Source organism: Scyliorhinus torazame, chromosome 19 (genome assembly GCF_047496885.1).
Source record: "Scyliorhinus torazame isolate Kashiwa2021f chromosome 19, sScyTor2.1, whole genome shotgun sequence".
Taxonomy (NCBI): domain Eukaryota; kingdom Metazoa; phylum Chordata; class Chondrichthyes; order Carcharhiniformes; family Scyliorhinidae; genus Scyliorhinus; species Scyliorhinus torazame.
Window position 1 is genome coordinate 45,231,627 of NC_092725.1, and position 139,111 is coordinate 45,370,737.

Sequence of the window (139,111 nt, forward strand, 5' to 3'; positions counted from 1 at the left end):
AGGGTCATTGCCCTCTGATGGAAAAAATTCCTCCTCATCTCTGTCTTAAATGGGTGACCCCCTTACTCTGAGATTGTGCCCACGGGCCCCAGACTCACCCACAAGGAGAAACAACGGGCGGGATTCTCCAACCATCCGCCGGGTCGGAGAATCGCCGGGGGGCAGCGTGAATCCCGTCCCCGCCGGCTGCCGAATTCTCTGGCGCCGGGGATTTGGCGGGGGTGGGAATTGCGCCGCACTGGTCGGGGGCTGTTGGCAGTGGCCCCCCCCCGGCGATTCTCCGGCCCGCGATGGGCCGAGTGGCCGACCGTTTTTGGCGGATCTATGACAGGTACTTACCGGCGGTATATGGCTTCGTGGGCGGCCTCGGGGGTGGGGGGGTGGGGGGGGGGATCTGGCCCCGGGGGGGTGCCCCCGTGGTGGCCTGGTCCGCGATCAGAACCCACCGATCTGCGCGCAGGCCTGTGCCGCGGGGCCACTATATTCCTCCGCACCGGCCGGTGTTCTGGTCCGTGATGCCCGGCGTGGAGATGAACCCCTCTGTGCATGCGCTGGGATGACGCGAGCACACACTGGCGCTCCCGCACATGCGCGAACACGCACCGGCCGGCGGAGGCCCTTCAGCGCTGTTTGGCGTGGCACCAAGCCCCTTCCGCGCCGGCCGGCGTGGCGCAAACCATGCTGGCGCCGGCCTAGCCCCTGAAGGTGCGGCCCGACGCCGGAGTGGTTCACGCCATTCCTTCGCGCTGGAGCTGCCCGCCCCGCCGGTTATCGAAGAATCCCGCCCAACCTCTCAGCAGCTACCCTGTCAGGCTCCCTGAGAATCCTATATGTCTCAATAAGGTCACCTCTCATTCTGCTAAACTCCAATGAGTACAGGTCCAACCTACTCAACCTCTCTCATAAGAAAATGCAATTTCTAGAGATAGTCTCTTTTTTTAATGTGACCCATCTTTTCCATAAGTGGATGATATTGCACCTGAGGTTCCTTTCAATTGAAATTCTCTATCTCAGTGATGGATTCAAATTATACGAGAGATGGTGTTCTAAACTTGCGAACAGGATAGTGAGAGAGATTATGAAGAACGGTATGAGGAACGGTTGAGGACTCCGGGTCTGTACCCGTTGGAGTTTAGAAGGCTGAGGGGGGATCTTATTGAAACTTACAGGATACTGCGAGACCTGGATAGAGTGGACGTGGAGAGGATGTTTCCACTTGTAGGAAAAATTAGGACAGAGGACACCATCTCAGACTAAAGCACGGTAACGTAGGGCAGCAAGGTAGCATAAGTGGATAGCACTGTGGCTTCACAGCGCAAGGGTCCCAGGTTCGATTCCCCACTGGGTCACTGTCTGTGTGGAGTCTGCACGCTCTCCCCATGCAGCTTAGGTGGATTGGCCATGATAAATTGCCCCTCGTAACCAAAAAGGTTAGGAAGGGTTATTGGGTTACGTGGACAGGGTGGAAGTGACGGCTTAAGTGGGTCAGTGCAGATTCGATGGGCCGAATGGCCTCCTTCTGCACTGTATGTTCTATAAAGGGACGATCCTTTAAAACAGATGAGGAGGAATTTCTTCAGCCAGAGAGTGGTGAATCTGTGGGACACTTTGCCGCAGAAGGCTGTGGAGGCCAAATCAGAGTGTCTTTAAGACAGAGATAGATAGAACATAGAACAATACAGCGCAGTACAGGCCCTTCGGCCCACGATGTTGCACCGAAACAAAAGCCATCTAACCTACACTATGCCATTATCATCCATATGTTTATCCAATAAACTTTTAAATGCCCTCAATGTTGGCGAGTTCACTACTGTAGCAGGTAGGGCATTCCACGGCCTCACTACTCTTTGCGTAAAGAACCTACCTCTGACCTCTGTCCTATATCTATTACCCCTCAGTTTAAAGTTATGTCCCCTCGTGCCAGCCATTTCCATCCGCGGGAGAAGGCTCTCACTGTCCACCCTATCCAACCCCCTGATCATTTTGTATGCCTCTATTAAGTCTCCTCTTAAGCTTCTTCTTTCCAACGAAAACAACCTCAAGTCCATCAGCCTTTCCTCATAAGGTTTTCCCTCCATACCAGGCAACATCCTGGTAAATCTCCTCTGCACCCGCTCCAAAGCCTCCACGTCCTCCCTATAATGCGGTGACCAGAACTGTACGCAATACTCCAAATGCGGCCGTACCAGAGTTCTGTACAACTGCAACATGACCTCCCGACTCCGGAACTCAATCCCTCTACCAATAAAGGCCAACACTCCATCGGCCTTCTTCACAACCCTATCAACCTGGGTGGCAACTTTCAGGGATCTATGTACAGGGACACCTAGATCCCTCTGCTCATCCACACTTTCAAGAACTTTACCATTAGCCAAATATTCCGCATTCCTGTTATTCCTTCCAAAGTGAATCACCTCACACTTCTCTACATTAAACTCCATTTGCCACCTCTCAGCCCAGCTCTGCAGCTTATCTATATCCCTCTGTAACCTGCTGCATCCTTCCACACTATCAACAACACCACCGACTTTAGTATCGTCTGCAAATTTACTCACCCACCCTTCTGCGCCTTCCTCTAGGTCATTGATAAAAATGACAAACAGAACAGATCCTTGTGGTACTCCACTTGTGACTGTACTCCATTCTGAACATTTCCCATCAACCACCACCCTCTGTCTTCTTTCAGCTAGCCAATTTCTGATCCACATCTCTAAATCACCCTCAATCCCCAGCCTCCGTATTTTCTGCAATAGCCTACCGTGGGGAACCTTATCAAATGCTTTGCTGAAATCCATATACACCACATCAACTGCTCTACCCTCATCTACCTGTTCAGTCACCTTCTCAAAGAACTCAATAAGGTTTGTGAGGCATGACCAACCCTTCACAAAGCCATGCTGACTATCCCTGATCATATTATTCCTATCTAGATGATTATAAATCTTGTCTCTTATAATCCCCTCCAAGACTTTACCCACTACAGACGGGAGGCTCACCGGTCTATAGTTGCCGGGGTTGTCTCTGCTCCCCTTTTTGAACAAAGGGACCACATTTGCTGTCCTCCAGTCCTCTGGCACTATTCCTGTAGCCAATGATGACATAAAAATCAAAGCCAAAGGTCCAGCAATCTCTTCCCTGGCCTCCCAGAGAATCCTAGGATAAATCCCATCAGGTCCCGGGGACTTATCTATTTTCAGCCTGTCCAGAATTGCCAACACCTCTTCCCTACGTACCTCAATGCCATCTATTCTATTAGCCTGGGGCTCAGCATTCTCCTCCACAACATTATCTTTTTCCTGAGTGAATACTGACAAAAAATATTCATTTAGTATCTCTCCCATCTCTTTTGACTCCACACTCAATTTCCCATCCCTGTCCTTGACTGGTCCTACTCTTTCCCTAGTCATTCTCTTATTCCTGACATACCTGTAGAAAGCTTTTGGGTTTTCCTTGATCCTTCCTGCCAAATACTTCTCATGTCCCCTCCTTGCTCGTCTTAGCTCTCTCTTTAGATCCTTCCTCGCTACCTTGTAACTATCCATCGCCCCAACTGAAACTTCACACCTCATCTTCACATTGGCCTCCTTCTTCCTCTTAACAAGAGATTCCACTTCTTTGGTAAACCACGGTTCCCTCGCTCTACGCCTTCCTCCCTGCCTGACCCGTATACTTATCAAGAACATGCAGTAGCTGATCCTTGAACAAGCTCCACTTATCCAGTGTGCCCAACACTTGCAGCCTACTTCTCCACCTTATCCCCCCCAAGTCACGTCTAATGGCATCATAATCGCCCTTCCCCCAGCTATAACTCTTGCCCTGCGGTGTATACTTATCCCTTTCCATCATTAACGTAAACGTCACCGAATTGTGGTCACTGTCCCCAAAGTGCTCTCCTACCTCCAAATCCAACACCTGGCCTGGTTCATTACCCAAAACCAAATCCAACGTGGCCTCGCCTATTGTTGGCCTGTCAACATATTGTGTCAGGAAACCCTCCTGCACACACTGTACAAAAAACGACCCATCTAATGTACTCGAACTATATCTTTTCCAGTCAATATTTGGAAAGTTAAAGTCTCCCATAATAACTACCCTGTTACTTTCGCTCTTATCCAGGATCATCCTCGCCATCCTTTCCTCTACATCCCTAGAACTATTAGGAGGCCTATAAAAAACTCCCAACAGGGTGACCTCTCCTTTCCTGTTTCTAACCTCAGCCCATACTACCTCGGAAGATGAGTCCCCATCTAGCATCCTCTCCGCCACCGTAATACTGCTCTTGACTAGCAGCGCCACACCTCCCCCTCTTTTGCCTCCTTCTCTGAGCTTACTAAAACACCTAAACCCCGGAACCTGCAACATCCATTCCTGTCCCTGCTCTATCCATGTCTCCGAAATGGCCACAACATCGAAGTCCCAGGTACCAACCCATGCTGCCAGTTCCCCTACCTTATTTCGTATACTCCTGGCATTGAAATAGACACACTTCAAACCACCTACCTGAACACTGGCCCCCTCCTGCGATGTCAAATCTGTGCTCCTGACCTCTATACTCTCATTCTCCCTTACCCTAAAACTACAATCCAGGTTCCCATGCCCCTGCTGCATTAGTTTAAACCCCCCCAAAGAGCACTAACAAATCTCACCCCCCAGGATACCTGTGCCCCACAGGTTCAGATGTACACTATCCTGTCCGTAGAGGTCCCACCTTCCCCAGAAAGAGCCCCAGTTATCCAGAAATCTGAATCCCTCCCGCCTGCACCATCCCTGTAGCCACGTGTTTAATTGCTCTCTCTCCCTATTCCTCATCTCACTATCACGTGGCATGGGCAACAACCCAGAGATAACAACTCTGTTTGTTCTAGTTCTGAGCTTCCATCCTAGCTCCCTGAAAGCCTGCCTGACATCCTTGTCCCCTTTCCTACCTATGTCGTTAGTGCCAATGTGGACCACGACTTGGGGCTGCTCCCCCTCCCCCTTAAGGACCCGGAAAACACGATCCGATACACTTGGAACTGTGATGTTGTTGCCATTACAGAGACCTGGTTGAGGGAAGGGCAGGATTGGCAGCTAAACATTCCAGGATTTAGATGTTTCAGGAGGGATAGAGGGGAGTGTAAAAGGGGTGGCGGAGTTGCGCTACTGGTTAGGGAGAAAATCACAGCTGTACTGCGGCAGGACACATCAGAGGGCAGTGAGGCTATATGGGTAGAGATCAGGAATAAGAAGGGTGCAGTCACAATGTTGGGGGTTTACTACAGGCCTCCCAACAGCCAGCGGGAGATAGAGGAGCAGATAGGTAGACAGATTTTGGAAAAGAGTAAAAACAACAGGGTTGTGGTGATGGGAGACTTCAACTTCCCCAATATTGACTGGGACTCACTTAGTGCCAGGGGCTTAGACGGGGCGGAGTTTGTAAGGAGCATCCAGGAGGGCTTCTTAAAACAATATGTAGACAGTCCAACGAGGGAAGGGGCGGTACTGGGCCTGGTATTGGGGAATGAGCCCGGCCAGGTGGTAGAAGTTTCAGTAGGGGAGCATTTTGGGAACAGTGACCACAATTCAGTAACTTTTAAAGTGTTGGTGGACAAGGATAAGAGTGGTCCTAGGATGAATGTGCGAAATTGGGGGAAGGCTAATTATAACAATATTAGGCGGGAACTGAAGAACCTAGATTGGGGACGGATGTTTGAGTGTAAATCAACATCTGACATCTGGGAGGCTTTCAAGTGTCAGTTGAAAGGAATTCAGGACCGGCATGTTCCTGTGAGGAAGAAGGATAAATACGGCAATTTTCGGGAACCTTGGATAATGAGAGATATTGTAGGCCTCGTCAAAAAGAAAAAGGAGGCATTTGTCAGGGCTAAAAGGCTGGGAACAGACGAAGCAGGTGTGGAATATAAGGAAAGTAGGAAGGAACTTAAGCAAGGAGTCAGGAGGGCTAGAAAGGATCACAAAAAGTCATTGGCAAATAGTGTTCAGGAAAATCCCAAGGCTTTTTACACGTATATAAAAAGAAAGAGGGTAGCCAGGGGAAGTGTTAGCCCACTGAAGGATAGGCAAGGGAATCTATGTGTGGAGCCAGAGGAAATGGGCGAGGTACTAAATGAATACTTTGCATCAGTATTTACCAAAGAGAAGAAATTGGTAGAAGTGGCCGCGCCGTCGTGAACGCCGTCGAGGTTCACGACGGCGCGGAACGGCCCCGGTCCCGACCGATTCAGGCCCTGACAATTGGCCAGTATCGGGGCCGCGTCATCTACACGCACCAGGCCTTGTCGCCCGCATAAAAGCGGCGCCGCATAGATGACGCGGCCGGCGCCGCATAACGGACATAATCCGCGCATGCGCGGGTTGGCCGGCGCCAACCCGCGCATGCATGGTTGCCGTCCTCTCTAAGATGGGGGACGGATCTTGCGGGGCCGCAAAAGGAAGGAGGTCCTCCTTCAGAGAGGACGGCCCGACGATCGGTGGGCACCGATCGCGGGCCACCCCACCTTCCAGGTGATGCCCGGTGCAGGATCCCCACTCGCCCCCCAACAGGCCGCCCCTCCAGCGTTCACGCACCGCCCACGACTGCAGTGACCAGGTGTTGACGGCGCCGGGGGGAACCCGCCGTTTTGGCCTGGCCGCTCGGCCCATCCAGGCCTTAGATTAGCTGGGGGTGCCGGAGAATCGCCATTTTGGGTGTCTCCGGCGATTCTCCGGCCTGCGGCCCGCGAAACTCGACCGGGCCGTTCCCGCCGCTTGGGTGAATCACGGGAGGGCGTCAGACCGGCGTCCCCGGAAATTTTGGCGGCCCAGGCGATTCTCCCAACCGGCGTGGGAGTGGAGAATCTTGCCCGTTGAGTCTGGGGAAGGGGGTGTAGATACCCTGGGTCACATTGAGATCCAAAAAGACGAGGTGTTGGGTATCTTAAAAACTATTAAGGTAGATATGTCCCCAGGGCCTGATGGGATCTACCCCAGAATACTGAAGGAGGCTGGAGAGGAAATTGCTGAGGCCTTGACAGAAATCTTTGGATCCTCACTGTCTTCAGGTGATGTGCCGGAGGACTGGAGAATAGCCAATGTTGTTCCTCTGTTTAAGAAGGGTAGCAAGGATAATCCAGGGAACTACAGGCCGGTGAGCCTTACTTCAGTGGTAGGGAAATTACTGGAGAGATTTTCTTCGAGATAGGATCTACTCCCATTTGGAAGCAAATGGACATATTAGTGAGAGGCAGCATGGTTTTGTGAAGGGGAGGTCGTGTCACACTAACTTGATAGAGTTTTTCGAGGAGGTCACTAAGATGATTGATGCAGGTAGGGCAGTGGATGTTGTCTATATGGACTTCAGTAAGGCCTTTGACACGGTCCCTCATGGTAGACTAGTACAAAAGGTGAAGTCACATTGGATCAGGGGTGAGCTGGCAAGGTGGATACAGAACTGGCTATGTCATAGAAGGCAGAGAGTAGCAATGGAAGGATGCTTTTCTAATTGGAGGACTGTGACCAGTGGTGTTCCACAGCGATCAGTGCTGGGACCTTTGCTGTTTGCAGTATATATAAATGATTTGGAGGAAAATGTAACTGGTCTGATTAGTAAGTTTGCAGACGACACAAAGGTTGGTGGAATTGCGGATAGCGATGAGGACTGTCAGCAGGATTTAGATTGTTTGGAGACTTGGGCGGAGAGATGGCAGATGGAGTTTAATCCGGACAAATGTGAGGTAATGCATTTTGGAAGGCCTAATGCAGGTAGGGAATATACAGTGAATGGTAGAACCCTCCAGAGTATTGAAAGTCAAAGAGATCTAGGAGTACAGGTCCACAGGTCATTGAAAGGGGCAACACAGGTGGAGAAGGTAGTCAAGAAGGCATACAGCATGCTTGCCTTCATTGGCCGGGGCATTGAGTATAAGAATTGGCAAGTCATGTTGCAGCTGTATAGAACCTTAGTTAGGCCACACTTGGAATATAGTGTTCAATTCTGGTCGCCACACTTCCAGAAGGATGTGAAGGCTTTAGAGAGGGTGCAGAAGAGATTTACCAGAATGTTGCCTGGTATGGAGGGCATTAGCTATGAGGAGCGGTTGAATAAACTCGGCTTGTTCTCACTGGAACGAAGGAGGTTGAGGGGCGACCTGATAGAGGTATACAAAATTATGAGGGGCATAGACAGAGTGGATAGTCAGAGGCTTTTCCCCGGGATAGAGGGGTCAATTACTAGGGGGCATAGGTTTAAGGTGAGAGGGGCAAGGTTTAGAGTAGATGTACGAGACAAGTTTTTTATACAAAGGGTAGTGGGTGCCCGGAACTCGCTACCGGAGGAGGTGGTGGAAGCAGGGACGATAGTGACATTTAAGGGGCATCTTTACAAATACAAGAAGAGGATGGGAATAGAGGGATACGGACCCAGGAAGTGTAGAAGATTGTAGTTTAGTCGGGCAGCATGGTCGGCACGGGCTTCGAGGGCCGAAGGGCCTGTTCCTGTGCTGTACATTTCTTTGTTCTTTGTTTTGAAAAGCCATTGGCAAATAGGGTTAAGGAAAATCCCAACGCTTTTTACACATACATAAAAAGCAAGAGGGTAGCCAGGGAAAGGGTTGGCCCACTGAAGGATAGGCAAGGGAATCTATGTGTGGAGCCAGAGGAAATGGGCGAGGTACTAAATGAATACTTTGCATCAGTATTCACAAAAGAGAAGAAATTGGTGGATGTTAAGTCTGGAGAAGGGTGTGTAGATACCCTGGGTTACATTGAGATCCAAAAAGACGAGGTGTTGGGCGTCTTGAAAAATATTAAGGTCGATAAGTCCCCAGGGCCTGATGGGATCTACCCCAGAATACTAAAGGAGGCTAGAGAGGAAATTGCTGAGGCCTTGACAGAAATCTTTGGATCCTGACTGTCTTCAGGTGATGTCCCGGAGGACTGGAGAATAGCCAATGTTGTTCCTCTGTTTAAGAAGGGTAGCAAGGATAATCCAGGGAACTCCAGGCCTTACATCAGTGGTAGGGCAATTACTGGAGAGAATTCTTCGAGACAGGATCTTCTCCAACTTGGAAACAAATGGACGTATTAGTGAGAGGCAGCATGGTTTTGTGAAGGGGAGGTCGTGTCTCACTAACTTGATGGAGTTTTTCGAAGAGGTCACAAAGATGATTGATGCAGGTACGGCAGTGGATGTTGTCTATATGGACTTCAGTAAGGCCTTTGACAAGTTCCCTCATGGTAAACTGGTACAAAAGGTGAAGTAACACAGGATCAGGGGTGAGCTGGCAAGGTAGATACAGAACTGGCTAGGTCATAGAAGGCAGAGAGTAGCAATGGAAGGGTGCTTTTCTAATTGGAAGGCTGTGACTAGTGGTGTTCCACAGGGATCAGTGCTGGGACCTTTGCTGTTCGTAGTCTACATAAATGATTTGGAGGAAATCATTTTGGATTTTGGAGTATAGTGTTCAATTCTGGTTGCCACACTACCAGAAGGATGTGGAGGCTTTAGAGAGGGCACAGAAGAGATTTACCAGGATGTTGCCTGGTATGGAGGGCATTAGCTATGAGGAGCGGTTGAATAATCTCGGTTTGTTCTCACTGGAATGACGGAGGTTGAGTGGCGACCTGATAGAGGTCTACAAAATTACGAGGGGTATAGACAGGGTGGATAGTCAGAGGCTTTTCCCCGGGGTAGAGGGGTCAATTTCTAGGGGGCATTGGTTTAAGTGCGAGGGGCAAGGTTTAGAGGAGATGTCGAAGCAAGTTTTTTAAACAGAGGGTAATGGGTGCCTGGAACTCGCTGCCGGAGGAGGTGGTGGAAGCAGGGACGATAGTGACATTTAAGGGGCATCTGGACAAATACATGAATAGGATTGGAATAGAGGGATATGGACCCAGAAAGTATAGAAGATTTTAGTTTAGACAGGCAGCATGGTTGGCACGGGCTTGGAGGGCCGAAGGGCTTGTTCCTGTGCTGTACTTTTCTTTGTTCCCTGTACTTTGTTCTTTGAGAGCCGTTGAATGAATACGTTTCTTCAGTGTTCACCAAGGAGAGGGGCCATGTTTTTGAGGACGAGAGTGTGATACAGGCGGGTAGGCTGGAGGAGGTAGCTGTTCTGAGGAAGGATGCATTAGCAATTTTGAAAAACCTTAAGGTCGACAAGTCCCCTAGGCCAGATGGGTTGGTACCTGGGACTTCGATGTTGTGGCCATTTCGGCGACATGGATAGAGCAGGGACAGGAATGGATGTTGCAGGTGCCGGGGTTTAGTTATTTCACTAAGCTCTGGGAAGGTGGTAAAAGTGGGGGAGGAGTGGCATTGTTAGTCAAGGACAGCATTACGTTGTCAGAAAGGACGTTTGATGAGGACTCGTCGACTGAGATAGTATGGGCTGAGGTTAGAACTGGAAAGGAGAGGTCACCCTGTTAGGGGTTTTCTATAGGCCTCCAAAAAGTTCCAGAGATGTAGAGGAAAGGATTGCAAAGATGATTCTGGATAGGAGCGAAAGCAACAGGGTAGTTGTTATGGGGGACTTTAACTTTCCAAATATTGACTGGAAACGCTATAGTTCGAGTACTTTAGATGGGTCCATTTTTGTCCAATGTGTGCAGGAGGGTTTCCTGACACATTGGATTTGGTACTGGGTTACGAACCAGAACAGGTGTTAGATTTGAAGGTAGGTGAGCACTTTGGTGATAGTGACCACAATTCAATTACGTTTACTTTAGTGATGGAAAGTGATAGGTATATACCTCAGGGCAAGAGTTATATCTGGGGGGAAGGCAATTATGATACGATGAGGCAAGACTTAGGATGCATCGGATGGAGAGGAAAACTGCAGGGGATGGGCACAATGGAAATGTGGAGCCGGTTCAAGGAACAGCTACTGCGTGTCCTTGATAAGTATGTACCTGTCAGGCAGGGAGGAAGTGGTCAAGCGAGGGAACTGTGGTTTACTAAAGCAGTCGAAACACTTGTCAAGAGGAAGAAGGAGGCTTATGTAAAGATGAGGCATGAAGGTTCAGTTAGGGCGCTCAAGAGTTACAAGTTAGCCAGGAAGGACCTAAAGAGAGAGCTATGAAGAGCCAGGACGGGACATGAGAAGTCTGGCAGGTGGGATCAAGGATAACCCGAAAGCTTCCTGTAGATATGTCAGGAATAAAAGAATGACTAGGGTAAGAGTAGGGCCAGTCAAGGACAGTAGTGGGAAGTTGTGCGTGGAGTCCGAGGAGATAGGATAGGTGCTAAATGAATACTTTTCATCAGTATTCGCACAGGAAAAAGACAATGTTGTCGAGGAGAATACTGAGATTCAGGCTCCTCGACTAGAAAGGCTTGGGGTTCATAAGGAGGAGGTGGTAGCAATTCTGGAAAGTGTGAAAATAGATAAGTCCCCTGGGCCAGATGGGATTTATCCTAGAATTCTCTGGGAAGCTAGTGAGGAGATTGCTGAGCCTTTGGCTTGGATCTTTAAGTCATCTTTGTCTACAGGAATAGTGCCAGAAGACTGGAGGATAGCAAATGTTGTCCCCTTGTTCAAGAAGGGGAGTAGTGTCAACCCCGGTAACTATAGACCAGTGAGCCTTACTTCTGTTGTGGGCAAAGTCTTGGAAAGGTTTATAAGATATAGGATGTATAATCATCTGGAAAGGAATAATTTGATTAGACATAGTCAACACGGTTTTGTGAAGGGCAGGTCGTGCCTCACAAACCTTATTGAGTTCTTTGAGAAGGTGACCAAACAGATGGATGAGGGTAACACAGTTGATGTGGCGTATATGGATTTCAGTAAAGCGTTTGATAAGGTTCCGCCTGGTAGGCTACTGCAGAAAATACGGAGGCATGGGATTCAGGGTGATTTAGCAGTTTGGATCAGAAATTGGCTAGCTGGAAGAAGACAAAGGGTGGTGGTTGATGGGAAATGTTCAGACTGGAGTCCAGTTACTAATGGTGTACCACAAGGATCTGATTTGGGGCCACTGCTGTTTGTCATTTTTATAAATGACCTGGAGGAGGGCGTAAAAGGATGGGTGAGTAAATTTGCAGATGACACTAAAGTCGGTGGAGTTGTGGACAGTGTGGAAGGATGTTACAAGTTACAGAGAGACATAGATAAGCTGCAGCGCTGGGCTGACAGGTGGCAAATAGAGTTTAATTCAGAAAAGTGTGTGGTGATTCATTTTGGAAGGAATAACAGGAGGACAGAGTACTGGGCTAATGGTAAGATTCTTGCTAGTGTGGATGAGCAGAGAGATCTCGGTGTCCATGTACATAGATCCCTGAAAGTTGCCACCTAGGTTGAGAGGGTTGTTAAGAAGGCGTACGGGTGTGTTAGCTTTTATTGGTAGAGGGATCGAGTTTGGAAGCTGTTGCAGCTGTACAAAACTCTGGTGCGGCCGCATTTGGAGTATTGCGTGCAATTCTGGTCGCCGCATTATTGGAAAGATGTGGAAGTATTGGAAAGGGTGCAGAGGAGATTTACCAGAATGCTGCCTGGTATGGAGGGAAGATCTTATGAGGGAAGGCTGAGGGACTTGAGGCCGTTTTCGTTAGAGAGAAGAAGGTTATGATATGACTTAATTGAGGCATACAAGATGATCAGAGGATTAGATAGGGTGGACAGTGAGAGCCTTTTTCCTCGGATGGTGATGTCTAGCACGAGGAGACATAGCTTTAAATTGAGGGGAGATAGATATAGGACAGATGTCAGAGGTAGGTTCTTTTCTCAGAGAGTGGTAAGGGCGTGGAATGCCCTGCCTGCAACAGTAGTGGACTCGCCAACACTAAGGGCATTCAAATGGTCATTGGATAGACATATGGACGATAAGGGAATAGTGTAGATGGGCTTTAGAGTGGTTTCACAGGTTGACGCAACATCGAGGGCCGAAGGGCCTGTACTGCGCTGTAATGTTCTATGTTCTATATCCTAGGATTCTTTGCGAGTCAAGGGATGAGATTGCAGAGCCTTTCGCTTTGATCTTTGGGTCCTCACTGTCAATGGGGATGGTGCCAGAGGACTGGAGAGTGGCGAATGTTGTTTCTCTGTTCAAGAAAGGGAATAGGAATGACCCTGGTAATTATAGGCCACTTGGTCTTACTTCGGTGGTCGGTAAGTCAATGGAAAAGGTCCTGAAGGATAGGATTTATGACCATTTGGAAAGATGCCACTTAATCCAGGATAGTCAACATGGATTCGTGAAGGGTGGCCTAATCAAATCTTGCCTCACAAATTTGATTGAATTCTTTCAGGAGGTAAGTAAGTGCGTAGATGAAGGTAGAGCAGTTGACGTCGAATACATGGATTTTAGTAAGGAGTTTGATAAGGTTCCCCATGGTCGGCTCATGAAGAAAGTAAGGCTGTGTGGGATGGAGGGAAATTTGGCCAATTGGATAAGTAACTGGCTATCACATAGAAGACAGAGGGTGGTGGTGGATGGAAAAATTTCAGACTGGAGACCAGTTACCAGCGGTGTACCACAGGGATCAGTGCTGGGTCCTCTGCTATTTAGTGATTTTTATCAATGACTTGGAGGAGGGGGCTGAAGGGTGAGTCAGTAAATTTGCTGATGACACCAAGATTGGTGGAGTAGTGGATGAGGTGGAGGGCTGTTGTAGGCTGCAAAGAGACATTGATAGAATGCAGATCTGGGCCGAAAAATGGCAGATGGAGTTTAACCCTGATAAGTGCGAGGTGATACATTTTGGTAGGAAAAATTTGAATGCGGATTACAGGGTCAATGTCAGGGTTCTGAGGAATGTGGAGGAACAGAGAGATCTTGGGGTTCATGTCCACAGATCTCTGAAGGTTGCCACTCAAGTGGATAGAGCCGTGAAGAAGGCCTACAGTGTCTTAGCGTTTATTAACAGGGGGATTGAGTTTAAGAGCCATGGGGTTATGCTGCAACTGTGCATGACCCTGGTAAGACCACATTTGGAGTATTGTGTGCAGTTCTGGTTACCTCACTATAGGAAGTATGTGGAAGCATTGGAAAGGGTGCAGATGAAATTTACCAGGATGCTGCCTGGTTTGCAGGATAGGTCTTATGAGGAAAGGTTGAGGGAGCTAGGGCTTTTCTCTTTGGAGCGGAGGAGGATCAGAGGAAACTTAATAGAGGTTTGTGAGATGATATGGGGGGATAGATAGAGTGGACGTTCAGAGACTATTTCCTCTGGTGGATGTAGCTGTTACAAGGGAGCATAACTATAAGATTCAGGGTGGGAGATATAGGAGGGGTGTCCGAGGTAGGTTCTTTACTCAGAGAGTGGTTAGGGTGTGGAATGGACTGCCTGCTGTGATAGTGGAGTTAGACACTTTAGGAACTTTCAAGCGGTTATTGGATCGGCACATGGAGAACACCAGAATGACAGGGAGTGGGATAGCTTGATCTTGGTTTCGGACAAGGCTCGGCACAACATCGAGGGCCGAAGGGCCTGTTCTGTGCTGTACTGTTCTATGTTCTATGTTCTAATATATATTTGACCAGCCAATGAAATTAAGATTAATGTTACACATAGACACACCAGATCATCATGACAATCTATATCAGTCTTGATTAAAATACAGGTCAGGAGTCGGATGTGGCCCACAAAGCACCCTATGCAGCCCCTAGCATCAATTTTTAAAATCCCAGCCTAAGTGTCGTGTTCCAATGGAAGATTAATCTTGGAGCTGCTCCTCTAATCATGGACCATTTCTCTCCCACTTTTGTTTCTGATAGTGAGCCTATCAACTGCAAATGAGGGAGTGATAGTAAATCTTATTGGCGGAGCAGCTAACGCTGCATAGGTGAGTAGGCTGAGATCTGCCAGGTCCAGGGTAGTAAAGCAGCGGCGAGGCTTGAGGTCAGTCATCAGGGATATCTGACCCAAAGCCCAGGGGGAGCGAGTTCGATTTGGGGCCCTGGAGGCCGATGTTGAGTCAGGGTCTGGAAGGTGTCGGTTGGAGCCGATGCCTCGTCGGGCCGAAGGTGGGCAAAACTTTTATAGGCACAGTCTCAGATTTTTCACTCACTCTTTCCACCACACACCAACACACGGCAAAACAATCTATTGAGATTCACTATCTGTCGCCTGCTATCACCCAAAGACAAAAAGTCCTGTTTAACAACCCCTTTTCACAAGGCTTCTGAGAACTTGTCTGGGACTCATTTTGCATCTTACAAATAAAAGAAGCATCGAGGCTGTTCAACCTCACTTTAAAAGGTGCATTCCTGATTTAAATAGGCCTCTGACTAAACTGCTGGATTGGTAGTGTAGCCATGTAAAATGCCTGACTCCCGATTAGAATGGTCAAACCCCGATCTAAAATGGCGAACGGAAGAGGCTGATGGGAAAATCAGCCACCAGGACTCAAACGGACAGCTGCAGGTAAAACAGTGTATTCGCCTCTGGGGAAGTCAGTCCAGACCGATAGCTGCAGCCATCAACATCACAACAACCCAGCCATCTGCATATTAAGCAGCAATCCCCGGGAACAATGGCTACAAATTAGCAACTCAAAGCCGACCCAGACCTTTCGGCGCCAGCAGGGGCTGACACAAAGAAAGGTAAACGACCACCCCCCGATCAAGGAATCGCTCCAGTATTGGAGCATATTGAACCAAGTGATTGGGACCAAGTCCAATCACTTGGAACCAGGTACAAGGTCCACCCCGAGAGGCGGGAAGCCCCTGGGTACTATAAGAATAGGGGCCAAGTTCAAATCGACCCTTCTTTTCCTGCTCGCAACCTTCGAGACCCTTCTACAAGAGAACGTAAGGTTTACTCCAGCGATCGCTACCAGATAGGCACTCCTGACTATCGACTTGTACCAGCTTTTGAATCCCGCAGGCTCAGAACCAATTCGAAAGACCATTTGTTTCCCTGACCTGGTGGGCCATTTCCAAAGTTAAGTATTGGCCTGTTAGTTGTAGGTAGTAGTCTAGAAGTAGAATTATTGTATAAGTATTAATTGCTGTATATAATAAATGAGTGTTGATTTAACTCTTACTAAGCGGTGTGTTGCATTATTAATCATTACTTGGACTTGAACCACGTGGCAGTATCAGAAAGATACCTGGCGACTCATGAGCAAAGGTGACAGAATAAGAATAAGTAAACTAAGGCTAAAACGAGCAACAGTAGCTGGGTGAGATTTTAATGAGCCCAGGTTTATAAGTATCCCAGGTCTTTATTTGGCAGAAACGAGCAAGGTTTTAAACTGAAGCTGTATCGTGACGTGGAGCTTAAAATTTGGGCCAAGGCTGAGTTAGTGCCCCAACCACCTGACGACATGTTCTCCTTGTGTCCATGACAATCCACAGCTTGGGAGCTTTGAAATTGAATTGAGAGCATAATGATGTATTTGTTACAAGCTCAAAGACTACAGTATAGTGGAATGTCTTTATTGAACGGAATATAACATCGTTCCCCTCCCAACCCTGTGCCTCATGTCAGAGGTCGTAAGACAAGCTAGACAGAACATATAGTAATGATTGTATTTCAAAACTCAGACGGTATTAAAGTCCTTCACCCAACCCTGGCAGTTCTTTCAGAACTGCTTTGTTTCCCTCTCCATATACAATGGGTATCCTGGGCTTCTCGGGTCTTCTGCTCCAATGAGAATGCAACAAGTGAGGAGCTCCTCGTGTCATGATGACATTGAGAGATACCAGTGTCGACATGCAGCCTGGACAGGTTGTGCTGACTGGTTGTAGCTACATAGAGTAGGAGGATGAGCATGTTAAAGGAATGAGTCAAGGTTAAACCATTTAAAGGTAAGCTTGACCCAACATTTTAAGGGAAGTTCCAGACAACGGAAAAACAAATTATCTGGACATTTATTCTACCGCTGTTTGTACCGCAATGTTGTACACAAATTGGCTTCTGCGTTTCTTACATTACACTGCATTGAAGAAATGTTTAATTGGCTGCGGATTGTTTTGGGGCATTTTGAGGTTGTGAAAGGTACCGCATAAATACAAGTCTTTCTTCCTGTCATAGGTCTGTGTGGTAAGCTTTGATCATATTTTAAATCATGGAGGCACTTATTGTTGGAGCTTTGCATGTGGGCATCGCAGGAAGGCTAGCATTTGTTGCCCATCCCTAATTGCCCTTGAACTGAGAGTCTTGCTGGGCCATTTCAGAGGGCAGATAAGAACCAACCCCATCGCTGTGGGTTTGGAGTCCCATGTAGTCCAGACCGGAAGATTTCCTTCCCTGAAGGATACCAGATGAATTTTTACAATAATATATGGTAATTTCATTGCCTATACTCGCTGGAGTTTAGAAGAATAAGAGGAGATCTAATTGAGGTTTATAACATACTAAAGGGGATTGACAGGGTAGATGTAGAGCTGATGTTTCCCCTTGTCGGACATTCTTTAATGGGAGGCTAAGGGGAGGCAGATTTAAAACAGGAATGAGGAGAAATTACTTCACTCAAAGAATGGTAAATCGATAGAATTCTCTACCACTGAGTGGATGGTGGAACGCTAAACAAATTTAAGGAGGCGATAGGTTTTTTATTAGTAGTGGAATGAAGGGCTACAGAGAGTGGGCAGGAATGTGGCAATGTGAACAAAAAACAAAGAACAATGCAGCATAGAAACAGGCCCTTCGGCCCTCCAAGCCTGTACCGGTCATGATCCCACCCTTGGTCAAAATCCTCAGCATTCCGAGTGTCGTATCCCTCTATACCCGTCCTATCCATGTATTTGACGGGATGTCTTTTGAACGCCGTTAATGAGGCCAAGATTAGATCAGCCATGATCGTATTTAATGGTGGAGCGGACACAAGGGGCTGAATTGCCTACTACTGCTCCTAGTTCTTATGTTATGTTATCTTATCTTACATTATCATTAACTGAGACTAGCTTTATATTTCAGATTTATTCATTGAATTTAAATGTCACCAACTGCCATTGAGGGATTTGAACCTGTGGTTACCAGGGCATTAGCTGAGGCCTCTGGATTATTAGTTCAGTGGATGATTACTTGAATGGATGTCCAGGGGTGTAGGGACAAGGCAGGAGAATGATTCTAAGTTATGATGCCCGTCTGGAGAGGCGATGCAGATATGATGGGCCGAATGGTCTCCTCGGGCACTGTAACAATTTTGTGATTACCACTTGCAGCATCTTCTCCCTCAGTATGCCGTACGAAATGGGAGGGAATGGTTGGCACTCATATGTGACATTAATCATAGTTTCCACCTCCTTATTTCTGGGACCCTGTAGTACCTCAGCCCTGAAGACATGACTTCCTTCAACTGCCTTCTTCAAATCAGACCTTCTACTGATTTTTCCCTCCTTGTTGATACATGTTTCCGACTCGTCATGCATTGCCCCTTTAGGCTGCTACAGGCCCTTAAATCCGACAGCAGCAGCAGACTTCCTGCCCATGGCATTTTCATTGCAGGAAGCTTACGTACAGCAGTGTCAGCGAGGCTGGACATACACAGCATCAATGAGGACCGACCAATACAGAAACATAGGCTAACCCTAACCCTAACCCAACACAGCTCACTGTGTAACACCTCAATTCCAATCCTGTGCAAACCATATCGTCTCCTGAGCTTGAGCCTCAACTAATTATAGTCCATTTGTGAGTCCCAATATTCTAAACAAATCGATATCAAAAATGATACATGTTAGAGGTTTTCAAGTTATAGACTTCTGTCGCATATCAAACACTGGCTGCCTTGAGGATGAGTTGTTGGTGTTTAGCAGATCCAGACCTGTTTATTTTAGGTAATCAGGAATGCAGGAACTTATAAAGGCAGCCTCCAACAAGCCACAATCATACTCAGCAAGTGAGAGTTGGAAGGTAAAGGAATCAAATAAATGGATAAACTAGTGCCTTAACTCGTTTTATTACCATTTAGTGAGCGTTAGAGTGCAGTCAATAGACAGGTGCCACGGGAAGTTGCTGATTGACATCTGCTGTTTGTACACTGAACCGTGATTAACTTTGCCCAACTTCCAGACCAGGCTTGTTTCTTTAGGGTGTGAGCAGCTCCCTCCGGTCAGTCTGCACTGAATGCAGTAGGAATAAACAGTGTGTTTCCACGGCTGCAGATATTGGCCATCAGCTCCATCGGACGATGAAGACAAATCCGCTAATTAAATGTCTGCTGTTCTCACTCTGCTTCGTCTTCTGGGTAAGTGAGTTAACATGCTCTCTTTTCCTTCCATTTCTTAAAGGTCACCAATTTCCCCTTTGCAGCTGGTGTCCACTCCACGACTATCGTCACCCTCTTGTCTAACCTTTATTGCTCGAGGGGACCACAGTTAGATTTTTTACTCAGTCAAGGGGCCGATAAGAAATTTTCAGAAAGCTAACATTTGGCACAACAATAAACTGAATGTAGGGCAGCACGGTGGCCTAGTGGTTAGCACTGCTACCTCACGGCACCGAGGTCCCAGGGTAGGTCCCGGCTCTGGGTCACTGTCCGTGTGGAATTTGCACATTCTCCCCGTGTTTGCATGGGTTTCGCCCCCACAACCCAAAGATGTACAGGGAAGGTGGATTGGCCATGCTAAATTGTCCCTTAATTGGAAAAAATGAATTGGGTATTCTAAATTTTAAAATAAACAATAAACTGAATATAAAAAAAGTTCAGGTACAGAGAATGGAAATAATTTGATTTGATTTGATTTATTGTCACGCGTACCGAAGTACAGTGAAAAGTATTTTTCTGCGGCCAAGGGAACGTACACAGTACGTACATAGTAGTCAAAAAAGAATAATCGACAGAGAACATTGACAAATGGTACATCGACAAACAGTGATTGGTTACAGTGTGGAACAAGGACCAAACAAAGCAAATACTGCAAGAGCAGCATAGGGTGTCGTGAATAGTGTTCTTACAGGGAATAGATCAGTCCGAGGAGGAGTCGTTGAGAGTCAGGTAGCTGTGGGGAAGAAGCTGTTCCTATGTCTGGATATGCGGGTCAACAAACAAAGAAATGTAGAGCACAAGAACAGGCCCTTCGGCCCTCCAAGCCCGTGCCGACCATGCTGCCTGACTAAACTACAATCTTCTACACTTCCTGGGTCCGTATCCTTCTATTCCCATCCTATTCATATATTTGTCAAGATGCCCCTTAAATGTCCCTATCGTCCCTGCTTCCACCACCTCCTCCGGTAGCGAGTTCCAGGCACCCACTACCCTCTGCGTAAAAAACTTGCCTCGTACATCTACTCTAAACCTTGCCCCTCTCACCTTAAACCTATGCCCCCTAGTAATTGACCCCTCTACCCTGGGGAAAAGCCTCTGACTATCCACTCTGTCTATGCCCCTCATAATTTTGTAGACCTCTATCAGGTCTCCCCTCAACCTCCTTCGTTCCAGTGAGAACAAACCGAGTTTATTCAACCGCTCCTCATAGCTAATGCCCTCCATAGCAGGCAACATTCTGGGAAATCTCTTCTGCACCCTCTCTAAAGCCTCCACATCCTTCTGGTAGTGTGGCGACCAGAATTGAACACTATACTCCAAGTGTGGCCTAACTAAGGTTCTATACAGCTGCAACATACTTGCCAATTCTTATACTCAATGCCCCGGCCAATGAAGGCAAGCATGCCGTATGCCTTCTTGACTACCTTCTCCACCAGTGTTGCCCCTTTCAGTGACCAGTGTAGGTTAGATGGCTTTTGTTTTGGTGCAACATCGTGGGCCGAAGGGCCTGTACTGCGCCGTATTGTTCTATGTTCTATCTCCCCCACATATCTTTGTAGCCTCCTGCATCTCTATCAATGTCCATAATCACTCCATTCATCCAACTCTACCCTCTTTTACTGGTCACCATTCCTAATGTTTGTTTCCTTGGCTCTGTGTTTTTTTTTGGCCTATTTATGCTCGCGCAAAGTGTCTTATGATGGTTTCCTACGTTCAAGGCACTGTATGAAGGCAAGTTGTTGTCATTTTAAAAACTAAACCACCTGACTGGAAGAATGAGGTTTTCCACAAGGAGTAAGAACACTCTCATTGAAATGATCCGGCCTTTCGATTTGAGGAAACAATATTGAAACTTGCTGCAGGCAGTAGGTGGATAGAGGGGCATGTGGCAGATTGCGAAATTGTGAAAATAAAGGCAGGTCAATTGTACAGGCGCAAAAGCAGTTTGATGTGGGTGATGCTCGATCAATAACTCCATAAGCGAGATTGGAGACAATTGAAGGCTTTATTACACTAGATATTTCCCCCAGCGGCGCAGGTACAGAAGGCAGCTGCTGGGGAGACACGGGCTCTTATACTCCGCCTTACTGGGCGGAACCAGCAGGCAGGCTTAAACAATGAAAACAGTACCTCCTACACCAATGGTCTGCCAGCATTACAGGGTACCGTAATACCTCTAATACCGACTACCACATTCACCCCCTGTTAAAAAAAGAGTCCGGCGGGGGTGGTGGCCTCACATTACATAGTGGTAGAGGTTACGGTTACGGAGGTACCCAGTATACATCAGTACAGTGGTTTTTCCTCGTTACATCACAACTATTTACAAAATGTATTTACAGTTCAGAATGAAGCAATTAGTCAATCGGGGGCCCTGGTCATCCTCTGCGATCGTCGTAGCTTCGTTGGTGATGCACGCTCCGACTTGGGCATCTGTGGCTCCGGGAGCGTGGCTTTGGCTTCTTCGGCAGCTTCATCACCCCTAGACGGGACCGGTGGGAGCACCGATCCACCTGGGAAGGGGGCGGCTGTGGGGTGCGCCGGTGGGAGGGAGGGTGGGATTGGTGGTGGGGGTGTGTGTAGGGATCCAGTGGGCGCCAGGTCCCGTATGGAGACCGTATCTTGGCGGCCGTCGGGGTACGCCACGTAGGCGTACTGGGGGTTAGCGTGGAGGAGATGGACCCACTCGACCAATGGATCCGACTTGAGCGCCCGCAAGTGTTTGCGGAGCAGGATGGGTCCAGGAGCTGCCAACCAGGTCGAGAGCGAGGTCCCGGAGGAGGACTTCCTGGGGAAGACAAGGAGACGTTCATGAGGTGTTTGGTTGGTCGTGATACACATCAGTGACTGGATGGGTGGAGGGAATCCGGGAGGACCTCCTGCCAGCGGGAGACTGGGAGATTCCTGGACCGTAGGGCCAGTAGGACGGTCTTCCAGACCATTCCGTTCTCCCTCTCTACCTGACGGTTCCCCGGGGGTTGTAACTGGTCGTCCTGCTCGAGACAATTCCTTTGCTGAGCAGGAATTGACGCAGTTCGTCGCTCATAAAGGAGAACCCCCTATCGCTGTGTATGTAGGCGGGGAAACCGAACAGCGTAAAGATACTGCGGAGGGCTTTTATGACGGTGGCTGCGGTCATGTCGGGGCAGAATGGCGAATGGGAACCGGGACTACTCGTCAATCACGTTCGGGAAGTACGTGTTGCGGTCGGTGGAGGGGAGGGACCCTTTGAAGTCCATACTGAGGCGCTCAAAGGGATGGGAAGCCTTTATCAGGTGCGCTTTCTCTGGCCTGTAGAAGTGCGGTTTGCACACCGTGTAGATTTGGCAGTTCCTGGTGGCTGTCCTGACCTCCTCGATGGAGTAGGGCAGGTTGCGGGTTTTAATGAAATGGAAGAATCGAGTGACCCCTGGGTGGCAGCGGTCCTCGTGGAGGGCTCGGAGGAGGTCCACTTGTGCGTTGGCACATGTGCCGCGGGATAGGGCATCAGGAGGCTCGTTGAGCTTCCCGGGACGATATAAGATCTCATAGTTGTAGGTGGAGAGTTCGATCCTCCACCATAAGATCTTGTCGTTCTTTATCTTTCCCCGCTGTGCGTTATCGAACATGAAGGCCACTGACCGTTGGTCAGTGAGGAGAGTGAACCTCCTGCCCGCCAGGTAATGCCTCCAGTGTCGCACAGCTTCTACTTTGGCCTGGGCCTCCTTTTCAACTGAGGAATGGCGGATTTCTGAAGCGTGGAGTGTACGTGAGAAGAAGGCCACGGGTCTGCCCGCTTGGTTGAGGGTGTCCGCCAGAGCTACGTAGGACGCATCGCTCTCGACTTGGAAGGGGAGGACTCGTCGATGGCGTGCGTCGTGGCCTTTGCGATGTTCGCTTTGATGCGGCTGAAGGCCGGGGATTGAATTAGCGGGCGGCCTTGTCCGCATAGTTGGGGACCCACTGGGCATAATAAGAGAAAAATCCCAGGCAACGTTTCAGGGCCTTGGAGCAGTGAGGGAGGGGGAACTCCATGAGGGGACGCAAGCATTCAGGGATTGGGCCTATAACTCCATCATGCCGAGGATGGCTAGACGGTCGGTGCTGAACACGCATTTATCCTTGTTATAAGTGAGATTAAGGATTTTGGCGTTATGGAGGACTTTTCGGAGGTTGGTGTCTTGGTCCTGCTGGTCATGGCCGCAGATGGTGACATTATCGAGGTACGGAAACGTGGCCCGCAAACTGTACCGGTCAACCATTCGGTCCATCTCTCGTTGGAAGACCAAGACTCCATTAGTGACACCGAAGGAAACCCTTAGTAAGTGGTAGAGCCGCCCATCTGCTTTGAAAGCAGTGTATTTGCGGTCGCTAGGGCAGATGGGGAGCTGGTGGTAGGCGGACTTTAGATCCACCGTGGAAAATACCTTATATTGTGCGATCCTGTTGACCAGATCGGACATGCGGGGTAGAGGGGAAGGAGGAAGATACGTCAAGCTGCGTATACCTGTTGATGGTCTGGCTATAATCGATGACCATCATATGCTTCTCCCCGGTCTTTACAACCACTACTTGAGCTCTCCAGGGACTGTTGCTAGCCTCAATGAGACCTTCCCTCAGTAATCGCTGGACCTCCGAACTAATAAAGGTCCGGTCCTGGGCACTGTACCGTCTGCTCCTGTTGGCGACAGGTTTGCAATCTGGGGTGAGGTTCGCAAACAGGGAAGGCGGATCGACCTTGAGGGTTGCGAGGCAGCAGACAGTGACAGCTTTGGAGGTTGCATTGAAAATCTAACCCTAGGCGTGTGGCAGCGCAGAGGTGGGGAAGGAGGTAGAGCCGGTAATTTTTAAACTCCCTTCCCTGGACCGTAAGGTTCGCTATGCAGAATCCCTTGATCTCCACTGAATGAGATCCGGAGGCCAGGGAGATATTTTGGTTAACTGGGTGAACGGGAAGAGAACAGCGCCTTACCGTGTTGCGGTGTATGAAGCTCTCCATGCTCCCAGAGTCGATCAGACAGGATGTTTCATGCCCATTGATGTGCATGGTCGTCGTTGCAATCGAGAGTTTTCGGGGCTGAGACTGGTCCAGGTTCACCGAGGCTAGTCGTGGCAGACGTTGGATGTTCTCCTCGGGCGGTGTGTGGTCATCCGAGTCGGGGTCCTGAGAGTCCAGCCAAGATGAGGTGCCCACTGGTCGCACATGGCTAGGGGTGCACAAGATGGCGGCGCCTATCCATCACACGTGGTGTCCGAGAGACAGGATGGCAGCGCCCGGAGGCCACACGTGACCCTGAAGGAGGAAGATGGCGGCACCTGCTGGCCGCACGTGGCCCGTGGAGAGGGTTGTGGTGGGGGTCACGATTCGCCTCCGGAGACCGCAGCGACCGCCCGGGCCTGGCATACCGCCACGAAGTTGCCCTTTTTGCCGCATCCTTTGCAGAGGGCTGAGCGGGCCGGACAGCACTGTCAGGGGTGCATGGCTTGCCCGCAGAAATAGCAGCGGTGTCCCCCGGGGTTTCCTGGTAGTCTCGCAGCACAAGCTTGTGGGGGGATGGGGGGTGCATCGGGGTCTGTCGCGGGGGGTTCCACGCTGCCCAAGGGGCTGCCGCGCGGTCGGGGACGTAAGCGCGGGCGTTTCGGGAGGCCACATCGGGAGTAGCAAGGGCCCGTGCCTCCTTGAGGCCTGGTTTCTTTTTCTCCAATTTTCGCTGGCGGATTTGGGAGGATAGCATACCTGCAACAAATGCGTCCCGGATCAAAAGTTCCGTGTGGTCGCTGGCCGAAACTTGCGGGCAGTTACAGTTCCTCCCCAACACCAGGAGCGCAAGGTAGAAATCCTCGAGCGATTCCCCAGGGATTTGTTGCCTCGTCGCTGGGAGATGTCGGGCGTAGACCTGGTTTACAGGGCGAATATAGTGTCCTTTCAGCAGATTCATTGCAGCCTCGAAATCATCCGCGTCCTCGATGAGAGTGTAAATCTCTGGGCTCAACCTCGAGTGCAGAACTTGCATTTTCTGGTCCTCCGTGGGCGTAATTGTGGCCGTCCTGAGATATCCATTGAAACACGCCAGCCAGTGCTTCAATGTTGCCGCTGAGTTTGCCATGTGGGGGCTGAGTTGCAGACACTCCAGCTTGATTCGGAGCTCCATTCTTTAAAATCTAGTGTAATAAATTGATGCTCGATCAATAACACCAGAAGCGAGATTGGAGACAATTGAAGGCTTTATTACACGAGATGTTTCCCCCAGCAGCGCGGGTACAGAAGCCATCTGCTGGGGAGATACGGGCTCTTATACTCCGCCTTACTAGGTGGAACCAGCAGGCAGGCTTTACCAATGAAAACAGTACCTCCTACACCAATGGTCTGACAGCATTACAGGGTACCGTAATACCTCTAATACCGACTACCACAGTGGGGACATGTAATGTAACGCATTTTGGACAGATGAACAGAGTAAGGAAGGCCACCTTAAATGGCAGGTCTGGAGAGTAGGCACATTTAAAGGGGCTACACAAATAATGTCGTGAACAGCAAATGGAATTTTGGGTTTTGTGTATGCAAACATTAAATACAAAGGAACAAAGAATAAAGAAAATTACAGCACAGGAACAGGCCTTTCGGCCCTCCCAGCCTGCGCCGATCCAGATCCTTTATCTAAACCTGTCTTCTTATTTCCAAGGATCTACTTCCCTCTGTTCCCCGCCCATTCATATATCTGTCCAGAAGCATCTTAAATGATGCTATCGTGTCCGCCTCTACCACCTCCGCTGGCAAAGCGTTCCAGGCACCCACCACCCTCTGCGTAAAAAACTTTCCACGCACATCTCCCTTAAACTTTCCCATTCTCACCTTGAAATCGTGACCCCTTGTAATTGACACCCCCACTCTTGGAAAAAGCTTGTTGCTATCCACCCTGTCCATACCTCTCATAATGTTGTAGACCTCAATCAGGTCCCCCCTCAACCTCCGTCTTTCCAACGAAAACAATCCTAATCTACTCATCCTTTCTTCATAGCTAGCACCCTCCATACCAGGCAACATCCTGGTGAACCTCCTCTGCACCCTCTCTAAAGTATCCACATCCTTCTGGAAATGTGGTGACCAGAACTGCACGCAGTATTCCAAATGTGGCCTCACCAAAGTCCTATACAACTGTAACATGACCTGCCGACTCTTGTACTCAATACCCCGTCCGATGAAGGCAAGCATGCTGCATGCCTTCTTGACCACTCTATCGACCTGCGTTGCCACCTTCAGGGTACAATGGACCTGAACTCCCAGATCTCTCTGTATATCAATTTTCCCCAGGACCCTTCCATTGACCGTATAGTCTGCTCTTGAATTAGATCTTCCAAAATGCATCACCTCGCATTTGCCTGGATTGAACTCCATCTGCCATTTCACTGCCCAACTCTCCAATCTATCTATATTTTGCTGTATTCTCTGACCGTCCTCCTCGCTAACTGCAACTCCACCAATCTTAGTATCAGCTGCAAACTTGCTAATCAGACCACCTATACCTTCGTCCAGATCATTTATGTATATCACAAACAACAGTGGTCCGAGCACGGATCCTTGTGGAACACCACCTTTCTCCATTTTGAGACACTCCCTTCCACCACTACTCTGTCTCCTGTTGCCCAGCCAGTTCTTTATCCATCTAGCTAGTACACCCTGAACCCCATGCAACGTCACTTTTTCCATCAACCTGCCATGGGAAACTTTATCAAACGCCTTACTGAAGTCCATGTATATGACATCTACAGCCCTTCCCTCATCAATTAACTTTGTCACTTCCTCAAAGAATTCTATTAGGTTTGTAAGACATGACCTTCCCTGCACAAAACCATGCTGCCTATCACTGATAAGTCTATTTTCTTCCAAATGTGAATAGATCCTATCCCTCAGTATCTTCTCCAACAGTTTGCCTACCACTAACGTCAAGCTCACAGGTCTATAATTCCCTGGATTATCCCTGCTACCCTTCTTAAACAAAGGGACAACATTAGCAATTCTCCAGTCCTCCAAGACCTCACCCATGCTCAAGGATGCTGCAAAGATATCTGTAAAGGCCCCAGCTGCAGTTAGACCTGGATCTTTAGCCGTTTTCCTGAGGCTCTGTCTCCTGCTACATCCTCTCTGGGAACCGAATTTCCAGTGGCCAAACTTGGCCAAACAAAGGAGACTGACTTCATTTCCAGCACGTGAGTGTCTGATGTAAGTATTTGAATGAAAGGCTTGTGGGTCTACCTACTTACATATGGACATACGAAGCAGGAACAGCAGTAGGCCATTCGACCCCTCAGGCCTACTCCGCCATTCTGTAAGACCATTGTCTTGGCTCCTGCCTAACCCCAATAATCTTTCATTCCCTTGTTAGTCAAGAATCTATCTACCTATTCCTTAAAAAATATTAATTGGCCCGGTCTCCACTGCACTCTGTGGAAGAGAGTTCCACGAAGATATGAGGCTGTGAGAAAAACGTCCACTCATCTCCATTGAATGAGCCGGATGTTTTATTGATTTTGGTTGAGAGATGAGCATTGAGCAAGACCACGGGGAGAACTCCTCTGCTCATCTTTAAATAATGGCACAGGATCTTTATATATCCACCTGAGGGGCAAATGGAATCTTGGTTTAACATCCCATATGAAAGATGGCATCTCTTTCATTGTTGTCCTGAGGTGTTAATGTAGATTGTGTGCTCAAATCCACGCAACGGCATTTGAAACCAACAATCTCCTGACTCAGTGCTAAACCCTGAACTGAGCTCCTGGCCCCATATCCATTTTCATCACAAAAACCTCCCACATCTACCTCTGTAATATCACCTGTCGCTGCTGCTGGCTCAACCTGTCGACTGGTGAAGCTCTCATCCATTAGAGTACAACCTCCAGTACTGGAGGTGGATGTGAAATGGTTATTGTTGTAAACCGAATGAAAGATAGTGGATGCAGGTTTAAGATTTTTCATATATAAAAAGTAGATTAATGGATGTATTGGTTATTGTATACATGTTGGAGAAGTTCTTGTTGGAGTGACTCCCATTTTTCTGCTCTCCCATTAACAGGTAGCAAGCGGGCTGATGATAGCTGTGGGAATCTATTCAAAAGCTGCAATAGAGGGAGGTAAACCATTGAGACAGAATGATTAAAGCTGGGATGTTCACATCTGTGACTCAATTTATTGCTGTTTAATATCAATCTGCACAGCTTTAGTTATTGTTGTCTTCAATTGTACTCCTAACAACCTCTCTCTCTCTGATTAACATTATTATGGCCACTGCCTCTCAAAACTTGCTTGCTCCCTCATTCATTTGAACAACTTCAAAAAGGTGTTTTCTTCCACTTTCTGTGTTGCAATCAAAGCGTAGATATTTCGGCCCATTTTGAAAAGAATATGCATAAGTAAATTGGCATCTTCAGTGAATGCCAAGAATGGGCACAGATGTGATGCAAGATGAGAGATGTCATGTCAGGAACATCAGTTGGCACATGAGCCAGAACATCTGCCATTTTGCTGCCGACCATGTTGTGTTATGCCGTTTCGGATAACACAGGCTGCTACTTGATGCAGTCTTAACTAAAGGATGCTCCAGACTCTGAAACGAGTTCAACGTGTTTATTGAACTATTGACACAGTTCTCAAATGAGTTTGACTCTCTGCTAATCTAACTGTAGTAACTCAGTCTAACTGGACCAGCTTGCTCTAAGCCACGTGCTGGGGTGTGATGCTGCTGATCAACCCTGTCTAACTCTCTAGATGTCTGCCTGTGGAAATAGGCAGGGTGTGAGTGCCTCATCCCTTTTGTAGTGTTTATGTCATGCCACCTCTGAGTGGCCTGACTGCCCATTGGTTGTGTCCTATTCTGAGTATTCATTGGTTGCATGTTTGCATATCATGACATCTCCCCCTTTTTGTTTTAGATGTCTATACATATGAATGTCTGTCTAATGTGACTGACTGAGGCATACAGAACAGAACAAACAAAACAAATGCTCATAAGTCCAGTCTCTGAGGCTTGCGTCTGATCCTCGTCGACCGCCGGAGAGGTGGTGGAGGGGATGACGGTGTCTTGATAGGCGTGTGGGAGGTACGACTGGTGGCCTCGTGGTTCGAGGTGTCTGGAGGTGGCAATTCGACATGTGGAAATGAAGGGGAAAGTGGTTGTGGGCAAGCAGCTTTTCGCAGTGCCCTTCGCTTCCTTCACACAATGGAGCCATCAGCCATACGTATGACATAGGATCTGGGCGCGGCCTGTCGAACAACGACAGCCGGAGCAGACCACCCACCATCCGCTATCTTGATCCTGACCATGTCTGCCGGGAATAGCACGTCCAGATTGGTGGCATGTGCGTCATAGCCATGCTTCTTTGCTGTCGCGAAGCTGCTGCACCTTCTGCAGCACCGGGAGGTGATCAAGATTGGGCAGGTGTATGGCTGGAAGCGTCGTCCGCAGGTCCCTGTTCATCAGCAGTTGAGCTGGCGACATGCCAGTGGACAATGCAGTCGCCCGGTACGCAAGGAGTGCAAGGTGTGTGTCGGAAGTGGAGTCCGAGGCCTTGCGGATGAGCAGCTTAACGATGTGCACCCCTTTTTCGACTTTGCCATTGGACTGCGGATAGTGAGGACTGGAGGTGACGGGCCTGAAATTGTAGCTCTTGGCAAACGTGGACCATTCTGACTGTGGAAGCACAGGCCATTGTCGCTCATGACGGTGTTCGGGATGCCATGCCGCGAGAATGTATTTTTACACGCTTTGATGACGGTCCGTGAGGTGAGGTCTGGCAGCTTCAGCACCTCAGGATAGTTCGAAAAGTAATCGATGATTAAGATATAGTCGCGACCATTCGCGTGGAATAGGTGAATGCCAACCTTGGACCACAGCGAGGTCTCTAGGTCATGTGATGGAGCGTCTCCTTGCTCTGCGCAGGTTGGAACCTCTGACAGGTTTCGCAGTTCAGGACCATATCCGTGATGTCCTGTTTGATGCCGGGCCAGTAAACAGCTTGCCGGGCCCTGCGTGTGCACTTTTCTACGCCCAGGTGTCCCTTATGAATCTGCCGCAGCACCATGCTCTGGAGATGTAGCGGGATGACTATCCTGTCCACTTGAGCAGGATGCCGTCGATCAGCGTCAGGTCGTCCTTGACATAGAACATAGAACATTACAGCACAGTACAGGCCCTTCGGCCCTCGATGTTGCGTCGACCTGTGAAACCAATCTGAAGCCCATCTAAACTATTCCCTTGTCATCCATATGTTTATCCAATGACCATTTAAATGCCCTTAATGTTGGCGAGTCCACTACTGTTGCAGGCAGGGCATTCCATGCCCTTCCTACCCTCTGAGTAAAGAACCTACCTCTGACATCTGTCTTATATCTATCTCCCCTCAATTTCAAGCTATGTCCCCTCGTGCTAGACATCACCATCCGAGGAAAAAGGCTCTCACTGTCCACCCTATCCAATCCTCTGATCATCTTGTATGCCTCAATTAAGTCACCTCTTACCCTTCTCTCTAACGAAAACAGCCTTAAGTCCCTCAGCCTTTCCTCATGAGATCTTCCCTCCATACCAGGCAACATCCTGGTAAATCTCCTCTGCACCCTTTCCAATGCTTCCACATCTTTCCTATAATGCGGCGACCAGAACTGCACGCAATACTCCAAATGCGGCCGCACCAGAGTTTTGTCCAGCAGCAACATGGCTCCGAAACTCAATCCCTCTACCAATAAAAGCTAACACACCGTACGCCTTCTGAACAACCCTCTCAACCTGGGTGGCAACTTTCAGGGATCTATGTACATGGACACCGAGATTTCTCAGCTCATCCACACTCCCAAGAATCTTACCATTAGCCCAGTACTCTGTAGTCCTGTTACTCCTTCCAAAATGAATCACCTCACACTTTTCTGCATTAAACTGCCACCTCTCAGCCCAGCTCTGCAGCTTATCTAAATCCCTCTGTAACCTGCAACATCCTTCCGCACTGTCCACAACTCCACCGACTTTAGTGTCATCTGCAAATTTACTCACCCATCCTTCTATGCCCTCCTCCAGGTCATTTATAAAAATGACAAACAGCAGTGGCCCCAAAACAGATCCTTGTGGTACACCACTAGTAACTGAACTCCAGGCTGAATATTTCCCATCAACCACCACCCTCTGTCTTCTTACAGCTAGCCAATTTCTGATCCAAACTGCTAAATCACCCTGAATCCCACGCCTCCATATTTTCTGTAATAGCCTATCGTGGGGAACCTTCCCAAACGCTTTCCTGAAATCCATATACACCACATCAACTGCTTTACCTTCGTCCACCTGTTTGGTCACCTTCTCAAAGAACTCAATAAGGTTTGTGAGGCACAACCTACCCTTCACAAAACTGTGTTGACTATCCCTAATCAAATTATTCCTTTATAGATGATTATAAATCCTATCTCTTATAAACCTTTCCAAGACTTTGCCCACAACAGAAGTAAGGCTTACTGGTCTATAGATACCGGGGTTGTCTCTACTCCCCTTCTTGAACAAGGGGACAACATTTGCTATCCTCCAGTCTTCTGGCACTATTCCTGTGGACAATGATGACATAAAGATCAAAGCCAAAGGCTCAGCAATCTCCTCCCTAGCTTCCCAGAGAATCCTAGGATAAATCCCATCCGGCCCAGGGGACTTATCTATTTTCACACTTTCCAGAATTGCTAACACCTCCTCCTTATGAACCTCAAGCCCTTCTAGTCTAGTAGCCTGTACCTCTGTGTTCTCCTCGATAACATTATCTTTTTCCTGAGTGAATACTGACGAAAAATATTCATTTAGCATCTCTCCTATCTCCTCGGACTCCACGCACAACTTCCCACTACTGTCCTTGACTGGCCCTACTCTTACCCTAGTCATTCTTTTATTCCTGACATACCTATAGAATGCTTTAGGGTTATCCTTGATCCTACCTGCCAAAGACTTCTTATGTCACCTCCTGGCTCTTCTTAGCTCTCTCTTTAGGTCCTTCCTAGCTAACTTGTAACTCTCGAGTGCCCTAACTGAACCTTCACATCTCATCTTTACATAAGCCTCCTTCTTCCTCTTGACAAGTGATTCAACTACTTCAGTAAACCACGGTTCCCTTGCTCGACCACTTCCTCCCTGCCTGACAGGTACATACTTATCAAGGACACGCAGTAGCTGTCCCTTGAACAAGCTCCAAATTTCAATTGCATCCTCTGCAGTTTCCTCCCCCATCCTATGCATCCTAAGTCTTAGCAGATGATACTAAGATTGGTGGAGTTGCAGATAGTGAGGAGGACTGTCAGAGAATATAACAAAAATATAGATAGATTGGAAAGTTGGGCAGAGAAATGGCAGATGGAGTTCAATCCAGGCAAATGTGAAGTGATGCATTTTGGAAGATCTAATTCAAGAGCGGACTATACGGTCAATGGAAGAGTCCTGGGGAAAATTGATATACAGAGAGATCTGGGAGTTCAGGTCCATTGTACCCTGAAGGTGGCAGCGCAGGTCGATAGAGTGGTCAAGAAGGCATACCTCCGATGCTTGCCTTCATCGGACGGGGTATTGAGTACAAGAGTCGGCAGGTCATGTTACAGTTGTATAGGACTTTGGTGAGGCCACATTTGGAATACTGCGCGCAGTTCTTGTCGCCACATTACCAGAAGGATGTGGATACTTTAGAGAGGGTGCAGAGGAGGTTCACCAGGATGTTGCCAGGTATGGAGGGTGCTAGCTATGAAGAAAGGTTGAGTAGATTAGGATTGTTTTCGTTGGAAAGACGGAGGTTGAGGGGGGACCTGATTGAGGTTTACAAAATTATGAGAGGTATGGACAGGGTGGATAGCAACACGCCTTTTCCAAGAGTGGGGGTGTCAATTACAAGAGGTCACGATTTCAAGGTGAGAGGGGGAAAGTTTAAGGGAGATGTGCGTGGAAAGTTTTTTACGCAGAGGGTGGTGGGTGCCTGGAACGCTTTGCCAGCGGAGGTGGTAGAGGCGGGCACGATAGCATCATTTAAGATGCTTCTGGACAGATATATGAACAGGCGGGGAACAGTGGGAAGTAGATCATAGATTATCATAGATTATCATAGATTATCATAGAATTTACAGTGCAGAAGGAGGCCATTCGGCCCATCGAGTCCGCACCGGCTCTTGGAAAGAGCACCCTACCCAAGGTCAACACCTCCACCCTATCCCCATAACCCAGCAACCCCACCCAACACTAAGGGCAATTTTGGACACTAAGGGCAATTTATCATGGCCAATCCACCTAACCTGCACATCTTTGGACTGTGGGAGGAAACCGGAGCACCCGGAGGAAACCCACGCACACACGGGGAGGATGTGCAGACTCCGCACAGACAGTGACCCAAGCCGGAATCTAACCTGGGACCCTGGAACTGTGAAGCAATTGTGCTATCCACAATGCTACCGCGCTGCCCCTTGGAAATAAGAAGACAGGTTTAGATAAAGGATCTGGATCGGCGCAGGCTGGGAGGGCCGAAGGGCCTGTTCCTGTGCTGTAATTTTCTTTGTTCTTTGTTCTTTGTTCATCGCATCATAATTGCCTTTCCCCCAGCTATAACTCTGGCTCTGTGGTATATACCTATCCCTTTTCATCGCTCTAGTAAACGTAACCGAATTGTGGTCACTATCACCAAAGTGCTCACCTACCTCCAAATCTAACACTTGTCCTGGTTCATTACCCAGTACCAAATCCAATGTGGCCTCGCCTCTTGTTGGCCTATCTACATACTGTGTCAGGAAACCCTCCTGCACACATTGGATAAAAATGGACCCATCTAAAGTACTCGAACTATCGAGTTTCCAGTCAATATTTGGAAAGTTAAAGTCCTCCGTAACAACTACCCTGTTACTTTTGCTCCGATCCAGAATCATCTTTGCAATCCTTTCCTCTACATCTCTGGAACTTTTCGGAGGCCTATAGCAAACTCCCAACAGGATGACCTCGCCTTTCCCGTTTCTAACCTCAGCCAATACTACCTCAGTAGACGAGTCCTCATCAAACGTCCTTTCTGCCACCGTAATACTGTCCTTGACTAACAATGCCTCTTTTACCACTTTCCCTGAGTTTACTGAAATATCTAAACCCCGGGACCTGCAACAACGATTCCTGTCTCTGCTCTTTTCATGTCTCCGAAATGGCCACAACATCAATGTCCCAAGTACCAACCCATGCTGCAAGTTCACCCACCATCTCAACAGTAAATGTTGGCAAGCCGTAGACATAATCATGAAATTTGAGGATGCCGGTGAGAAGACCTCAGCACTCCTTCTCAATCTACGCATATCTGGTCTCAGTGGGTGTCATTGCCCGTGATGCGTATGCTACTGGTACCCAGGATGGAGATGATGCCTTTTTGTTGTAGACTCGTGAGCTCTGCCTTCAGGCGCTCTCTCAGTGTAGCAGAGACACGTCGTGGTGCGCTGACCACTGGCTTAGCATCAGGCCGCAGTAGAATCTTGTCATCTCTTTGAAGCAACACCGCCCCAATGCCATCCTGACTCGCATCTGTGGATATCTTGGTCTCTCGATCTGGTATAGGACAGAGGTCAGAGGTAGGTTCTTTACGCAAAGAGTGGTGAGACCGTGGAATGCCCTACCGGCAACAGTAGTGAACTCGCCAACATTGAGGGCATTTAAAAGTTTATTGGATAAGCATATGGATGATAATGGCATAGTGTAGGTTAGATGGCTTTTGTTTCGGTGCAACATCGAGGGCCGAAGGGCCTGTACTGCGCTGTATTGTTCTATGTTCTATGTTCTATGGTTCAAAGAATGCAAGGGCGGGTGCAATGGTGAGCTTGGCTTTCAGCTCCAGCCATTCTGTTCGGTGCTCCGCCTTCCAATCAAAGGCGGTTGGTTTTTTCACCAGGTTGCGTAGGGCCGTGGTGTGTGTGGCCAAATTCGGGATGAACTTGCCAAGGAAATTGACCATTCCCAGGAAGCGCAGTACTGCCTTCTTGTCCTCGGGGACTTTCAATGCCTTGATGGCTTTAATTTGGTCTGTGTCTGGGCGCACACCGTGTTGGGAAATCTGATCGCCCAGGAACTTCAGCGTGGGTGTCCCAAAACAGCACTTGGACCTGTTTAGCTTGAGGCCATGTTCATGTATGCGTCGGAGTACTTCCTTGAGTCGCGACACATGTTCCTCTGGGGTTGTGGACCAGATTATGATATTGTCAACGTAGACACAAATCCCTTCTATTCCCTCCATCATCTGTTCCATGATGCAATGGAAAATCTCTGATGCCGAGATGATGCCAAATGGCATTCGGTTGAAGCAGAATCTACCAAAAGGCGTGTTGAAGGTGCAGAGCCTTCTGCTGGATTCTTCAAGTTGGATTTGCCAAAATCCTTGCGATGCATCCAATTTTGTGAAGAAGCGCGCGTGTGCCATCTCACTCGTGATTTCTTCCCTCTTCGGGATGGGGTAATATTCCCGCATAATGTTTTTGGTTAGATCCTTGGGGTCAATGCAGATGCGTAGGTCCCCCGAAGGCTTCTGTACGCACACCATCGATCTGACCCAGTTGGTTGGTTCAGTGACCTTGGAGATGATGCCTTTTTGTTGTCGACTCGTGAGCTCTGCCTTCAGGCGGTCTCTCAATGGAGCAGGGACACATTGTGATGCGTGGACCACTGGCTTAGCATCAGGCCGCAGTAGAATCTTGTACTCATACAAGATTCTACTGCATGCCCATCCCGCTAAATACATCTGGGTACTGGGTTAGGATGTCTTCGATGCTGGCCTGAAGATCCGAATCGGACGGCGTTGTGGTGTCGACCCGTTGAATGAGGTTCAGTTGCTCGCAGGTGTGCGCACCTAGCAGGGACGCCCTGTCTGGTTTAACAATCTCAAAGCGTAAGCTTGCTTGTGTGTGTCGGCTGGACACCTGCAGATGGCAGGACCCCAGTGCCTTGATTGCGTTTCCATTGTAGTCCAGGAGTTTGCAGGCAGCTGGAAGGATTGTGGGGGGCTTCTTGATTCTCTTGAAGACCACCTGCGAAATCAGGTTGGCGGAGGCACCTGTGTCCAGTTTGAACTGGATGGGCAGTGGTTGACTTTCATCACTGCATGCCATTCGTCCTCGGAATCCACGGCCAGGATTGATTGGACTCGCGATGTGTCCGGTGTGGCGTATTCACACTTCGTAATAATGCCCACTCGGTAAGTGTTGTCCCAGTATTCATAATCTGGATCCGTCGCATTGCCTGGATCAGAGTCATGCATTCGGTGTTGCACACTTCTGATGCGCTGCTGTTGGAATTGGGAGCGCTGGCTCCTGACTGGTGGTGTAGATTTGCACAGGGCTGCATAGTGGTTTGGTTTCCCACAGTTTAAACAGCGTTTGCCTCTTGCAGGGCAGTTTTTTATAAAATGCGCGGTGCCGCAGTTCGCACACGTCATGACGCTCAGTGCGTCGTTGCGCATGCGCGGTGCGGTTCTCGGACATTTGCACCTGCGCAGTGCGGTTTTCGGCCGCTTCGTGTTCCCGATCGCATTGCGTATGTGTCGGGCCCCGGGAAGAGCACGCAAAATGGCTGCTTTCGTCTATGTGGAGGCGCTGCATCCGGGAGATGGCATGAACACTCTCCACCTCGTAGGAGGCTTGTTTTTCACTTTCTGCCGTTTTGTACTGTGAATAGCGATTTTATAGAGTGCTCATGCACAGTACACGTTTCAATCGCAACTGGCAATGCTTGATTTTCAACAATTGCTCTCGCAGAGGATCAGAGTGGACTCCAAAAACGATTTGGTCTCTGATCATGGAGTCAATGATATCACCGAAGTTTGCCGGATTGCGCCAGCTGTCTAAGGTTAGTTAGATAGGAGTTGAAGGATTTGTCTTTACCTTTGCGTGAAGATGTAGCGCTCGAAGATTTCGTTGGTGTCCACCTCCCAGTGGCTGTCGAATTTGTCCAGGATAGAACATAGAACATTGAACATAGAACAATACAGCGCAGTACAGGCCCTTCGGCCCACGATGTTGCACCGAAACAAAAGCCATCTAACCTACACTATGCCATTATCATCCATATGCTTATCCAATAAACTTTTAAATGCCCTCAATGTTGGCGAGTTCACTACTGTAGCAGGTAGGGCATTCCACGGCCTCACTACTCTTTGCGTAAAGAACCTACCTCTGACCTCTGTCCTATATCTATTACCCCTCAGTTTAAAGCTATGTCCCCTCGTGCCAGCCATTTCCATCCGCGGGAGAAGGCTCTCACTGTCCACCCTATCTAACCCCCTGATCATTTTGTATGCCTCTTTTCAGTCTCCTCTTAACCTTCTTCTCTCCAACGAAAACAACCTCAAGTCCATCAGCCTTTCCTCATAAGATTTTCCCTCCATACCAGGCAACATCCTGGTAAATCTCCTCTGCACCCGGATGGCTTGATACTTTGTTTTGTCCTGCCCTTTGGAAAAGTGAAAGGAGTTGAAGCTCTCTATCGCATGGTCACCCGCAGTGGTGAGTAGGAGAGGTATCTTCCGAGCATCGGTCGTGCCATTGAGGTCGGATACTTCCACATATAGTTAAAATTTCTGCTTGAATGATCGCCTGTTGGCACTAAGACTGTCGGTGGTCCTGAGCTGATGAGGAGCCTGAATCTTGTCCATTTTGCCTGTATTCAGTAGCTGGTTGTCACGGATCTTGCTGAGTTGAACTAAATAGATTGAACAGTTACTCCTGGTATCATGTTGTGTTATGCTGCTTTGGATAACACAAGCTGCTACTTGATGCAGTCTTAACTAAAGGATGCTCCAGACTCTGAAATGAGTTCAATGTGTTTATTGAACTATTAACACAGTTCTCAAATGAATTTGACTCTCAACTAATCTAACTGCAGTAACTCAGTCTAACTGTACCAGCTTGCTCTAAGCCACGTGCTGGGGTGTGATGCTGCTGATCAACCCTGTCTAACTCTCTAGATGTCTGTCTGTGGAGAGAGGCAGGGTGTGAATGCCTCATCCCTTTTATAGTGTTTATGTCATGCCCCCTTGTGGTGATCCCACCTTGAGTGTCCTGACTGCCCATTGGTTGTGTCCTATTCTGAGTGTTCATTAGTTGCATGTTTGCAAATCATGACAGACCATACGTATTGACCTTGACAAGCCAGTACTGGCTCTGGGTCAGGAGAGAGCCAGCTTCAGGGTATTGCCACTTTAAAAAAAAAAACTTTTATGGATGTGGGCATCGCTGACTAGGCCTGCATTTGTTTCCCATCCCCTGTTTCCCTTGAGAAGGTGGTGTGAGCCGCCTTCCTGAACCGCTGCAGTCCATGTGGTGTAGGTACACTCACAGTGCTGTTAGGGAGGGAGTTCCAGGATTTTGCCCCAGTGACAGTGATGGAACGGCAATATATTTCCTGGTCAGGGTGGTGAGTGACTTACTTGGAGGGGAACTTCCAGATGGTGGGGTTCCCAGGTATCTGCTGCCCGTGTCCTTCTAGATGGTAGTGGTCGTTGGTTTGGAAGGAGCTGCCTTTGCAGTGAATCTTGTAGATGGTGCACACACATTCCACTGCCCTTCCCTCCTGCACAGATACTTACAGCTACCCTGCAGTTATAGGCATGGCATTGACTTGAAAATGTTCATCTCATACCAGGCTGATAGTGTTGCACCAGTTAATATGTAAAGACACCTCTCTTTGCATATTAACCTTTTACAGGACTCAATAGCGTGGATGTAGGAAGACTGTTTTCCCCTGACTGCAGGTGTCTAGAATCATCCCACACCGTCTCAGATGAGGAGGAATGTCTTCACTCGGAGATTGATGAATCTTCAGAATTCTCTACCCCACGGGAATGTGGAGGCTGAGTTATTGAGTACGCTGAAGACTGTGATGGACAGATTTCTAGACACTAAAGATATCAAGGGGATATTGCAGGAAGAGGGCATTGAGGTAGAAGATAGCACATGACCTAGTTGATTGGCAGAACAGGCTTGAGGGCCAGAATGGCCCACTCCTATGTTCCTGTGACACAGGGGCACAAAATTGAAAGGGGCCATCACAAAGAGAAGAAATATTCTGGAATTACAGCCTTCGGAGGAGACCATGCACGGTTATGAGGGAGACAGGGAAGGATGAAGCGGCTCTCTCTCCCAAGAGGGTGACTGATGATTGAACAGCCTGGCCAGCCCTTTCAAAGAACAAAGAAAAGTGCAGCACAGCAACAGGCCCTTTGGCCCTCCAAGCCTATGCTGGCCTTTCTGTCCGTCGAACCTAAAATCTCCTACACTTCTGGGGTCCATATCACTCTATTACTTTCCTATTCATATATTTGTCAAGATGCCCCTTAAACGTCATTATCGTCCCTGCTTCCACCACCTCCTCCGGCAGCGAGTTCCAGGCACCCACTACCCTCTGTGTAAAAACCTTCCCTCACAGATCTCCTCTAAACATTACCCCTCGCACCTTAAACCTATGTCCCCGAGTAATTGACTCTTCCACCCTAGGAAAAAGCTTCTGACTATCCACTCTGTCCATGCCCCTTTCATATCCTTGATCATTGAAGAATGGCAAGATTTTGATCTGTCTGCCCCATTTCTTTGTCCAATTACATACATTGCAGGCCACCATATTGCCATTCAGGAAGCAGATTCCTACTCTTCCTCTGACACCATCAATTACTCCTGACCTGTTGCAGCTGCCTCCTCACACTCACTTCCAGATATCTGTAGCTTTGATGGTGTTCAATGGTGAGATGGATGTAAAGTTATAGAATCATGGAACACCTACAGTGCAGAAGGAGGCATTCGGCCCATCAAGACTGCACCAATTCTCCGAAAAAGCACCCTACCCAGGAACCCTCTCCCACCCAATCCCTATCCCCTGCACATTGATCATGGCCAATCCACCTAACCTGCACATCTTTGGACTGTGGGAGGAAACCAGAGCACCAGGAGGAAACCCACGCACACACGGGGAGGATGTGCAAACTCCACACAGTTACCCAAGGCTGGGATCAAACCTAAATCCCTGGCACTGTGAGGCAACAGTGCTAAGTACTGTACCACCTTGCAATCCTATATGTTGGCTATCCTGACCAGCCACTTGTCTGCATCGAAAACAACAAATGGCTCCAAAACAAATCTTTACTGTTGCTGGGTCAAAATCCTGGCGCTCCCTCCATAGCAACACTGGGGGTGTATCTATTCCACATGGACTGCAGCGTTTCAATCAGGCAGCGTAATACCACACAGGGATAGGCAATAGGAGCTGACTGAGCCAACGAGGGCCCACATCACGTGAATAATAAAACCAACGGCCGGGATTCTCCCGGAATTGGCGGGGCGGACCCCTGCCAGCGGCAAGAGCGAGGTGAACCACTCTGGCGTAGGGCCGCCCAGAAGTTGCGGAATCCTCTGCACTTCCGGGACTAGGCCAGTGCTGGAGGGGTTGGCGCCGTGCCAACCGCACCGAAGGACTGCTGCCGGCACGGGTTGGCGCAGGCGCAGAACCACCGGCGTGTTTCCTGCGCAGGGGGTTTCTTCTCTGCGCCGGTCATGGCCTTTCAGCGGAGGAAAAGAGTGCCCCCCACGGCACAGGCCCGCCCGCAGATCGTTGGGCCCCGATCGCGGGCCAGGCCACAGTGGGCCCCCCCCACCGGGGCCGTATCCCCCCCCGCACCCCCCCCCCCCCCGAGGACCCCGCTAGACAAGCCAGGTCCCGCAGGGATGGACCATGCCCATTTCACGCCGGCGGGACTGGCCAGGAATGGGTGGCCGCTCGGCCCATTGGGGCCCGGCGAATTGCGGGGGGGGGGATGCAGCCTGCGGCGCGATCCCCGTCCCGGCCCAAATACCGGCGCCGGAGAACGGCAGCCAGTGGCGGGGCGGGATTCTCACTGCCCCCCCCGCCGATTCCCCGACCCGCCTTGTGTAATGATATGCAGACATGCAACCAATGGAAAATCAGAACAAGACACAACCAATGGGTAATCAGAACACCCAGCGGTGGCATCACCACAAAAGGGCATCACACAACCACTATAAAAATATAAGACACACAGGCCCTCTCCCCCTTCCACTGGCAGAAACCTAGAGAGCAAGACGTGTGTAGTAAGCAGCACCGTCACAACATTACATGTGGTGTCGAGTAAGTTCATATAGTTAGTAGAGTGTACTGTGTTATTAGAGTCAGATCAGTAGAGTGTAGAACTCATTTAGGAGCTTTGTTAATTTCTCAATAAATACGTTCAACTTACCTCGAGGTCTGGTGTGTTCTTCAACAGCGCCTACACCAAGTTGCAGCTTATGTTACTCAAAGTAACATAATAACACATGGTACCAGGAATGGCTACTGAATCTACTTAGTTAAACTCAGTAAGTTCAGAGATAGACAGCTCTTTGGCAACAGAGCCAACACAAGCATCGCCGGCGGAACAAAGCTACCGAATCCAGGCGCGATGGGCAAGACACGAGCTCCTCGTCACCTCAGGACCACCGGTAATCTTAGTACTAACTGGCGTTCCTTTAATAAAAAATGTCAACTATATGTAGAAGCATCCGGCTTGAACAGCACGACCGATGCTCCGAAAATAGCTCTCCTACTGACCACTGCGGGTGACCACGCGATAGAAATCTTCAACTCGTTTCAATACACAGAAGGGCAGGACAAAACGAAATACGAAACTATCCAGGAAAGTTTCGATAGCCAATACAAGGTTCACACAAACAAAATATTTGAGCGCTACATCTTTAAAAAAAATAAATTTAGAGTACCCAATTCATTTTTTTCCAATGAAGGGCAATTTAGCGTGTTTAATCCACCTACTTTGCACATCTTTGGGTTGTGCGGGCGAAACCCACGCAAACACGGGGAGAATGTGCAAACTCCACACGGACAGTGACCCAGAGCCCCGGATCGAACCTGGGACCTCAGCGTCGTGAGACTGCAGTGCTACAACTGCGCCACTGCGCTCCATCTTTAAACAAAGGATGCAAGGTAAAGATGAATCCTTCAATAGTTATCTCACTAACCTTAGACGGCTAGCGCAATCTTGCAACTTCGGTGACATAACTGACTCCATGATCAGAGACCAAATCGTTTTTGGAATCCACTCTGATCCTCTGAGAGAGCAACTGCTAAAAATTAAACATATGACTTTAAAGGTTGCCATCGAAACGTGCACTGTAAATGAACATTCAAAAAAATCGCTACTTAAAAGACAGAAACGCTGAGAGTGAAAAACGAACCTCCCACGAGGTGGAGAGCGTTCAGGCCATCTCCCGGATGCAGCGCCTCCACATCTCCGATGGCAGTCACCTTGCGCGCTCCTCCTTGGGCCCGGCGCATGCGCAGTAAGACCGTAAACACGAATCGGCCGAGAACCACACCGCGCATGCGCACTACGACCAAAGGTATGAAATGGCTGAGAACCGCACCGGGCATGCGCGACGACACACGGAACGTCATCGTGTACAAACTGTGGGACCACCCACTTTAGAAAAAAATGCCCTGCAAAAGGCAAACAATGTCTCCAATGCGGGAGACTCAACCACTAAGCAGCCCAGTGCAGACCTGCACCACAATTCAGGAGTCAGCGACCACAGTTCAAACAGAACCGCATCAGATGTGTGCAACACCAAATGCATGATTCTGACTAAGGTAGTGCAACAGATCCAGACGCTGACTACCTGGATAAAACATTCCGAGTAGGCATCATCATAAAGTGCGAATACACCACACCGGACACATCGCAAGTCCAATCAATCCTTGCCGTTGATTCCGAGGATGAATGGAACGCAGTGATGGATGTCAACCAATGCCCCATCCAGTTCAAACTGGACACAGGTGCCTCCGCCAACCTGGTCTTGAAGTTTGACTTCACGAAAATCAAGAAGGGTCCCAAAATCCTTCCAGCTGCTTGCAAACTCCAGGACTACAATGGCAATGCAATCACGGCACTGAGGTCATGCCATCTGACAATGTCCCACCGACACATAGAGACAAGCCTGAGATTCAAGATTGTCCAGCCAGGCAGGGCGTCCCTGCTAGGTGCGCAAGCCTGCAAGCAACTGAACCTCATCCAAAGGGTCTACACCATGACGCCGTCTCATCAGGATCTTCAGGCCAGCATCGACGACATCCTGAACCAGATGTCTTCAGCAGAATGGGCACACTTCCATATGAGTACAAAATTCTACTGTGGCCTGATGCAAAACCAGTGGTCCACCCACCAAGGAGAGTCGCTGCTCCACTAGGGGATTGACTAAAAGCAGAACTCGCAAGCCTACAGAAGAAAGGCATCATCTCTAAAGTCACTGAACCAACTGACTGGGTCAGCTCAATGGTGTGCTTCAAGAAGCCTTCAGGGGACCTTCGAATCTGCATCGACCCCAAGGATCTAAACAAAAACATTATGCGGGAACATTACCCATCCCAAAAAGGGAAGAAATCATGAACGAATTGGCACACGTGCGCTTCTTCACGAAACTAGACGCATCCCAAGGATTCTGGCAAATCCAACTCGAAGAATCCAGCAGAAAGCTCTGCAAATTAGCACACTAGGCTAAATAGCTGGCTTGTAAAGCAGAACAAGGCAGCAGTGCGGGTTCAATTCCCGTACCGACCTCCCCGAACAGGTGCCGGAATGTGGCGACTAGGGGATTTATACTTGTGACAATAAGTGATTATTATTACTATTACCTTCAACACGCCTTTTGGCAGATTCTGATACAACTGAATGTCATTTGGCATCACCTCGGCATCTGAAATATTCCACCGCATCATGAAACAGATGATGGAAGGAATAGACGGGGTTCGTGTCTACGTTGACGATGTCATCACCTGATCTTCAACTCTCGAGGAACATGTGGCAGCATTTAGGACAGCACAGTAGCATACATGGCTAGCACTGTGGCTTCATAGCGCCAGCGTCCCAGGTTCGATTCCCCGCTGGGTCACTGTCTGTGCGGAGTCTGCACGTTCTCCCAGTGTCTGCGTGGGTTTCCTCCGGGTGCTCCGGTTTCCTCCCACAGTCCAAAGACGTGCAAGGTTAGGTGGATTGGCCATGTTAAATTGTCCTTAGTGTCCAAAAAGGTTAGGAGGGGTTAGTGGGATATGGGGATAGGGTGGAAGTTAGAGCTTAAGTGGGTCGGTGCAGACTCAATGGGCCGAATGGCCTCCTTCTGCACTGTATGTTCTATGTATCTATATGCGTCGCGACTGAAGAGAGTATTCCGACGCATACATGAGCATGGCCTCAAGCTAAACAAATCCAAGTGCAGCTTTGGGCTGTCCACGCTGAAGTTCCTGGGTGATCAGATATCGATGGCGGGTGGTCTGCCCCAGCTGTCATCATTCAGCAGGCTGTGCCCAGATCCTATGTGATAAAAATGAATAACTGACACTATCATTCGATGAAATCGAAGGGCACTTCGGAAAATCATACGCCCACGACCAATTCCCCCTCCACTGCCGTCTGTTGAAGCACCACCTGAAGACACCACGAACCACGATTTCACCAGTCGTGACTCGCACACGACTATCAAGACACCGACATCTCCTCCGCCACCTCTCAGAAGATCATCAAGGATGAGACGGAGACCCCAAAGACTGGACTTATGAACATTTTCCTTCTCATGTCTACCGTATATCCAAGTCATGTATATCATGTTATTATCTTTAGTACTGTCAACCATAGCTCCCATCACATTAGAAATGCGCACAAAAAAAAGGGGTGGAGATGTAATGATATGCAGACATATGGGTAATCAGAACAAGACACAACCAATGGGTAATCAGAACACCCAGCGGTGGCATCACCACAAGAGGGCACCACACGACCACTATAAAAAGAGAAGACACACTGGCCCTCTCCCCCTTCCACTGGCAGAAACCTAGAGAGCAAGACGTGTGTAGTAAGCAGCAGTACCGTCACACCATTACATGTGGGAGGCCACACATCTCGGCGTAATAAAGCCTCAATTACTCTCTACTCTCGTCTCGTCGTAATTGATAGTGCATCAATTTATTACGCCGAGATTTTACAGCGATGGACCTTCGCATCAAGCCTGATCGCCTGCAGCTGCACCCTCAAGCAGACAACGCCACGTCGGCCAACGACCACTGGCCAGCTCGCTTTGAAGCCTACATCGGATCAGCCACAGAACCACCCTCAGAGGCACAGAAACTACAGATCTTGTACACACGGTTGAGCTCCTATATTTTTCCTCTTAACCGGGATGCGCCCAACTACACTGAGTCCATGGCGCTTCTGAAAGAGAGCGGCACACGGCCAATCAACACACTCTTCGCCAGGCACCTCCTGTCCACGAGGCACCAACTCCCCGGTGAGTCATTGGAAGGTTTCTGGCGTGCACTGGCGAGGAACTGCGATTGCAGGCAGTTTCGGCAGTTCAGCATTCCGACCGCTTAATCAGGGACACTTTGGTTACGGGCATAGGGTCGGCGTACATCCGCCAGCGCCTCTTAGAAAGGGGTACACTCGACCTTGCGGCGATCAAGAAACTCGCGACCTCGTTAACAGTCGCCTCCCGTAATGTGCAAGCGTATGCCCCCGACCGCACGGCGACCCCCTCCTGGACATCGTGGACCCCACCAGCGACCGCCCCCAGCCAACCCCCAAGCCTGCGCCGTGCAGCAGCCAGCCAAAACTGGGGGGGCACAAGTGCTACTTCTGCGGGCAGACAAAACACCCCCGCCAGCGCTGCCCGGCGCGGAGCGCACTCTGCAAGGCCTGCGGGAAGAAAGGACATTTTGCTGCGGTGTGCCAGGCCCGGTCGATCGCCGCTGTAACCAGCCCCATTGTTCCTGCACCCTCCACGTGCGACCGTGGGCGCCGCCATTTCCGACCCCGCAACCCATGTGCGGCCCGTGGGCACTGCCATCTTCCCCTCATCAGACCTCGTGCGGCCCGTGGGCACCGCCATTTTCCCCCCATCAGACCTCGTGCGGCCCGTGGGTGCCGCCATCTTTAACGCCACCATCTTCGCCGCCATTTTGGACGGCACCTCAGGACCCCTGCTCGTCGGGCACCTCATCGCCTGCAGCCGTCGCCGACCAGCCCGGGGACCACCAACACCAGCCGCAGCTCACCTCCATCACGCTCGACCAGTCCCAGCCACACAACCTCGCAACCGCGACAACGACGGTGAAAGTCGATGGCTACAAGACATCTTGCCTTCTCGACTCCGAGAGCACGGAGAGCTTCATCCACCCTGATACGGTAAGGCACTGCTCCCTTGCGGTACACCCCATTACCCAATGCATCTCCCTGGCCTCTGGATCCCACTCCGTGGAGATCCGGGGGCACTGCACCGTCACACACACTGTCCAGGGCGTAGAGTTCAGCAACTTCCGGCTCTACGTCCTCCCTGACTTCTGTGCTGCGTTGCTACTCGGCCTGGACTTCCAGTGCAACCTCCAAAGTCTGACCCTGAAATTCGGCGGGCCCCTACCACCCCTTACTGTATGCGGCCTCACGACCCTTAAGGTCGACCCACCTTCCCTGTTTGCAAACCTCACCCCGGATTGCAAACCCGGTCGCCACCAGGAGCAGACGGTACAGCGCCCAGGACAGGACTTTCATCAGGCTACTGCGGGAAGGCATTATCGAGGCGAGCAACAGCCCCAGGAGAGCCCAAGTGATAGTTGTAAAGACTGGGGAGAAACACAGGATGGTCATTGACTACAGTCAGACCATCAATCGGTACACGCAGCTCGACGCATACCCCCTCCCTCACATGTCTGATATGATCAATCAGATTGCACAGTACCGGGTCTTCTCGACAGTGGACCTAAAATCTGCCTACCACCAGCTCCCCATCCGCAAGGCGGACCGCCAATATACAGCGTTCAAAGCTGACGGCCGCCTTTACCACTTCCTTAGGGTTCCCTTCGACGTCACTAATGGGGTCTCGGTCTTCCAACGGAAGATGGACCGAATGGTTGACCGGTACGGACTGCGGGCCACTTTCCCGTACCTGGCTAAGGTCACCATCTGCGGCCACAACCAGCATGACCACGACGCTAACATAGAACATAGAAAATACAGCACAGAACAGGCCCTTCAGCCCACGATGTTGTGCCGAACCTTTGTCCTAGATTACTCATAGATTATCATAGAATTTACAGTGCAGAAGGAGGCCATTCGGCCCATCGAGTCGGCACCAGCTCTTGGAAAGAGCACCCTACCCAAGGTCCACACCTCCACCCTATCCCCTTAACCCAGTAACCCCACCCAACACTAAGGGCAATTTTGGACACTAAGGGCAATTTATCATGGCCAATCCACCTAACCTGCACATCTTTGGACTGTGGGAGGAAACCGGAGCACCCGGAGGAAACCCAGGCACGCACACGGGGAGGATGTGCAGACTCCGCACATCCTCCTTTTCAAATTTCTCCACACCGCCAAACTCCTGAACCCAACGTATAATAAGGAGAAGTGCGTGTTCAGCACCAACCGCTAAGCCATCCTTGGCTATGTTGTGCATAATGGAGTCCTAGGGCGCGACCCCGATCGCATGCGCCCCCTCATGGAACTCCCCCTCTCCCACTGCCCCAAGGCCCTCAAACAATGCCTGGGGTTCTTCTCTTACTATGCCCAGTGGGACCCTAACTATGCGGACAAGACCCGCCCACTCATTCACTCCACAGTATTCCCCCTGACGGCCGAGGCTCACCAGGCCTTCAACCGTATTAAGGCCGACATCGGCAAGGCCACGATGCACGCGGTCGACGAGACCCTCCCCTTCCAAGTTGAGAGCGATGCATCAGACGTCGCTCTAGCCGCCACTCTCAACCAGGCAGGCAGACCCATGGCATTCTTTTCCCACACCCTTCATGCCTCCGAAATTCGTCACTCCTCCGTCGAAAAGGAGGCCCAAGCCATCGTTGAAGCTATGCGGCATTGGAGGCATTACCTGGCCGGCAGGAGATTCACTCTCCCCACTGACCAACGGTCGGTAGCCTTCATGTTCAATAATACACAGCGGGGCAAGATCAAAAATGATAAAATCTTGAGGTGGAGGATCGAGCTCTCCACCTACAATTACGAGATTTTGTATCACCCCGGTAAGCTCAATGTGCCCCCCGATGCCCTATCCCGAGCCACCTACAATTACGAGATTTTGTATCGCCCCGGTAAGCTCAACGAGCCCCCCGATGCCCTATCTCGAGGTACATGTGCCAGCGCACAAGTGGACCGTCTCCGGGTCCTACACGATGGTCTCTGTCACCCAGGGGTCACCCGGTTCTTTCACTTCATTAAGGCCCGCAACCTCCCCTACTCCATTGCGGAGGTCAGGGCTGTCACCAAAGACTGCCAGGTCTGCACGGAGTGCAAACCGCACTTCTACCGGCCAGACCGAGTGCACCTGGTAAGGCCTCCCGCCCCTTTGAACGCCTCAGCATGGACTTCAAAGGGCCCCTCCCCTCGTCCGACTGAAATACGGACTTCCGTAATGTGGTCGACGAATACTCCAGATTCCCCTTCGCCATTCCATGCCCCGATATGACGCCTGCCACAGTCATCAAGGCCCTCAATACCATCTTCACTCTGTTCGGCTTCCCTGCTTAGGTCCACAGCGACCGGGGATCCTCCTTTATGAGTGATGAGCTGCGTCAATTCCTGCTCAGCAAGGGCATTGCCTCGAGCAGGACGACCAGCTACAACCCCCGGGGAAACGGGCAGATGGAGAGGGAGAACGGGACGGTCTGGAAGGCCATCCTGCTGGCCCTACGGTCTAAAAATCTCCCGGTCTACCGCTGGCAGGAGGTCCTCCCCGACGCCCTCCACTCCATCTGGTCTCTACTTTGCACTACGACTAATGCAACCCCCCATGAACGTCTCCTTGCCTTCCCCAGGAAGTCCACCTCCGGGGTTCGCTCCCAACGTGGCTGGCAGCTCCTGGACCCGTCCTCCTCCGCAAGCACGTGCGGGTCCACAAGGCGGACCCATTGGTCGAGAGGGTACAGCTACTCCATGCAAACCCGCAGTACGCCTACGTGGCGTACCCCGACGGCCGCCAAGCCACAGTCTCCCTCAGGGACCTGGCACCAGCTGGGTCCCCACTTTCCCTCCCAACTGCCCCGGCTCCACCCATTCTCCCCCCAGCGCAACTCACCACAGCTGCAGGACATTCCGTCCTCCCATTGGTTCCACCCGGGGATGAAGATGAGGACTACACGCTCCCGGAGTCACCGGCGACCACGCCGGCGCCTGCATCGCCACCGGGACTGCGGCGCTCGCAACGGAGGATCAAAGCACCCGACCAGCTGAATTTGTGAACTTTTCCAGAACTGTACACTTTACATGTAAATAGTTATCCACCACCCCCGCCAGACTCTTTTTTAACAGGGGGTGAATGTGGATGTATATAGTGCACGTATGACATGTAATACGGTAATCTCCTGTACTACAGGTACGGGAGTAGTTCCCTACCTGCTGGCTCCGCCCAGTAGGCGGAGTATAAATGTGTGTGCTCACCGAGCTGCGGCCATTTCGGCAGCAGCTGTAGGAGGCCACACATCTTGGCGTAATAAAGCCTCGATTACTCTCTACTCTGATCTCGACGTAATTGATAGTGCATCACTGTGTTACTAGAGTCAGGTCAGTAGAATGTAGAACTCATTTAGGAGCTTTATTAATTGCTCAATAAATACGTTCAACTTACCTCGAGGTCTGGAGTATTCTTCAACAGCGCTTTGCACCAAGTTGCGGCTTATGATACTCAAAGTAACATAATAACACAGCGGGGGGGGGGGGGGGGGGGGGGGGGGGGTCGGAGAATCTCGCCCCAGATCTCCCACCCCCTGTCCTCTGAGCTTTGGGGCACTTTCTGTATTGGAATTTTAAAGGAAATTCAAGTCGTGTTTTTTGTGAGGTGGGTGAGTGACAGTGGTGGGGGAGATCCAATCCCGTTTATGTTGGAGCTGACTGATGTGCTGCGGATATAAATCATTGTCAATTCTCCATTTTCCTTTCAGCTGCTGTCGATTCTCTGACTGCAGATCCAGCATTGCTCCTGATCATTGTTGGATGTTTAATATTCTGCATCACCTTTCTGGGCTGCACTGGAGCATTGCGTGATAATCAGATTATGCTGCAAATAGTGAGTGCCTCAGACCTTGCAAAGGAAAGAATGTATTTGCATTCAGAAAGGTCAGAAATGTTGTCGGACAAAATACTGATATGTGCCTTACTCCAGCTCATTTAATTCATAGTTTAGTAATGTAGGCAAATAAGATAAAGTGTTTCTAGTTTGAATAAGACTTTTCATATGATGGCCTTGTAAAACAATCTGCCTGATGGTCTTCCAAGACCTACAGAACATAGGACATAGAACATACAGTGCAGAAGAAGGCCATTCGGCCCATTGAGTCTGCACCGACCCTCTTAAGCCCTCACTTCCACCTATCCCCGTAACCCAATAACCCCTCCTAACCCTTTTGGTCACTAAGGGCAATTTATCATGGCCAATCCATCTAACCTGCACGTCTTTGGACTGTGGGAGGAAACCGGAGCACGCGGAGGAAACCCACACAGACACAGGGAGAACGTGCAGACTCCGCACAGACAGTGACCCAGCGGGGAATCGAACCTGGGACCCTGGCGCTGTGAAACCACAGTGCTAACCACTTATGCTACTATCAAGGAAGAAAAAGAAAGCCTTACATTTCAACAGTTTTTTTATTCTTTCATGGGATGTGGGCGTCGCTGGGCAAGGCCAGCATTTGTTGCCCGTCCCTTATTGACCTTGAATGGAGTGACTCGCTGAGCCATTTCAGAAGGGCAGTTAAGAGACAACTCCATTGCTGTGGGTCTGGTCCACATGTAGGCCAGACCAGGTAAAGACAGCAGATTTCATCGCTTCTCGGCCTTTATGCTAAGATGAGCGTGAGGTCAGGTGTAATGCCCGGATCTGGTATGTCTCTCTTGTGGGGACCATGAATTGGATTCAATTTGAACTGGTTTTTGGAGCAGGCAAGGCGCTGGATTAAGGGTTTTCCCCTTGTCCACACTCTGAGCTCTGGCTTTGTAACTCTGATAAAGTAATTTTAAAAAAGGACAGCAGATTGCCTTCCCTGAAGGCATTCGTGAACCAGATGGGTTTTTATGACAATTAATAAAGGCCATCGTTACTAAGACTGGCTTTCGCAGAATCAGAATCACAGAATAATACAACGCAGAAGAGGCCCTTCCAGTCATTGAGTCTGCACCGACGCCTGAAAGACACCTGATCTGCCACATAATCCCATTTGCCAGCACCTGGGCCATAGCCTTGAATGTTATGACGTGCCAAGTATTCACAAGTACTGGATGTGAGGCAACCCACCTCCACCATCCTCCCAGGCAGTGCCTTCCACCATTAATAAAAAAGTTTTTTCTCAAATCCCCCCTAAACGTATCCACCTCTTCCATGCCCTTCATAATCTTGTACACTTGTTTTCAATTCCAGATTTTATTTTTTGTGATTTGAATTTAAATTCCACCTGCTGCCCTGATGGGATTTGAACCCCTGCCTCCAGAGCATTAGCCTGGACCTCTGGACCACTTGTCCAGTGATATTACCACTACCCTACCGTCCCCCCAAATTTCAATCGCGCCTCATGACATTCCAAAGCACTTTTAATTTAATGAAGAGTGTCACTTTTAAAATGCAATAGCCAACCTCTGCATAGCAAGATCCCACAAACAGCCATGAGACAATGACCAAAAAAATCTGTTTTTCATGATGTTTGATGGCCTGAACATCAGGCTCCGTAGAACCATTTCATTCCTACAATGCAGGCCATTCGACCCATCGGATCTGTACTGACTTTGAAAGAGCACTCTGCTGAGGCCCACTCTCCCACCTAATCCTGTAACGTCACCAAATCTGCACATTCCAGGGAACAAAGAACAAAGAAATGTACAGCACAGGAACAGGCCCTTCGGCCCTCCAAGCCCGTGCCGACCATGCTGCCCGTCTAAACTACAATCTTCTACACTTCCTGGGTCCGTATCCCTCTATTCCCATCCTATTCATGTATTTGTCAAGATGCCCTTTAAATGTCACTATCGTCCCTGCTTCCACCACCTCCTCCGGTAGCGAGTTCCAGGCACCCACTACCCTCTGCGTAAAAAACTTGCCTCGTACATATACTCTCAACCTTGCCCCCCTCACCTTAAACTATGCCCCCTAGTAATTGACCCCTCTACCCTGGGGAAAAGCCTCTGACTATCCACTCTGTCTATGCCCCTCATAATTTTGTAGACCTCTATCAGGTCTCCCCTCAACCTCCTTCGTTCCAGTGAGAACAAACCGAGTTTATTCAACCGCTCCTCATAGCTAATGCCCTCCATACCAGGCAACATTCTGGTAAATCTCTTCTGCACCCTCTCTAAAGCCTCCACATCTTTCTGGTAGTGTGGCGACCAGAATTGAACACTATACTCCAAGTGTGGCCTAACTAAGGTTCTATACAGCTGCAACATGACTTGCCAATTCTTATACTCAATGCCCCGGCCAATGAAGGCAAGCCTTCTTGACTACCTTGTCCACCTGTGTTGCCCCTTTCAATGACCTGTGGACCTGTACTCCTAGATCTCTTTGACTTTCAATACTCTTGAGGGTTCTACCATTCACTGTATATTCCCTACCTGCATTAGACCTTCCAAAATGCATTACCTCACATTTGTCCGGATTAAACTCCATCTGCCATCTCTCCGCCCAAGTCTCCATACAATCTAAATCCTGCTGTATCCTCTGACAGTCCTCATCGCTATCCGCAATTCCACCAACCTTTGTGTCGTCTGCAAACGTACTAATCAGAACTAAGGGGCAATTTTAGCATGGCCAATCCACAAAGAAAGAACAAAGAAAAATGACAGCACAGGAACAGGCCCTTCGGCCCTCCAAGTCTGCGCCGATCCAGATCCTCTATCTAAAACTGTCGCCTATTTTCTAAGGATCTGTATCCCTCTGCTCCCTGCCCATTCACGTATCTGTCTAGATACATCTGAAATGACGCTATCGTGCCCGCCTCTACCACCTCCACCAGCAATGCATTCCAGGCACCCACCACCCTCTGCGTAAAGAACTTTCCACACATATCTCCCTTAAACTTTCCCCCTCTCACCTTGAACTCATGACCCCTAGTAATTGAGTCCCCCACTCTGGGGAAAAAGCTTGTTGCTATCCACCCTGTCCTCTCATGATTTTGTAGACCTCAATGAGGTCCCCCCTCAACCTCCGTCTTTCTAATGAAAATTATCCTAATCTACTCAACCTCTCTTCATAGCTAACGCCCTCCATATCAGGCAACATCCTGGTGAACCTCCTCTGCACCTTCTCCAAAGCATCCACATCCTTTTGGTAATGTGGCGACCAGAACTGTACGCAGTATTCCAAATGTGGACGAACCAAAGTCTTATACAACTGTAACATGACCTGCCAACTCTTGTACTCAATACCCCTTCCAATGAAGGAAAGCATGCCGTATTCCTTCTTGACCACTCTATCGACCTGCACAGCCACCTTCAGGGTACAATGGACCTGAACACCCAGATCTCTGTACATCAATTTTCCCCAGGGCTTTTTCATTTACCGTATAGTTCACTCTTGAATTGTATCTTCCTCGCATTTGCCCGAATTGAACTCCATCTGCCATTTCTCCGCTCAACTCTCCAATCTATCTATATTCTGCTGTATTCTCTGACAGTCCCCTTCACTATCTGTTACTCCACAAATCTTAGTGTCATCTGCAAACTTGCTAATCAGACCACCTATACCGTCCTCCAGATCATTTGTGTATATCACAAACAACAGTGGTCCCAGCACGGATCCCTGTGGAACACCACTGATCACAGTTGTCCATTTTGAGAAACTCCCTTCCACTACTACTCTGTCTCCTGTTGCCCAGCCAGTTCTTTATCCATCTAGCTAGTACACCCTTGTGGTAGTATGCATTTGGGGTCATGTGGGACTGTGAAGCCATGATGTCATTGGCTGACAGATCCCGGGTCCTGGTTGGACGTTGACTCAGGGCGGAGTATAAGTACCAGGAGTCCTCCCCCGCAGGCAGTCTACTACTGAACTGCGGGGGAACAGTCACGCTTAATAAAGCCTCATCGACTTCACTCTATTCGTCTCTCGGAGTCTTTGTGGCGCTACAATTTATTAAGCGTGACTAAAGGACTATGGAGCTCAGGATCATCCCGGAATGCCTGAGGATCAGCCCCCACGCAGTGAACGCAGCAGCAGCTTTCAAGCGCTGGCAGACTTGTTTCGAGGCCTACCTCAGAACGGCCCCCGGCCGGGTCACAGAAGACCAAAAACTAATGGTCCTGCACTTGAGGTTAAGCACGGAGATTTTCTCCCTCATCGAAGACGCAGAGGATTTCCAGACGGCGTTCGCAGCACTAAAAAGTCTCTATGTTCGCCCAGTAAACCAGATCTACGCTCGCTATCAACTCGCAACGAGATGGCAAAGTCCCGGAGAATCGATAGATGAATTCTACGCCGCGCTACTAATTTTGGGACGGGCCTGCAGCTGCCCGCTGGTGAACGCAAATGAACACACGGACATGTTAATGCGCGATGCTTTTGTGGCAGGTATGAACTCCTCCCAAATCCGCCAAAGACTTCTAGAAAAAGAGTCGCTAGGACTCTCAGAGGCACGGGCCCTAGCAGCCTCCCTAGACGTGGCCACACGAAATACCCGCGCCTACGGCCCCGACCGCACGGCAGCCCATTGGGCTCCGTACGCACCCATCGTGACAAACCCACCCCCCCCCCCGGACACCCCACAGGCTTGCGCGGTTCAAACGCCAAGTCACACCGGGGGAGCCCGCTGCTATTTCTGCGGCCAGGCGAAACACTCCCGGCAGCGCTGCCCGGCCCGCGCAGCGATCTGTAAGAGCTGCGGGAAAAAGGGCCATTTCGCGGCTGTATGCCGGTCCCGCGAGGTCGCCGCTGTCCCGGGAGAACAGGGAGCCCTGCACGCCGTTTACGCTCCCCAACCCCCCCAGCGCCCCATGTACGACCCGCAGGCGCAACCACTCTGGGTCCCGACTACCGCTCTCCCCGGAGAACAGGGAGCCCTGCACGCCTTTTACGCTCCCCAACCCCCCCCCCCCCCCCGCGCCCCATGTATGACCCGCCGGCGCTAACACTTTGGGTCCCGGCCACCGCTGTCCCCAGAGAAGAGGGAGTCCTGCGTGTTCCTAACGCTCCCCAACCCCCCCAGCGCCCCATGTGCGACCCGCAGGCGCCGCCATTTTGGGTCCCGGCCACCACGAGGGGAGGAAGGGCGCCGCCATCTTGGACTACCCCAGACCTGTGCGACGCATGGGGGTGGCCATTTTGTCCACCCCCGCCGCCATCTTGTGATCCCCCAGCCATGTGCGATGCATGGGGGCAGCCATCTTGTTCACCCCCGACGCCATCTTGGACGGCAACAACGGACCCCAGTGTCGACGGCTCCACGGGGTTCGAAGAAGACGCTCAACCATTACAACCACGTCTGGCTTCAATGATGCTGGACCAAGCTCGGCCCCGGACGCTCCAGACGACGACGACAACGGTGCTGATAAACGGGCACGAGACACCATGCCTGGTCGACTCCGGGAGCACGGAGAGCTTTATCCACCCCGACACGGTAAGACGCTGTTCTTTGACCATCCGTCCCAGCGCACAAAAGATTTCCCTAGCTGCAGGATCCCACTCAGTACAGATTAAAGGCTTCTGCATAGTAACCCTAACGGTGCAAGGGAGGGAGTTTAAAAACTACAGGCTCTACGTCCTTCCCCAACTCTGTTCTCACTGGAACGAAGGAGGTTGAGGGGCGACCTGATAGAGGTATACAAAATTATGAGGGGCATAGACAGAGTGGATAGTCAGAGGCTTTTCCCCAGGGTAGAGGGGTCAATTACTAGGGGGCATAGGTTTAAGGTGAGAGGGGCAAAGTTTAGAGTAGATGTACGAGGCAAGTTTTTTACGCAGAGGGTAGTGGGTGCCTGGAACTCACTACCGGAGGAGGTAGTGGAGGCAGGGACGATAGGGACATTTAAGGGGCATCTTGACAAATATATGAATAGGGTGGGAATAGAAGGATACGGACCCAGGAAGTGTAGAAGATTGTAGTTTAGTCGGGCAGTATGGTCGGCACGGGCTTGGAGGGCCGAAGGGCCTGTTCCTGTGCTGTACATTTCTTTGTTCTTTGTTCTTTGTTCTGCGCGCCCACATTACTGGGATTAGACTTCCAGTGCAATCTACAGAGCCTAACTTTCAAATTTGGCGGCCCCATACCACCACTCACTATCTGCGGCCTCGCAACCCTCAAGTTGCAACCCCCATCCTTGTTTGCAAACCTCACCCCGGATTGCAAACCCGTCGCCACAAGGAGCAGACGGTACAGCGCCCAGGACCGGACCTTCATTCGGTCCGAAGTCCAGCGGCTACTAAAGGAAGGCATAATCCAGGCCAGCAATAGTCCCTGGAGAGCACAGGTGGTAGTAGTAAAGACAGGGGAGAAGCAAAGGATGGTCATAGACTATAGTCAGACCATCAACAGGTACACACAACTAGACGCGTACCCTCTCCCCCGCATATCCGACATGGTCAATCGGATTGCCCAATATAAGGTCTTCTCCACCGTGGACCTCAAGTCCGCCTACCATCAGCTCCCCATCCGCCCAAGTGACCGCAAGTACACAGCCTTCGAGGCAGACGGGCGATTATACCATTTCCTAAGGGTCCCATTTGGCGTCACAAACGGGGTCTCGGTCTTCCAACGAGAGATGGACCGACTGGTTGATCAACACGGGTTACGGGCCACGTTCCCGTATCTCGACAATGTAACCATCTGCGGCCACGATCAGCAGGACCACAACGCCAACCTCCAAAAATTCCTCCAGACCGCTAAAGCCTTGAACCTCACGTACAACGAGGACACGTGCGTTTTTAGCACAAACCGGCTAGCCATCCTGGGCTACGTAGTGCGCAATGGGATAATAGGCCCCGACCCCGAACGTATGCGCGCCCTCATGGAATTTCCCCTCCCGCACTGCTCAAAAGCCCTAAAACGCTGCCTGGGGTTCTTTTCATACTACGCCCAGTGGGTCCCCCAGTACGCAGACAAGGCCCGCCCCCTAATACAGACCACGACCTTCCCTCTGTCGACAGAGGCTTGCCAGGCCTTCAGCCGCATCAAAGCGGATATCGCAAAGGCCACGATGCGCGCCATCGACGAGTCCCTCCCCTTCCAGGTCGAGAGCGACGCCTCCGACGTAGCTCTAGCGGCTACCCTTAACCAAGCGGGCAGACCCGTGGCCTTTTTCTCCCGAACTACCACGCTTCAGAAATCCGCCACTCCTCAGTGGAAAAGGAAGCCCAAGCCATAGTGGAAGCGGTGCGACATTGGAGGCATTACCTCGCCGGCAGGAGATTCACTCTCCTCAGGGACCAACGGTCGGTAGCCTTCATGTTCGATAATGCACAGCGGGGCAAAATCAAAAACGACAAGATCTTAAGGTGGAGGATCGAGCTCTCCACCTTCAACTACGAGATCTTGTATCGTCCCGGAAAGCTGAACGAGCCGTCCGATGCCCTATCCCGCGGCACATGTGCCAACGCACAAATTAACCGCCTCCAAACCCTCCACGAGGACCTCTGCCACCCGGGGGTCACTCGGTTCTACCACTTTATTAAGTCCCGCAACCTCCCATACTCTTTAGAGGAGGTCCGTACAGTCACAAGGAACTGCCACATCTGCGCAGAGTGCAAACCGCATTTTTTCAGGCCGGATGGTGCGCACCTGATTAAGGCTTCCCGCCCCTTTGAACGCCTTAGTCTGGATTTCAAAGGACCCCTCCCCCCCACCGACCGCAACATATACTTCCTTACTGTGGTGGACGAGTACTCCCGCTTCCCATTCGCCATCCCCTGCCCTGACATGACCGCGGCCACAGTCATTAAAGCCCTGAACACCATATTCACACTGTTCAGTTGCCCCGCATACGTCCACAGCGACAGGGGGTCCTCCTTCATGAGTGACGAGCTGCGCCAGTTCCTGCTCAGCAACGGTATAGCCTCGAGCAGGACGACCAGCTACAACCCCCGGGGGAACGGGCAAGTAGAAAGGGATAACGGCACGGTCTGGAAGACCGTCCTACTGGCCCTACGGTCTAGGGACCTCCCAGTTTCACGATGGCAGGAGGTCCTCCCAGACGCCCTCCACTCCATCCGGTCACTACTGTGTACTAGCACTAACCAAACGCCTCATGAGCGCCTCCTTGTCTTCCCCAGGAAGTCCTCCTCTGGAACGTCGCTGCCGACCTGGCTGGCGGCCCCAGGACCCATCTTGCTCCGAAAACATGTGCGGGCGCACAAGTCGGACCCGTTGGTCGAAAGGGTTCACCTCCTTCACGCGAACCCGCAGTACGCTTATGTGGAGTACCCCGACGACCGACAGGACACGGTCTCCCTGCGAGATCTGGCGCCCGCCGGCAACACACACACCCCCCCCGAACACCATTCACCCAACCCCCCCCTTCCTGCCACCGCCGCACCCCGCGACCGCCCCCTTCCCAGGAGGATCGGTCCTCCTCCCAGGCCTGACCAGGAGTGAAGCCCAAGCTGAAACCGTAAGGAGACGACAACACCGGAACAAGCACCACCACCACCACCGGGGCCGAGGCGATCGACACGGACGACCAGACCGCCCGACCTACTCGTGGCGTCGATCTAACGCTACAATATGTGGACTTTTAACGAGAACATTCTGTTTTTTTCTCCTGACGATTACTGTAAATAGTTCGAAACAAAAAAAAACTTTGTACATACTGTAATAACATGCGAACGTTTTCCTCCCAGGACCAGCCTTGTAAACCCTTACCACCATGCGAAGCATCACCCCGCCGGGTTCATTTTTAACAAGGGGTGAATGTGGTAGTATGCATTAGGGGTCATGTGGGACTGTGAAGCCGTGATGTAATTGGCTGACAGATCCCGGGTCCTGGTTGGACGTTGACCTCTAGCTCCGCCCTGAAGGCGGAGTATAAGTACCAGGAGTCCTCCCCCGCAGGCAGTCTACTACTGAACTGCGGGGGAACAGTCACGCTTAATAAAGCCTCATCGACTTCACTCTATTCGTTTCTCGGAGTCTTTGTGCGCTACAACCCTGGACCCCATGAGACTTCACTTTCTCCATCAGCCTACCATGGGGAACCTTAGCAAATGCCTTACTGAAGTCCATGTATATGACATCTACAGTCCTTCCCTCATCAATCAACTTTGTCACTTCCTCAAAGAATTCTTATTAAGTTGGTAAGACATGATCTTCCCTGCACAAAACCATGTTGCCTATCACTGATAAGCCCATTTTCTTCCAAACGGGAATAGATCCTATCCCTCAGTATCTTCTCCAGCAGCTTCCCTACCACTGATGTCAGGCTCACCGGTCTATAATTACCTGGATTATCCCTGCTACCCTTCTTAAACAAGGGGACAACATTAACAATTCTCCAGTCCTCCGGTACCTCACCAGTGTTCAAGGATGCTGCAAAGATATTTGTTAAGGCCCCAGCTATTTTCTCTCTCACTTCCCTCAGTAACCTGGGATAGATCCCACCCAGACGTGGGGACTTGTCCACCTTAATGCCTCTAAGAATACCCAACACATCCTCCCTCCTTATGCCGACATGACCTAGAGTAATCAAACATCTATCCCTAACCATCCGTCATGTCCCTCTCCTCGGTGAATACCGATGCAAAGTACTCGTTAAGAATCTCACCCATTTTCTCTGACTCCATGCATAACTTTCCTCCTTTGTCCTTGTGGCGCACAAAGACTCCGTGAGACAAATAGAGTGAAGTCGATGAGGCTTTATTAAGCGTGTCTGTTCCCCAGCAGCCCGATAGTAAACTGGCATGCGGGGGAAGGCACCGGCTTCTTATACTTCGCCTTCAGGGCGGAGTATGAGGTCAACGGCCAACCAGGACCCGGGATCTGTCAGCCAATGACATTAGGGCTTCCAGTCCCACATGACCCCCAATACATACTACCACAGTCCTTGAGTGGGCCAACCCTTTCTCTAGTTACCCTCTTGCTCCTTATATATGAATAAAATGCTTTGGGATTTTCCTTAACCCTGTTTGCTAAAGATATTTCATGACCCCTTTTAGCCCTCTTGATTCCTCATTTCAGATTGGTCCTACATTCCCGATATTCTTCCAAAGCTTCGTCTGTCTTCAGTCGCCTAGACTTTATGTATGATTCCTTTTTCCTCTTAGCTAGTCTCACAATTTCACCTGTCATCCATGGTTCCCTAATCTTGCCATTTCTATCCCTCATTTTCACAGGGACATGTCTGTCCTGCACTCTAGTCAACCTCTCTTTAAAAGCCTCCCACATATCAAATGTGGATTTACCTTCAAACAGCTGCTCCCAATCCACATTCCCAAGCTCCTGCCGAATTTTGGTAAAGTTGGCCTTTCCCCAATTTAGCACTCTTCCTTTAGGATCACTCTCGTCTTTGTCCATGAGTATTCTAAAACTTACGGAATTGTGATCACTATTCCCAAAGTAATCCCCACTGATACTTCAACCACCTGGCCAGGATCATTCCCCAACACCAGATCCAGTTGGTCTATTTCCATACTGCTCTAGAAAACCCTCCTGGATGCTCCTTACAAATTCTGCTCCATCTAGACCTCTGACACTTAGTGTTTCCCAGTCAATGTTGGGAAAATTAAAATCTCCTATCATCACCACCCTGTTGCTCCTACATCTTTCCATAATCTGTTTACATGTTTATAACTCTATCTCACGCTTGCTGTTGGGAGGTCTGTACTACAGCCCCAACATTGTTACCGCACCCTTCCTATTTCTGAGCTCTGCCCATATCGCCTCACTGCTCGAGTCATCCATAGTGCCCTCCTTCAGCACAGTTGTGATATCCTCTCTGACCAGTAATGCAACTCCTCCACCCCTTTTACCTCCCTCTCTACCCTGCCTGAAGCATCGATATCCTGGGATATTTAGTTACCAATCATTCCCTTCCCTCAACCAAGTCTCAGTAATAGCAATAACATCATACTCCCAAGTACTAATCCAAGCCCTAAGTTCATCTGCCTTATCTACTACACTTCTTGCATTAAAACAAATGCACCTCAGACCATGAGTCCCTTTGCGTTCATCAGCTGCTCCCTGCCTACTCTTTCCCTTAGTCACGCTGACTTCATGATCTAGTTCCTTACAGGCTTTTGTTACTACCTCCTTACTGTCCACTAATCTCCTCATTGGGTTCCCATCCCCCTGCCACATTAGTTTAAACCCTCCCCAACAGCGTTAGCAAAAGCACCCCCTAGGACATTGGTTCTGGTCCTGCCCAGGTGTGGACCGTCCAATTTCGGCGGCGTGAGAGCAGCTGGTTAGTCAATTTCAGCGGGAGCATTGCGGAAGGAGGTTGCTGGGAGGGGCAGGCCAGTCGATTTCGGCGGCGTGAGAGCAGCTGGTTAGTCAATTTCAGCGGGAGCATTGCGGAAGGAGGTTGCTGGGAGTTTTTTAGGCGGGATCAGGAAGTCGACCCGCGGACGTCTGGGAAGACCCTCACCAATAAATTCTGGTGGAGAGGAAACCCGAGACACTACACGTGTAGTGTCTCCCACCCGCCCTCCTCCTCTAACCTAATAATAAAACCCATTGGTCTGAGGTAAGTACCATATTTTTATTATATTATTATTATTTTTTATAAAAATTTAATTTAGTTGTTAGCCAGATCTTGGTAGAAAGTTAGAGGAATGGCAGGGAAGGGAGTGCAATGTTCCTCCTGCAGGATGTTTGAGGTGAGGGATGCAGTTAGTGTCCCTGCTGATTTTACCTGCAGGAAGTGCTGCCATCTCCAGCTCCTCCAAGACCGAGTTAGGGAACTGGAGCTGGAGTTGGAAGAACTTCGGATCATTCGGGAGGCAGAAGGGGTCATAGATAGCAGCTTCAGGGAATTAGTTACACCAAAGATTGGAGATAGGTGGGTAACTGTAAGAGGGACTGGGAAAAAACAGTCAGTGCAGGGATCCCCTGCGGTCGTTCCCCTGAGAAACAAGTATACCGCTTTGGATACTTGTGGGGGGGACGACTTACCAGGGGTAAGCCATGGGGTACGGGCCTCTGGCACGGAGTCTGTCCCTGTTGCTCAGAAGGGAAGGGGGGAGAGGAGCAGAGCATTAGTAATTGGGGACTCTATAGTCAGGGGCACAGATAGGAGATTTTGTGGGTGCGTGAGAGACTCACGTTTGGTATGTTGCCTCCCAGGTGCAAGGGTACGTGATGTCTCGGATCGTGTTTTCCGGGTCCTTAGGGGGGAGGGGGAGCAGCCCCAAGTCGTGGTCCACATTGGCACCAACGACATAGGTAGGAAAGGGGACAAGGATGTCAGGCAGGCTTTCAGGGAGCTAGGATGGAAGCTCAGAACTAGAACAAACAGGGTTGTTATCTCTGGGTTGTTGCCCGTGCCACGTGATAGTGAGATGAGGAATAGGGAGAGAGAGCATTTAAACACGTGGCTACAGGGATGGTGCAGGCGGGAGGGTTTCAGATTTTTGGATAACTGGGGCTCTTTCTGGGGAAGGTGGGACCTCTACAGACAGGATGGTCTACATCTGAACCTGAGGGGCACAAATATCCTGGGGGGGAGATTTGTTAGTGCTCTTTGGGGGGGTTTAAACTAATGCAGCAGGGGCATGGGAACCTGGATTGTAGTTTTAGGGTAAGGGAGAATGAGAGTATAGAGGTCAGGAGCACAGATTTGACGTCGCAGGAGGGGGCCAGCGTTCAGGTAGGTGGTTTGAAGTGTGTCTACTTCAATGCCAGCAGTATACGAAACAAGGTAGGGGAACTGGCAGCGTGGGTTGGTACCTGGGACTTCGATGTTGTGGCCATTTTGGAGACATGGATAGAGCAGGGACAGGAATGGATGTTGCAGGTTCCGGGGTTTAGGTGTTTTAGTAAGCTCAGAGAAGGAGGCAAAAGAGGGGGAGGTGTGGCGCTGCTAGTCAAGAGCAGTATTACGGTGGCGGAGAGGATGCTAGATGGGGACTCTTCTTCCGAGGTAGTATTGGCTGAAGTTAGAAACAGGAAAGGAGAGGTCACCCTGTTGGGAGTTTTTTATAGGCCTCCTAATAGTTCTAGGGATGTAGAGGAAAGGATGGCGAAGGTGATTCTGGATATGAGCGAAAGTAACAGGGTAGTTATTATGGGAGACTTTAACTTTCCAAATATTGACTGGAAAATATATAGTTTGAGTACAATAGATGGGTCGTTTTTTGTACAGTGTGTGCAGGAGGGTTTCCTGAAACAATATGTTGACAGCCCAACAAGAGGCGAGGCCACGTTGGATTTGGTTTTGGGTAATGAACCAGGCCAGGTGTTGGATTTGGAGGTAGGAGAGCACTTTGGGGACAGTGACCACAATTCGGTGACGTTTACGTTAATGATGGAAAGGGATAAGTATACACCGCAGGGCAAGAGTTATAGCTGGGGGAAGGGCAATTATGATGCCATTAGACGTGACTTGGGGGGGATAAGGTGGAGAAGTAGGCTGCAAGTGTTGGGCACACTGGATAAGTGGGGCTTGTTCAAGGATCAGCTACTGCGTGTTCTTGATAAGTATGTACCGGTCAGACAGGGAGGAAGGCGTCGAGCGAGGGAACCGTGGTTTACCAAGGAAGTGGAATCTCTTGTTAAGAGGAAGAAGGAGGCCTATGTGAAGATGAAGTGTGAAGTTTCGGTTGGGGCGATGGATAGTTACAAGGTAGCGAGGAAGGATCTAAAGAGAGAGCTAAGACGAGCAAGGAGGGGACATGAGAAGTATTTGGCAGGAAGGATCAAGGAAAACCCAAAAGCTTTCTATAGGTATGTCAGGAATAAGCGAATGACTAGGGAAAGAGTAGGACCAGTCAAGGACAGGGATGGGAAATTGTGTGTGGAGTCTGAAGAGATAGGCGAGATACTAAATGAATATTTTTCGTCAGTATTCACTCAGGAAAAAGATAATGTTGTGGAGGAGAATGCTGAGCCCCAGGCTAATAGAATAGATGGCATTGAGGTACGTAGGGAAGAGGTGTTGGCAATTCTGGACAGGCTGAAAATAGATAAGTCCCCGGGACCTGATGGGATTTATCCTAGGATTCTATGGGAGGCCAGGGAAGAGATTGCTGGACCTTTGGCTTTGATTTTTATGTCATCATTGGCTACAGGAATAGTGCCAGAGGACTGGAGGACAGCAAATGTGGTCCCTTTGTTCAAAAAGGGGAGCAGAGACAACCCCGGCAACTATAGACCGGTGAGCCTCACGTCTGTAGTGGGTAAAGTCTTGGAGGGGATTATAAGGGACAAGATTTATAATCATCTAGATAGGAATAATATGATCAGGGATAGTCAGCATGGCTTTGTGAAGGGTAGGTCATGCCTCACAAACCTTATTGAGTTCTTTGAGAAGGTGACTGAACAGGTAGACGAGGGTAGAGCAGTTGATGTGGTGTATATGGATTTCAGCAAAGCGTTTGATAAGGTTCCCCACGGTAGGATATTGCAAAAATACGGAGGCTGGGGATTGAGGGTGATTTAGAGATGTGGATCAGAAATTGGCTAGCTGAAAGAAGACAGAGGGTGGTGGTTGATGGGAAATGTTCAGAATGGAGTACAGTCACAAGTGGAGTACCACAAGGATCTGTTCTGGGGCCGTTGCTGTTTGTCATTTTTATCAATGACCTAGAGGAAGGCGCAGAAGGGTGGGTGAGTAAATTTGCAGACGATACTAAAGTCGGTGGTGTTGTCGATAGTGTGGAAGGATGTAGCAGGTTACAGAGGGATATAGATAAGCTGCAGAGCTGGGCTGAGAGGTGGCAAATGGAGTTTAATGTAGAGAAGTGTGAGGTGATTCACTTTGGAAGGAATAACAGGAATGCGGAATATTTGGCTAATGGTAAAGTTCTTGAAAGTGTGGCTGAGCAGAGGGATCTAGGTGTCCATGTACATAGATCCCTGAAAGTTGCCACCCAGGTTGATAGGGTTGTGAAGAAGGCCTATGGAGTGTTGGCCTTTATTGGTAGAGGCATTGAGTTCCGGAGTTGGGAGGTCATGTTGCAGCTGTACAGAACTCTGGTCCGGCCGCATTTGGAGTATTGCGTACAGTTCTGGTCACCGCATTATAGGAAGGACGTGGAGGCTTTGGAGCGGGTGCAGAGGAGATTTACCAGGATGTTGTCTGGTATGGAGGGAAAATCTTATGAGGAAAGGCTGACGGACTTGAGGTTGTTTTCGTTGGAGAGAAGAAGGTTAAGAGGAGACTTAATAGAGGCATACAAAATGATCAGGGGGTTGGATAGGGTGGACAGTGAGAGCCTTCTCCCGCGGATGGATATGGCTGGCACGAGGGGACATAACTTTAAACTGAGGGGTAATAGATATAGGACAGAGGTCAGAGGTAGGTTCTTTACGCAAAGAGTAGTGAGGCCGTGGAATGCCCTACCTGCTACAGTAGTGAACTCGCCAACATTGAGGGCATTTAAAAGTTTATTGGATAAACATATGGATGATAATGGCATAGTGTAGGTTAGATGGCTTTTGTTTCGGTGCAACATCGTGGGCCGAAGGGCCTGTACTGCGCTGTATTGTTCTATGTTCTATGTTCTAATTTGTAGCAGTCCCACCTGCCCCAGAACCGGTCCCAATGTCCCAAAAATCTGAACCCCTCCCTCCTGCATCATCTCTCAAGCCACGCATTCATCCTGCCTATTCTGTCATTGCTACTCTGACTACCACGCGGCACTGGTAGCAATCCTGAGATTGCTACCTCTGAGGTCCAACTTTTTAACTTGGCTCCTAACTCCCTAAATTCTGCTTGTAGGACCTCATCCTGTTTTTTACCTATATCATTGGTGCCTATATGCACCACGACAACTGGCTGTTCACCCTCCCCTTCAGAATGTTCTGCAGCCGATCTGAGACATCCCAGAGCCGTTCACCTGGGAGGCAACATACCATTCGGGAGTCTCGTTTTCGAGCACAGAACCGCCTATCTACTCCCCTCACAATTGAATCCCCTATGACTATAGCCCTGCCAGTCTTTTTCCCGCCCTTCTGTACAGCAGAGCCAGCCAAACATTATACCTGTTTTGGAGGGAGATGACCGCAGGGGACACCTGCACTGCCTTCCTGCTTTATCCCTGCCTTTTGGTCACCCATTCCCTTTCTCCCTCAACAATCCTAATCTGTGGTGTGATCAATTCGCTAAACGTGCTATCCACAACCTCCTTCAGCATCGCGGATGCTCCAAAGTGAGTCCATCCGCAGCTCTAGAGCCGTCATGCGGTCTAACAAGAGCTGCAGCTGGACACACTTCCCGCACGTGAAGGAGCCAGGGACATCAGCCACGTCCCTGAGCTCCCACATTGAGCAAGAGGAGCATAACACGGGTCTGAGATCTCCTGCCATTTTTAATCTGAAGCTTAATTTAGTCCAACTATAATATTAAATAATAGATCAATGAAAAAGGAAAAAAAAAGAAAAATTGTTCCCAATCACACAATAAAAAACAAAATAGAAATAGAAAAACCCTACCTCATCAAAACACCTCAGGGAAAAGGAAAACTACTTACCAGTCACTGGCCAATCATTTGCCTGCTGGCTGTGACGTCTCGGTTCAACTTCCTTCTACTTCTACCTGCCCTCGAGTCTCCCTCTTGATCTTTATTCGGCTGGGATCCTTACAGTGATTGTTATTTTCCACCTAATCTCCTGTACTGTAAGGGTGTAGGATTTTTGCAATTCAACAGGGATTTCTTATCCCAAGCTCAGATCCAGCTGTGACCATCGATGTATGACTCAGGTTATCCTGTGTAGGTTCATCCACTCATGTGAAGGTGGTAGCTGTCTGTCTAGTTCTGTACCCAGTGCTTCCTGTCCCTTCCCACCCTGTCAGGATGTGTTCAGCAGCAACATCTGAATCAACCAACCAGTCCCTTCAAATGAGTTCAGAGAGATTCATATGGTGCGACTCAATTAATTTGGAACAAAGTCCCTGAGCGAGCGCGTTTTGCCGCATGTTTCCCAGCACTCGCAGCACCGAGAAACACATGGCTATACAACGCAGCTTACATTGTATAAGGAGCCTCAGTGGGGAATGCGCGGCCGAGCCGCACCTAGCCCCGTTTTGTTCACTGAGCTGCTCCGTTGCCTGGAACTCTCCAGTGCAGCGAGAGATTGGGACACCATTTTGAAATGGCCTCCCAATCTCCAAAGCCCCCAACGCAACTTCCAATCCCCCTACCCCAAACGTACTATGGGAGGGTCCCTGGCCCGCACGCACCCCCCCTCCCCTCTCCTGCCCAACACCCACGCAGGGCTTCCCCAGCCTGATCATGCACGTGCAAAAAATGCCAACTTGGCATTGCCAACCTGGCAGTACCACAGGGTGCCCAGATGACACCAGAAGTTCCAGAGCACCACCCTGCCCAAAGGGCATGCCGCTTGGTGCCTCTGATCTCCTGGGAGACCTCCACAAGTGCCTTTTCATCGGGGACCAGTACCAAATGGCGCTCGCACAAGGTCTCTGGGGCAAAGGGTATAGATCCCAAAGCCACAGGTACCTCGGGAAGCTAGCTGTCTCACGTTAATATACAGATTAACCAAAAAGTGATCCAGCCCACAATGGGCGGGATTTACATCGCAACGTCTCACGAGATCGTATTAGATCTCGCAAGGCGTTGTGAGCTGGGTAGAACCCGGGAGCGGAGTCTTCTGCCTTCTATTGGCCATGCTGCACCGTAGCGAGCTGACTTTCAAATGCAGCACGTTCATAGAGTCACAGAGTCATTTATGACACACAAGACTGTTTGGCCTATTGAGTCTATGTCAGCTCCCTGCTGAGCAATCCATGAACCATAGTCCTTGCATAAACAGCGAATGAGATAACTTTTTCTTTGTTTACCTTACTTAAACCTTGTCCACCTCTATCAAATCTCCCCTCAATCTCCTTTGCTCCAGGGAGATCAATCACAGCTTCTCCAACCCAACCTTGCCACTAAAATCCCTCCTCCCTGGAACCACTCTGGTAAATCTCCTCTGCTCTCTCTCAAGGACACTTATATCCTTCCGAAAGTGTAGTGACCAGAACTGAACACAATGCTCTAGTTGGGGCCTAACCAGAGCATTATTAAGGTTCCGCCTACCTTCCCTGCTTTTGTACTCAATGCCTCTATTTGGGAAACCCAAGATCCCAGTCACGATTCTTACCACTCTCCCGGTGTGTCCTGCCACCTTCAATGTCAGATACTCATGCACCCCCAGGTCTCTCTGTATTTGGACACTCTTTAGAGCCTTATCATTAAATCTACACTGCCTCTTCCTTTTCCTTCTGCCAAGATTCCTCACATCACACTTCTCTTTATTAAATTCCATCTGACAATTGTACAACAATGTCATGTTGCAAGCAACTTTCCCAAATTTGGTGTCATCAGCAAATTTTGAAATATTACTCTGTATTCCAAGATCCAAGTCAATTATATATAGCAAAAAAAAACGATGGTCCCATCACTACCCTTTGGAGAATGCCACTGTCGACCACCCTCCAGTCTGAAAAAAACACCATCTACCACAGCTCACTGCTTTCTGTCCTTAAGCTAAATTTGTAACCAATTGCACACTGGTCCTTCTATTCCATAGGCCCTAATTTTGTTAATTTTTGTGGCACTTTGTCAAATTCTTTCTTAATATCCATATGGACAACATCCTTCATCATGCTTCCCTGTTACTTCATCAAAACATTCAGTTAGATTAATCAAGCACTTAATTAAGCACTTTGCTACTTACAACTCTGTACTAGCTCTCCTCAATTAACTCAAACCTCTCCAAGTGCTTCCTGTTAATTTTGCCTGACTGAATTTTCTAAATCTTTGCCTACCTTTGATGTTGGATTAACTGGCATGTGGCTACTAGGACTGTCCTTACACCCTCTCCTTAATAAGGGTGTCACATTTGCCACTCTCCAACCTTCTGGAACCCATCCTGTATCTCAGGAAGATTAAGGAAAGCCCTTACACTATCTCCATTTCCTTTAGCAACCTGGAATGAAAACCATCTGGACCAGATGAGGTATCTACCCTAAAGGTAGTCAGCCTTTCAGGTATCTTCTCCTTTCAATTTTAACACTCCATTGCTTCCATATTTCCTGTTCCACTGATATTTTGTCAGATTCCTCTAATAGGTTAAAATGCTTTGGGTTTGAAGTCATTGGCAGTGGGAAGCATATGGATCCAGGAAGTATTTGTGAATGCACTGACCTCCTGGAATCCATCAAGTCCTTGGCGGAATTTTCAATTTTTTTTTCAAAGTGTTGTTTCAGGTGGGTAAAGCAGAGGGCAGCTGGCTGGCTGCCTTGTCGGGTTTTGCCGCTGTGCAAAAATAAAATGGAAGGGGCGGGTCCCACAAGGTCATGCTGGCGGAGCAGGCACTGATTGAGCCTGCCCCACCAGCAACTTAGGTTTTAGAAAGATGACTGCCTGGGCAGTGCCAGGGGGCAATGTTGGGGGCAGTGCCAAGGGAAGTGCCCGGACAGTGCCAGAGTGCTCCACAGAATGACCTTTTCCCCCCTGGAGGCTGTGCTCACCTGTGCACCTCCAGCGAGTTTTGTTTACCAGGTAAACATCATGGGGGACCTGTCATGATTAACGTCATCATGGCTTCACACTGACATGAATAGTCAGTCTAACATTGGGGGACAATCAGGCATAAGTACCATTTAGCTCTAAATCGACGTCCCAACTTTCAAAATCAGGTCCCTGTTACATCATTAGTTGGGGGGCGGGGAGGGGGGGGGGAAACAATCAAGTGGGGAACTCCCACTGGCGTAAAGAGCCATTTTGGGTTTCTTGCTCATTCTCTGCCCCCCCCACCATTCCCCCCCCACCCCCAAGGGACGTGGGTGGAAAAATATGCCTCCCCTACTTATCTCGAGAAAATCTCCGGGTTTCTCGACTCTCAGGAAACTCAACTGACAGAAGTATGAAAACGGTCGCCGGATCATCATATCTAAAAGTTGCAAGCCAACACTTTGGTTCAGGCTGGACTCCCGCCTGTAGTGATATCATAATTGTGTTGTAACTCACCGAGGAGTCTCATTAGTATATAAGTGAATGTTAGAGTCAGGTGACCTCAGACTGACTAGGGAGCTGGGCGAGAGATCGTGGCTTGTGCTGTTATTCATCTGCTGTTTTGTATATATTGACCCACAGTTAATGTTTATAGCTTTAGCTGCAAGTGTCTTCCAGAGATGGTAATCAGTCTCAGAATGAATTTTACAAATAACTAGAATTGACTGGAGGCACAGGAAAGGTATCCCATTGTTCCTTGGAGACCCCCCTGCAGCTGTTCCTGACAGTGGCTAATGGGGCATTCATCAGCCATCTTCAGTGTGTTGTGTCTATTTTGAAAAATATACAACTCATGTCCAATATTTCCATATATTACTTCCAGGTTTTTCTCTATCATTGTAACATTAGTCGGCACTACATAAACTGAGATTTGTGTATTTATTTGCAGTTTATGTGGGCCCTCCTGCTCATCCTGTTGCTTCAAGTAACAGCTGCCATACTTGGTTTCATATTCACTGAAAAGGTAAAATTAATATTCATTTATTTTTGTCTTTCTTTATGCACATATTCCCCAGCTGGTCAAAGTGAGTGATGTTATAATCATAGAATCCCTACAGTGCAGAGGGAGGCCATTCGGCCCATCGAGTCGGCACCAACCCACCAAAAGAACACCCTACCTGGGCCCACATCCCCGCTCTAATCCAATCTAATCTTTAGAGGCAATTTATCATGGCCAATCCACCTAACAAGCACATCTTTGGACTGCGGGCGGAAGCCGGAGCACCCGGAGGAAACCCACGCAGACACGGGGAGAACGTGCAAACTCCACACAGTGACCCCAAGACTGGATTTGAAACAAGGTCCGTGGCGCTGTGAGGCAGCGCGCTAACTACTTTGCCACTGTGCCGTCCTTAGTGCAGAGGAATAGAAGAATCTGGGGTGAAGGTGCATGAGCAATGTTCAGCTTAGCACCCACATGTCATGTGGAGAGCCAACCTATCGAGCTCTGCTGGAGTTCCTGCAATTTACATTGCTTTGGGGAACGGGAATGGGACTAACTGGCATGAACTGACCTCTGACAATTCTCTGGACGCTGCCAGGTGCTCGGAAAGTTGAAGTCTTGGCATGTTGCAACATTCAGGAACAGGGATATTAGTCCCTCCAATGCCACTGGCAGTTCTCCAATGAGGGTGGAACCATTTGGCCTTCCTTCCTGTCTGTCAGACTTCAGGGATATTGTAGGGTACAAAACCTCCCGCTGGTTCTAAATGAAATTTCATTCATTTAAGGTTGAAAGGAAGAGTGTGGCGTTATTCAAGAAAGGGATAATCAGATACAGGGATGACCTTGACCTGCAAAATCTGATTGATTACATCCAGAAAAAGGTATTGATTCTTCTGTATCAGCCAGCAAGCTCTGGCTATAATCTACAGTTCAATGATTGATTTTCATAGAACATAGAGTGCAGAAGGAGGCTATTCAGCCCAGTGAGTCTGCACCGACCCACTTAAGCCCTCACCCACCCTATCCCCGTAACCCAATAACCCCTTCTAACCTTTTTGGACACTAAGAGCAATTTTGCATGGCCAATCCACCTAACCTGCATGTCTTTGGACTGTGGGAGGAAACCGGAGCACCCGGAGGAAATCCACGCAGACACGGGGAGAACGTGCAGACTCCGCACAGACAGTGACCCAGCGGGGAATCGAACCTGGGACCCTGGCGCTGTAAAGCCACGTGTGCTACCGTGTTGCTCACTTAAACCATTTCAATCTGATACTAACTCATGATGCCACGTAGTTATGTTTAAGCCATTTTAATGAGTCACTTGTCTTCGCTTCCCTTCCCACTTCTACTTTCAATTATTTAAATGAACTTCTCAATCTCAAATAAAATTCAAACATAATGGCCGGGATTCTCCACTCTCGTCCATGGGAACATCTGGCGTTCCATCCAAAACTCCATTCACTACTAGCAACTCCGGAAAATCCCAGTCACATGGGATGGAAGGGTTTGGCCAATGGGTGGAATTTTGCAGCTCTGCGACGGTGGGGTGGGGCCAGAAAATGCGACGACCATTCAAAGGTTCATTGACTTCGGTAGGATTGGAAAATCCTGCCTGCTGGAAGGACTGAGATTCAGCCCCAAATTATTTTTGGTGGTATTCAACAGGGACTTTTTCCTTTCGTATCTAGTTGGATGGATTGATGTTATTTGATTCCCTGAGTACTCCAGCCAGACAATTTTGACAAGTTTTTTGGAAATTAAATTCAAAGCAGGGATAATGGGTAGTTACTCAAATTGGCGGAATGTGACTAGTGGTGTTCCATCGGGATCTGTGTAAAGGCCTCAATTGTTTACATTATTCATTAACGACTTGGATAACAACATAGAAAGTCATACATCTAAATTTGCTGACGACACAAAGTTAGGTGGCACTGTCAGCAGTGTAGATGACAGCATAGAATTACAAAGGGATATTGATAGACAAATGGGCAAACTGTGGCAGATGGATTTCAATGTAAGCAAATGTGAGGTATCCATTTTGGACCAAAAAAGGTTAGACCAGGCTATTTTCTAGATGGTATGAAGCTAAATTCTGTGGATGGTGTTCAGGTAGATAGATCTTTAAAATGCCACGAACAAGTGCAGAAAGTAATCACGCAGGTGAAGGGAATGCTCGCCTTTATATCTAGAGGACTGGAGTATAAGGGATGCATAAATTATGCTGCAGCTTTACAAAACCCTGGTTAGACCCCACTTGGAGAACTGTGAGCAGTTCTGGGCACCCCACCTTAGGAAAGCTATTTTGGCTTTACAGCGAGTGCATCATAGGTTTACAAAAATGATACCTGGATTACAGGGCTTATGAGGAGAGATTATACAAATTAGACCTGTTTTCTCTAGAATTTAGAAAGTTAAGGGGTGATCTGATCAAAGTCTTCAAGACATTAAAAGGAAATGACAGGGTAGATAAAGATAAACTGTTTCCTCTGGTTGGAGATTTTAGAACTGGGGAGCACAGTCTAAAACTTAGGGCCTGACCATGCACGAGATTTGTTAGGAAGAACATCTTCACTTAAAGGGTGGTAAAGGTTTGGAACTCGGATAGATAAGTTTTTTTTTGTGCATGGTGTCATGATATCCAGGTAAAACATCATTGCATACTGATGGACAGATCAACGGACCAATCAACACACACACACCACGACAGCCAATCACAGGGAAGAGCATACACAGTACAAAACAGCCTTACCCGTAATACTTCTTGCATTAAAACATATGCACTTCAGGCCACCAGACCCGCTGTGTTCAGCAACTTCTCCCTGTCTGCTCTGCCTCAGAGCCCCACTGTCCCTATTCCCTAGTTCTCCCTCAATGCTCTCACCTTCTGACCTATTGCTCCCGTGCCCACCCCCCTGCCATATTAGTTTAAACCCTCCCGTGTGACACTAGCAAACCTCGCGGCCAGGATATTTATGCCTCTCCAGTTTAGATGCAACCCGTCCTTCTTATACAGGTCACACCTGCCCCGGAAGAGCTCCCAGTGGTCCAGATAACGGAAACCCTCCCTCCTACACCAGCTGTTTAGCCACGTGTTTAGCTGCTCTATCTTCCTATTTCTAGCCTCACTGGCACGTGGCACACGGAGTAATCCCGAGATTACAACCCTAGAGGTCCTGTCTTTTAACTTTCTGCCTAGCTCCCTGAACTCCTGCTGCAGGACCTCATGCCCCTTCCTGCCTATGTCGTTAGTACCAATATGTACAACGACCTCTGCCTGTTTGCCCTCCTCCTTCAGGATGCCCTCTACCCGTTCGGAGACATCCTGGACCCTGGCACCAAGGAGGCAACATACCATCCTGGAGTCTCTTTCACGTCCACAGAAGCACCTATCTGTGCCCCTGACTATAGAGTCCCGTATTTCTATTGCTCTTCTGCGCTTTGACCCTCCCTTCTGAACATCAGAGCCAGCCGTGGTGCCACTGCTCTGGCTGCTGCTGTTTTCCCCTGATAGGCTATCCCCCCCGACAGTATCCAAAGGGGTTTACCTGTTCGAGAGGGGGACAACCACAGGGGATTCCTGCACTGACTACCTGCCCTTTCTGGTGGTCACCCATTTCTCTGCCTGCACCTTGGGTGTGACCACATTTATAAAACTGCGATCTATGACGCTTTCCACCACCTGCATGCTCCTAAGTGCATCCAATTGCTGCTCCAACCGAACCATGCGGTCTGTGAGGAGCTCCAGTTGGGTGCACTTTCTGCAGATGAAGCCATCTGGGACGCTGGAAGCCTCCCGGACCTGCCACATCTCACAGTCAGAGCACTGCACCCCTCTAACTGACATAGCATCAATTAATTAAAATTAAAAGTTTAAAAAAAATGTTTTAATATATATATTTTTAAAAAGTTACTGTTAACTATCTGTCTCCTAGCACTAGATTTCTAATATAAATGCGAAAGCTAAATGTAGTACTCTCCGATCTCTGGCTTAGATACCCCTCTAAATTATAATTAAGTAATTATGTTTAATTAGTTACCAATGCTTAATTTTTTTAAATTTAGTGTAGATTCCCAACCAGCCACTCAGGTCACAGCTTTTCTGTTTCCCCCCGACACACACAATTTGAAAAAGGTATAAAAGTAAAAATGAGTAAAAATCACTTACTTACCTTCTTACCTTCTGAGTGTCTTAGATGTTCTCAGGTTCTCTCCCTGACAGAGACTGCTCCTCCTCCTCCGAGCCACGACGGAGATATGCAAATTTCCCTTGTAACACCAATCAGCAGCTCCGCTCTACTGCCCTCTGATGGAATGGGATCCCGCTGCCAGGAACATCTTTTGGGTGCTCGGACAAATGGAAAGAAAACAGCGTCTTACCGTATCCGGGTGCATAAAACTTTCCGTGTTCCTAGAGTTGATCAGGCATGGCGTCTCGTACCCGTTGACCAGCACCGTTGTTGGTGCCGTTTGGAGCGAGCGGGGCCAGGACTGGTCCAGGGTCACCGAAGCCAGTCATGGTTGCTGCATCGGGGCGTTTTCTTCAGACCCCGTGGAGCCATCAATGCTGGGATCCTTGGCTATCAGCCAAGATGGCGGCGTCAATGGATCCCACGTGGCCGGGGGGTCACAAGATGGCGGCGCCCACGGGCCGCACATGGATCATTGGTGGGGTTGAGTCTGTTGTCCCCATTCTCCCACGGAGATAGCGGCGACCCCCTGGGACTGGCACACCGCTGAGTAGTGCCCCTTTTTGCCGCAGCTTTTAGAGATGGCTGAGCGGGCTGGCAGCATTGCCAGGGGTGTTTCGTCTGCCCGCAAAAATAGCAGCAGGGCCCACCCGGATGGTCTGGCGCTCTGGCCGCGCAGGCTTGCGGGGGGGTTGCCGGGGAGTCGGTCGCAACGGGGGTCCACGGAGCCCAAGGGACTGTCGCGCGGTCAGGGCCGTAGGCGCGGGCATTTTGTGAGGCCACGTAGAGGGAGGCCGCAAGGGCCCGTGCCTCTGTGAGTCCTAACGAGTCTCTCTCTAGCAGTCTCTGGCGAATTTGAGAAGAAGTCATACCTGCCACAAACGCATCCCTGATTAGGATGTTCGTTTGCGCTCACCGACGGGCAGTTGCAGTTGCTTCCCAATAACAATAGCACGCTGTAGAACTCGTCCAGCTATTCTCCGTGGATTTGCCGTCTCGTCGCGAGTTGGTGGCGTGCGTAGACCTGGTTTATGGGCCGAATGTAGACTCCTTTCAGCATGGTGAGCGCCATCAGGAAATCCTCCGCATCTTCGATGAGCATATAGATCTCCGGGCTCACCCTGGAATGCAGGACCTACACTTTCTGGTCTTCCGTGGTCTGGCCAGGGGCCGTTCGAAGGTAACCTTCGAAGCATGCTAGCCAGTGTTTAAACATGGCCGCCGAGTTTGCTTCATGGGGGCTGATTCGCAGACACTCCGGGGCGATCCGGAGCTCCATAGTCTTTTTAAGTTTGCTTAGTAAATTGTAGCACAATCAATTACTCACGAGTCAAGAAGTGATGAAGTCAATCGAGACTTTATTAGGCAAGACTTGTTCCCCAGCAGCTCAGTTACAGAATGCGGCTGCTGGGAGAACCCGGGCTCTTATACTCCGCCTTACTGGGTGGAGTCAGCAGACGGCAGATCCAACCAGGACCCAGTGTCAGTCTACCAATAGCCTCTCGGCATCACAGGTACCGTACTACACTTAATACATACTACCACACTATTATTACCGGACTCCCTGAGTATTTCCCCGGGGCCATCGGGAGCGGCGCTGTTGCTAGTGCTTTCAGTCCCGACTCCCTGTACAAACTCTCCTCCATTCTGACCCACTGGGAATCAACCCCTCTGACCCAGCTCCGCACCTTCTCCACATTCGCCGCCCAGTAGGGTTCGGAACATAAGGCTCGGAAGACCCAAACCCTTTGCATTCCTTCCCCTCTGTAGCAGCACCTTTCTAACTCTGGCCATCTTCCTTCCCAAATGAACAAAGTAATCATTCCCTCAATCTTCCTGAAAAAAGCCTTTGGCAGGAAAATCGGCAGGCATTGGAAAATAAACAGAAATCGTGGCAATACGTTCATTTTAACCGCCTGTACCCGACCCGCCAGTGACAGAGGAAGGCCGTCCCACCTTGCCAGATCGGCTTTCACTCTCCCCACCAAACTAGTAATGTTGTACCTGCGAAGCCTCCCCCACTCCCGGGCAACCTGCACACCCAGATACCTAAAGTGAGTCCCTGCCCTACGGATTGGCAGCCCCTCCGCCCTCACCCCTGCCCCCACCCCCAGCCGAGACACCACAAAATACTCACTCTTGTCTAGATTTAGTTTGCACCACGAGATAGACCCAAACACCCGAAGCAGCTCCAATAATCCCCCATTCGACACACTTGGTTCCGACACGTATAACAGCAAGTCATTGGCATATAAGGACACCCTATGCTCTATCCCCCCGCCCCCGCACTATTCCTTTCCATACCCCTGAACTTCTTAATGCAATGGCCAACGGCTCAATCGCGAGTGCAAACAGCAGGGAGGACATAGGACATCCCTGCCTAGTCCCACGGTGGAGAGAAAAGTGTCTTGAGCTGATGTTGTTTGTGCGGACAATCGCCCTCGGCTCCTTATATAGTAGCTTCACCCAGTTCACAAATCTTGGTCCAATACCAAACCGCTCCAGAACTGCCATCAAGTATCCCCTTCTCAGCTTCCAATGTCACAACACCTCTGTTTCCTTCCCCTCCGCCGGTGCCATAACCACATTCAATACCCTTCTAACGTTTGAAAAGAGCTGTCTCCCTTTCACGAACCCTGTCTGATCTTCACCTATCACCCTCGGGAGGCACTCCTCTAGTCTACCTGCCAGACCCTTCGCCAATACTTTTGCGTCCACATTCATAAGTGATATGGGCCTATATGACCCACACGCCGTCGGGTCCTTATCTTTTTTTAGCAACAGGGATATCGATACCTGCCCCAAAGATTGTGGCAACACCCCGTTCCCTATCGCCTCTTCAAACATCCCCACCATCAGGGGTGCCAGCTTATCCTTGAATTTTTTATTCTTATTTCCACTGGAAACCCATTCGGTCCTGCCACCTTCACCGACTGCATCCTTTATCTCCTGCTCCACTATCGCTCCTTCTAATGTAGCCCTGACCCTCTCCCCTAACCTCAGATACTCCAACCCATCTAGAAATTCCTGCATCTCCCGGTCTCCCCCAGGTGGCTCTGACCTGTACAACTTCTCATAAAACTCCTCAAAAACCTTGTTAATCAGCTCCGGAGCCACCACCAACTTACCTGCTCTATCCCTCACCTGAACAATTTCCCCTTACCGCTGCTGCCCTCCGGAGCTGACCTGCTAACATATCTCCATGCTCGTTAACTGCACCCCTTGCTTGCCTCATTTGGCGCACCGCCTTCCTGGTAGGTAGTCGGTCAAAGCTCGCCTGCAGTTCCTTCCTCTTTTCCAACTTCGCTGAGTCCCCATCTTCTGCATACCTTCTATCTACCTCCAACATCTCATCTATTACCCTCTGCCGCTCCAACCTCTCCTCTTTGTCCACCCTGGCCTTAAATGAGATCACCTCACCCCTCACCACCGTCTTTAGAGCCTCCCAGACAACTGCCTTCGACACCTCACCCGTACAGTTGAAACCTACATATTTCTCAATTACCTTTTCAATTTTCTCACAGAACCCTTGGTTCCCCCAAAAGTCCCACATCTAATTTCCACCCCGGCCTCTGCGCTACCCCCTTCTCCAGTGCGGAGCATGATCTGATACTGCAATTGCCGAGTATTCTGACCCCTTAACCCCAGCCAGCAAAGCCTACCCCACCACGAAAAAGTCGAACAGCGAGTATATCTTATGAACTGCCGAGAAAAACGAATACTCCCATTCCCTCAGGTGCAAAAACCTACAATGGTCCACCCCTCCCATTTCCACCATTAGTCCAGCCAACGCCTTCGCCCCCCCCCCCCCCCCCCCCCCCCCGATGGGACCAGCGACCAGTGACCTGTCCAACCTTGGCTCCTGCACCAAGTTACAGTCCCCTCCCCACTATTTGTATGTGTCCAAGTCAGGGATGGCCCCAAACACCTTCTTTGCGAATCCCACATCATCCCAATTGGGACCGTATCCACTTAACAGCGCCACTAACCTCCCCTCCAGCGCCCCTGTCACAATCACATATCTACCCCCCTGATCTGCCACAACATTCTCCATCTGGAACCGTACTCTTTTGCTGACCATTACCGCTATCCCTCGAGTCCTTCTGTCAAATCCAGAGTGAAACACCTGACTAACCCAGCCCTTTTTAAGTCTCACTTGGTCCTTCACCCTCAAGTGAGTCTCCTGCAGCATTGCTACATTGGCTTTCAAACTTTTAAGATGTGCAAGCACCCTTGACCTCTTGACCGGACCTCCTAGCCCTCTCACGTTCCACGTGATTATCCTAACTGGGGGTCTCTCTCCCCCCCCACCCTTCTTATCAACCATCATCATACCACTGGGTCCTGCCCTATGAGCCTGACCCGCCCCTATCCATTATTAACATCGAACCCCTTCCCCCCCCCATCCAAAATTCCCCCCACATTTCCTTTGAAAAAACATCTCTCAGCATCGAGCCCTTCTCCCCCCCCCCCCCCCCCCCCCCCCCCCCCCCACCCTTGCTCGCCTCATAGGCCTATCGAAACCTGCTATCCAGGCTCCAATGTCCGCAGCCGTCCTCTCACCTCACCTCCGTTCACTAACCGACTTTAGTTAGCTAACGTGGGTGGCTCCCCCCCCCAAGGAATACCGTCCTCTCCCACCCAGTCCCAGAGAAAAAACAAAAACAATAATCCAACCCATACAATTCACTAAAATAAGATATAACCGTCGCAACACAGAATGCCAATCAACCCAACTAATAACTTTAACTCTGTAACAATGTGAAGAGAAGTAAACGCAAAGAAAGTTATAGCATTTATACATTTTCCAGCTCCCCAATCACAGTCCACAGTCTCTCTTCCAGCTCCGCTCCTCATGTCTGTCCCAAGCCTTCTGCCCTCACGAACGCCTCAGCCGCCTCCACTGTCTCGAAATAAGTCTTTGCTGTTATACATCACCCTCAGCTTTGCCGGGTAGACCACACCAAACCGCACCCCCTTGTTGTACAGTGCCGCCTTCACTCGCCCGAACGCAGCTTGTCTTTTTGCCAACTCCACCGTCAAGTCCTGATAGATCCGAACTCCAGCACCATCCCCACTGCACCTCGTGCTTCTGCTTCGCCCAGCTTAATACCTTCTCCTTCATGCAGCACTTATGGAAGCAGATAATTACTGCGCTTGGCGGCTCATTCACTTTGGGCTTCGGCCTTAATGACCGATAAACTCAGTCCAGCTCGTACCGGGAGGGGTTCTCACCCTCCCCCATCAACTCCGCCAACCTCTTAGCGAAGTACTCTGTTGGCCTTTGGGCCCTCTGTCCCTTCGGGCAAGCCCACAATTCTCAGATCTTACCTCCTCGAGCGGCTCTCCAAGTCCTCGAGCTTTGCTCGGAGTCCTCTGTTGACCTCCACCACCCTCCGCAGCTCGTCCCCTATCGAGGTGAACTGGCCGCTGTGCTGCGACACGGCCTCCTCCACTTCCTTCATCTTCTCGCCCTGCTCTCTCACCTCGGCCGATATCTTTGCCACAGCTACCCTCACCGGGGCGATTGCCTCCTCCACCAATGACTTCAATGCGACCACCGTCTCCTTCCTCAAAGCCTTCATGTGCCTGGCAAACTGCTTTTCCAGCTCCACAGCCATCAGCTTGGTCATCTTTTCCACCGTAAGCAGTGCGGCCCCACCATGCGGTCCGGCATCCGCCATCTTGTCAGCGCTTTTGCTGGTCCTCTCATTCAACGGCGAGCCCGCGTTTCCTCCCTTCTTCAACGCTGCTTTTTGCATCCTTATTATTTTTCCTTTCTCCCCCCCCCTTCTTTCCTTCTTCGATCTTTTAAAAATAAAGATTCTTTCTTCAAGAAACTTTCTTTAAAACTTCTTTCTCTTCTTTTTTGTATGCTTCAAGAATTCCTCTGGGAATGGACTTCAGTCTTCTGAAAACATTTTAGGCGGGGGCCACCCAATGTGGAACATCTCCATTACATCAAGCCCTGGCTTTGGGCCTGCCGCTTCGTCCTCCGTTTGGCTCCGCCCCCGCTGCTCTGACAGTCGCTGCTCCGACCGCCTCAGCTCCAGCCACCCGACACCCCTCGCCGGTTTTCAAACCGGCCCCGCTTGACACCCGGGACGGCCCCAAAGGCCGACAACAATCGGGGGGGGAGAGCGAAGAATCGGGGAAACCTCCAAAAGCGCCGCAAATAGTGGCCACCGGCGGGAGCTCCTCTCGATGCGGCCGACCCGCTCGCAAGCACCACCGGAAGTCCAGATATGTTTTTGTTAAGCAAATGTATTTCGGGATAGGTCACAGATGAATTTATTGAATTGTGGGGCAGGTTCAAGGGACTGAATGGCCTATACCTGTTCCAATGTTCCTGGCCTTGTGCCTCGGAGGCCTGTTACATTTACCGTGTCACTTCCCTTTTAAATGCTTCTCTGCAAATTTAAAATACAAAGGGCAGGATTCTCTGGATAGGATTTACCGGCCAACCAGCCGCCTGCTTTTCACGGCAGAGGTGGCCCGTCAGTGGGATTTACTGGTCCCACTGTTTTCAACCAGATTTCCTGTTTGTGTGGACCGGTGCTAAACGGCCCCCGGCTGGGTCTCGCTGGGGAGGCCAGTGGATCCCGCGTTGCCGGTATATACCGGATAAGATAGAAAGGTTTTAAACCGGCTTTGGCGCACGTCATTTGGTCATGCCTCTTGTTGGGCATGTTTCAGATTCAGAACTTGGGAGAATCCCACGAGGCGCGAAGACTGTCAGGAAGTTCGCGAGAGGACTCTTCCGGCATTCTTCCTCCGCACGACCCCCACACCCCACTTTGAGCCCCCCCAGTTTTGCACTGCCAGGGCTCAGGGAGCAGAGCCAGGGCGCTCTCTCGCTAGGAACCTGACTGGCCAGGGTCTACAAAGGTCTCCCAGCCCCCTCGACCTGGTCATCACATCTATACAGAGAATTCAATAGTGGCTGTGAGAAGGTTCTCATTGAGGAACCCTTGCAATTCAGTGTCTGAGTGGTGCCCGCTGATTAGAGCCATCGAACCATGGAATGCCGAAGGAGGCCATTCGGCCCACCGAGTCGTCACCAATCCTCTGAAAAAGCACTCAATTAGCCCCACTCACCCACCCTATCCCCACAACCCCACCTAACCTGCACATCTTTGGACTTTGGGAGGAAAAGCGGAGCACCCGGAAGTAACCCACGGGGAGAACATGCAAACTCCACACAGACAGTAACCCAAGGCCGGAATCGAACCTGGGGCCATGGCGCTGTGAGGCAGCAATGCATTCAACTTTAATCTGACTAAGGAGATTAAAGTGAATACAGATTAGCTGTGATCTGGTTCACGCCCTTTCTGGGTGAGATCCTGAACATGTCAGCTGGAGCAGACTGAAAGAATGGGAAACTAATTTGCGCTGGGTACAAATCCTGCTTTGGGGCTCTCCCACAATTCACCTGACATTGCAGGATTTGCACAGAATCGCCCCCGTTGTAAATTGCTTTTTCTTTCTGACCTTATAAATATTTTTTTGTTTGTTGAAATCTTGTGGAATCTTGTGGCTTTATTCTATTAGCAAGAGTTTTAAATCTCAAATTTTGTCTACTTTAAACAACATGTTATTGATCCCTATCTGGATCTTATCAATAACTTGGGGGTCTGGTCAAGGATCATAACAGGGGTCAGTGTAGAGCATCGTACCAGCACAGAGGTTTGCTGTGCTTTGTACTCCAGCAATGCAGCATACTTGTGCCAAGATTCTTGAAGATCCAATTAGCCATTACTGCCACTGGCACTGCCAATCCTTTGATCCATCTCCTGCTTATGGGCTGTAAGGGGCATATGTAAAACAATTCTCAATTTAATTCCCTGGCTAAGGACTCACAGCACAAACTAAATAGGCAATCTTATCCGGAGAGGATCTGGTTTCAAAGTGTCCTATTGGTGTTTTTCTGAAATTGTGGCTGAGGTATGTTGATGGGGGAAGATAGAGGATGTGTATCTGTACTCACCACATCCTGTACATCGACTGAAAGCACTCAATGAGATAAACAACATAGATGTTAACATGCAAGCCAGCCTTTGACGTCTCCAAAATTTGTTCAAAAATAAGGGTGGACTTATAGAATGTGGGTGGTCATAATTTTGAAATGTGAAAAAAAAAATGTAATTCACTGGTAATTCATATCAATATAAGATCCATCATCAGGTCATAGGGTTTATTAAGTTAATTGTACCTAAATACCTTTAACCTCAATGAAAGTGTTTGAAAACCAGTCTTTAGCGTCTAACACGGAGTTCATTGATTTCAATCTAAGGACACGATTCAACTAAATGGGAACAAAGTTCCATAGCGAGCGCGTTTCCCTGCTGTTTCATGGCACCCACAACACTGAGAAACACATGGCTATGCAATGCAACTCGCGCTTTATAAGGGGCCTCAGTGGCAAACAGGCAACCAAGGCTGCACATAGCCCCGCTTTATAGCTCGCCGGAACTCATCAGTGTAGCGAGAGATTGACATTCCAATCTCCAAGGCCCCGAAGCGACCCCCAACTGTAGTCCCCAACCCTCCCACACCTCCCCAACCCTCCCACACCTCCCCAACACCTACATAGGGCATCCCTAGCCCAATCACCCACACCCCAAATATACCAGTTTCGCAGCTTGGCAGTGTGCATAACAGCCACCAGGGAACCTTGACAGTGACAGGCTCACACCCATGTGGCACTGCCAAGGTGCCCAGGTGGCACCAGCATTGCCACAGCACCACCCTGCCCAAAGGACATGCAGCTGGGGGCCTCCGATCCCCTGGGAGATCTCTACAAGTGCTGTTCCATCTGGTCCCCAGTTTTTTTCCCAAAAAATATACTTTATTCATAAAATCTATCATAAACATTACAGAAAATTTCGAATTGTCTTGACTGTACATTTCCATCAGAGTTACACATTCCCTTGACTTTCTTCAATTTTGATAACATTACACACATATCGCTCTTAACGTTACAATTCCTTCTTAAACATTTACATTGTCATGTTTCTTTTATACATTGGAGTGTTGGTGGCCCAGACCGAGGGGGGGTTTACACTGTTACCCGCCCCTTGCTGTACATTTGCTGGTAAGACCTTACACAGTCATCTTTCCCCATTGCTGAACAGTGCTTGCCTGAGATTTACGAGGCAAAGGAGATGAATCCCAAAACCTTAGGTACCTCGGGAATCTGCACATTAAAGTAAGACTAGCTGCAGAATTACCAAAAAGGGATCCCTACTCTGGACCTAATCTCATACTAATTGTGACTGCTTGAAATAACTATTTGCTCGCACTGATAGGTCTTGGTGAGCAGCAAATTGATAAGGGAAACTTCAGTGGGAGTCAGTCTTCTTCCAGAGATTAAGCCGCTGAACAATTTTAAATGTGACCTTTTACCTTCCTTTCAGTTCGAATGTTGCGGAGTGTCGGGTTACAGAGACTGGTCCAAGAATAGGTATTTCAACTGTGAGAATACTAACCCCAGCCTGGAGCGGTGTGGAGTGCCATTCTCCTGCTGTAGCAGGAACACTGATGAGGTGAGGCAGAGATGTCTTGTACAACCATACTGGCCTGGGAAAGGGTTTATGTTCTATTTAAGCACTGATCTTTCTTGGTAGGTGGTAGCAATAGGAATTCAGAATTAATTATCATGTAGCGTTATAAGAAGATTGGGTAAGACCTGATCAAAGAACAAAGAACAATGCAGCACAGGAACAGGCCCTTCAGCCTTCCAAGCCTGAACCGATCATGATACCAACCTTGGCCAAAACCCTCAGCACTCCTTGTGTGGTATCCCTCTATACCCATCCTATCCATGTGCTTGTCACGTTGCCTTTTGAACGCCGTTAATGTATCTGGGTCCACAACCTCCCCTGGCAACGCGTTCCAGGCTCTCACCACCCTCTGCATAAAAAAACCTGCCATGCACATCTCCTCTAAACTTTGCCTCCGGACCTTAAACCTATGCCCCCTGGTGACTGACCCCTCTACCCTGGGAAAGAGTGCCTGCCCATCCACTCTATTCATGCATCTTATAATGTTGTAGACCTCTATCTGGTCACCCCTCAACCTCCGTCTTTCTAATGAAAACAGTCCGAGTCTCTTCAGCCTCTCCGCATAACTAACACTGTCCAGACCAGGCAACATCCTGGTAAACCTCCTCTGCACCCTCTCCAAAGCCTCCACATCCTTCTGATAGTATGATGAGCGGAATTGTGCGCAATATTCCAAGTGTGGCCTTACCAAGATTCTATACAACTGTAGCATGACTTGCCAAGTTTTATATTCGGTGCCCTGTCCGCTGAAGGCAAGCATTCCGTATGCTTTCTTCAATCCCTAATGGATAATTGGCCTTAACCTCAAGGGACTGGGATAAGGGAGGAGTACTATTTTCAATTGTGCAGTCTGCATCACAGATAGGATACCTTAACCTTGGAGGGGATACAGCACAAATTCACCTGAACAATGCGAGCACTTAATGGTGGAATTTCGATCATTGGTTGCATAATCTCAGCTAATTGTACAGGATGAAACTATTCCATTGAGTATAGAAGGTTCAAGGTGAGCTTTTTTTCCCACAAATTTGGAGTACCCAATTAATTTTTTCCAATTAAGGAGCAATTTAGCGTGGCAAATCCACCTACCCTGCCCACCTTTAGGTTGTAGGGGCGAAACCCACGCAAACATGGGGAGTTTGTACAAACTCCACAAGGATAGTGACCCAGAGCCGGGATCGAACCTGGGACCTCGGTGCCGTGAGGCTGCAGTGCTAACCACTGCACCACCATGCTGCTCTAGGTTCAAGGTGAGCTAATCAAGGTTTTAAAATTATAAGGAATTTGATGAGTGTAAATAAAGCAAGGCAGGTCTTGTGGTGAAGCAGTAGTGTCTCTACTCTGGTCCTGAAGCTGAGGATTCAAATCCCATGCAAGGTATATTTGTGATGTGAGCATGGTTGTGACATGGTTGATTATTCGCCTGTAAATCCTTCTGCTACACCAAGAGTGGGACAGTTTCCTGGTCAGCTACACTGGAGAAGGTAACAGCTAAACCACTGCAGTACTTAGCCATGCAGAAGCATGGACCAATCCAATGCAGACCCATGATTACCAGCTCCCTCTTATTCATAGATCATAGAATTTACAGTGCAGAAGGAGGCCATTTGGCCCATGGAGTCTGCACCGGCCCTTGAAAGAGTCCCCTACCCAAACCCACACCTCTACCTATCCCCGCAACTCAGCAACCCCACCTAACCTTTTTTTGGACACTAAGGGCAATTTAGCATGGACAATCCACCTATCCTGCACATCTTTGGACTGTGGGAGGAAACCGCAGCACCTGGAGGAAACCCACACAGATCGTTCAAACTCTACACAGCCAGGAATCAAACCTGGGACCCTGGAGCTGTAAAGCAACTGTACTAACCACTGTGCTACCATGTCCCCCCATATTTGCTCAAGAATGAAGAGCTGTCCTATTAAAATTAGAGCCAGACCATTAGGAGTGAAATCTGGAATCACCGTTTCCCACGCAGTGTGTAGTGGAAGTTTGGAATGATCTCCCCAATATATTGCTGATGGTGCCGGATAATGGTAGGAGCTTTCAATACCAAAATCCATAGATTTCTGTTGAGGAAGGGTATCCAGATATATGCAGCCGAGGCAGGAACGTTGAGTTGATCTACAAATCAGCCATGATTTAATTGAATAGAAGGAGAACAGCCTCAAAGAGCTAAATGGCCCATTCTCATTCCTTTCTTTCTTTCTGGTCTTCCCTTCTCAAAATATTCATTTGTGCTCTTTAATGGCTGCTCAAAGCTAGTTCAGTTGCCCTTTCTTCACAGAAAGCAGCTCAATTATTGAGGCATGGAGTGGGGGTGGGGTGGGGGGATTAATTTGATACACTGAACCCAGCCCAGTGGAAATTGTATCGGGAGTATGGTACAGAGGAATGGAGATTCAAGATCACTGATAGTAAGAACTCCACAATTTTAAACAGGGAGGTTCAGTTCTGATGGCATCCTGGGACATGACTGCTATTTCACCCTGATACCTGCCCAGGAAAGCAGTGTTAACATCCCAATATCCCTTACCTGGCCAGGGTGTTGCCTGGTCTGGAGGGTGTTAGCTATGTGGAGAAGCTGAATGGACTCGGACTGTCTTCATTGGACGGATGGAGGTTGTAAAAACATTTACAAATGTTTTTAAAGTTCCTTCTGGACCAGGTGTGTTCATCCTGGCCCCTCAAGAAAACTTTGGGCCTCCCCTGCCCATCCCAACAAGAAAAAAACAGTTCAGACCACTATTCTTTTTTCTCAGTTTTTACTGTTTAATCCTTCTGGGAAATTAAGCTGTGCAGCTCAATATGAAGCTCTTGTAACATACATAGAAAATAGAAGCAAGTGTAGATGGGCTTCAGAGTGATTTCACAGGTCGGCGCAACATCGAGGGCCGAAGGGCCTGTACTGCGCTGTAATGTTCTATGTTCTATCCCGGTAACCCAGTAATCCCACCCAAACATTTTAGGGAACGAAGGACAATTTAGCGTGACCAATTCACCTAATCTGCACATCTTTGGACTGTGGGGGGAAACCGGAACACCCGGAAAAAACCCACGCAGACGTGGGGAGAACGTGCAGACTCCACACAGACAGTTGACCCAAGCCGGGAATCGGACCTGGGACCCTGGAGCTGTGAAGCAGCTGTGCTAACCACTATGCTACCATGCTATCAGTTTACCCCTTATCCTCAAACTGTGACCCCTAGATCTGGACTCTCCCCACCATCGGGAACATTCTTTCTGAATCTACCCTGTCCAATCCTGTTAGAATTTTTAAAGTTTATATGAGATCCCCTCTCACCTAAACTCCAATGAAAATAATCCTAACTGACTTAGTCTCTCCTCATATGACAGTCCCCCATTCCAGGAATTAGCCTGGTAAACCTTCTCTGTACTCCCTCCACAGCAAGAACATCCGTTCTCAGGTAAGGACACCAAAACTGCACACAATACTCCAGGTGTGGCCTCACCAATGCCCTATACAATTTCAGTAAAACATCCCTATTTCTATACTCAAATCCTCTCGCTATGAAGGCCAACATACCATTTTGCCTTCTTTACTGCGCGCTTACTTTCAGCAACCATTACATGAGGGTACCAAGGTCACTTCTCTCAATTTATACCCATTCAAATAATAGTCTGCCTTCCTATTTTTACTACCAGAGAGGATAACCTCACATTTATCCACATTATACTGCATCTGCCATGCATATGCCCACTCACTCAGCCTGTCCAAATTCTGTTGAAGCATCTCTGCATCCTCCTCACAGCTCACCCTCCCACCCAACTTTGCTTCTGTCTTCACAAAGGAAGACATGAATAATGTACCAGAAGTTGTGAGAAACACAAGTTTCAGTGAGGAGCTGACGTAAATTAGTATTAATGGAGAAATGGTTTGGGGGAAATTAATGGGATAGAAGGCTTGAGAAATCTACTAGAATTCTTTGGAGATGTAACTAGTAGAGTTGACTAGGGAGAACCTGTGGATGTGGTTTATTTAGACTTTCAGAAGGCTTTCGACAAGGCCTCATATAGCAGATTACCTTGTAATGTTAAAGCGAATGGGATTACGGATGGTGTCTTGAGAAGGATAGAAAGCTGATAAGCAGACAGGAAGCAAAATGTTGGAATAAATGGGTCTTTCTCCGATTGGTAGGCAGTGACTAGTGGGATACTGCAGGGATCTGTACTCGGAGCCCAACTGGTCACATTATATATTAATGATTTGGACGAGGGAACTAAATGTATTCTCTCCAAATTTGCAGATGATACCTTACAACACTTTCTCTCCAACAGGTACTCAATACAATGTGTGGATATGAGACTCAAAGGATGGCTAAATCGAAAGCCTCGAGGCATATTTACACTGATGGATGTATGAAGATGGTTGTCAATTGGGGACATCAGAACTTGTATCTGATTGGTGGTTTAGGCCTCGGCCTGCTCTTGTTGGAGGTTAGTATCACTTTCTCTATTTTAAAAATATAACTGGCATCGTTGTTCCTTTAAATTTTCTCCAAGCTCCTCCGTCTCCCAGGCCGAAGAGAGGACAAATCACATTGCATTGCTGTCGTGATTATTATTCCTGGTTTTCCTTTTCCCACGGTCTCACCGTGCTAGAATCAAGAGTGTTCACTGCTCTAATTCACTCGTTCAACTTCTCCCTTATCTTCCTCCGTGCTTCCTATGATCTTTCAATCTTTAGTCCAGTCGTTTTCAAACTCAGGGTCGTGACCAGCGGGTGTGCCACTGGCTGGTGTCGGCAGGGTCGAGGAGCGATTGACGCGGTGTTTCCGATCGTGGGATTAAGTGGCCAACAGCTGTGACCGGCTTTCAAGAATGCCAGCCATCCCGCACACGCGTGCCCCCTCAGCCAGATGTAGCAGTGCGAAGTCCCGGTGCACAGCGGGGCAGACCGCCTCCTCAGTACATCAGCACGCTGTCCCAGGAGCAAATTGTAAAATAAATTATTAGTCCCGCCAGAAGCGTTGGCAGAGAGCCAGTTACACGCCAGGTACACGGACGTCACGTAGTCTGGACACAAAATTACTGAGGAGAGCTTTCTCAGTAGCTGCCAGCAGGCAAGCAATAGGACTGCATCGGACTGAAGATGGATCTTTTTGAACTAAGCAAGAGAGGGTCAGAGGCACAAACCGGCCAGGATCCCACAACTCAATCTGCTGGAGAGAGCTTTGCAGGAGAGTCCACGACAGGACAACACAATGCTGGTGTGAGCTCCAGGAACTCTGATGAGCACCCCATAAAGAAATGTAATATTGAATGACAAAGCAAGTGAGATCACGAGGACCAAGCAGGTTCACCTGTTGCAAATGGTGGGTCGCAAAGTTTGGGCGGCAGGGATCGTGAAGGTCAGTTGGCATGGCCCGCAAAGGTCGGCCGACCTGGATCCCGAAGGTCAGCCGTCCTGGATCCCGAAGGTCAGCCGACATGGATCCCAAAGGTCAGCCGACCTGGATCCCGAAGGTCAGCCGTCCTGGATCCCGAAGGTCAGCCGACATGGATCCCAAAGGTCGGCCGACCTGGATCCCGAAGGTCGGCCGACCTGGATCCCGAAGGTCGGCCGACATGGATCCCGAAGGTTTGGTAAAAATGGGTCCCTGGAAGAAAAGTTTGAAAACCGTTGTTTTAGCCAACTTTGACCTTTCCAAGTCACTGGTTTCTAGTCCTACTTTCTTTTTATGCATTTATGGGATGTGAGAGTTGCTAGCATTTGTTATCCATCTCTAATCATCCCTCCGAATATGGTGATGTGCCACCTTCTTAAGACAATAAGAAATAGGAACAAGAGTAGGCCATTCGGCCCCTCGAGCCTGATCACCTATTCAATAGGATCATGGCTGATCCGCCATTCCTCACGTCCATTTTCCTGCCCTTTCCCTATAAACCTCAATGCCTTTACTGATCCCCTTACTGATCAAGAATCTATCTATCTCGGCCTTAAATATACACAAAAACTCTTCCCCCACAGTTCTTTGTGACAGAGTTCCGAAGACTCACAACCCTTTGAGAGAAGAAATTCCTCCTCATCTCAGTCTTCAATGGACACCCCTTTGTTCGGAGACTATGCCCTCTGGTCCTAGACTCTCCCATGAGTGGGAACATCCTCTCAGCATTTAACCTGCCAAACCGCTGAAGAATCCTATATGTTTCAATGAGATCCTCTCTCATTGTTCTAAATTCCAATGAGTAGAGTCCCAATCTGATTAACGTTTGCTCAAAAGACAATTCCTCCATACTGGGGATCATCTGAGTGAACCTTCTCTGAGCCGCCTCCAATGAAATAATATCTTTCCTTAAATAAGGGGACCAAAACTGCTCAGTGCTCCAGATGTTTCCTCACCAGTACCTTGTACAGTTGCAGCAAAGATTCCTTACTCCAACTCCCTTGAAATAATGGCCAACATTCCATTATCCTTCCTGATTCCCTCCCGCACCAGCTTTCTGTGTTTTGTGCACAAGTATCCCCAAGACCCTTTGTGTTACAGCTTTCTGCAGTTAGTTTCCATGTAAGAATCCAAAAGTCTGTTTTCTCATACCATTTCTGAATGTCTGGACTGTGCGCTCTGCTAACCAATTCGATGGTGAGTGGTATGTACGTGTCATGTGCTATTTGCGGTCATGAATGCCCCAAACTCCGCACTGGTTAACGCTGTCCCATTGTCTGCAACCAATACCTCCGGTGTCCCATGCATGCTGAAAGATTGCCACAGCCTGTCGATTGTGGCTCGAGCTGTCGCATTTTACATTTTGTGGACCTCCATCCACATTGAGTTGGCGTCTACGACAAAGAGGAACAATGCTCCCTGGAACGGTCCCGCAAAATCTATGTGGCGGCGGGACCAAGAACACCGCGGCTATTCCCAAAGGTGCCTGGTGGCAGCTTCTGGTATTCCTGGCACTGAGTACAACGCTGGGTCACTTTCTCTATATCCGCGGCAATGCCTGGCCACCATATGTAGCTGCGGGCTAGCATCTCCATCTTTGACAATCCCAGGGAGGAGGCTCAATGTATCGGTGTGTGCGATCGCGGACCCGGAGCGGTATTCCAATGCATACTCATACGTTGCTAACAGTAGTGCTCACTGCTGGATCCTGGCAGAAGCGATGAGGAAATTCATCGGTGATCCTTAAGCAACCCCAACAGTGGCTTATGATCAGAGTAGGTGATGAACGGATGCCCACAGACATACTGATGAAATTTTCTCAGCCCAAACATCGCGGCCAAGCCTTCCTTCTCAATTCGTGCATATTTTTTTTCCGCATCTGCCAATGTCCAAGATGCGAATGCTGTGGGGTGCTCCAACCCGTCGTCCATCCAATGGGCAGGGACGGCCTCTGGGGGGAAGCAGTGCACGTCGACAACAGCAACTTGGTCGGGTCAAAGTGAGTCGGTAGACAGGAGGTAGATAGCTGCTTCTTCACTGACACAAAAGCTGTCTCCTGGGACTGGAACTACTCCCAACGTTGACCTTTCTTTAGCTGACAGTGGAGGGGGGCCAAGACCGTGGCAAAGTTTTTTGCCAAAATAATTTACTAGGCCCCAAAACAAGTGTAGTTCCGTCATTCCGATTGGCATCGGAGCCTGATGGATGGCCTGTACTTATCCCTCCATGGGGTGAAACCATGGCCATCCACATAACCCAGGTACATAGGACATAGAACATAGAAAAATACAGCACAGAACAGGCCCTTCGGCCCACGATGTTGTGCCAAACCTTTGTCCTAGATTAATCATAGATTATCATAGAATTTACAGTGCAGAAGGAGGCCATTCGGCCCATTGAGTCTGCACCGGCTCTTGGGAAGAGCACCCTACCCAAGGTCAACACCTCCACCCAACACTAAGGGCAATTTTGGACACTAAGGGCAATTTATCATGGCCAATCCACCTAACCTGCTCATCTTTGGATGTAGGTAACCTCGTTTACGTAAAAAATGACATTTTCTCTGTGGAGGCCCTTCAAACGCCGGCGAACCTCGGCTAGGTTTTCCAAATGCACCCGGTCAGACGATCTTGTGATCAGGACATCGTCAAGGTATACCCCATTCTTGGGAGTCCACACAGGATGTTTGCCATCACCCACTGGAAGGTAGTGCAAGGGGAAGAAACCCCGAAAGGTAGCCAGGTATACTCATATAGCCCACGGTGCATTTTGCTCATCACCCACCGCCTTGAGTCTGGGGCCAAAAGCAGCTGAAGGTACGCATGGCTCATGTTTAATTTGGAAAATGTGCGGCCACAGCTGAGCTTGGCGTATAGATCCTGAATACGAGGGACGAGGTATTTATCCAGATGGGAGAACCAGTTGACCATCATCTTGTAGTCCCCACAGAAGAGGATGGAGCCATCGGGCTTCATCTCCGGCGCGACTGGTGCCGCCCACTCGAAGAATTGCTCAGGGCATCTTCAACCCTTCGAGATGTTTCAACTCCGCATCCACCTTCGACCGTAATGCATATGTGACAGGCTGGGCGCGGAAATATCTCGTTTGGACATTTAGGTTGATGCTGATGCAGGCCACAGTGCCTCTGATGGTGCCTAACCCCTCATGGGTCAGGAACGTGGCCAGGACCCCCTCAAGGTCATGTGGGTATATTCGGCAAACTGTCATTCCAATCTGAGATGGCGCAGCCAGTCATGTCCCAACAAATTCAGGCTGCTGCCATTTTTGACCACTAATGGCAGGAGTGCCATCTGCTGCCCGTGTCCTACCAGGAACATTGAGGTACCCGTGATTGCCAGCGGTTTACCAGTGTCTGTAGCGAGGTGGGCATCGGCGTCCCGGAGGATCAGCATCTGGAGACCTGAGTGAATATAGTCAAAGGTATGGTGGCTAACCACAGTTACCGCTTCACCCATGTCCAACTCCATGTGGATGGAATGTCCATTCGCCTGCAATTAAAGCTGAACGGGGGTGACCCGAGACGATGTTACAAAATGCAGCTTGCTATAGGCCTCCACTTCATCGTCTACATTGAGGGCCTGGTCCCTGGGGCGGCGGTCGTGCTTGGCAGAGTGGCGGGGCAGAGGGCCCTCTCTGGGTCGGCTCCACTTCGGTGTCCTATGACCAGCCACCACCTGCTGGAAACTGTACTCCAGGACTTCGTAGTCGGTGGAGGGTGTTTCACAGGCGTGAATAACACCACAGTCCCCGACAATCACATCGGTACAAAAAATATTGCATGTGCTCGCCCAGTCATCAACCCCTGCTTGAAATGGTTCGAGTTTACCGATTTGTGGCATTTTGGCAGATGGATGAGAGGTCTCTGTAGGCCTAGGTGAAGTTGCTCTGGTGCGTAGTACCTGCAGTCGACTGCAGCTCCACCTTATTCTCGTCGCCAGTGTGGAATCCGCAGTACACATTGACTAAGCAGGTAGAAAACAAATGTGAGGTTTATTTACGATACCCACTCCCTGATGGGCCTCCCTTGCAGCTCGGGGTTTTTATACTAGTGTCCTAACCCCTGATAAGGGGAGACCCTGCCCCCTCATTACCGGGGGATCTGTATTCAGTGAGGCATCTTATAGCAGCGACCTCCACAAGGTCTCCCTTCCAAAATGAACAACGTCACATTTTCCCACATTATTCTCCACTTTTTGTCCACTCACTTAACCTAACAATATCTCTTTGCAACAATTTGTATCCCTCCCACAACTTGCCTTTCCATCTATTTTTGTGTCATCTGCAAATTTAGCTGCAGTACATTCGCTTCATTCCTCCAAGTCATTAATATATGCTATACACAGTTGTGGTCCCAGCTGTGATCCCTGTCAAATCCCACTGGTTACAGGTCACCAACCTGAAAAATAACCCCTTATCCCCACTTGCTGTTTCCTGCCTATTAGCCATAGATACATAGAAGATAGGTGCAGGAGGAGGCCTCTTGGTCCTTCATTCAACACGATCATGGCTGATCATCCAACTCAATAGCCTAATCCTGCTTTCTCCCCATAGCCTTTGATCCCATTCTCCCCAAGTGCTATATACAGCCGCCTCTTAAGCCCTCACTTCCACCTATCCCTGTAACCCAATAAGCCCTCCTAACCTTTTTTGGTCAGTAAGGTCAATTTGTCATGGCCAATCCATCTAACATGCATGTCTTTGGACTGTGGGAGGAAACCGGAGCACCCGGAGGAAACCCACGCAGACACGGGGAGAACGTGCAGACTCCGCACAGACAGTGACCCAGCGGGGATTCGAACCTGGGACCCTGGCGCGGTGAAGCCACAGTGCTAGCCACTTGTGCTACCGTGCTGCACTTCCGAGGGGATCTTTTACTCGGAGGTCTTTTATTAAACCTGCCTCATTATCCTTTACCAGATCCAAGATGATAGACTGTTCCCTGGTTGGCTCCATGACATATTGTTTTCAGAAACTATCCCCAATGCACTCTATGAATTTGTTGTCATGGCTACCCATTCCAACTTAACTAACCCAATCAACATGAAGATTAAAGTCACTCATAATTATTGCTCTATTCTTCATCAATGCTCCTATTACTAGGTGGTTTGTATCCTTTCCTACAGTGTGGCTACTGTTTGGGAGCCTATACCCAACTCCTTCCACTACAGTCCATCTGATGTGAGTACTGTTAAGGAGGAAGTTCAAGGTTTTTTGACACAATGACAGTAAAGGAATTGCAATCTAGTTCCAAGTCAGGATAATGTAAGGCTTGGAGGGGAATGTGCAGGTGGTGGTTTTCCAATTTATCCACTGCCCTTGTTCTTTTAAGTGGGAGAGGTTTCAGGATTGGAAAGTGCTGACGAAGGACGCTTGGTGAGTTGCTGCAGTTTATCTTGTAGATGCTGCTGGCACAGTGCACAGGTGGTAAGTGTCAATGTTGAAGGTGGTGCAAGGGGTGCCAATCAAGTGGGGCTGATTTGTCCTGGATGCTGTTGAGCATCCTGAGTATTGTTGGAGTGGCACCCATCCAGGCAAGTAGAGAGTATTCCATCACACGCCTGACTTGTGCCTTGTAGATGGTGGACAACCTTTGGGGAGTCAAGAGGTGATATTCTCACCACAGACTTCTCAGTCTCTGACCTGCTTTTGTAGCCACAGTATTTGTATGGCTGGTCCAGTTAGGTTTCGGGTCATGATAAGTTCAAAATGTTGATGTTGGGGGATCCAGTAAAGGTAACGCAATTGAATTTCAAGGGAAGATGGTTAGATTATTTCTTGTTGGAGAAGGTCAATACCCAGCACTTATGTGGTGTAAATGTTACTTGCCACTTATCAGCCAAAGTGGTAATGTTATCCAGGTCTTGTTGCATATCAGCACAGACTGCTTCGGCATCTGAGGAGTTGAAAATGCGACTGAATGCTGTAATTATTATTTGTTGTTACCACACAAGTAACATAATTGACCTCAGTATCTTTTGGTGGGAGGTTGATCCCTGTTAACCAAATGCTTCTGGATGAGTGTGTGGCCCCAGTGTAAGGGCAGGGTTAGACATGAGTCTTTCAGGTGGGGCTGGGCAGCATGGGGATTAGTGGATGGAGCGGGGCAGGGTGGGGATTGGTGGATGGAGCGGGGCAGGGTGGGGATTGGTGGATGGAGCGGGCAGGGTGGGGATTGGTGGATGGAGCGGGCAGGTTGGGGATTGGTGGATGGAGCGGGCAGGGTGGGGATTGGTGGATGGAGCGGGCAGGGTGGGGATTGGTGGATGGAGCGGGCAGGGTGGGGATTGGTGGATGGAGCGGGGCAGGGTGGGGATTGGTGGATGGATTGGGGCAGGGTTGGGATTGGTGGATGGAGCGGGGCAGGGTGGGGATTGGTGGATGGATTGGGGCAGAGTTGGGATTGGTGGATGGAGCGGGGCAGGGTGGGGATTGGTGAACGGAGCGGGGCTGCGTGGGGATTGATGGTTGGAGCAGGGCTGCGTGGGGATTGGTGGATGGAGCGGGGCAGGGTGGGGATTGGTGGATGGAGTGGGGCAGGGTGGGGATTGGTGGATGGAGTGGGCAGGGTGGGGATTGGTGGATGGAGCGGGCAGGGTTGGGATTGGTGGATGGAGCGGGGCAGGGTGGGGATTGGTGGATGGATTGGGGCAGAGTTGGGATTGGTGGATGGAGCGGGGCAGGGTGGGGATTGGTGAACGGAGCGGGGCTGCGTGGGGATTGATGGTTGGAGCAGGGCTGCGTGGGGATTGGTGGATGGAGCGGGGCAGGGTGGGGATTGGTGGATGGAGTGGGGCAGGGTGGGGATTGGTGGATGGAGTGGGGCAGGGTGGGGATTGGTGGATGGAGCGAGCAGGGTGGGGATTGGTGGATGGAGCGGGGCAGGGTGGGGATTGGTGGATGGAGCGGGGCAAGGTGGGGATTGGTGGATGGAGCGGGGCAGGGTGGGGATTGGTGGATGGATTGGGGCAGGGTGGGGATTGGTGGATGGAGCGGGGCAGGGTGGGGATTGGTGGATGGATTGGGGCAGGGTGGGGATTGGTGGATGGAGCGGGGCAGGGTGGGGATTGGTGGATGGAGCGGGGCTGCGTGGGGATTGGTGGATGGATTGGGGCAGGGTGGGGATTGGTGGATGGAGCGGGGCAGGGTGGGGATTGGTGAACGGAGCGGGGCTGCGTGGGGATTGGTGGTTGGAGCGAGGCTGCGTGGGGATTGGTGGATGGAGCGGGGCAGGGTGGGGATTGGTGGATGGATTGGGGCAGGGTGGGGATTACATAGAACATAGAACATAGAAAATACAGCACAGAACAGGCCCTTCGGCCCACGATGTTGTGCCGAACCTTTGTCCTAGATTAATCATAGATTATCATTGAATTTACAGTGCAGAAGGAGGCCGTTCGGCCCTTTGAGTCTGTACCGGCTCTTGGAAAGAGCACCCTACCCAAATTCAACACCTCCACCCAACACCAAGGGCAATTTGGACATTAAGGGCAATTTATCATTGGCCAATTCACCTAACCCGCACATCTTTGGACTGTGGGAGGAAACCGGAGCACCCGGAGGAAACCCACGCAGACACGGGGAGGACGTGCAGACTCCGCACAGACAATGGCCCAATCCGGAATCGAACCTGGGACCATGGAGCTGTGAAGCAATTGTGCTATGCAGAATGCTACCGTGCTGCCCTTAAGAACAAATAAATCTACACTATATCATTTTACCGTAATCCATGTACCTATCCAATAGCTGCTTGAAGGTCCCTAATGTTTCCGACTCAACTACTTCCACAGGCAGTGCATTCCATGCCCCCACTACTCTCTGGGTAAAGAACCTACCTCTGATATCCCTCCTATATCTTCCACCTTTCACCTTAAATTTATGTCCCCTTGTAATGGTGTGTTCCACCCGGGGAAAAAGTCTCTGACTGTCTACTCTATCTATTCCCCTGATCATCTTATAAACCTCTATCAAGTCGCCCCTCATCCTTCTCCGCTCTAATGCGAAAAGGCCTAGCACCCTCAACCTTTCCTCGTAAGACCTACTCTCCATTCCAGGCAACATCCTCGTAAATCTTCTTTGCACCTTTTCCAGAGCTTCCACATCCTTCCTAAAATGAGGCGACCAGAACTGTACACAGTACTCCAAATGTGGCCTTACCAAAGTTTTGTACAGCTGCATCATCACCTCACGGCTCTTAAATTCAATCCCTCTGTTAATGAACGCGAGCACACCATAGGCCTTCTTCACAGCTCTATCCACTTGAGTGGCAACTTTCAAAGATGTATGAACATAGACCCCAAGATCTCTCTGCTCCTCCACATTGCCAAGAACTCTACCGTTAACCCTGTATTCCGCATTCATATTTGTCCTTCCAAAATGGACAACCTCACACTTTTCAGGGTTAAACTCCATCTGCCACTTCTCAGCCCAGCTCTGCATCCTATCTATATCTCTTTGCAGCCGACAACAGCCCTCCTTACTATCCACAACTCCACCAATCTTTGTATCGTCTGCAAATTTACTGACCCACCCTTCAACTCCCTCATCCAAGTCATTAATGAAAATCACAAACAGCAGAGGACCCAGAACTGATCCCTGCGGTACGCCACTGGTAACTGGGATCCAGGCTGAATATTTGCCATCCACCACCACTCTCTGACTTCTATCGGTTAGCCAGTTTGTTATCCAACTGGCCAAATTTCCCACTATCCCATGCCTCCTTACTTTCTGCATAAGCCTACCATGGGGAACTTTATCAAATGCCTTACTAAAATCCATGTACACTACATCCACTGCTTTACCTTCATCCACATGCTTGGTCACCTCCTCAAAGAATTCAATAAGATTTGTTAGGCAAGACCTACCCCTCACAAATCCGTGCTGACTATCCCTAATCAAGCAGTGTCTTTCCAGATGCTCAGAAATCCTATCCTTCAGTACCCTTTCCATGACTTTGCCTACCACCGAAGTAAGACTAACTGGCCTGTAATTCCCAGGGTTATCCCTAGTTCCTTTTTTGAACAGGGGCACGACATTCGCCACTCTCCAATCCCCTGGTACCACCCCTGTTGACAGTGAGGATGAAAAGATAATTGCCAACGGCTCTGCAATTTCATCTCTTGCTTCCCATAGAATCCTTGGATATATCCCGTCAGGCCCGGGGGACTTGTCTATCCTCAAGTTTTTCAAAATGCCCAACACATCTTCCTTCCTAACAAGTATTTCCTCGAGCTTACCAATCTGTTTCACACTGTCCTCTCCAACAATATCGCCCCTCTCATTTGTAAATACAGAAGAAAAGTACTCATTCAAGACCTCTCCTATCTCTTCAGACTCAATACACAATCTCCTGCTACTGTCCTTGATTGGACCTACCCTCGCTCTAGTCATTCTCATATTTCTCACATATGTGTAAAAGGCCTTGGGGTTTTCCTTGATCCTACCCGCCAAAGATTGTTCATGCCCTCTCTTAGCTCTCCTAATCCCTTTCTTCAGTTCCCTCCTGGCTATCTTGTATCCCTCCAATGCCCTGTCTGAACCTTGTTTCCTCAGCCTTACATAAGTCACCTTTTTCCTCTTAACAAGACATTCAACCTCTCTTGTCAACCATGGTTCCCTCACTCGACCATCTCTTCCCTGCCTGACAGGGACATACATATCAAGGACACGTAGCACCTGTTCCTTGAACAAGTTCCACATTTCACTTGTGTCCTTCCCTGCCAGCCTATGTTCCCAACTTATGCACTTCAATTCTTGTCTGACAACATCGTATTTACCCTTCCCCCAATTGTAAACCTTGCCCTGTTGCACGTACCTATCCCTCTCCATTACTAAAGTGAAAGTCACAGAATTGTGGTCACTATCTCCAAAATGCTCCCCCACTAACAAATCTATCACTTGCCCTGGTTCATTACCAAGTACTAAATCCAATATTGCCCCTCCTCTGGTCGGACAATCTACATACTGTGTTAGAAAAGCTTCCTGGACACACTGCACAAACACCACCCCATCCAAACTATTTGATCTAAAGAGTTTCCACTCAATATTTGGGAAGTTAAAGTCACCCATGACTACTACCCTGTGACTTCTGCACCTTTCCAAAATCTGTTTCCCAATCTGTTCCTCCACACCTCTGCTACTATTGGGGGGCCTATAGAAAACTCCTAACAAGGTGACTGCGCCTTCGAGTGGGGATTGGTGGATGGAGCGGGGCAGGGTGGAGATTGGTGAACGGGGCAGGGTGGGCATTGGTGGATGGAGCGGGGCAGGGTGCGGATTGGTGAACGGAGCAGGGCTGCGTGGGGATTGGGGATGGAGCGGGGCTGCGTGGGGATTGGTGGATGGATTGGGGCAGGGTGGGGATTGGTGGATGGAGTGGGGCAGGGTGGGGATTGGTGGATGGAGCGGGGCTGCGTGGGGATTGGTGGATGGATTGGGGCAGGGTGGGGATTGGTGGGTGGAGCGGGGCTGAGTGGGGATTGGTGGATGGATTGGGGCAGGGTGGGGATTGGTGGATGGAGTGGGGCAGGGTGGGGATTGGTGGATGGATTGGGGCAGGGTGGGGATTGGTGGATGGATTGGGGCAGGGTGGGGATTGGTGAACGGAGCGGGGCAGGGTGGAGATTGGTGGATGGAGTGGGGCAGGGTGGATAGAGTGTGGCAGGGTGGGGATTGGTGGCTGGAGTGGGGCAGGGTGGATAGAGTGGGGCAGGTGGGGATTGGTGGATGGAGTGGGGCTGGGTGGGGATTGGCGAATGGAGCGGGGCTGGGTGGGGATTGGTGAACAAAGTGGGGCAGGGTGGAGATTGATGGAGGAAGAAGAGGGTGGGGATTGGTGGATGGATTGGAGCAGGGTGGGGATTGGTGGATAGAGTGGGGCAGGGTGGGGATTGGTGGACGGGGCAGGGTGGGGACTGGTGGATGGAGCGGGGCTGGGTGGGGATTGGTGGATGGAGTGGGGTGGGGATTGGTGAATGGATCGGGGCAGGGTGGAGATTGGTGAACGGGGCAGGGATTGGGGGAGGGGGCAGGGTGGGGATTGGTGGATGGAGCGGGGCAGAGTGTGGATTGGTGAACGGGGCAGGGTGGGGATTGGTGGATGGAGTGGGCAGGGTGGGGATTGGGGGAGGGGACAGGGTGGAGATTAGTGGATGGAGTGGGGCAGGGATTGTTGGATAGAGTGGAGCAGGGTGGGGATTGGTGGATGGAGCGGGGCAGAGTGGGGATTGGTGGAGGGATTGGGGCAGGGTGGGGATTGGTGGGTGGAGCGGGGCTGAGTGGGGATTGATGGATGGATTGGGGCAGGGTGGGGATTGGTGGATGGAGTGGGGCAGGGTGGGGATTGGTGGATGGATTGGGGCAGGGTGGGGATTGGTGGAGGGAGTGGGGCAGAGTGGGGAATGGTAAATGGAGCGGGGCAGGGTGGAGATTGGTGAACGGGGCAGGGTGGGCATTGATGGATGGAGTGGGGCAGGGTGGGGATTGGTGGATGGAGCGGGGCTGCGTGGGGATTGGTGGATGGATTGGGGCAGGGTGGGGATTGGTGGGTGGAGCGGGGCTGAGTGGGGATTGGTGGATGGATTGGGGCAGGGTGGGGATTGGTGGATGGAGTGGGGCAGGGTGGGGATTGGTGGATGGATTGGGGCAGGGTGGGGATTGGTGGAGGGAGTGGGGCAGAGTGGGGAATGGTAAATGGAGCGGGGCAGGGTGGAGATTGGTGAACGGGGCAGGGTGGGCATTGATGGATGGAGTGGGGCAGGGTGGGGATTGGGGGACGGGGCAAGGTGGGGATTGGTGGATGGAGCAGTGCAGAGTGGGGATTGGTGGATGGGGCTGGGTGGGATTGGTGGACGGAGCGGGGCAAGGTGTGGATTGGTGGATGGATCGGGGCAGGGTGGGGATTGGTGGATGGAGTGGGGCAGGGTTGGGATTGGTGAACGGGGCAGGGTGGGGATTGGTGGATGGAGTGGGGCAGGGTGGGGATTGGTTGACGGGGCAGGGTGGGGATTGGAGGATGGAGTCGGGATTGGTGGATGGAGAGGGGCAGGGTGGGGATTGGTGGATGGAATGGGGTGGGTGATGTGCCATCAATTAACACAAGACGAGTGGTGAACGAAACTGAGGCTTTAATAAGCTAAACAGAAAGCCTCCTGGCCACTGATCCCAAACTGGGGCAGGGCCGGAGGTCAGCCACCTTTATACCGAGCCCGAGGGGAGGAGCCACAGGCGGAGCCATAAGGCAGTGGTTTACCACAATACATGTAGTACAGTAACAGTTTACCAAAATACATATAATACATTAACAGTGGTTTACCACATTCATCCCCTGTTAAAAAAAGAGTCCAGTGGGGGCGAAGTGGACTTAAAGATCGAGTCTGTTGGGGGCTTTGACCTTCCGCTTGATTGCCTCAGTCCCGGTTGTGGTGTGGGCACTGGTGTCGAGACCTGCGCGTCCGGGAGTGTGTTGTCCTCTTCTTCACCCAGTAGTTGAGTCGGTGGAGGGGGTGGCGGTGTAGGGGCAGGGGGGTGGTGATGGTCGCCGGTGGGCCTGCGGGTGACAAGTCTCGAAGTGGCCGGGTAGTGGTGGAGGGAGACAGTGTGGGGTCAGGGGTGGTGGTGAAGGTCGCTGGGGAACCTGCAGGTGCCAAATCCCAGAGGGAGACTGTGTCCTGCCGCCTGTCATGATGTGCCATGGGTTGGCACGGAGGAGCAGGACCTTCTCAACGAGGGGATCCAATTTATGACTCCTCGCATGCTTCCGGAGTAGGACGGGCCCTGGGACTGTCAGCTCGGACGGGACCGAGGCCCCTGAGGTGGACTTCCTAGGGAAGGAAAATATACGTTTGTGAGGGGTCTCATTGGTGGCAGTGCACAGGAGCGACCGGATGGAGTGGAGCGCATCGGGAAGGACCTCCTGCCAGCGGAAGACTTGGGGACCTCTAGACCGTAGGGCCAGAAGGATGGCCTTCCAGACCGTCGCGTTCTCCCTGTCCACCTGCCCCGTTTCCCCGAGGGTTGTAGCTGGTCGTCCTGCTTGAGGCGATGCCCTTGCTAAGCAGGAACTGACGCAACTCGTCGCTCATGAAGGAGGAACTCTGATCTCTATGGATGTAGGTGGGAAAACCGAACAAGGTGAAGAAACTGTGCAGGGCCTTGATGACGGTGGCAGAGGTCATGTCAGGGCATGGGATGGCAAAGGGGAATCGTGAGAACTCATCAACAACGTTACGGTCAGTGGAGGGGAGGGGCCCTTTGAAGTCGATGCTGAGGCGCTCAAAGGGGCAGGAGGCCTTTACCAGGTGTGCTGTCGGGCCGATAAAAGTGTGGTTTACACTCCGCGCAGACCTGGCAGTCCCTGGTCATGGTCCTGACCTCCTCGATGGAGTAAAGTAGGTTGCGAGCCTTGATAAAATGAAAAAAACGGGTGACCCCCGGGTGACCGAGGTCATTGTGGAGGGCCCGAAGACGGTCTACCTGTGCGTTGGCATCTGGGGGCTCATTGAGCTTCCCCGGTCGGTATAAGATCTCGTAGTTGTAGGTGGAGAGTTTGATCCTCCACCTCAGAGTCTTGTCGTTCTTGATCTTGCCCCGCTGTGTGTTGTTAAACATGAAGGCAACCGACCGTTGGTCAGTGAGGAGAGTGAATCGCCTGCCGGCCAGGTAATGCCTCCAATGTCGCACTGCTTCCACAATGGCTGGGCTTCCTTTTCGACGTTGGAGTGCTGAATTTTGGAGGCATGGAGGGTACGTGAGAAGAAAGCCACGGGCCTGCCTGCCTGGTTGAGGGGAGCGGCCAGAGCAAAGTGCGACGCATCGCTCTCCACCTGGAACGGAATGGACTCATCCACAGCGTGCATCGTGGCCTTGGCAATATCTGCCTCGATATGGTTGACGGCCAGGCGGGCTTCAGCCGTCAGGGGGAAAATGGTGGATTTAATGAGTGGACGGGCCTTGTACGCATAATTGGGGACTCACTGGGCATAATAAGAGAACCCCCAGGCATCTCTTCAGGGCCTTGGGACAGTGGGGAGGGGAAGTTCCAGGAGGGGGCGCATGCAGTCGGGGTCGGGCCCTAGGACTCCGTTTTCCACAATGCAGCCAAGGATGGCTAGGCGAGTTGTGTGGAAAACGCATTTCTCCTTATTGTATGTGAGGTTAAGGAGCTTAGCGGTGTGGAGGAAATGCCGGAGGTTTGCGTCATGGTCCTGCTGGTCATGGCCGCAGATGGTGACATTATCTAGGTACGGGAACGTGGCCCGCAGCCCGTACTGGTCAACCATTCGGTCCATTTCTCGCTGGAAGGCAACCCTGAGGAAGTGGTAAAGGCGGCCATCTGCCTCGAAGGCAGTGTATTGGCGGTCCTCCGGGCAGATAGGGAGCTGGTGGTATGCGGACTTCAAGTCAACTGTGGAGAAGACTCGATACTGCGCAATCTGATTGACCATGTCAGATATGCGGGGGAAGGAGTACGCATCGAACTGCGTGTACCAGCTGACCGTCTGACTGTAGTCGACCTGACCTCTGCGACCTGGAAGAAGATCGGGCCCAAACCGGAAGTGAATCCACGTGGAGGCCCGACCGGGCCTACTTCAAGATCCGACCCCAGGAGCGCCCAGGGAGTAAACAGAACACGGGACCCAGCCCAACCTGCCTCAGGATGCTCCTGCCCACGACCCAGGACCCCCGAAATGGCGGAGACCCCGCGCGAGGACCCCAACGTGCTGCAAGGTATTCCCGCGCCCGCAGAACGCCAGGACCCATCCGGATCGCAAACATGCCCCCCTAGCTACCCCTCTCCCTCAACCAGCGCCCGGGACCCTGCCAGACGCGACCCCAGATGCGTAAACAGCGCCTGGTCCCCGCCAGCGCCCTGGTCCCCGCCAGACGCAACCACCTACCTTCCACAAGAGCTGACATCTGCCATCGGATCCCAGGATCATCCAGCAGCAGCCACCGACCGAGGAAGCGAGGGAAATGCGGCGGTCTGCAGGTTAGACTGAAGCAACGCGGTTTCAAGACCCCTTTCCCCAGCATACTCCTGGCAAATGTCCATGCGATCGAAAACAAGCTGGATGAACTTAACGCCAGACTTACCGCATCATCAGGCAAAGCGAAGGGTGGAGGGGTTTGCCTCCTCATCAATTCCTCCTGGTGCTTGGATGTGGCGACTCTGACGACCTACTGCTCCCAGACCTGGAATACCTGACCGTGAAGTGCCGCCCATATTATCTTCCACGTGAGTTCACTTCAGCCATCATCATGGCGGTCTACACCCCACCCCAGGCAGAAGTGAGGAAGGCGCTTGACGAACTATACACAGTGATAAACAACTACGAAACAGAACACCCGGAGGCCTTGTTCATCGTGGCCTGAGACTTCAACAAGGCCAACCTCAAGAGTGTACTGCCAAAATTCCACCAGCACATCTCCTGTCCCACCAGGGGCGACAACACTCTTGACCACTGCTACTCAAAAATCAAGGGTGCCTACCGTTCCATCCCCCGACCGCACTTTGGGATATCAGACCATAAGACGGTGCTCCTTCTCCCGGCATACAAGCAGAAACTCAAGCGGGAGAATCCAGCTAAGAAGGTTGTGCAGTGCTGGTCCGAGGAGACAGAAGAGCTCTTACGTGACTGCTTAGAGACATATTTAAGAACCCAACCGGAAACCATGGCTCAAACGCGAGATTGACCTCCTACTGAAGGACAGATCTGAGGCGTTCAAGGCAGACGACCCTGACCTATACAAGAAATCCAGGTACGACCTCTGCAAAGCCATCAGAGATGCCAAGAGAGAATATCAAACCAAGCTAGAGTCACAGACAGACTCTCGGCGGTTGTGGCAAGGACTAAACAACACAACGGGCTACAAAGCGAAGCCGAACAGTATCTCTGGCAGCAGTGCACCCCTCCCCGATGAACTCAATGCATTCTATGCTCGGTTCGAGCAGGTAACCAACAAACAAACAAAAAGAACAAAGAAATGTACAGCACAGGAACAGGCCCTTCGGCCCTCCGAACCCGTGCCGACCATGATGCCCGACTAAACTACAATCTTGTACACTTCCTGGGTCCGTATCCCTCTATTCCCATCCTATTCATGTATTTGTCAAGATGCCCCTTAAATGTCACTATCGTCCCTGCTTCCACCACCTCCTCCGGTAGCGCGTTCCAGGCACCCACTACCCTCTGCGTAAAAAACTTGCCTCGTACATCTACTCTAAACCTTGCCCCTCTCACCTTAAACCTATGCCCCCTAGTAATTGACCACTCTACCATGGGGAAAAGCCTCTGACTATCCACTCTGTCTATGCCCCTCATAATTTTGTAGACCTCTATCAGGTCTCCCCTCAACCTCCTTCGTTCCAGTGAGAACAAACCGAGTTTATTCAATCGCTCCTCATAGCTAATGCCCTCCATACCAGGCAACATTCTGGTAAATCTGTTCTGCACCCTCTCTAAAGCCTCCACATCCTTCTGGTAGTGTGGCGACCAGAATTGAACACTATACTCCAGGTGTGGCCTAACTAAGGTTCTATACAGCTGCAACATGACTTGCCAATTCTTATACTCAATGCCCCGGCCAATGAAGGCAAGCATGCCGTATGCCTTCTTGACTACCTTCTCCACCTGTGTTGCCCCTTTCAATGACCTGTGGACCTGTACTCCTAGATCTCTTTGACTTTCAATACTCTTGAGGGTTCTACCATTCACTGTATATTCCCTACCTGCATTAGGCCTTCCAAAATGCATTACCTCACATTTGTCCGGATTAAACTCCATCTGCCATCTCTCCGCCCAAGTCTCCAAACAATCTAAATCCTGCTGTATCCTCTGAAAGTCCTCATCGCTATCCGCAATTCCACCAACCTTCGTGTCGTCTGCAAACTTACTAATCAGACCAGTTACATTTTCCTCCAAATCATTTATATATACTACAAAGAGCAAAGGTCCCAGCACTGATCCCTGTGGAACACCACTGGTCACAGCCCTCCAATTAGAAAAGCATCCTTCCATTGCTACTCTCTGCCTTCTATGACCTAGCCAGTTCTGTATCCACCTTGCCAGCTCACCCCTGATCCCGTGTGACTTCACCTTTTGTACTAGTCTACCATGAGGGACCTTGTCAAAGGCCTTACTGAAGTCCATATAGACAACATCCACTGCCCTACCTGCATCAATCATCTTAGTGACCTCCTCGAAAAACTCTATCAAGTTAGTGAGACACGACCTCCCCTTCACAAAACCATGCTGCCTCTCATTAATACGTCCATTTGCTTCCAAATGGGAGTAGATCCTGTCTCGAAGAATTCTCTCCAGTAATTTCCCTACCACTGAAGTAAGGCTCACCGGCCTGTAGTTCCCTGGATTATCCTTGCTACCCTTCTTAAACAGAGGAACAACATTGGCTATTCTCCAGTCCTCCGGGACATCCCCTGAAGACAGTGAGGATCCAAAGATCCAACAATCCGCTGTTGAGTGCCCCAGCAGCCCATAATTCACCCATACCCACCATCACAGCTTCCGAAGTCAGATTGGCCTTCCTGAAAGTGAACCTGTAGCGCACAAAGACTCACGAGAGACGAATAGAGATGAAGTCGATGAGGCTTTATTAAGCGTGACTTGTTCCCCGCAGTTCAGTAACAGACTGGCCTGCGGGGGAGAACTCCTGGTTCTTATACTCCGCCTTCAGGGCGGAGCTAGAGGTCAACAGCCAACCAGGACCCGGGATCTGTCAGCCAATGACATCACGGCTTCACAGTCCCACATGACTTTGTGTCCAAGTTTGCAGACGACACTAAGATAAGTGGTAAAGCAAAAAGTGCAGAGGATACTGGAAGTCTGCAGAGGGATTTGGACAGGCTAAGTGAATGGGCTAGGGTCTGGCAGATGGAATACAATGTTGACAAATGTGAGGTTATCCATTTTGGTAAGAATAACGGCAAAAGGGATTATTATTTAAATGATAAAATATTAAAACATGCTGCTGTGCAGAGAGACCTGGGTGTGCTCGTGCATGATTCGCAGAAAGTTGGTTTTCAGGTGCAACAGGTGATTAAGAAGGCAAATGGAATTTTGTCCTTCATTGCTAGAGGGATGGAGTTTAAGACTAGGGAGGTTCTGCTGCAATTGTATAAGGTGTTAGTGAGGCCACACCTGGAGTATTGTGTTCAGTTTTGGTCTCCTTACTTGAGAAAGGACGTACTGGCACTGGAGGGTGTGCAGAGGAGATTCACTAGGTTAATCCCAGAGCTGAAGGGGTTGGATTACGAGGAGAGGTTGAGTAGACTGGGACTGTACTCGTTGGAATTTAGAAGGATGAGGGGGGATCTTATAGAAACATATAAAATTATGAAGGGAATCGATAGGATAGATGCGGGCAGGTTGTTTCCACTGGCGGGTGAAAGCAGAACTAGGGGGCATAGCCTCAAAATAAGGGGAAGTAGATTTAGGACTGAGTTTAGGAGGAACTTCTTCACCCAAAGGGTTGTGAATCTATGGAATTCCTTGCCCAGTGAAGCAGTAGAGACTCCTTCATTAAATGTTTTTAAGATAAAGATAGATAGTTTTTTGAAGAATAAAGGGATTAAGGGTGGTGTTCGGGCCGGAAAGTGGAGCTGAGTCCACAAAAGATCAGCCACGATCTCATTGAATGGCGGAGCAGGCTCAAGGGGCCAGATGGCCTACTCCTGCTCCTAGTTCTTATGTTCTTATGACCCCTAATGCATACTACCACATTCACCCCTTGTTAAAAATGAACCCGGCGGGGTGGTGCTTCGCATGGTGGTAAGGGTTTACAAGGCTGGTCCTGGGAAGAAAACTTTTGCATGTCATCACAGTATGTACAGGGTTTTTTTTTTTGTTTTGCACTATTTACAGTAGTCGTAAGGGGGAAAAGAAAAAAAGTTCTCGTTAAAGTCCACAACATTGTAGTGTTACATCCATGCCACGAGTCGGTCGGGCGGTCTGGTCGTCCTTGTCGATCGCCTCGGCCCCGGTGGTGGTGCTTGTTCCCGTGTTGTCGTCTCCGGGAGCCTTACGGTTTCTGCTTCAGCTTCACTTCTGGTCGGACCTGGGAGGTGGACCGATCCTCCCGGGAAGGGGGCAGTGGCGGGGTGCGCCGGTGGCAGGGAGGGGGCGATTGGTGTCGGGGGGGTGTGCGTGTTGCCGGCAGGCGCAAGATCTCGCAGGGAGACCGTGTCCTGTCGGCCGTCAGGGTACTCCACATAAGCGTACTGCGGGTTCGCGTGGAGGAGGTGAACCCTCTCGACCAACGGGTCCGACTTGTGCGCCCGCACATGTTTTCGGAGCAAGATGGGTCCTGGGGCCGCCAGCCAGGTCGGCAGCGAGGTTCCAGAGGAGGACTTCCTGGGGAAGACAAGGAGGCGCTCATGAGGCGTTTGGTTAGTGCTAGTACACAGTAGCGACCGGATGGAGTGCAGAGCGTCCGGGAGGACCTCCTGCCACCGTGAAACTGGGAGGTCCCTGGACCGTAGGGCCAGTAGGACGGTCTTCCAGACCGTGCCGTTCTCCCTCTCTACTTGCCCGTTCCCCCGGGGGTTGTAGCTGGTCGTCCTGCTCGAGGCTATACCGTTGCTGAGCAGGAACTGGCGCAGCTCGTCACTCATGAAGGAGGACCCCCTGTCGCTGTGGACGTATGCGGGGCAACCGAACAGTGTGAATATGGTGTTAAGGGCTTTAATGACTGTGGCCGCTGTCATGTCAGGGCAGGGGATGGCGAAGGGGAAACGGGAGTACTCGTCCACCACGTTCAGGAAGTATGTGTTGCGGTCGGTGGAGGGGAGGGGCCCTTTGAAATCCAGACTAAGGCGTTCAAAGGGACGGGAAGCCTTGATCAGGTGCGCACCATCCGGCCTGAAAAAGTGCGGTTTGCACTCTGCGCAGATGTGGCAGTTCCTTGTGACTGTACGGACCTCCTCCACGGAGTAGGGGAGGTTGCGGGACTTTATAAAGTGGTAGTACCGAGTGACCCCCGGGTGGCAGAGGTCCTCGTGGAGGGTTTGGAGGCGGTTAATTTGTGCGTTGGCACATGTGCCGCGGGATAGGGCATCGGACGGCTCGTTCAGCTTTCCGGGACGGTACAGGATCTCATAGTTGAAGGTGGAGAGCTCGATCCTCCCCCTTAAGATCTTGTCGTTTTTAATTTTGCCCCGCTGTGCATTATCGAACATGAAGGCTACCGACCGTTGGTCCGTGAGGAGAGTGAATCACCTGCCGGCCAGGTAATGCCTCCAATGTCGCACAGCTTCCACTATGGCTTGGGCTTCCTTTTCCACTGAGGAGTGGCGGATTTCTGAACCGTGGAGGGTTCGGGAGAAAAAGGCCACGGGTCTGCCCGCTTGGTTAAGGGTGGCCGCTAGAGCTACGTCGGAGGCGTCGCTCTCGACCTGGAAGGGGAGGGACTCGTCGATGGCGCGCATCGTGGCCTTTGCGATATCCGCTTGGATGCGGCTGAAGGCCTGGCAAGCCTCTGTCGACAGAGGGAAGGTCGTGGTCTGTATTAGGGGGCGGGCCTTGTCTGCGTACTGGGGGACCCACTGGGCGTAATATGAAAAGAACCCCAGGCAGCGTTTTAGGGCTTTTGAGCAGTGCGGGAGGGGAAATTCCATGAGGGGGCGCATGCGTTCGGGGTCGGGGCCTATTATCCCATTGCGCGCTACATATCCCAAGATGGCTAGCCGGTTTGTGCTGAAAAGGCACTTTTCCTCGTTGTATGTGAGGTTCAAGGCTTTAGCGGTCTGGAGGAATTTTTGGAGGTTGGAGTCGTGGTCCTGCTGATTGTGGCCACAGATGGTTACGTTGTCGAGATACGGGAACGTGGCCTGCAACCCGTGTTGATCAACCATTCGGTCCATCTCTCGTTGGAAGACCGAGACCCCATTTGTGACGCCAAATGGGACCCTTAGGAAGTGGTATAATCGCCCGTCTGCCTCGAAGGCTGTGTACTTGCGGTCACTTGGGCGGATGGGGAGCTGATGGTAGGCGGACTTGAGGTCCACGGTGGAGAAGACCTTATATTGGGCAATCCGATTGACCATGTCGGATATGCGGGGGAGAGGGTACGCATCTAGTTGTGTGTACCTGTTGATGGTCTGGCTATAGTCTATGACCATCCTTTGCTTCTCCCCTGTCTTTACTACTACCACCTGTGCTCTCCAGGGACTATTGCTGGCTTGGATTATGCCTTCCTTCAGTAGCCGCTGGACTTCGGACCGAATGAATGTCCGGTCCTGGGCGCTGTACCGTCTGCTCCTAGTGGCGACGGGTTTGCAATCCGGGGTGAGGTTTGCAAACAAGGATGGGACTCAACCTTGAGGGTTGCGAGGCCGCAGATAGTGAGTGGGGGTATTGGGCCGCCGAATTGAAAGGTTAGGCTCTGCAGATTGCACTGGAAGTCTAATCCCAGTCATGTGGGCGCGCAGAGTTGGGGAAGGACGTAGAGCCTGTAGTTTTTAAACTCCCTCCCTTGCACCGTTAGGGTTACTATGCAGAAGCCTTTAATCTGTACGGAGTGGGATCCTGCAGCTAGGGAAATCTTTTGCACGCTGGGACGGATGGTCAAAAAACAGCGTCTTACCGTGTCGGGGTGGATGAAGCTTTGTGCTCCCGGAGTCGAGCAGGCATGGTGTCTCGTGCCCGTTTATCAGCACCGTTGTTGTCGTCGTCTGGAGCGTCCGGGGCCGTGCTTGGTCCAGCGTCATTGAGGCCAGACGTGATCGTAGTGCTTGAGCGTCTTCCTCGAACCCCGTGGAGCCGTCGACACTGGGGTCCGTTGTTGCCGTCCAAGATGGCGGCGGGGGTGAACAAAATGGCCGCCCCCATGCATCGCACATGGCTGGGGGGTCACAAGATGACGGCGGGGGTGGACAAAATGGCCACCCCCATGCGTCGCACAGGGCTGGGGGGTCCCAAGATGGCGGCGCCCCTCCTCCCCTCGTGGTGGCCGAGACCCAAAATGGCGGCGCCTGCGGGTCGCACATGGGGCGCTGGGGGGGGTTGGGGAGCGTTAGAAACGCGCAGGACTGCTTCTTCTCCTGGGACAGCGGCAATCTCCCGGGACCGGCACACAGCCGCGAAATGGCCCTTTTTCCCGCAGCTCTTGCAAATCGCTGCGCGGGCCGGGCATCGCTGCCGGGGGTGTTTCGCCTGGCCGCAGAAATAGCAGCGGGCTCCCCCGGGACGACTTGGAGTCTGAACCACGCAAGCCTGTGGGGTGGGGGGGGCGGGGGTTTGTCGCGACGGAGCCCAAGGGGCTGCCGCGCTGTCGGGGCCGTACGCGCGGGCGTTGCGCGCGGCTACATCCAGGGAGGCTGCAAGGGCCCGTGCCTCTGAGAGTCCCAGCGACTCTTTTTCCAAAAGTCTTTGGCGGATTTGGGGAGAGTTCATACCTGCGACAAAAGCATCGCGCATCAACATGTCCATGTGTTCAATCGCGTTTACCGGCGGGCAGCTGCAGGCCCGTCCCAAAATTAGCAGCGCGGCGTAGAATTCGTCCAGCGATTCTCCGGGACTTTGCCGTCTCATTGCGAGTTGGTAGCATGCGTAGACCTGGTTCACTGGGCGAACATAGATGCTCTTTAGTGCTGCGAACGCCGTCTGGAAATCCTCTGCGTCTTCGATGAGAGGGAAAATTTCCGGGCTTACCCTCGAGTGCAGGACCTGTAGTTTCTGGTCTTCTGTGACCCCGCCGGGGGCCGTTCTGTGGTAGGCCTCGAAACAAGTCTGCCAGTGTTTGAAAACTGCTGCTGAGTTCACTGCGTGGGGGCTGATCCTCAGGCATTCCGGGATGATCCTGAGCTCCATAGTCCTTTAAGCACGCTTAATAAATTGTAGCGCACAAAGACTCACGAGAGACGAATAGAGGTGAAGTCGATGAGGCTTTATTAAGCGTGACTTGTTCCCCGCAGTTCAGTAACAGACTGGCCTGCGGGGGAGAACTCCTGGTTCTTATACTCCGCCTTCAGGGCGGAGCTAGAGGTCAACAGCCAACCAGGACCCGGGATCTGTCAGCCAATGGCATCACGGTTTCACAGTCCCACATGGCCCCTAATGCATACTACCACAGAACCCCCGGAAGGCGACGGGCCCGGACGGGATCCCTGGTCGTGCACTTAGAGCCTGCGCGGACCAGCTGGCAGAGGTATTCACGGACATCTTTAACCTGTCCCTACTCCACTCAGAGGTCCCCACCTGCTTCAAGAAGACCACCATCATACCGGTACCAAAGAAGAACCAGGCAACGTGCCTCAATGACTACCGACCAGTGGCCCTGACTCCAGTCGTAATGAAGTGCTTTGAGAGGTTGATCATGAAGCGCATCACCTCCATACTCCCAGAACGCCTTGATCCACTGCAATTCGCATTCCGCTGCAACCGGTCCACATCAGACACCATTTCCCTGGCCCTACACTCATCCCTAGAGCATCTCGAAAACAAGAACTCCTACATCAGACTCCTAGTTATTGACTACAGCTCCGCCTTCAACACCATAATCCCAGCCAAGCTCATATCAAAGCTCCAAAACCTAGGACTTGGCTCCCCACTCTGCAACTGGATCCTCGATTTTCTGACCAACAGACCACAATCAGTAAGAATGAACAACAACACCTCCTCCACAATAGTCCTCAACACCGGCGCCCCGCAAGGCTGCGTACATAGCCTCTACTCTACTCCTTGTACACACACGACTGCGTGGCAAAACTTGGTTCCAACTCCATCTACAAGTTTGCTGACGATATAACCATAGTGGGCCGGATCTTGAATAACGATGAGTCCGAATACAGGAGGGAGATAGAAAATCTAGTGCAGTGGTGTAGCGACAACAATCTCTCCCTCAATGCCAGCAAAACTAAAGAGCTGGTAATTGACTTCAGGAAGCAAAGTACTGTACACACCCCTGTCAGCATCAACGGGGCCGAGGTGGAGATGGTTAGCAGTTTCAAATTCCTACGGGTGCACATCTCAAAAAATCTGTCCTGGTCCACCCACGTCGACGCTACCACCAAGAAAGCACAACAGCGCCTATACTTCCTCAGGAAACTAAGGAAATTCGGCATGTCCACGTTAACCCTTACCAACTTTTACAGATGCACCATAGAAAGCATCCTATCGGGCTGCATCACAGCCTGGTATGGCAACTGCTCGGCCCAGGACCGCAAGACACTTCAGAGAGTCATGAACACTGCCCAGTCCATCGCATGAACCTGCCTCCCATCCATTGACTCCATCTACACCTCCCGCTGCCTGGGGAAAGCGGGCAGCTAATCAAAGATCCCTCCCACCCAGCTTACTCACTCTTCCAACTTCTTCCATCGGGCAGGAGCTACAGAAGTCTGAGGACATGCACGAACAGACTCAAAAACAGCTTCTTCCCCACTGTCACCAGACTCCTAAATTACCCTCTTATGGACTGACCTCATTAACACTACACCCTGTATGCTTCATCCGATGCCGGTGCTTATGTAGTTACATTGTATATCTTGTGTTGCCCTATTATGTATTTTCTTTTATTCCTTTTCTTCTCATGTACTTAATGATCGGTTGAGCTGCTCGCAGAAAAATACTTTTCACTGTACCTCGGTACACGTGACAATAAACAAATCCAATCCAATCCAATGACCATCCGGTGCTTCTCCCCAGTCTTGATGACCACCACTTGGGCTCTCCACGGGCTGGTACTAGCCTCAATGATCCCCTCTCGTAGGAGTTGCTGGACCTCTGACCTGATAAAGGCCCTGTCCCGGGCACTGTATTGTCTGCCCCTAGTGGCAATGAGCTTACAGTCCGGGGTGAGGTTCGCGAAGAGCGAGGGTGGGGCAACCTTAAGGGTCGCGAGGCTACAGACGGTGAGGGGGGGCAGGGGCCAACCGAACTTTAAGGTAAGGCTTTGGAGGTGGCACTGAAAGTCGAGCCCCAGTACTAGTGCAGCGCAGAGATGGGGGAGGACGTAGAGCTTAAAGTTAGTGTACTCAACGCCTTGTACTGAAAGGGTCACGACAGTACCCCCGGATTTCTATGTAATGTGATCCGGAAGCCAGGGAGATTTTCTGGGTCGCGGGTAAGATTGGGAGGGAGCTGCGCCTTACCGTATTTGGGTGGATAAAGCTGTCTGTGCTCCCGGAGTCGGAGAGGCAGGCTGTCTCGTGCCCGTTGATCCAGACGGTCATCGTGGATTTCGTGAGATGATGAGGTCGAGACTGGTCGAGTGTGATGGAGGCGAGCTTCGGAAGGTGGTGGGTGGACCGGTCGGAGGTAGCGGTGGCCAGCGTACGACCGGGTGAGATGGGGTCCCGGTAGGCGGCGGAGTGATTCCAAGATGGCGGCCCCATGGGTCGCGCATGGTGGGTGGCATCGAAGGTGGCGTCAAAGATGGCGGCCCCCATGGGTCGCATGTGGCGGGTTGAATCAAAGATGGTGGCGAAGATGGCAGCCCCCATGCGTCGCACATGGTGGGTGGCAGTGAAGATGGCGGCGCTCACGGGTGGCGCGGCAGCTGGGGGCGGTCCCGACAGGCAACAGGCAGCGTTACTGGGCCTAGGAACTTTAGGGAAAGGTCAGGCCTGGCAGACTTTGGCGAAGTGGTCCTTCCTCCCACACCCGTTGAAAATCATGTTCCGTGCAGGGCACCGTTGTCTGGGGTGCTTACCCTGACCGCAAAAGTAGCATTTTGGGCTTCCGGCGTTGGCGGGCTGCTGCGCGGCACAAGATTGCGCCGCACTCGAGTCGGGTGATGGCGACGCCCACGAGGTGGTGTAGGCCTCCATGTTCTGGAAAGCCACTTCCAGCGAGTTTGAGAGCTGCGCTGTCTCTGGGAGGCCGAGTGTACCCCCTTCTAGCAAACGCTGGCGGATGTAATTGGATATAATGCCCGAGACATTGGCGTCCCTGATCAGCAGCTCCGTGTGTTGGACAGCCGATACCGCCTGGTAAGCACAGTTCCGGCCGAGTACCCGCAAGGCACGCAGGAATTTGGCTTGTGATTCTCCTGGGCGTTGTCGCCTCGTGGCATGGAGGTGCCTGGCGTACACCTCGTTTACTATCTTTACGTACTGTCCCTTCAGCAGCATTATCGCCTCCATATACAAGTGGGCGTCTCTGATAAGAAGGAAAACTCGCGTGCTCACCCGTGCGTTGAGTATTTGAAGCTTTTGGGGGTCGGTGACGTCGTTGGTGGAGGATCTGAGGTAAGCTTCGAAGCAGCTTAGCCAGTGCTCGAATGTCACTGTGGCGTCGGCTGCTTGTGGGTCCAGCTCCAGGCGATCGGGCTTGAGTGATGAATTCATCTTAAAACTTTAGCTTATTAAATTGATGTGCCATCAATTAACACAAGACGAGTAGTGAACGAAACTGAGGCTTTAATAAGCTAAACAGAAAGCCTCCTGGCCACTGATCCCGAACTGGGGCAGGGCCAGAGGTCAGCCACCTTTATACCGAGTCTGAGGGGACGAGCCACAGGCGGAGCCATCAGGCAGTGGTTTACCACAATACATGTAGTACAGTAACAGTTTACCAAAATACATATAGTACATTAACAGTGGTTTACCACCGTGGGGATTGGTCGATGGATCTGGGCAGGGTGGGGATTGGTGGATCGAATGGGGCAGAGTGGGGATTGGTGATGGAATGGGCAGGCTGGGGATTGGTGGATGGATCGGGGCACGGTGGGGATTGGTGGACGGAGTGGGGCAGGTTGGGGATTGGTGGATGGGGCAGGGTGGGGATTGGTGGATGGAGTGGGGCACGGTGGGGATTGGTGGATGGGGTAGGGTGGGGATTGGTGGATGGAGTGGGGCAGGTTGGGGATTGGTGGATGGAGTGGGGCAGGGTGGGGATTGGTGGTTGGAGTGGGGCAGGGTGGGGATTGGTGGATGGATCGGGCAGGGTAGGGATTGGTGGATGGATCGGGCAGGGTGGGGATTTGTGGATGGAGTGGGGCAGGGTGGGGATTGGTGGATGGAGTGGGGCAGGGTGGGGATTGGTGGATGGGGCAGGGTGGAATTGTTGGATGGAGTGGGGCACGGTGGGGATTGGTGGATGGAGTGGGTCAAGGTGTGGATTGGTGGATGGAGTGGGTCAGGGTGGGGATTGGTGGATGGATAGGGTAGGGTGGGGATTGGTGGATGGAGTGGGGCAGGATGGGGATTGGTGGATGGATCGGGCTTGGAGGGCAGTGGTTGATCGGGCAGGGTGGGGACTGGTGGATGGAGTGGGTCAGGGTGGGGATTGGTGGATGGAGCGGGGCAGGGTGGGGATTGGTGGATGGATCGGGCAGGGTGGGGATTGGTGGACGGAGTGGGGCAGGGTGGGGATTGTGGATAGATTGGGCAGGGTGGGAATTGGTGGATGGATCGGGCAGTGTGGAGGTTAGTGGCTGGAGTGGGGTAGGGTGGGGATTGGTGGATAGAGTGTGGAGGGTGGGGATTGGTGGATGGATCGGGCTGGGAGGGGATTAGTGGATGGATCAGGCAGGGTGGGGATTGGTGGATGGATCGGGCTGGGAGGGGATTGGTGGATGGATCAGGCAGGGTGGGGATTGGTGGATGGATCGGGCTGGGAGGGGATTAGTGGATGGATCAGGCAGGGTGGGGATTGGTGGATGGATCGGGCTGGGAGGGGATTAGTGGATGGATCAGGCAGGGTGGGGATTGGTGGATGGATCGGGCTGGGAGGGGATTGGTGGATGGATCAGGCAGGGTGGGGATTGGTGGATGGATCGGGCTGGGAGGGGATTAGTGGATGGATCGGGCTGGGAGGGCAGTGGTGAATGGGGCAGGGTGGGGATTGGTGGATGGATCGGGCTGGGAGGGGATTAGTGGATGGATCGGGCTGGAAGGGCAGTGGTGAACGGGGCAGGGTGGGGATTGGTGGATGGATCGGGCTGGGAAGGGATTAGTGGATGGATCGGGCTGAGAGGGCAGTGGTGAACGGGGCAGGGTGGGGATTGGTGGATGGATCGGACTGGGAGGGGATTAGTGGATGGATCAGGCAGGGTGGGGATTGGTGGATGGATCGGACTAGGAGGGGATTAGTGGATGGATCAGGCAGGGTGGGGATTGGTGGATGGATCGGACTAGGAGGGGATTGGTGGATAGAGTGTGGAGGGTGGGGATTGGTGGATGGATCGGGCTGGGAGGGCAGTGGTGAACGGGGCAGGGTGGGTTGTTTACATTGCGGGTATGTGGGACACGGCTGGATGGACCAGAGCGTCTTTTCCTGTCCAATATTTTCCACATGTTTGTCCACTGGCCTGAGTTTTGAAAGCTGGTCAAACAGCCTGTCAGCACTCACAGAGGGTATCCTGTACTCTAACAAGAGTCAACTTCTACAGGAGAAGAGAGGAGAACATCACAATTTTGTTTTGCTTTCTTATTCTCTTGCCTTTTTCCTCATTTTCAGATTACGATGATCTCACTGACAGTTATATTACTGAAGCAAATCCACTTCATTAAAAAACGAATCATTCGAAGACGGACGGCATCCTAACCTGTATTTGCAGCGACAACCCATCCTTCTTAATTCATCATTGGCACCGTCTGGGGGAGGAGCAACAATTGTTCTCTACGAAAAGCCACTGCATTCCTTCTGACTGCATTGAACCCTCACCATTCCTCACTGAATAATGACTCCACTCGACTGGAAGTCGAATCTCCCTTCCCCACATCGCCAGCAGCAGGAAGCACAGGGAAATTGTTTTTCTTTGCTCATCGTCAGTGCCTCTTGCTAGAGTTTGGTTCCTTGGATGATGCTGCCCTCCAAATGGCCTTTGTTCCCTCACTACAGCAATGTCCAAAAGTCTGTTTTACCGCTGAGAGTGAGGGTCAACACAGCACTGTCAGATTTTACTCTCTCTCTGGGCTATGTCAGAGGGCAGCTATAAGTCAGGACCATATTGTTGTCAATCTGCAGTCACATACAGATCAATGTTCACACCCCAATAAATTCACAGAATAAGATCAAGAGCAGGAACCTTGACTGACTTTTCCTCTCAGTAGCTTAGGGCACCGAGCGAGCCATAGTCCTGTCCCAATTGTAATTAGCAGATCAGTTAGAACATAGAACAGTACAGCACAGAACAGGCCCTTCGGCCCTCGATGTTGTGCCGAGCTTTGACCGAAACCAAGATCAAGCTATCCCACTCCCTGTCATTCTGGTGTGCTCCATGTGCCTATCCAATAACCACTTGAAAGTTCCTCAAGTGTCCCACTCCATTATCACAGCAGGCAGTCCATTCCACACCCTAACCACTCTCTGAGTAAAGATACTACCTCGGACATCCCCCCTATACCTCCCTGTAACTCTTCTCTATAACCCCCTCTGCCTCCCGGATGATCCGAAGTTCATCCAGCTCCAGTTCCCTAACACGGTCTCTGAGGAGCTGGAGTTGGGTGCACTTCCCGCAAGTATAGTCAGCGGGAACACCGGTGGTATCCCTCACCACCCACATCCTACAGGAGGAGCATGCAATGGGCCTAGCCTCCATCCCCTCTTACCTTGCAGAATATAGCTGCCCTGTGGACCAACTGGACCTCCGCCCTCCGACTCTGCTCCCAGTCACTGCACTCGCTGTAAACTCCTGGCTCCCTTCTCGCTCTTTGCGGAAATGTAGGAAACAAAATGAAAAGAGCACCGTACTCCCTCCTCACCGAACTCCCTCAGTCACCAAACTCCCACTATCGCACTCGAATGCACCAAATTCAGCACTCCCTCAGTCACCAAACTCCCACTATCGCACTCAAATGCACCAAATTCAGCACTCAGTAAAAACAAAGTCTGCACTGTAGGGGATCACTTTTACACTGTGAATCTAGCCTCTGAAAACTGGCCTAATCCAATTAACTAATTAACAAGCTCCAGCTGCAAGTACCCACAAGTAGAAGCTTTGTTTAAAGCTGATCGAAAATTCACCTTCTAAACCAAACAGCAACTTTTAAGTTAATTAACTAAATAAAAGAAAGACTAGACTTTAGATAAAAATGAAACCTTATACTCCCTCAGTCACCAAATTCTCACTATAGCACTCAAATGCACCAAATTCAGCACTCAGTGCAAAAAAAAAAAAAGAATTCTTGTTACTTTTAGGGCAGCACGGTAGCATTGTGGATAGCACAATTGCTTCACAGCTCCAGGGTCCCAGGTTCGATTCCGGCTTGGGTCACTGTCTGTGCGGAGTCTGCACATCCTTCCCGTGTGTGCGTGGGTTTCCTCCGGGTGCTCCGGTTTCCTCCCACAGTCCAAAGATGCGCAGGTTAGGTGGATTGGCCATGACTAATTGCCCTTAGTGTCCAAAATTGCCCTTAGTGTTGGGTGGGGTTACTGGGTTATGGGGGTAGGATGGAGGTGTTGACCTTGGGTAGGGTGCTCTTTCCAAGAGCTGGTGCAGACTCGATGGGCCGAATGGCCTCCTTCTGCACTGTAAAGTCTATGGTAATCTATGATAATCTACTGAGGGGAACGACCACAGAGGATCCCTGCACTGACTGCTTCCTCCCAGCCCCTCTCACCGTCACCCATCTAGCTTGACTCTTCAGAGTAACTACATCCTGAAGCTACTATCTATGACCACCTCTGCCTCCCGAATGATCCGAAGTTCATCCAGCTCCAGCTCCAGTTCCCTAACGCGGTTTCTGAGGAGCTGGAGATGGGTGCACTTCACACAGATGAAATCAGCAGGGACACTGACGTCATCCCTCACCTCAAATATTCTGCAGGAGGAACATTGCACTGCCTTCCCTGCCAGCCCCCCTAGATAACTTGCGGATAAACACAAGAAAAAGAAAGAAAGAAAGAGCTTACCTGATCTTTGGAAGGGTGGGGGAAACTACAAGTGTGGTATCTCGGGTTTAGCACCGCCCAACTTAAATACAGGTAAAAATAAAACACTTAACCAGCAACCACTGCGCTCCGCACGATAACAGCAATCAGCTGTTATGGGCCCGCGCAAACAATTTAAATCTTTACTACTTACCCAGCAGTCACTCTGCCCTCACTCGGGCCAGATTCAGCTGGAAACTCCCAACAGTAAGTTTTTGTTTAAAATTTACCCTCTTCTCAGCAAGCACTCACTCAGCAACCACTGCGCTCCGCACTATAACAGCAATCAGCTTGGGAGCATTTGATCTGTTTGACCCAATGCTATATGGAGTGACCTATCATAAGGGAATTCTCAATTCATTTCTATCTGCAGAGGCTAATCATCTTATTCAAATATTAAAAATTCATATGTGCCAATGTTTAACTATACGATTTGTGATTCTTACTGATTGTGAATTAAATAAATTTGGTGTACCCAGCTCATTGGCAGGGTTATTGTGTGTGGCCAGGAGGGATGATGTTTCTCCTCCTTCTTCTTTGTGTTGCTGGTACCTTCTGTGCTCTGTAGGTGGACCTCACAATGTTATATAGGAACTGATGTGTTGGGTACTCTGGATCTGTGGAGACTGCATTTACCTTAGCAGTAACATAGACAGGCTACCAACACTTGTAATAGTACAACTCTATTTTATTTAACTAAGAGCTGTTAAACATACTTGCACTGTGGGTCGACACTATGTTAGATTGACTGAAGACCTATGCCTAACCTGGCCACCCTATACTGCTAGCACATGGTGGATGTTTGTGCTACTGACTGCGGGCTCTGCCTGTCTCAGAGGCTGCATCCCGAATGAGCGGGAAAACTAGTGCCCTCTGTCTTTATAGTGACCGTGCCCTAACTGGTGATTGGCTGCTGTGTTGATTGATCTGCAGTGTGTCAGTCAGTGTGTGTCTCTGCACCATCATATACTGATGTGTATATTATGACAGGAACCACATGGGGTCAGCTGGTTTGCTCTTCTTAAAGACAGGCTGTCGCTCTTAAAGAGAATTTCCTCTCCTGAACTGAAAGCAGAGACATTTTCCATATTCAAATTGTAGCGGTATGGTGCAATAGGCTATAGACAGAGAGGGGACACTTATCCAGTGATGCTGCCTTGGAAACAATTCCCACACAGCTGGAATCAAAGGAAAAGGTAGAGGAGTCTAGAATTGGAGGGCATAGGTTTAAGGTGAGGGGAGAGATACAAAAGAGACCAGAGGGGAAATTTCTTCACACAGAGGGTGGTGAGCATCTGGAATGAGCTGCCAGAGGCAGTGGTAGAGGCGGATACAATATTTTCCTTTAAAAAACAGTTAGACAGTTACATGGGCAGGATGGGTATAGAGGGATATGGGCCAAATACGGGCAAGTGGGACAAGCTTAATGATAGAAACTGGGCGGCATGGACAAGCTGGGCCAAGGGGTCTGTTTCCATGCTGTAAACATCTATGACTATCTATGACTCTAAGCAGCTCATCTGCGTGCAAGGACATGCTATGTTCCCTCCCTCCCTGCTTTAGTCCCCTCCACTCCATGGAAGACCTTATTGCTATGGTAATGGTTTGATTGCCAAGGTGAAATGAAGTGTAGACAATGGACAAGCTTGCCTCATACCTCTATTCAACTGAAAGTAACACGACTCATGTCGTTTGTTCGAACACAAGGAAGCGACCCCTATACAACAAACAAATCCAAAACCTAGGCCCAAAACAAAACCTCCCAAGAATCTCAATTAGATACCCCGCTTGATCCCATCAAATCCTTTTTCGGCGTCCATTGAGATAATCACCCCCGGTTCGGGTGCTGGAGAGGGGGACCGGACAATATTTAATAATCAACATATATTGGCGAACAACTGCCAGCCCTTGAGAAAACCCGTCTGTTCTTCTGAAATCATTCCCAGAAGGCAGGGCTCCAACTGCATTGCAAACACCTTAGCCAACAATTTAGCATCAGCATTCCACAGCGAGATAGGCTGACATGACCCACATTCTGCAGGGTTCTTATCCTTCAAAATCAGGGAAATCGAGGCCTGCGCCAATGTAGCTGCCAATACCTCCAGGACAAGGATTCAGTAAACATGTCTAATATTAGTGGGATCAACTGCCCCGCAAATTTCTTACAGAACTCGATGGGAAACCGAGCCGGACTCGGAGCTTTGCCCAATTGCATTGAACCAATACACTTCATAGCCTCCTAGGGTCAAACGGGGATTCCAACTCCTCCCTTCTTTTCCTCTCCACCATCGGGAAAGGCAACCCTTTCAAAACTGCATCATGCATTGGGCCTGTGCTCATTTGGAGTTTAGAAGAATGAGAGGCAGCCTCATTGCTACATATAGGATTCTCAGGGAGATTGATGGGGTAGATGCTGAGAGGTTGTTATAGAATCATAGAATTTACAGTGCAGAAGGAGGCCATTTGGCCCATCGCGATTGGACCGGCATCTGGAAAGCACCCTACTTAAACCCACACCTCCACCCCATCCCTGTAACCCAGTCACCCCACCTAACCTTTTTGGACACTAGGGGCAATTTATCATGGCCAATCCACCTAACCTGCACATCTTTAGACTGTGGGAGGAAACCGGAGCACCCGGTGGAAACCCACGCAGACACAGGGAGAACGTGCAAACTCCGCACAGACAGTGATCCAAGCGGGGAATCGAACCTGGGACCCTGGCGCAGTGAAGCAACAGGACTAACCACTGTGCTACCATGCCACCCATTATTATTCATTTACGGGCTGCCGGCATCGCTGGTTAGGTCAGTATTTATTGCCAATCACTAGGTGCCCTCCAGGTGGTGGTGAGTTGCCTTCTTGAATCGCCGCAGTCCTTGAGGTGTAGGTACACCCACTGTGCTGGTGGAGAGGGATTTCCCGGATTTTGCCCCAACAACAGTGAAGGAACGGCGATATATTTTCAAGGTAGATATATACAAGTGGCTGGGGGAGCAGGGAGGCGAGTGGGTGGTGAAGATCAAAGAGAAATGGGAAGGGGAGTTGGGAGGGGAGGTCAATTGGGGAGCATGGAGTGAGACACTGCGTAGGGTAAATCCTCTTGTGCAAGGATGACCCTGATACAGTTTAAGGTTGTGCACAGGGTGCATAGGACTCGGGCGAGAATGAGTGGGTTCTTCCAGGCATTAGCAGATTAGTGTGAGAGGTGTGTGCGGGGACCAGCGAATCACGTGCACATGTTTTGGGGTTGTGAAAAATTGTGAAGATTCTGGCCGGGAGCGTTCGCGGTCTTAGCCAGGATAGGGAGGAGTAGGTGGGCCTTTGGTGGCAATATTGGAGGTTTCAGAAAAGCCAGAGCTCATTGAGAGGAGGAAGGCTGATGTCATGGCCTTCACCTGAACAAAGAACAAAGAAAAGTACAGCACAGGAATAGGCCCTTCGGCCCTCCAAGCCTGTGCCGTCCATGGTGCCCGTCTAAACTAAAATCTTCTGCACTTCCGGGGTCCGATTCATGTATTTGTCAAGATGCCCCTTAAACATCACTATCGTCCCTGCTTCCACCACCTCCTCCGGCAGGGCGTTCCAGGCACCCACTACCCTCTGCGTAAAAAACTTGCCTCATACATCTCCTCTAAACCTTGCCCCCCGCACCTTATACCCTTACCCCCTAGTAATTGACCCCTCTACCCTGAGAAAAAGTCTCTGACTATCCACCTTGTCTATGCCCCTCATAATTTGGTAGACTTCTATCAGGTCGCTCCTCAACCTCATTCGTTCCATTGAGAACAAACTGAGTTTATTCAACCTCTCCTCATATCTAATGCCCTCCATACCAGGCAACATCCTGGTAAATCTCTTCTGCACCCTCTCTAAAGCCTCCACATCCTTCTGGTAGTGTGGCGACCAGAATTGAACACTATGCATTGCGCAGGTCAAGGAGACACAGCCTGAGTGAGTGAGACACAGACAGAGTGAGAATTTGGTAATTTGGTGCAGTGAGGTAACCAGGAAAGGTAAGTGGTTAAACTAATTTTGCTGTTTTTCAGTTAAAATTGCAGTGTAGATTAGTGTCTGATTGGCTGAAGCTGCCCCCACCCTAATTGCTGAGAGGCAGTTATCTGGCAGTCACCTGAGGCCTGTTAAGGGGCACAAAGGTACACATTGTATTCTTCTCTTTGAAGTTTTAGTGTGAGTCATCCTAAAGTCTGTATAAAAGACAGACAGAAAGCGCACTTAGTAAGCATTGCACAGGTCAAGGAGACACAGCCTGAGTGAGTGAGACACAGACAGAGTGAGAATTTGGTAATTTGGTGCAGTGAGGTAATCCGGTGAAGCGTGGGAGAAGGTGCTTTTTCCCTACTGTTTTGTTCTCTCTCTTAATTCGGGCCTAATTTCGGGAGCCATTCGGAGGAGGAGGAGCAGTCTCTGTGAGTATAAAAACCTAACAGTAGCTTCCTGTTTTCCAGTTTTTTTTCCAAAAGTGACATCAGAGGGAAGCTGTGATCTGATTGGTTGATAGCAAATCTGTCCCAAATTTTTTTTAAAAACACAGCTAAACTCGTAAACTTAAATTAAACTAATTAATTAATTAGTGATGGCTGGTCAGGTGATGTGCTTGAGCTGCTTGATGTGGGAGCTGGCAGATCCCATTGCGAGCTGCAGCGACCACATCTGCAGTAAGTGTTGGCTGCTCAAAGAACTCCGGCTCAGAGTTGATGAGCTGGAGTCTGAGCTTCAAACACTGAGGCACATCCAGGAGGGGGAGACTTACCTGGACACTGTGTTTCAGGAGGCAGTCACACCTGTCAGAGTAAGTTGTTTAAATCCTGCCAGTGGCCAGGGACAGCAGGGTGTGACTGCAAGTCAGGCAGGTAAAGGGAACCAGCAGTCAGGAACTCAGGAGCCTCAGCCCTTGACCCTGTCCAACAGGTATGAGGCACTTGCTCCCTGTGTGGATGGCGAACAGGGTTGCAGGAAGGATGAGTCAGCTGACCAAGGCACCGTGGTTCAGCAGGCCATTCAAGGGGAAGGAGTAAATAGGCAAGTTGTAGTTGTAGGGGATTCTATTATCAGGGGGATAGATAGTATCCTTTGTGAGCAGGATAAAGAGTCCCGCATGGTATGTTGCCTGCCCGGTGCTAGGGTGCGGGACATCTCTGACCGGCTTGAAAGGATACTGGAGAGGGAGGGGGAGGATCCAGTTGTTGTGGTCCATGTCGGTACCAACAACATAGGCAAGTCTAGGAAAGAGGACCTGTTTAGAGATTATAAAGAGCTAGGATTCAAATTAAAAAACAGGCCCTCAAGGGTCATAATCTCCGGATTACTGCCCGAGCCACGTGCAAATTGGCATAGGGAGGCAAGAATAAGGGAAGTTAACACGTGGCTGAAAGAGTGGTGTGGGAAAGAGGGGTTCCTTTTCATGGGACACTGGCATCAGTTTTGGGACAGGGGGGACCTATACCGTTGGGATGGTCTCCACCTGAACTGAATTGGGACCAGTGTTCTGGCGAAAAGAGTAAATAGGGTGGTCAATAGGACTTTAAACTAAAGATTGGGGGGGAAGGGAAAGTCAGGGAACCAAGAGGTGAAGTAATCAGTGGGAAGCGTAGCTGCTTAGGAATACAGAAAAGCACGAAAAGACAAAACTCAGGAGAGGTTACGATAGTCCCCATCCCACAAAATATGACACAGTGTATGGAAAGGCTCAGTAAACCAAGGTCCACCACACTAAGAAAACAAAAAGGGATGGTCAATAGAGAATTAAAGGTGCTATATTTAAATTCGCGCAGTGTACGGAACAAGGTAGATGAGCTTGTGGCCCAGATTGTGACTGGCAGGTATGATGTGGTAGGCATCACAGAGACATGGTTGCAGGGGGTTCAGGACTGGCATTTAAACATCCAGGGATTCAAAACCTATCGAAAAGACAGAGAGGTGGGCAGAGGGGGCGGGGTTGCCTTGTTAATTAGGAATGAAATTAAATCAATAGCACTAAACGACATAGGGTCAGATGATGTGGAGTCTGTGTGGGTAGAGTTGAGGAACCACAAAGGCAAAAAAACCATAATGGGAGTTATGTACAGGCCTCCTAACAGTGGTCAGGACCGGGAGCACAAAATGCACCACAAAATAGAAAGTGCATGTCAGAAAGGCAAGGTCACAGTGATCATGGGGGACTTCAATATGCAGGTGGACTGGGTAAATAATGCTGCCAGTGGACCCAAGGAAAGGGAATTCATTGAATGTTTACAGGAGGGCTTTTTGGAACAGCTTGTGATGGAGCCCACGAGGGAACAGGCCATTCTGGACTTAGTGTTATGTAATGAGCCAGACTTGATTAAAGATCTTAAAGTAAGGGAGCACTTAGGAGGCAGTGATCATAATATGGTAGAATTCAATCTCCAATTTGAAAGAAAGAAGGTAGAATCAGATGTAAAGGTGTTACAGTTAAATAAAGGTAACTACAGGGGCATGAGGGAGGAACTGATGAAAATCGACTGGGAGCAGAGCCTAGTGGGAAAGACAGTAGAACAGCAATGGCAGGAGTTTCTGGGAGTAATTGAGGACACAGTACAGAGGTTCATCCCAAAGAAAAGAAAGGTTATTAGAGGGGGGATTAGGCAGCTATGGCTGACAAAGGAAGTTAGGGAATGCATCAAAGCAAAAGAGAAAGCCTATAATGTGGCAAAGAGTAGTGGGAAGTCAGAAGATTGGGAAGGCTACAAAAACAAACAGAGGATAACAAAGAGAGAAATAAGGAAAGAGAGGATCAAATATGAAGGTAGGCTAGCCAGTAACATTAGGAATGATAGTAAAAGTTTCTTTCAATACATTAAAAACAAACGGGAGGCAAAAGTTGACATTGGGCCGCTCCAAAATGTTCTGATAATCTAGTGATGGGAGTCAAGGAAATAGCTGAGGAACTAAATAAGTACTTTGCGTCAGTCTTCACAGTAGAAGACATGAGTAATATCCCAACAATTCCGGAGAGTCAGGGGGCAGAGTTGAATATGGTAGTCATCACAAAGGAGAAAGTGCTAGAGAAACTAAGAGGTCTAAAAATTGATAAATCTCCGGGCCCAGATGGGCTACATCCTAGAGTTCTAAAGGAGATAGCTGAAGAAATAGTGGAGGCGTTAGTTATGATTTTTCAAAAGTCACTGGAGTCAGGGAAAGTCCCAGAGGATTGGAAAATCACTGTTGTAACCCCCCTGTTCAAGAAGAGAACAAGGAAAAAGATGGAAAATTATAGGCCAATTAGCCTAACCTCGGTTGTTGGCAAGATTCTAGAATCCATTGTTAAGGATTAGATTTCTAAATTCTTGGAAGTGCAGGGTCGGATTAGGACAAGGCAGTATGGATTTAGTAAGGGGAGGTCGTGCCTGACAAACCTGTTAGAGTTCTTTGAAGAGATAACAAATAGGTTAGAACAAGGAGAGCCAATGGATGTTATCTATCTTGACTTCCAAAAGGCCTTTGATAACGTGCCTCACGGGAGACTGCTGAGTAAAATAAGGGCCCATGGTATTCGAGGCAAGGTACTAACATGGATTGACGATTGGCTGTCAGGTAGAAGGCAGAGAGTTGGGATAAAAGGTTCTTTTTCGGAATGGCAACCGGTGACGAGTGGTGTCCCGCAGGGTTCAGTGTTGGGGCCACAGCTGTTCTCTTTATATATTAACGATCTAGATGACAGGACTGGGGGCATTCTGGCTAAGTTTGCCGATGATACAAAGATAGGTGGAGGGGCAGGTAGTATGGAGGAGGTGGGGAGGCTGCAGAAAGATTTAGACAGTTTAGGAGAGTGGTCCAAGAAATGGCTGATGAAATTCAACGTGGGCAAGTGCGAGGTCTTGCACTTTGGAAAAAAGAATAGAGGCATGGACTATTTTCTAAACGGTGACAAAATTCATAATGCTGAAGTGCAAAGGGACTTGGGAGTCCTAGTCCAGGATTCTCTAAAGGTAAACTTGCAGGTTGAATCCGTAATTAAGAAAGCAAATGCAATGTTGTCATTCATCTCAAGTGGCTTGGAATATAAAAGCAGGAATGTACTTCTGAAGCTTTATAAAGAATTAGTTAGGCCCCATTTAGAATACTGTGAGCAATTTTGGGCCCCACACCTCAGGAAGGACATACTGGCACTGGAGTGGGTCCAGCGGAGATTCACACAGATGATCCCAGGAATGGTAGGCCTAACATACGATGAACGTCTGAGGATCCTGGATTATATTCATTGGAGTTTAGGAGGTTGAGGGGAGATCTAATAGAAACTTACAAGATAATGAATGGCTTAGATAGGGTGGATGTAGGGAAGTTGTTTCCATTAGCAGGGAAGACTAGGACCCGGGGGCACAGCCTTAGAATAAAAGGGAGTCACTTTAGAACAGAGATGAGGAGAAATTTCTTCAGCCTGAGAGTGGTGGGTCTGTGGAATTCATTGCCACAGAGGGCGGTGGAGGCCGGGACGTTGAGTGTCTTTAAGACAGAAGTTGATAAATTCTTGATTTCTCGAGGAATTAAGGGCTATGGAGAGAGAGCGGAGAAATGGAGTTGAAATCAGCCATGATTGAATGGTGGAGTGGACTCGATGGGCCGAATGGCCTTACTTCCGCTCCTATGTCTTATGGTCTTATACTCCAAGTGTGGCCTAACTAAGGTTCTTTACAGCTGCAACATGACTTGCCAATTTTTATACTCAATGCCCGGGCCAATGAAGGCAAGCATGCTGCATGCCTTCTTGACTACCTTCTCCACCTGTGTTGCCCCTTTCAGTGACCTGTGGACCTGTACTCCTAGATCTCTCTGACTGTCAATACTCTTGAGGGTTCTACCTTTCACCTCTCTGATTGCACGGCGGCGAATGTTACTGGAGTGGCGGTCGGCATCGCCACCGGGGGTAGCTGCTTGGTTGGGTGACCTGCACAACTTCCTGCGGTTGGAGAAGATAAAATATAAGTTAAGGAGCTCAGCCAGGAAAAGATGTGGGATGTTTGTGACCGTGTTTGAGGAGCTGTTCTTTGCATGGATGAGTGGGGGGGGGGGTGAAAAAGTGGGGGGGGAAATATACAGACTGCATAGTTGATTGCTGGGAAGTATGATTCCCTGGGTGTTTATGTGTTGTAACCTGTTTTGATACATGTTGGAATAAAATATATTTAAAAATATATATTTTCAAGACTGGGTGGTGAGTGATTTGGAGGTGAACCTCCAGGTGTTGGGGTTCCCAGGTATTTCTTGTGTTTCTAGATTTGGAAGTGGGTTTGGGAGGTGCTGTCTGAGGAAGCTTGGTGATTACTGCAGTGTATCTTGTAGATGGTACAACAGCTGTCACTGTTCGGCAGTGGTGGAGAGAGTGAATGTTTGTGGAAGGGGGAGCAATCATGCAAGGCAGCTTTGCCTGGATGGTCTCGAGCTTCTCGAGTGTTGTTGAAGCTGCACTCATCCCGGCAAGTGGAGAGTATTCCATTACACTCCTAACCTGTGCCTTGTAGATGATGGATAGGCTTTCGGGGGGTCAGGAGGTGAGTTACTCGCTGTAGGGTTCCTAGCCTTTGACCTGCCCTGGTAGCCACGGTATTAATGTGGCTCGTCCAGTTCAGTAACCACTGCACTCACTGGAATGACCATTTTGAAATGTCTGAGCTGCTTTGATTGTAATGAGACAGAAAAATGAACAGGATCTGTTTGTGAGTCCGCAGCTGGCGTGAGGAAAGCTGAGCTTTGTTCCACGTATCTAGATGCGGAACTAAACACAGCAACAATATACTTACTGCTGGTATTTAAAGTATGAAAGACTCCATATAATTAAAACCAATTGGACTCTTTATTTTTTCTTGCCAACCGTGGGTTTAAACCTCAGCAGGGCAACACTGTAGAGGGCGGTGCCTTCATTACAAAAGCTGCAAAAACTCTTTTTAGGGAAGGGAGGGAGGGGACATTTCTGTCAATTCAATCAGCTGGGATCACGGGCAGCAATGTGTTTTCATACGATTGCTGTCACTACACCATTTAAAAGCTCAGTGGAAATCTGGAGGCCGAGCCGATGAGCAAGTCCTTGTTTCATCCTCTAATTTCAATCACATTTTTTACAAGGAGTGCGATGGGCAACTTCCTTCCTGGGGTCTGTCACTCAGCTAGATGGCTGGACAGTTTTACGGAGCTGGAGGGAGGCCCAAAGACACCCACCTCCTCACGTTCATGTATTTGCATGAACAACAGAAGATCTATACGAGGAGTGGAGAGTTAAAAAAAAAATTTAGAGTACCCAATTAATTTTTCCAATTAAGTGGCAATTTAGTGCGGCCAATCCACCTAACCTGCACATCCTTTTGGGTTGTGGGGACGAAACCCTCGCAAACACGGGGAGAATGTACAAACTCCATGTGGTGATACCAGGTATTGCAGTACTTGAGAGGTGGATGATCATTGGCTAGACCCAGGAGTCTACCATTGGCTGATGTACATAGCTCCACCCTGAGAGGCGGAGTATCAGAACCGATGATGTCCCAGCAGCCTTCACTTTCTGTATCGAAGCTGCTGGGGAAGAGTTCTAGCAGATTAAAGCCTATTAGTTATGACTCACCTTGTCTTGAGAGTAATTGATTGTGCATCAATTTAATCTGCTACAACTTCAGTGAAGGGATGGATCTCCGTATCAAACCGGAGTACCTTCAGCTAAGCCCCCACGTGGACAACTCTGCTGCTATCTTCAAACATTGGCTGGCGTGCTTTAAGGGCTACCTCGACACGGCCGCCGACACCCCCACGGAAAGACAAAAAAATGCACCTTCTACGCTCGCGGGTCAGCCCTGGGATCTACCCTCTGATCGAGGAGGCGGAGAATTATGCTGCGGCGATCGAGCTGCTGGAAGGACATTATATCCGCCCTGTGAACCAGGTCTACGCCCGTCACCTGCTGGCGACAAGGAGGAAAAGCCCTGAAGAAATGTTGGAAGACTTCTACCGGGCGCTGCTGGTGCTGGGCCGAAACTGTGGCTGCCTGCCAGTTCCGGGGAACGAGCACATGGAACTTTTGACCAGGGATGCTTTCGTGGCAGGTATGACTTCCCCCGACATCCGCCGCAGGCTCCTAGAAATGGACACTCTTGGACTGACTGAGGCACGGGCCCTGGCGGGGTCCATGGACGTTGCGTATAAAAACGCGCAGGCTTTTGCTCCCGGACGCGCGGCGGCCCCCTGGGCTGCGTGGCACCCCTCTGCGGCAGCCCCTCAGACCTTCCCCCTGACCCCGCAAGCCTGCGCGGCGAGATGGCCCGCTACCACCGCCGGACAACGCTGTTTCTTCTGCGGGCAGGCAAATCATCCCCGCCCACGCTGCCCGGCCCGCACCGCCACCTGCAAAGGCTGCGGCAAGAAGGGCCACTATGTCGGGGTCTGCCAGGCCCGCGCCGTGGCCGCGGTCTCCAGCGACTATCAGCAGCCCCCCTTTCAGGCCCCGGCCCTCCAAAGCCCAGCTCCACCCCCCTATCCTCAGGCCGCGTGCGATCTGCGGCCGTGGCCATTTTGCCCCCCGGCCACCACCACCATTTTGTCCCTCGCCGCCGCCATCTTCTTTGTCCCCGGACTCCATGTGCGACCCATGGCTGACGTCATCTTGGATGGGGCCTCAGGCCCCCAGCACAGCTGACTACATGCTGCCCGACCAGAACTCGAACTCTCCATTACTGCAGCTGGCCTCGGTGACTCTAGACCAGAGTCGGCCACTGACTCTTGCGAAAGCTACAACGACGATCTCCATCAACGGCCATGTGACGTCGTGCTTGATCGACTCCGGGAGCACGGAGAGCTTTGTTCTCCCCGATACGGTAAGGCGCTGCTCTCTTGTCACCCATCCCATAAACCAAAAGATCTCCCTGGCCTCCGGGTCACACGCGGTGGAGATAAAGGGTTTCTGCCTAGCGAACCTCACCGTCCAAGGCAGGGAATTCCACAATTTCCACCTGTACGTCCTGCCGCACCTCTGCGCAGCCACCCTCCTTGGTCTGGATTTCCAATGCCATTTGCAAAGCCTGACGTTTAAATTTGGCGGCCCTCTACCCCCCCCTTACTGTCTGCGGCCTTGCGACCCTTAAGGTCGACCTGCCCTCCCTGTTTGCGAACCTCGCCCCGGATTGCAAACCCGTCGCCACCAGGAGCAGACGGTACAGTGCCCAGGACCGGACCTTCATCAGGTCGGAGGTCCAAAGGCTGCTGAGGGAAGGGGTCATCGAAGCGAGAAACAGCCCCTGGAGGGCTCAAGTAGTGGTGGTAAAGACCAGGGAGAAACACAGGATGGTCATTGACTACAGCCAGACCATCAACAGGTTTACACAGCTGGATGCGTACCCTCTCCCCCGTATAGCCGACCTGGTGAACAGGATTGCGCAATACAAGGTTTTCTCCACGGTGGATCTCAAGTCTGCCTACCACCAGCTACCCCTCCGTACTGATGACCACCAGTACACTGCCTTTGAAGCTCTATCACTTTTTAAGGGTTCCCTTCGGTGTCACGAACGGGGTCTCGGTCTTCCAACGAGAGATGGACCGAATGGTTGCCCGGTACGGCTTACGCGCAATGTTCCCGTATCTTGATAACGTCACCATCTGCGGCCATGACCAGCAGGACCACGACACCAACCTCCGCGAAAGGCGACATTAACGCTGGCCATCACCCCGCCGGGCTCTTTTTTAACAGGGGGTGAATGTGGTGATACCTGGTATTGCGGTACCTGAGAGGTGGATGACCATTGGCTAGACCCAGGAGTCTACCATTGGCTGATGTACATAGCTCCGCCCTGAGAGGCGGAGTATAAGAACCGATGCCGTCCCAGCAGCCTTCACTTTCTGTATCGAAGCTGCTGGGGAATAGTTCTAGCAGATTAAAGCCTATTAGTTATGACTCACCTTGTCTTGAGAGTAATTGATTGCGCATCACTCCACACGGACGGTGACCCAGAGCCGGGATCGAACCTGGGACCTCGGCTCCGTGAGGCAACCCTCTGTGCCACCGTGCTGCCCGAGAGTATAGAGTTTTATCACTGCCACTGATACAGTCTCAAAATGCAGTTTGCATGGACGGAATGTATATAGACCTATTGGTATAAACTTGAAATCATTGATTTCTGATACCCGTATTCTAACTTGCACCAAGTCCCATTCATCCTGTATTTGCTGACCTCCATCGACTCCCGATCTCTCTACACCTCAATTCTAAAATCCTTCCACTTCTGCCTAAACGCCTCCATGTCCTCGCCTGTCTGTCATCTCCTCCAGCCCTCTGGTCTGCAGTGGGCAGCACGGTGGCACAGTGGTTAGCACTGCTACCTCACAGCTCCAGGGACCGGGTTCAATTCCGGCTTCGGGTGAATCATAGAATCATAGAATTTACAGTGCAGAAGGAGGCCATTTGGCCCATCGAGTCTGCACCGGCCCTTGGATAGAGCACCCTACCTAGGCCCACACCTCCACCCTATCCCTGTAACCCATTAACGTCACCCAACCTTTTTGGACACTAAGGGCAATTTATCCTGGTCAATCCACCGAACCTGCACACCTTTGGACTGTCTATGGAGTTTGCACTTTCTCCCCATGTTTCTTCCGGGTGCTCCGGTTTCCTCCCACAATCGAAAGATGTGCAGGTTAGGTTGATTGGCCATGCTAAATTGAGCCTTAGTGCCCAAAAGGTCAGGTGGTGTTCCTAGGTTACATGGATAGGGTGGAGGTGTGGGCATAAGTAGGGTGCTCTTTCCAAAGGCCTGTGCAGATTCGATGAGCTGAAGGGCCTCCTTCTGCACTGTAAATTCTATAATTCTGCCCCTTCTGCATCCCAGCTTTTACTCAGTCCATTGGAAATTGTCTCTTCAGTTCTCCTGAGTTCCAGAAATCCCATCCTGCACTCTCTGTCTCTCTAACTCCCTCTCATTAAACACTCTTTAGTATGTAACTCTCTGGCCAGGTTTTTTGGTGACCCGCGCTGGAACTCAAAGAACAAAAGAACAAAGAAATGTACAGCACAGGAACAGGCCCTTCGGCCCTCCAAGCCCGTGCCGACCATGCTGCCCGACTAAACTACAATCTTCTACACTTCCTGGGTCCGTATCCCTCTATTCCCATCCTATTCATGTATTTGTCAAGATGCCCCTTAAATGTCACTATCGTCCCTGCTTCCACCACTTCCTCTGGTATCGAGTTCCAGGCACCCACTACCCTCTGCGTAAAAAACTTGCCTCGTACATCTACTCTAAACCTTGCCCCTCTCACCTTAAACCTATGCCCCCTAGTAATTGACCCCTCTACCCTGGGGAAAAGCCTCCGACTATCTCCTCTGTCTATGCCCCTCATAATTTTGTAGACCTCTATCAGGTCGCCCCTCAACCTCCTTCGTTCCAGTGAGAACAAACCGAGTTTCTTCAACCGCTCCTCATAGCTAATGCCCTCCATACCAGGCAACATTCTGGTAAATCTCTTCTGCACCCTCTCTAAAGCCTCCACATCCTTCTGGTAGTGTGGCGACCAGAATTGAACACTATACTCCAAGTGTGGCCTAACTAAGGTTCTATACAGCTGCAACATGACCTGCCAATTCTTATACTCAATGCCCCAGCCAATGAAGACAAGCATGCCGTATGCCTTCTTGACTACCTTCTCCACCTGTGTTGCCCCTTTCAGTGACCTGTGGACCTGTACTCCTAGATCTCTTTGACTTTCAATACTCTTGAGGGTTCTACCATTCACTGCATATTGTATGGTTTGATTTTAAATTGTGCTTGTCCAAGCTGGAGCTTTGGGATGTTTTGCTATATTTGAGGCATTGAGTGCAAGTTATTGGTGACGCTGTCTCACGGAATGGCTGTCTTTTGGAATTTACCGACTTTCATACAAGTCAAAATATAAAAGGAAGCAAGTTTAGTGTTTTAGCTGCTTTCATTGTGGGCGAGGGGGTAGATAGAGGTCAAAGGGGGCTTGCAATGCACTTGCTGGTGCTGTCTCATTACTACATGTTGATGTTGAGAGCATTCACTTTGTTATTAAACCAGGTATTAATAATCCCGCTGGTTCCGCAGAGTATCACTTGCGATTGGCTCAGGCATGAAAAGAGATTGTTGTCAGGGTAATACCTCTCTCTCAGTTGAGGGTAAACAGACACATTGCAGGTGCCTGAATATGGACACAGAGCACATTTAGGAGGCGGATGAAGGGAGAAGGTGAAGGGAGACTCAGAGGGAGGGAAGGTGAAAGGAGGTGAGTGGAGGCAGGGGAGCGAAGGTGTGCAGGCAGAGGGACGTTTTACTGTTAAATTGCCTGAGGCACATTGTGAGCAGCTCATGCTTAAAGTCCTGAGCACAATCAGAGGTGGAAACAGGAATCAAAGCAGCGACAGACAAAAATAAATGGCCAGATGAGAAAAGCAGAGGAAAGAAAGGAAAGTTTTTTGTTGCAAACTGGGATGAAGGGTTGAGAGAATAAAGTTCTTTTAATTCGACATTTTCTTTTCTTTCAGCTCAAACAGATCTGAACCATCATTTACACGGCTAGAGAAGGATTGTCAGGACTGCCTGACGTACACAGTTGTCTCCCAACAAGATGAATGCTGGTCATCGACATGCTTTACTCCGGGGAGAGTTCACAAACATCCCTGTGGATCGGTCTAACGTTGTCCGCGTTTTCATCAGCTCCACATTCGCAGGTTCAGTACAAAACTCTTAGACCATTAGATATAGGAGCAGAAACTGAACTGGACGAGCCACATTAATACTGTGGCTACCAGGGCAGGTTAAAGGCTAGGAATCTTACGGCGAGTAACTCACCTCCTGACCCCCAAAGCCTGTCCACCACCTCCAAGGAATAAGTCAGGAGTGTAATGGAATACTCTCCACTTGCCTGAGTGAGTGCAGCTCCAACAATACTCATGAAACTCAACATCACCCAGGACAAAGCAGCCCACCTGATTGCTCCCCCTTTAAACCCTCCATCACCGATGAACAGTGGCAGCCGTGTGTACCATCTACAAGATGCACTGCAGTAACTCACCAAGGTTCCTGAGACAGCACCTTCCAAACCCATGGCCACTACCATCTAGATGGACAAGAGCAGCAGATACCTGGGAATCCCACCACCTGGACATTCCCCTCCAAGTCACTCACCATCCTGACTTAGAAATATATCGCCGTTCCTTCACTGTCTCTGGGGCAACATCCTGGAACTCCCTCCCTAACAGCACTGTGGGTGTACCTACACCTCAAGAACTGCAGCGCTTCAAGAAGGCAACTCACCACCACCTTCTGGAGGGCAACTAAGGATGGGCAATAAATACTGACCTAACCAGCAACGCACTCACCCCGTAAAATGAATTTGAAACATTTTAAAAAGCAGAATTAAACCATTCGGCACATCGGGTCTGTTCTGCCATTCAATCATGGCTAATGTGTTTCTCATCCATTCTCCTGCCTTCTCCCCGTAACTTCTGATCCCCTTATTAATCAAGAACCTATCTATCACGACGCAAATGTATTAACCCTCTGAAAGCCTCACTCCACACTCCAGTCCCCAAAGCCCCATCCAGTTCTTACTCCCACTTACGTCTAACCTCCTCCACCGGGATGCTCTCTCTCTTCAACAGCTCCTCATATATATCCGAGACCTTGCCCTCTCCTATCTCCTCCTCAGGCAGGGGTTTGTGCTGCGTGGCAGTGCCGGAAGCGAAGGCACCTCCTTCCTCATGAAGTCCCTAACCAGCAGATAACCTGAACGTATTCCCCTTCGGTAACTGGTATGCCCCCTCCAGTTCCTCCAAGTCTGCAAACATCCCTCCAACAAACAAATCCCTAAAATAATCTATCCCCACCTGCCGTCAGCCCCGGAACCTCGCATCCAATGGGACAAACCTATGATTGTCATAAATCGGTGCCCACGGGGACATGCCTTCCATTCTAAAATGCTGCCGACACTGGTTCCACACCCTCAATGCTGATACCACCACCGGGCCAGTGGAGTATCTGGCCGGATAGAACGGATAGTGCCCTCAAACTGGTCCCTTTACACAAGGCCGCCTCCATCTGCCCCCACACCAACTGTTCCTCCACCACCCATTTCTGAACCATTGCCATGTTTGCTGCCCAATAATAGTTTTGTAAGTTCGCCGATGCTAATCGCCTCCACGTCAATCCCTCTCCAAGAACAGCCTCCAAGCCCGCAGAGCCTTATCTGCCGACACAAACCTCAAAATCATCCCATTAATCTTCCTAAAAAAGGATTTGGGCACAAGACCTTGGATTCATGTCACATTACATTCACCCCCCCACCATCTGGCCTGGGCTTGCGAAATCCTACCAACCGTCTTGGCTGGAGACAATTCACACCTCTTTAACCTGGGATTACCCCTCTCTCCAGTTGCTCCTTCTGGGTCTGTAGACTTAATTACCTGCAAAGTCTGGCATCTTTGACTTTGTCTATATATATATGTTTCTGGAACCCACCTCTTCATTCACCTGAGGAAGGAGCAGTGCTCCGAAAGCTAGTGATTTGAAACAAACCTGTTGGACTTTAACCTGGTGTTGTAAGACTTCTTACTGTTCTTTAAAATGAGCCTTCCCCGTCGGTACCGAGCCCATGCAATATATTCCCTCCCTCAGCCCGATTGGGGCCCCCAGTCCCTGCACCTTCGCCCCCGCCACCCTGGGAACTCCAGCACATCCCAAACTGCCTCATCCCCTCAACCTGCACCGGAGGCTCCAAGTTATACAATTTCCGGTAAAAAGCCTCCAATACGCTATTCACCCACTCTGGCTCCATTCCCACCATATCCCACCATCTCTCATCTTCCCACTCTCCTTCACTGCCACCTGCCTCCTCAACTGATGTGCAAGCATTCTGCCGGCTTTCTCCCCATATTCATATATTCATATATTGCCAAGAGGGTGGCCAGGGAAAAGATTGGACCACTCAAGGACAGTGGGGGGAATCTATGTGTTGAGCCAGAGGAAATGGGCGAGGTTTATATCAGTATTCACCAAAGAAAAGGACTTTGTGGAAGATGATTCTTGGGTAGCTCCATGCTAACCCCCAGTACGCCTGGCGTACCCCGACGGCCAACAAGATACGGTCTCCCTACGGGACCTGGCGCCCGCCGGAACCCCATGCACATGCCCGTCTGATTTGCACCGTTTTGGGCGCCAGTCGGCGGACATCGCGCCGTGTCGGGAGAATTTCGCCCGAGGAGAGACACTGATGTACTCAGCATTGGCAAGATTTACACTGTATAGAATTTATGTGGGATGTTCAAATATACAATTGACGAACAACTATTATCAGAACTCAC

General features: G+C 50.2%; 1 protein-coding gene across 2 annotated transcripts; it reads left to right on the top strand.

The window, feature by feature from the left end:
• Positions 1-18,779: 18,779 nt before the first annotated feature.
• On the top strand, positions 18,780-121,258 carry LOC140396110 (tetraspanin-33). Of its 2 annotated transcripts, XM_072484226.1 has the most exons (8): positions 18,780-19,115; positions 28,190-28,247; positions 50,123-50,247; positions 70,718-70,792; positions 71,559-71,654; positions 84,380-84,508; positions 88,827-88,985; positions 118,372-121,258. In XM_072484226.1, the coding sequence occupies exons 1-8, from the start codon at positions 19,059-19,061 to the stop codon at positions 118,456-118,458; spliced, it is 786 nt and encodes a 261-aa protein (XP_072340327.1). In that variant the 5' UTR covers positions 18,780-19,058; the 3' UTR covers positions 118,459-121,258. The 2 variants fall into 2 exon arrangements, with proteins under 2 accessions (XP_072340327.1, XP_072340328.1); XM_072484227.1 differs by lacking the exon at positions 28,190-28,247.
• Positions 121,259-139,111: the final 17,853 nt, after the last annotated feature.

Excerpts from the sequence above, each read along its gene's own strand:
- LOC140396110 (XM_072484226.1), top strand. The coding sequence starts at position 19,059 with ATGAAGACAAATCCGCTAATTAAATGTCTGCTGTTCTCACTCTGCTTC. Across the intron at positions 50,248-70,717 it reads ATCAGATTATGCTGCAAATA|TTTATGTGGGCCCTCCTGCT; the intron begins GTGAGTGCCTCA and ends ATTTATTTGCAG. Across the intron at positions 71,655-84,379 it reads TTGATTACATCCAGAAAAAG|TTCGAATGTTGCGGAGTGTC; the intron begins GTATTGATTCTT and ends CCTTCCTTTCAG.